The sequence below is a fragment of the Ricinus communis genome, chromosome 5 (genome assembly GCF_019578655.1).
Source record: "Ricinus communis isolate WT05 ecotype wild-type chromosome 5, ASM1957865v1, whole genome shotgun sequence".
Lineage (NCBI taxonomy): Eukaryota > Viridiplantae > Streptophyta > Magnoliopsida > Malpighiales > Euphorbiaceae > Ricinus > Ricinus communis.
The window spans coordinates 6,374,029-6,518,207 of NC_063260.1; the positions used below are offsets into that span (position 1 = coordinate 6,374,029).

General features: G+C 30.8%; 12 protein-coding genes across 13 annotated transcripts; 8 read left to right on the forward strand and 4 right to left on the reverse strand.

Annotated features, from left to right (window-relative positions):
* Nucleotides 1–6,217: 6,217 nt before the first annotated feature.
* On the forward strand, nt 6,218–11,522 carry LOC8269759 (laccase-15-like). The gene is made up of 7 exons (XM_048373632.1): nt 6,218–6,470; nt 6,629–6,780; nt 6,915–7,159; nt 7,266–7,391; nt 7,489–8,068; nt 8,163–8,521; nt 11,140–11,522. Exons 1-7 carry the CDS (start codon nt 6,369–6,371, stop codon nt 11,307–11,309), a joined length of 1,734 nt encoding a protein of 577 aa, XP_048229589.1. The 5' UTR covers nt 6,218–6,368; the 3' UTR covers nt 11,310–11,522.
* Nucleotides 11,523–14,446: 2,924 nt separating this feature from the next.
* On the forward strand, nt 14,447–15,359 carry LOC8276942 (kunitz type trypsin inhibitor 111). The gene has a single exon (XM_002525825.4). The coding sequence runs from the start codon at nt 14,609–14,611 to the stop codon at nt 15,191–15,193; it is 585 nt and encodes a 194-aa protein (XP_002525871.1). The 5' UTR covers nt 14,447–14,608; the 3' UTR covers nt 15,194–15,359.
* A 2,457-nt stretch (nt 15,360–17,816) lies between these two features.
* LOC8276905 (kunitz type trypsin inhibitor 111) lies at nt 17,817–18,667 on the reverse strand. The gene has a single exon (XM_002525826.4). It carries the CDS (start codon nt 18,605–18,607, stop codon nt 18,011–18,013), a length of 597 nt encoding a protein of 198 aa, XP_002525872.1. The 5' UTR covers nt 18,608–18,667; the 3' UTR covers nt 17,817–18,010.
* Nucleotides 18,668–22,107: 3,440 nt separating this feature from the next.
* Nucleotides 22,108–22,870, reverse strand: LOC8276906 (kunitz type trypsin inhibitor 111). The gene has a single exon (XM_002525827.4). It carries the CDS (start codon nt 22,799–22,801, stop codon nt 22,220–22,222), a length of 582 nt encoding a protein of 193 aa, XP_002525873.1. The 5' UTR covers nt 22,802–22,870; the 3' UTR covers nt 22,108–22,219.
* Nucleotides 22,871–32,539: 9,669 nt separating this feature from the next.
* LOC8276907 (nijmegen breakage syndrome 1 protein) lies at nt 32,540–43,604 on the reverse strand. Its single transcript, XM_048374254.1, has 14 exons — nt 43,330–43,604; nt 43,135–43,188; nt 42,566–42,827; nt 42,193–42,281; nt 40,916–41,046; nt 40,265–40,311; nt 40,035–40,143; nt 38,615–38,701; nt 37,220–37,391; nt 35,811–36,193; nt 34,049–34,110; nt 33,864–33,966; nt 33,694–33,743; nt 32,540–33,390 (listed from the first exon to the last, which is right to left on the reverse strand). Exons 1-14 carry the CDS (start codon nt 43,364–43,366, stop codon nt 33,369–33,371), a joined length of 1,608 nt encoding a protein of 535 aa, XP_048230211.1. The 5' UTR covers nt 43,367–43,604; the 3' UTR covers nt 32,540–33,368.
* A 14,817-nt stretch (nt 43,605–58,421) lies between these two features.
* On the forward strand, nt 58,422–63,109 carry LOC8276909 (G-type lectin S-receptor-like serine/threonine-protein kinase SD2-5). Its single transcript, XM_015723402.2, has 3 exons — nt 58,422–58,526; nt 58,610–58,665; nt 60,480–63,109. The coding sequence occupies exons 1-3, from the start codon at nt 58,422–58,424 to the stop codon at nt 62,941–62,943; spliced, it is 2,625 nt and encodes an 874-aa protein (XP_015578888.1). The 3' UTR covers nt 62,944–63,109.
* Nucleotides 63,110–87,361: 24,252 nt separating this feature from the next.
* Nucleotides 87,362–88,451, reverse strand: LOC8276910. The gene is made up of 3 exons (XM_048374640.1): nt 88,046–88,451; nt 87,740–87,891; nt 87,362–87,632 (listed from the first exon to the last, which is right to left on the reverse strand). The coding sequence occupies exons 1-3, from the start codon at nt 88,254–88,256 to the stop codon at nt 87,531–87,533; spliced, it is 465 nt and encodes a 154-aa protein (XP_048230597.1). The 5' UTR covers nt 88,257–88,451; the 3' UTR covers nt 87,362–87,530.
* Nucleotides 88,452–91,722: 3,271 nt separating this feature from the next.
* Nucleotides 91,723–92,520, forward strand: LOC8276911. Its single transcript, XM_015723403.1, has 4 exons — nt 91,723–91,749; nt 91,864–91,921; nt 91,984–92,253; nt 92,345–92,520. Exons 1-4 carry the CDS (start codon nt 91,723–91,725, stop codon nt 92,518–92,520), a joined length of 531 nt encoding a protein of 176 aa, XP_015578889.1.
* Nucleotides 92,521–99,289: 6,769 nt separating this feature from the next.
* Nucleotides 99,290–100,947, forward strand: LOC8276912 (EP1-like glycoprotein 4). Its single transcript, XM_002525833.4, has one exon. The coding sequence runs from the start codon at nt 99,432–99,434 to the stop codon at nt 100,803–100,805; it is 1,374 nt and encodes a 457-aa protein (XP_002525879.1). The 5' UTR covers nt 99,290–99,431; the 3' UTR covers nt 100,806–100,947.
* An 11,097-nt stretch (nt 100,948–112,044) lies between these two features.
* Nucleotides 112,045–115,587, forward strand: LOC8276913 (G-type lectin S-receptor-like serine/threonine-protein kinase SD2-5). Its single transcript, XM_002525834.4, has one exon. It carries the CDS (start codon nt 112,889–112,891, stop codon nt 115,400–115,402), a length of 2,514 nt encoding a protein of 837 aa, XP_002525880.1. The 5' UTR covers nt 112,045–112,888; the 3' UTR covers nt 115,403–115,587.
* Nucleotides 115,588–122,522: 6,935 nt separating this feature from the next.
* On the forward strand, nt 122,523–126,227 carry LOC8276914 (pentatricopeptide repeat-containing protein At2g26790, mitochondrial). Its single transcript, XM_015723419.3, has 3 exons — nt 122,523–125,208; nt 125,331–125,399; nt 125,625–126,227. Exon 1 carries the CDS (start codon nt 122,661–122,663, stop codon nt 125,151–125,153), a length of 2,493 nt encoding a protein of 830 aa, XP_015578905.1. The 5' UTR covers nt 122,523–122,660; the 3' UTR covers nt 125,154–125,208; nt 125,331–125,399; nt 125,625–126,227.
* Nucleotides 126,228–137,124: 10,897 nt separating this feature from the next.
* On the forward strand, nt 137,125–139,600 carry LOC8276915 (2-methylpropanoate--CoA ligase CCL4-like). Of its 2 annotated transcripts, none has more exons than XM_048373685.1 (2): nt 137,125–137,767; nt 138,336–139,600. In XM_048373685.1, exons 1-2 carry the CDS (start codon nt 137,182–137,184, stop codon nt 139,457–139,459), a joined length of 1,710 nt encoding a protein of 569 aa, XP_048229642.1. In that variant the 5' UTR covers nt 137,125–137,181; the 3' UTR covers nt 139,460–139,600. The 2 variants fall into 2 exon arrangements, with proteins under 2 accessions (XP_048229642.1, XP_002525882.4); XM_002525836.4 differs by having other exon boundaries at nt 138,345–139,600.
* The last annotated feature ends 4,579 nt before the right edge of the window (nt 139,601–144,179 follow it).

The following is a 144,179-nucleotide window of genomic DNA, read 5'->3' on the forward strand; positions in this document are numbered from 1 at the left end:
TCAAAGTTTGATATGAAATCAGAATTTTGGCAAATCCAGATTCATTCTAAAGATCGGTACAAAACTGCATTTACAGTTCCATTTGGCCAATACGAATGAAATGTGATGCCTTTTGGATTAAAAAATACTCCTTCTGAATTTCAAAAAATTATGAATGACATTTTTAATCCTTATTCAAAGTTTTGCATTGTATACATCGATGATGTATTAATCTTTTCAAATTCTCTAAACAACATTTCAAACATTTGGAGACATTTTTCTATGTTGTTAAGAAAAATGGTCTAGTTATTTCAAAGTCCAAGGTATCTTTATTCCAAACGAAAATTAGATTTCTTGGACACTACATCTCCCGGGGAACCATCACCCCAATTGAAAGATCTCTAGCTTTTACTTCAAAATTTCCAGATAAGATTTTGGAAAAACCTCAGTTGTAAAGGTTCATTGGCAGTTTGGACTGATGAGCATACAAAGATTGTCCAAAGCATTAAAAAGCAAGTTTCTAAAATTCCATGTTTACATCTAGTTGATCCATCTACATTCAAAATTGTTGAAACTGATGCATCAAATTTAGGTTATAGTGAAATTCTCAAACAAGTTCAAAACGAAAAAGAATGCATTATCCAGTTTATTTCTGCACACTGGAATGATACTTAAAAGAATTATTCAACTATCAAAAAAGAAATTCTTTCGATAGTATTATGCATTTTAAAATTTCAAAGTGACCTTTTAAATTAAAAATTTCTTTTAAGGATTGATTGTAAATCCGCGAAAGAAGTATTGCGAAAAGATGTTTAAAATATAGCTTCAAAACAGATTTTTGCCAGATGGCAAGCCATTCTTTCCGTTTTTGATTTTGAAATCGAATACATAAGAGGAGATTTGAATTCAATTCCAGACTTTCTAACCAGAGAGTTCCTTAAAAAACAGGAGTGACAATGCCGAGAAAATCGAGAGCAAAAGACAAAGAAAAGCCAACAGCAATTACAAAAGCTGTTCAAAGCCCAAAAAAGGAGATTTTACCCTCCTCTTCAAAGCCTATCAGAACCTAGACTGAGATCATCCAGGAAGAAATAGACAACAGCGAAGAAGATCCGGCCCAAAAGTAATTCCAAATTCAGGAGTGTCTTGCACAGCAAACTCCCGAGTTTTTAAAGATGGTAGAAGAATATTCAAAGAAAGTACCTATGGCTGAAGTCCAGCCAGAAATTTCTCCAAAATCACCCTCCTCTTCAAACAAAGGTAAAGGTATACTCTCTATCATTTTTTCAAAACCTGAGATAGTAATTTTTCCTCAAAACCTATATCAAAACTCTCAAAGTATTTCAAACCCTAACTCACAAGAAATAGTTTTGTCTCAAACAAAACTTTTCAAAACCAATGAATATGTAGAAAAGCAAAACTTTCAAAGCATTTTAACTATTAAGGAAGGATTCTGTATAAAAAGCCCCTCAAAACTAGTTTCAAAAGTTTTTCCTCCAAGATGGTACTTTAAACCTTGGAATAAAATAAAACTCCAATCTTATTATTAGTCTATCCTAGAGGTAACTGGTTCTGTAAAATTCAAACACTTCGAAAAGCATAAAGACCACAAAGACCCAGCATATTCCATATGCACCATCCAAAGAATCCTTCACCCTTCAGATTGGGGAATGGATTTATACTCGTCAAGATCCTTTCCAACCTCCCTCTAAAACACCTACCCTTCAAGCCTAAATACAACTTTTAACTATTGGGATTACTAACAAGCTTGGTTTAATACCTTTATTTCACAAAATGAAGGATAGAGCCATTCTTGGCCTTTTTACTTTGACACAAGCACAATCCAAACTTCCAAAATCCCATATTGGCTTAAACAGTGGTGGAATTATTATGGAAATGTTCCAGAAACCATAATCCCAGAAGTTCTCCCTTTGTTTAATCTATTCAAAGCTCACTATAAACCCAACAAAATAGAAAGACGTTTTCCTCCCTTACTTCTATTTTATTCAAACTTCTTCCTCCCATGGGTATGTGTATGGTATTTCCATTTCAACTAAGCAGCAGATGGAGAAATCATCCTTGCCCGAAGATTTAAAGTTAAATGGTGGGATAAATTCAACCACCAAGAAAAATTATCTCCAAAGATGGTACAAAATTTTCTTATAAAAAATAGCTTCTTGCCAACTCCCAAAGAACAAACTACCTTCCTGGCACATAAGTCTTTCATTATTCCAAAGCTAGCGGCGGCTCAAACAGAAGAAGATTTCTTACAATTGATCAAACAGTTTTCAGAGACCGCCTCTTCAAAAGGAAAATCTAAAGCTTCATCTTCCTCTTCCAGCACCAGCTCAGCAGTAATTGATCTAGATGGTGACTTGAATGAAGATGACTGTTTTGAGATATTTAGGCCCATCAAATGATATCTTTGTAAAGCCCTTGGATTGAAAATCAGAAATGGCAGCCCAAGATAATTCTGCATTGGGCCAAATACCAAATACAAAAAAAAATAGTCTTTTCAAAAAGAGAAAAAAAAAAAGACAAAAGACTCTGCACCGTTACTTTTTTAAAGAAAATGATAAATATTTCTCCATAATGAAGCATGACAGACAATTCCTGCTAAAAACGTGGAGCCCTTCACTCCATTATCGAAAGCATCCAAAAGACCTGGAGCCTCTCACTCCATTATTGAGAGCATCCAAAGTAAGAAATATTGAGACTCAAGGCTGAAGACCTCTATAAATAGAGGAGCTACCAAAGAAGAAGGCAGACTGGAAAAATTACAAGAAACTCTTGTATTGTTCAAGTCCTACTATATAAGAAATATAATGAGAAAAGAGAGTGTGAGCTAGAGAGCGATAGTGAGAAACCACCTTCCTCATTCGATTATCAGCAATAATAAATAACATTTAAAAACTTTTTATGTTTAAATTATGTCAATTACTTTAAAATTATTGTTAAATCTTAATGAGGAGTTAATAATTCATTATTTTAGATGATATGCACTCCTCTTAGCACTATTGAATAAATAAATCTTAACTGTGGTTTTGTTCTAAATTCAAATATTTTATTATATTATTTATCATGATGAAACTAAATAAATAAATAATTTTTTTACGCACATGCGATATACGTGAATATTAAAAATTAAATTTGTTAATGCACTCTTTTATTAGCCTAATCCTAGTACAAGTGTTATATTTTTATTTTGGTTTAAGATCCAAGAGAAGATAATAAATATATTTCATGATTTTCCTATATAACTGAAATTCTAATTTAAAGAACTTATAATCCTATTTTTTCAGAAAATATTTCATCAGTAAATTTAATAAAATTATATAAAATATTAACTGATATATTACTAATTCTATAAATACATATATGTATAATAATGATTTAGCAATTGAAGTTTATTATTTATTATTTCTGATAAAACAAAATGTAATTATTGTTAAGATTTAAAATCATAAAAAAGGTTTAGTATAGTCTATAAAATTGATAAGATAAAAACTTATCAAATTTAGAATCATAAGCACTTTTAATATTAAAAAGTGAAATTTTCATTAAATTATAACTCATCTATTTAAATTTTATATTATTTTTATAAACAAAAGAATTGTTTATTATTAATAAAAATATTTTTTAAAATTTAATAATAAATAAATTTATCATATTTTATAGATTACTACTAATTCTTTTTGGGCCTAAGGTCATGAAAATTAATTGTTTTATATCCACAACGAACAATTTTTTATTTAACATCATAATAAAGAGCTTCATTATAAAATTTGACCAGTAATACATTACAAACTTACTTAACATTTGTTATTTTTGTATTGAGTATTCAGAAAAAAAATATTCTTTTTAGAGTTTATTGCAAATTCTTAAATAAATTAAACGTCTGTGATGAGTTATATAAATCCCTAAATATGTTCATATCTAATATATAGTATTTAAATTATTTTTTTATTGATGCATATGCAATTATAATTATAGAATTATTTAATTTAATACTAATTTAGTATTCTAATAAAAATTAAATTAAAAGTACTTAAATAGTAATTGATTATAGCCGGATCTAACAATAATAATAAGTTGTTTCTCTCATCATTTTATTTTTCTTATGATTTTTGCTAAACATTATGAATGTAGTATAAACTTCTTATATACATCCAACATGCCATTTATGTTGTTTGCTCGCAATTAAAATTGAAAGAATTATGCCGCGATGTTAGATTTTGCAAGAGAACTGTTTAATTCAATGCCTCATATTGCGTGGAGTATAATGATTAGTATGCCAATGAATACTAGTGCTTTGTTTTGTTTAATATTATTTAAAAAATTATTTTTATATTAAACAACCTCACATTCCTTGAAAGATGTTTTATCGTTTTTACTATAAAAATGGTTCATGCACTTGCGAGTATTAAGTTTGACACATTTTTACTTAATATTAGTCTTGAACAAAAGAAAAATAATTAAATAGGTGGATAAATTATCAATTCTCGTGAGATCGATACTCTACTCATCATATATTATTTATGAGTTCAGTATACTTGCATATCTTGCCCAACATTATGATTTCTAAATCGCAGTTATGATCTATGCTTCATGCTCAACGAAGCACTCACAATGTGGAATGTGATACTCTCTAGAATTTTTTTTATCTTCTCTTCAAATGGGAGTCACGCCCTAAGTCGCGATTGTAACAGAGATTATGAAACTCAATGAGGTGAGATGATAAATCCTTATGATTGTAAGTCATGTATCATGATCGCGACTTTGGTGTAACAGTCAATTCTGTTGTCATTTCAAATATCATGGAGCCTTATTTTTATCGCAATTTATAGGTGAAATTGATTATTAAAAATACTTCATTCAAAACAAAGAAGTTAAATCATATGCAAAGATACTTAGATACGTCATTAATATTATTCAATTTGATTGTCAAAATTAAAACCTAGAATTACTAAATTGATAAAGTAACTTAGACTAGTAGTTCCTTCTTTTTTTATTTTAATAAATAAATTGAGTAAAAATCATAAAAATAATTAAGGTATTAGTTCTCCCCCTTAAGCCACGACGAATTAAGATTAATGTCCATTTTTATTTTCTTTTCCTTTTAATGTTAGAATTAATTTATTATTATAATAAAAATCTAATTTTTCTCTTTCTCGCTTTCTTTATCAAGATAAAAAAGAATAAAAAATGATGAAAAATACAACAATAAAATAAAACGAAAGGAAAAAGAAAAGGCAATAACATATTAATATTTTGCATTTATGATAGGTAATGTATGATCATTATGATAATGTGGTATTTAAAAATAAATATTTCAAAAATACGTCTTCTCTAATTACACATCATCAATGACATATAAGATGTAGCTGAAGGAAGATGTAAGCATATGGCTGCTGTTTGTCCGCGTAGCACAAAAAATCGAGGTGAGGTATTTAAAACAATTTAATAAAAGTTGAGGGGTGAGATTATGCATTACCGCATCGTATCTCCAATCATGAGATTGAATGGATGGTAAAACTCGGCTGACTCTTAGGTGGAAAACAGCCAACATTATTTTCTTTTTTTCTTTTTTTCAGGAAGAAATTTTCAATTGTTATTAACTTTTTAAGAATTTCTTTTATGCATATCAAAGTTTCTATTATAAAAAAAATAAAATATATTTTAAATTTTTAAATTTTATTTTATTGAGCTCTTTAATTTATATTCTGTTTTATTCATTCTTTATCTTTTTATTTTTACTTTTATTAAAAATTTAATGGTCTTTAATTCAAAAAAATAAAAATATAGGAAATTCATTAAATAACTAAAAATTTCATAAATATGTATAAAAAAATTTAAATAAAATAAAAATAAAAATATTAAAACTCGATAAAATAAATTAAAAATTCAAAAACTTAATAAAATAAATAAATAAATTTAAAGACTTAGTAATGAATTTTACCTATAAAAAACTAATCCATGAAAAATTTAAATTTTTATTTTCTAAATATAAAATAAATAATTAGTCTTTTCGCAATATATAAAAATTAAATTTCATTTTTAATTAATGTACTATAATTTTTTATACACTTTGAGAATATATTTAATTTTAGTTTTTTCTATCATAGAAAATAAAAAATAAAAAAATAAATTAAAACCATTAATCTTAAACAACAAAAATATAAAGAGTAATAAGCACCAATAAAATAGTACAGTTGGTTAACGATATCATGTACAGGATATCTCTTACCTAACTAATATAACTATAAGTCTAAAGTGCAAGAATAGTAATGGCCTTTAGGGTGATGTATAAATTAGAGAAGGCATAGATTTCCGGCCAACTTAAACCAAAGAGTTACAAATTAATGAACGTGGAGTTTTAAGGAACTGCCATGAAGAAGATGGGCGTGTTCTTGGAGTTTATAGTGGCTGTGGTTCTTATTGGGTTGCTACTTTGCGTGGTTGAAGGAAAGGTTCATTATTATGATTTTGTTGTAAGTAATCAGGCACTTCATACATCCATCACTGGGTTAAATGAATTTAAATATATATATATATATTTATAAATAGACAACTTTGAAAATTCCGTCTAGACGATGCATGTTTAAATGACTTTCAAGTGATTGGATCTTATTCATGTCTTTATTCTCAGCTCAAAGATAAAAATTTTACAAGGTTGTGTGAAACAAAATCTGCTATGGTTGTCAATGGAAGTCTTCCGGGGCCAGTGGTTTATGCCAATAAGGGCGATACAGTATATGTTAATGTGCATAATGAAGGGAGTTTCAAAGTCACTATTCACTGGTATGTACATACAATGATTGGCTAAGTACGTTCAACTTTTAATTTATCATGGATTGCAACCAAGGATATTGAGATCATGTGTCTAAGTTTAGAAAAATTGTTGTAAGCATATATATAATTTATGACTATTGTAGGCATGGAGTGAAGCAACCAAGAATTCCATGGTTTGATGGTCCGGAGTACATTACGCAGTGTCCAATTCAGCCTGGTACAAACTTCACATACGAGGTCATATTTACTACTGAAGAGGGCACCGTTTGGTGGCATGCTCATAACGAGTGGACTCGAAACACTGTCCATGGAGCCATTGTCGTCTATCCTGAAGAAGGAAGCTCTTATCCTTTTCCCAAACCTGACGCAGAAGAAGTACTTGTATTAGGTAGGTTTATCCTTTTTAGATTTCTGGTTTTGGCCCTGGTGCTTGTGGTAAAGAGAGAGATTGAAAGAGAGTATACTTGCTCTATATTTATAATTGTAACATGCAGGATCCTGGTATACCTATGATGTGAACTTAGTGGTTGAAGAGGAGCTTACAACCGGAGTAGAACTACCAGTATCAGATTCCTACACCATCAATGGTCAACCAGGAGATTTTTGTCGATGTTCTAAGGGTAGGCAAATAATTCTTTTGGGTTGGTAAATTGGATGTTTCTAAAATATTAAATAATTAAAAACAAATTCTAATTAGTCTCCTTGTCTTGCTTGCAGAATCAACATACCGTTGGCAAGTTGAATATGGAAAGACATATCTTCTTCGTATTGTGAATGCAATCATGACTTCACAAGTGTTCTTCGCAATTGCTGAACACAACGTCACCATTGTAGGAATGGATGGAGCATACCTGAAGCCCTTTATTTCAAGCTATATCACAATAGCTCCTGGGCAAACCATGGATGTAATTGTGACAGCAAACCAACCTCTTGGTCAATATTACATGGCTGCCAGGCAAAACACAGTTATCACAATATACAGTGATTATGAGTCAACAAATGTTACTGCAATTCTTGAATATAAAGGCAATTATACTCCCTCAACTTCTCCTACTTTCCCAACCGACACCCTTCCTCTTTTTGCAGATGCTCATGCTGGAATAATTTTCCGAGAAAAGTTAAAGAGCCTTCATGAGCAAAATGTCCCCAAAAACATTACTACAAAAATGTACATTACAGGAGCTATTAATGAACTGTACTTAAACACTACTGGAAATTTTACTGCCTCTCTCGCTGCAAGCTTAAACAATATGACTTGGGTGAATCGCGAAATAGATGTCCTTCAGGCCTACTACTAGTATGAGCCCTTCAATTTCTTCTTCCTGATAAAGAAGGATTACCTCAATTAGCAAAGTAAATGAGCTAAAATATTGTTTAATCTTTGGTTGCAGCAACATGAGTGGTTTCTATACACAAGATTTTCCAGACGTGCCGCTGCAGTTTTATAATTTTACTGCAGATGATATACCACAAAATTTTGTACAACCAACATTGGGGACCAAAGTGAAGGTGTTAGAGTACGGAGAAGAAGTAGAGATAGTGTTTCAATCCTCTAACATATTGAAGGCAGCTCAAGATCACCCAATGCATCTCCATGGACATAGCTTTTATGTTGTCGGCACTGGACTTGGCAACTTTGATTTCGAAGAAGATCCAAAGTCATACAATTTGGTTGATCCACCATATCTGAACACTGCCATTCTTCCAATGAACGGATGGCTTGCTGTTAGATTCCATGCAATTAATCCAGGTACAATCTTTTACTAAAACTAATAATCTAACCGATATATATATATATATATATAATGAAATTCGTACGTGATTCAGTTATATGATGCTAAAAGATATATAGGGTTAAATACTATATATTATGTGAGATTTTTCAATACACAAATATCAAACTCCTTCAAAAAAATATTTGTTTTTAAACAAAATAGAATAAAACTTTATTTTTAACACAATTTAGTTTTAATATCTAACAAAAATATTTAATTAATATTTTTTACTTTCTTGTATTTTTTACTTTTAAGAATAATTTAATTCTACAAAATTTAACAAATTAAAAGTAATTATTTTTCGAATAATATTATTATATTATTTATATTTATATTTTTAAATAAAATAAATAGTTAAAAATTATTTTTTTAAACACTAAAATTAGCTATAATAAAAGTGAAAATTCTATTCATATTATTCTCATCCGAAAAGTTAATATAAAAATCCATCCATCTTTAACTTAGAAGATTATTATGATTTTTTTCATTAATGTTGAATCTGTCAACTTCAATATCTTTTTGTGAAATTAATATACTGGATTATTTAGCACGATTAAGACACAACAGTTTGAAATAATTTTTATATTTAATTTTAGTGTATAATAAAAATAATAATAGAATGATATTTTCAACTAGAAATATTTATTTAATATTAATCGCTAAAATTTAACTATATAGCAATTTAATAATATTGTTATAAATATAAGAAGTTTTTAACTAATTAATATTTATTTGAATTAAATTATATTAAAAATAAAATATAGAGAATGTAAAATAATATTAATTGATTATTTTAGTTAGACAGTAAAACTAATTTGTGCAAAAAAAATCTTACTGTAATTTAAAAATAATATTAATTCTAGATAAGTTTTATATTTGATAATAAGTCTAAAGATCAAATTATAGTTTTAAATTGTTAGTTTGGTTCTTTAACTAATACGGGCTAGTAGTCAATTTTTTTTAAAACTCAAAAGGGTTTTAATGTAATAAAAAGAATATAAGAACTGACTTATATATTAGACCAAACTTTAGATGTAAATAATATTTAACCTAAATATATAATACTAATCTATAATATATAATATATATAAAAGCACGAAAGAATGAAGAAATTTTTTAACTCACTAAAATACTCTTAAAGTTAATCTGTAAAAAATTTAAATCCAACATAATCCTATTCAAATCCTATATATGATTAATTTAATTTAATGCATTTTGAACCCTAATATAATTAATTAGTAATTAGTATAATTCAAACCTAATTTTATCATAATTTTATATATATTTCTAATCCTATAAATAATTGATAAATTATTATATTACTTTATATATATATATTTATGATGGAGTTCAAATAACTCAATAAAAATTTTTATAAAATTGAAGATAAGAGGTTAAAAAGATAAAAAAAAAATTGATAACATTAATTCATGTTTTTATCACTATAATACTTGATTGATAAGATTATTATAAGTAAATTATTTCAAATGGGCAATATTTTTTATTTACTAATTTAATTATATCAAAGTGTCCTTATATTTATATGAAATTTAGTTTTATTATTATATCTTATATAAATTTAAATTATATATTATGTAGATAAAAGTTTGCAATATTTTGAATTGGAGGAGCTCATTCTTACTTTGCAATCTTGAAATTAAGTTTTGTTGTTACATCTTATTGTAAATTTAAGTTGCATATGATGTAAATGAAATTTTAAAATATTTTAAAATTTAAAGAATTTATTCTTAGTTTATTGTTAGTAAACTATCATTTAGATTTTTAATATTTATTTATTATTTAATATTTTATGTTGATTTTTGCTCTTTTTTATCATGAAAGTTTAACTTCATTTCTTCTTATATTCTTTTTTCTTTATTTACTATTTATGTTGGAAAAAATAAGTTCTATTTTTATTTAATTATAATTATATTATAAAACTAAAATCCCTAAGAGAAAAAAACTTGAACTTTATCCATATTTCTTTTTCTATCAACATGGAAATTTTATTTCAAATATTTATTAGATAATTATTAAAATAATATAATTAAATTATTCTAATAAAATTAATTAAATAATTATTCAACTGAAATAAATTATTTTCTGCAAATATAAGTTTTGATAAAAAATATAATTTCTTCAAAAAAACCAAAGTAAAATAAAATAAATAAAATAAACATATAAAGTTTAATATTGATAATGAGTTATTAAATCAAAGCAAAGAAAAAAATTTAAATTTCTTATAATTTGATATAGATTTATTTGAAGTCTAATAACCTATTAAATTTATAAAATATATAATAATACATGAGTTCTTACTGTACGACAAAATCATACATAAAATAGTTAAACATATTCAATAAATATTATATTATATATTAATTTATTAATTATCTTTATATTATGTCTTCTATAATATTAATTTATGCGCGTAATGAACAAAACTAGTCGACAGAGAAATAATGCCCGTAACATAGTATTAGGTAAGTAGACTTTAATTTAATTTCATTCATTAAAATTCTAATAATTATAATGCTTGTATATATATATATAAATGATGCTAAACATGGATATAAATTGTCAATATTGACAGGAGTATGGCTATGGCATTGTCACTACGACCATCATTTAAGCTATGGAATGGAGACAGTTTTGGTCGTAAAAAATGGTGCAACTCCAGAGACATCTATGCGTCAACCTCCACCTTATATGCCACCCTGTGAAGATGCACCCGTAATTAAACTATGGAAATCTGAGTATTAATAATTTTATAATTGCATTAAGTAATTAAAATTAAAATTAGAATCCAACTTAAGCAGCTTCTGAAACCTAAGAAGTTGATACATTTGTGAAGACAAATATAATGGTTGCCGTAAAGGATTTGTTCTGAAATTTATAAACTAGATCTTTTCCGACATGCAATGTACGATGAATTCAATGTTTGGATTCATTAATTAAGAAAAAAAAAATTTAGTATGCTAGATATTTATAATATCCTTAATTATTTGTTAATTATAAATTTTATTTAAATATAAATTAATAATCTCATAAAAAATATAATAAATGTAATTGCTTATTATTTTTCTTTTTATTAGTTAACTTAATAAAATCTCTAATGAGTTAAAATTTTAGTTTAAAGGTTTTCTATTCTATAAATAGTTTAATTAATATAAATTAGTCAGTAATAAATATTTATAAATATTAATTATAGATTACAATATTGGTAATAAATATTAAAAATATCATGATTATGCATGAGAGATTTTAAGTATATTTTTCACTCCATAATATTTTTTTATGTATATATTTTCTTTCAAATGTTTATAAATTATATTATTTTGAATATTAATAATGTGTTAAATTTAAATTTAACTATTATTTTATTTTATTTGTATGAATAATAACAAGAGAAAATATATTTAAAATAAAATTAAGATTTAACTATTATTTCTATTTTATTTATATGAATAATAAAAAAAATAAAAAATATATTTAAAAAATTAAGATTTTTCATAAACATACGGGAAATGGGATGCAAAAACTTTTTAATGGCCAATTTTTTTTTTCTTTTACAATCTAAAATTTTAATAGATTTTATTTATACGGTTATTTTTTGAAACCGACTATGATATTCTTTTAATATTTTATTGATATCATTTTAATATCATTTTTCTTAATAAAATTATGACATCATCATTCATCTTTGTCCACCATTCCATTATCATAGAAAATCAAATAGCTGCTATAACCACAAAATTATTATCTTTATTGGCACCTTCAAATGATTTTTTAATTTTATTTAATTATATCTTCATATATTTTTAACTGCATTTTAGTATTTTTTATATATTATGGTATAATTTTTAAAATATATATTTTTATGTCATCAAAACATACGAGTTGCTATAAATAAAACATGTAATATTATCAATTCACGAACACTAAACATAAAGATATAAAATAAAAATAAAAAAGAGTTGCTATAAATAAAACATGTAATATTATCAATTCACGAACACTAAACATAAAAATATAAAATAAAAATAAAAAATATTTTTATTTATGTTTTTTAGTGCTTCATGGGAATAGGATAGAGAGAGTGAGAAAGCCAGTATAATTCAGTAAGTTTACTAAATCGTTAATGTTTTTCACCACCCATATCAATAAAGTTCACTAAATTTATTCATCTTCCTTTTTATCCTTGTATGAGAAGTAACTAAAAAAAAGCCAATAAAAACTTTTAAATTTTTATCTACCAATTTATAGGACTTTCAATATCACATTTCCAGTTTGATCTTTTAAGGTTTTTATATATGCTAGTTCTCATCTTATTATTGTAAAATGAGTTATTCAATTATTTTGAATTTTCAATGTTCAAATATTTAATAATTTTATTTTTTTTATTATGCTTTTTTGTAGGGTTCCATGTGGATGTCAATGAAGACAATTCATATTCATGAAGGCTGAAGTACAAAGTGCAAAGCTTAAAAGATTCAAGATTTTTTTTATAAATATTATTAATAATACAAAAGTCAAATAAATTACAAGTTGTTGCAAACAATTTCATATATATTTCTTTTAAGTTATATTTAAACTTTATATGTTAGTATAATTATTTTTTGATTGAAAAAGAATAATATCATCATCAATTATGCAGTTATTTACCTTTTTCATTATAATTAAATTTTGATTTTGGTCTTTATTGGAGTTGTTTTATAAATAGAATAATATATTTATGCAAATTAAAATAGATGACTCCATACTATTATTAAATAATATTTTTAATGTTTATGGTCTTTAGGGCGATTATCACCAAATTATGTTATTATTAGTATAAATAATTAAAAAAATAAAATTTTAAGATAAATTATCTATAATAATAAAATTTAGAGGGATAATAATTGTCCTCAAAATTAGAGGATGGAAATTGTCCTTAAAGATAGAGATGAGAATCATCCCAAAAATAAGGATGAATATTGTTTGTTGTTTATAGAGACGGTAATCGTCCCTCCTTATAAGGATAATAGTCAATCCCCATATTAAGAGACGATAATCGTCTCTTAATATAGAGACAATAATCGTCCCTTCAAATAAGGATGATATTAGTATTATTGTGTTTTATTCTATAGGGGACGGAGATAATAGGGACGATATGTGGGGATGATTTTAGTTGTTTCTAATAAAATTTGAGATAATTTTTAAATTCTAAAGGACGACTTTTATCATTCCTTATTTTATATTTTTTTATAGTAAATTTATCTTATTTGACTGATTTTATAATAATATATATTAAAATTATATCTTTTCGGTATCTTTTATATTTTTAATAAAATTATAAAAAAATAAAAAAAAATAAAAAATAGATATATTTCATTTGATTGTTTTCACAATAATGCAAGTGAAGATAATATCTTTTCTACTTTCAATATATTCTTTCAATAAATTTTTTAAAAATAAATAAAAAATATATAAAATAAAAATAATAAATTTATCTCATTTATTGATTTTACACAAATTAAAATAATTTAAATTTTTTAAATATATTTATAGTATTCTTTTTAACGATATTTTAAAAAGAATCATAAAAGTAATTTTTAAAAAAGAAGTTCGTACTTATGAAATTTCTTCATAAAAATTAAGGAATAACGTAAAGCCTATAATCTCTTCTTTCTTGAATCAGATTCAAGGGCCCAGCCGACAAGTAAATCAAAACAATCGCCAGAGAGAATCGCTGATAATAATAGGGACACGTGCGGTCAACTGTAGCTGTGGTCTGAAACTCTATTTAATGGATAGAATCATTTATTAATTAATTAGCTTATCCACATTTCCTAACTGTTGTACATATACGACCATCATGCAAATGTCTATCTGTTTGCTAGAAGAATTCAATCGGTTTGAGTCTGGTAATTAAATTAGACTTTCCGACAGCCGTGCCTCAATTTCCCATCTTACAGGAGTTCATTTGTCCGTTCCATTCCCTATAAAATACTTCACTTAAAACTCCATATCTTGCATAAAAATATTCACCCAATTCTTCATTGTCAGTTCTCTATAACAACATGGTCAGATCGATTGGAGTTAGCTTGGGCCTTGCATGCCTACTCATGGCCGTATCCACCATTGCTCAAACTCCTGCTGTCCTTGACAGCAGTGGACAGCCACTTACAAGCGGTGTAGAATACTACGTACTGCCAGCTGCAACCGACACAGCTGGTGGATTAACCTTGGTTAATCGAACTGGTTCCTGCCCATTTTACGTTGGTCAAGAACCACTCCCCACCGTCGCGAAGACAGGCTTTCCTGTCATCTTCACACCACTAGCTGCTGGAGAGAGTATTATCAGAGAGGGAATGGACTTCAGGGTTGCATTTTCAGCTGTGACAAACTGTGTTCAGTCCACTACATGGAGCATTGGTGATGAAGATGCAGAGACTTCAAGGAGATTTATTGTTACTGGAGGAGAGGAGGATTACTTTAGGATTGACAAAAATGAAGGTCTGTACAATTTGGGGTGGTGTCCAAATTGTAACAGCATAAATTGTCCAAGGCCAAGATGTGGATTTGCTGGTATTTTGATTGAGAATGGGAATAGATTGTTGGCCTTGGATGGTGCTGCTTTTCCTTTCCAATTTCGGAGGGCTTGATTTACTTTTTTTTTTTTTTCCTCCATGGGAAAATGTCCAGAAAGCATATAAAGCTTTCTTGGCAAACTGTAGTTTAGTAAATAAAAAAATGGAGAAGCCTCTTGCTGAATAAAATGTACTCCTTTAATTTTATTTATAATTTGAATAGAGTAACACTTGCAAATAAGTCTTTATTAAGCTTTGTTTGTTTGGCAGAAGAAAATATGTTTCAAAAAATTCTTTTGAGAAAAATAACTAATTTCTTATTGTTTGGTTGAATATGAAAACTTTAAACAGTAACTCCATTTTTTAGAACAGGCTAGTTTTTGAAAAGTATTATTTTCTTCGTAAACATTTTCTGTTGTTCTTAGAGATGGAAGATTCACCCGCAGAGTATGAGAGTTACAATTATATCTAAAGTCATATAAAAAAATATAAGATGTTTAGTAATTTTTCTGTTCTTTACTAACTGAGGCCTTCAGGAGTTCATTTGATTACAAAATATTTAATAGGCTTAGTTGTAAGATAAAATTAGTTAATTTATTTTTATGTAGATACGTAAAATTTGTTGCATTTATTCCTTTCAATACAAAGATAAAATAAAAAAGAATAAATTAATATTGTATTGAATATATAAAAATGACAAATAATTAAATTTTTTTAAAAAGAAAACACTTAAGTTTCAAATTGCTTCAAATCAAATGAGATAATAATATAGTTTCATCTTAATATTTATTTAATGAAAGTTATGAATTTTTAATTGAAATTAGGTTAATTAATATGATATTTTAATCTCAAAATAGCCTTTGAACTTTGAAACTTGTACTCCTCTATCCACTCAAGTATGCATTAAATATATTTGTTGACTCCAATGAATGTATTTAATAATTTAATATGCATTATAACTATAAGCATTGGTTAAATAATTTTATATATTCACTTCAAACAAGTAATTTTTATGTCTGTCATTTGTTGAAATTACTTGATAACGATGAGCTATTAATTAAAATATGAAAAGCGGATCTATAAACATATTTATTGAGATTACTTGTTAGATTGCAACCTTACAATCTTAGAGCTTGACCTAATGTAATTGCTCTTGAAATTGCTAATATTTTTGAGGCGGTAATATAATTGCTCTAGAATTTAGTAACATTTTGTTATGAAAGTATGGAAATTGAACGTGATATCTATCATTATACATACTATCATTATATTTTGTAACTCAGTGTAATCTAATTAAATATGAAATAATTATATTAAATATAAAAGTATGATTACAATTTTAGAGTAATATTGTTTGACTAAATTTAATCTAGTTAAGTATAAAATAATTATTTTTTATATAAATATGTGATTATGGTTTTGGAATAGCTTTACTCGATTTAATTTAATTTAATTAAATATGAAGTAATTACTTTTCATGTTAATGTATGATAAAGGATTTTGGAGTCACCTTATTTGACTCGACTTAATTTAAATAAGTATAGAATAATTATTTTTCATATAAATGTGTGATTACGATATTAGAGTGGCCTTACTCAACTCAAATCTAATTAAGTATGAAACAATTATCTTTCATGTAAACTTATGCGTGATAAGAATTTTGAAATGCCTTGCTCGATTCAATTTAATTTAATTTAAATGTAAAAATTATTTTTCATGTAAATTATGATAAGTATTTTTGAGTAGTCTTACTCTGACTCAATTTAAGCCCATTGAGTATGGAATAATTATTTTTAATCTAAACATGTGATTAGAGTTATGGAATCGGAAACCCAGATTCCAAGCAAATAAGGTCTCACTAGGGCTGATTAGTTAAAACCATTTTTTATATGAAAATTTTATAAAATAAATTTTAGACTAGCCTTGCTCGTCTCAATTTAATATATTTAAGTACAAAAATTTATGTCATCGTATGATTAGGGTTTAAGAGTGTCCTTATCTGTCTCAATTTAATATAATTCAAGAATTTTTATTTCTTACGTGATCGTGAGATAAGGAGTTTGAAGTGCCCTCATTCAATTTAGTCCAATTAAGAAATATTTATTTTTCACATAAATGTGAGATAAGGGTTTCAAAATATCCTCACATAAATATTTATCATTTATAGGCATAATATTCATTAGCTTGTCAATAAATATTCGTCATTAATGAAAATCATACCACTAATTCATTCAAATGAATATATATAATATAGACATAATATAAATCATCCTTACAATTGATAAACAAAAAAAAAATTAGACTAAAGTTATACTATAAATATTTGTATTGCAGTATACATATCTTTTCAACAAAATCAAGTTAACAAACAATGAATATTTTATATTTAAACAATGAACATTCAATGGATGTTTAATGAACATAAGTTAATGAATATTTAACAAATCAATGAACATAAATTATTTTTCAAAATAATTGCGTCGTAAATTTTTTTATAAATAAAACAGCAATGGATGGATCTCTGGATCCATAAAGCTATATGTACCAAGTCCATTTTAATAATTTGCATATTTTATATCACATTCCATAAAATATTTCGATCAATTTTGACCGACCTAGTTAATTAGCTAAAATTATCAAAACATTTATATTGGATAAATTTACCAAAATTAGAATGACTAGACATAATAGTCAAAATGCTAGAAGCAAATAGGTTTTTTAATATAATTTATATAAATATCTTATTAAAACATAATTTTACAAATAAATAGAAGAACAGGATGGCGAGCATTCAGCGTGAAAGAGAGATCACCATGTCACTTATTTACTATTACAAGAACACAATGCAAAAACTCTATCCTTTCTTCGACATTTGACACGGTACCCAATTTCTTAAACCCTTGAAAATCTGAAGGGAAAAGCAGGGCCATCCAAGACCAACAACCTTTTATCATTCTCAACGAAAATACCAGCAGAACCACACCTTGGCCTATCACAAGTTGGGCAAGAATTGGTAGGGCACCATACAAAATTATACACATCCTCTCCACTACTTTGGATAGCAAAGTAATCAGCCTCTCCTCCAGTAACAATAAACCTCCTTCCTGTTTCTGGGTTATCTTCCCCTACTCTCCAAGCATTAGACTGAATACATGTAGTGAATGCTCGAAACGTAACAGTCAAATCCCTGGACTCCCTGATGATAGTCTCTTCTTTCGCAAATGACTTGAAAATTATAGGGAGTCCCTGTGATGTCATTGGGCGTTGGATGGGTTCTTGGCCAACATATAGTGGGCAGGACTTGTTCCGATTGACCAAGGTTAAACCGCCCGCGACATCAGTTATTCCAGGCAGTACGTAGTATTGTACACCGCTTTGGAGAGGCTGTCCATCTATGTCTAGTACTGCCGGCCATGGCTGAGCTGCAGCGCTTATTATGGCCATGGAAACTAACCATATAGAAAAGCTCAGAGTGGCAATTGATTTCATGGTTGAATATGTTGCTGAAGTAGTGTAAGAGTATGTGTTGATTCAGAAAATGTGATTGCTGTTATATGAGATTTTAGAAACATGAAATGTTCTTGGCTATTTATAGGATGTGCATGTGTAAGGACATTGATTATATCTGGAGGCACGGCAATGAAATTTTTTATCTTTTCCTTTCGTTTGGTGCTTATCCAATTTTGTTGCTTGCGGTCTAAGTAAATAGTTTCGAATTTTGTAACTCTCTAAGACTTTCATGGTTGTGAATGTACAGAACTACTTTGAATTTGCATGAATACATAAAAAGCACACCATTAATTAGCTAATTTTAAAGATATCCGAACATAATTTAATTTATATCCAGACATTAAAATATATGATCTAATTCTTTTTTTATTTAGAGTAAGGCCTAATGCTTAAATAAACCTTGTACTTCTCAGATGTTGTTCTATTTAATGTTTTTAAATTTTTGCCATAAGTCAGTATTGTTTTTTAAATTTATTCTATCCAATGATGCTTTTATCGATAATTTTCTTTTTCTTTGTTCCTCAGATGTCCATGAATGCCTATAGTTACCATCAGAATTATTATCCTCACAAATTGATTACACCAAAGATTAATTGGTTCTAGTTGCACGTATAGCAGTCAATGGTAATCTCATATCCTCATGGGGTAAGTTATCTATTCAATTTTACCCAAGATTTTAGGCTTATATGTATGAGAGTAATATCATTTTTTATTTTAAATGAAGGCACTATAATACATTCTAGTGCTGACAAAAGTAATTAGAGAGAGAATATTCTCAATGTCAGTTTTTACTAAAAAGAATAAATATTTCTTATGGTCATCAAACTTTGCAATATATATCAAATTGGTATCATAATTTTTATTCTTTTTCAATACCATAATTTTCATTTTTATTCTAGATTAAGGATGCTCCAGGCATTTCAATTAGCTGACATGGTGACCAAATATAGTCCATATCTCCTACCACATGATAATTGATAAGTTTTAACTCTCTCTCTCTCTCTCTCTCTCTCTATATATATATATATATGTATAGATATATATATCACAACACATGATGATTCTAAATTGTTATCTTTCTTTCTTCTTTAAAACTATAATACTAAATTAGACAATCAAGATATTAAATACAATATCAAAGGATTTCTTAGGTTAGGATTAGTTCATAAGTCTTAAGTCAAGAGATGCCATGAAGTGGCTTTTGCTAAAACAATCTATGGAGTAATCCTAATGTAGAGAATGGTTTGAGATAGTGTTTGATATTTTGATTGCCTAGACTAGCATTATAGTCTTAAGAAGAAAAAGAAGAAAGATAAAAATTTAATGTCTACAAAGAAGAAAAATATATAGTTTACTTGGTTCTTTGTAGTTATAAATCATTTATGATAAAAAATAAAGAAATGGTGAAATTTTTTTGAGGTAAGGTGGAAAAAGTACAAGTATTTAATGTCCTCATTTGTGTTATTTACTAGACTAAGAAATATCAATTGGGATGTGAAAGGAGATGTGGATGGTATTTAATCATTTAAAATAAAAATAAAAACAGTCTTAAAAAATTAAAATGTCAATACCAAATTAATATTTAATATAAAATTTAGTAACCAAATATAATATTTTCAGATTGCTATATAGTAATTTTAGACCGATATATACCTTTGCCTTAAATAAAAATAATATTTCGAATATAAGAAGGATACAAATTAAATATATGGTACAATTTTGATAAACAAACAAGATTTAGGCAATTTCCCCTATCCTCACCCTTTCATGTTTTTAATTTGTTTCTTCAAACTCATTTTTACCAAATCTAGAATCAGGACACAGTTTGACCTATTTATTGTTTTCTCTTAATGCAAATTGTTTAAGTAATATTTCATGAAAGGTTTCAGCGTTCTTATTAGAGGAATAATACCTTAACAATCACAGTGTTCACGATGGAAAAGGTTAAGGCCACATTTATTTTTGTTAGATTATGAAATTAGAAATAGATAAAAGGGTCTATTAATAACAGAATATGAGATAATTTGTCTTTCAGTTTTTCAAAATTATTCCTGCTGTCTTAAGAGACCTAATTTCACTAAAAAGTGAGTTTTGAGAGCTCTAAACTAATTTTAACTCGACAGTAATGTGAAATCCTGGATACGATAAAAAAATAAAATAGAGTTTCTTCAAAAAGAAAAAAAAAAAGAAAAGAGGTTTGATAGTTTTGAAAAAAATTAACACACGTCTTTTTTATAAATGACCACATTTATCTATTTTTTATTCTATAATTTGTCTTTAACAAAAATAGATATTGCCTTAACCTCAACCGTTCAAGACCTTAGCCGTGACCAATTACTAATAGTATATTTTCTTCTTTAATTGAGCATGTATACATTATAATTAATAAAAAGCTGATATAATATATATATATATATATGTGTGTTTTATATTTTAGTATTTGATGACTGACACGTATTCTATTATTTAAAACTAATAAATATGTATTAATAATCTATCAATTTAGTATATATATATATACGGAAACATATATCAAGTCGATACAAAATATTTTCAAAAATAAAAAAGTCCAAATTGTGGCATGTAATTATCATCAAAATAGAAACAACTGCACTTTATCTGTCTTTAGAATTAGATTATTTTTAATTTACATATAAAATAAGATATATAAATGTATGTAATTTTTAATTTTTAATTTTTAATTTCTCTAATCCTTATTAAATTTTCTATAAAAGTTACAATTTCAAAAAAAAATTAAAAGTTAATTGCATGTCATAATATTTATATTAATTAGTGAAGAATTATTTTTAAGTTACTAAATTAATAATTAAAAAATATTCGGGATGGACAAAAAAAATGTATATCTATTTGATACAGACAAAAGTAATATTTTGTCAAACAGGATGGGGCAATTATTTTTATTACTGTAGTTTTTTTCTAGATAGTGAGATAAACCTCAAAAGAAAATAATTAAGCTTTTATAAAAGTTTTATATATATATATATATATATATTCTTTAAATTACAGATATAGATGAGAGAGCAAAAACTGTTGAACACATGAAAAAATTAAAATAGATTCATTAATGATATAGCTTTAGAGTAAATTTTATCTTTTATAACTCTTTTACTAATCTTGATTAATCCTTAATTTAGTAGTTTTAATCTTTCTAATTTATGAGTTCTAATATTTATTATGTTATAATACTCTAAACTTGGTAAAAACACGTTTATATATAACAGATGTAAATTTATGATTTTATTATTTTTACAACACATCTTTACTACATGTGTCTTATTTTTCATTTTATTTAACATAAACAAAACACACATCGGTATTTATAATATGTTACCTGTTAAAAATATTATTTTATTATTTTTTTCAGATATTGTTAGTTTTAAAAATTCAATAATCAATTTTTAACAAATTTAGACACTGAAAATATATATATATATATATATATATATAGGGACAAAGCATACGAATTTTGAACATGAAAAACATTTTCATGTCATTTATTTACAATATACCAATTTAACTAATGCAATATTCTAAAATTCCAGCATCTTTTTTCTTGACATAAAGAAGAAATTAAACCCTTCTAAACCGGAAGGGAAATGCAGGACCATCCAAGACAAGCAGCCTCTTGTCATTCTCAATCACAATACCAGCAGACCCACACCTTGGCCTCCCACAAGTTGGACAAGATTCAGCAGGGCACCAAACAAAGTTATAAACACCTCCATTCTTTCGAATATTAAAGTAATCTGCCTCTCCTGCAGTAACAATATATCTCCTTCCTGTTTCTGGGTTAACCTTCCCTACCGTCCAAGCAGTAGACTGGACACAAACACTGCCCGCTTGAAATGTAACAGTCAGGTCTCTAGACTCTCTAATGATCGTCTCCCCATCAGCGAATGGCTTGAAGATGACTGGAAAGCCTTGTGAAACAACAGGAGCGATGGGTTCTTGACCCACATATAATGGGCAAGAGTCGTTGGGATCAACCAGGGTTAGACCACCGGCTACATCAGTTATTCCTGGCAGCACGTAGTATTCTACACCACTTTGCAGAGGCTGTCCATCTGTGTCTAGCACTGCTGGCTGTGCTGCAGTGCCTATGACCATGGAAACTAGCCATATAGACAAGCTCAGGGCTGCGACCGTCTTCATGGTTTTGGATGTTTCACAATAGTTGTAGATGTGTATATGACGATTTTAGAAGATAAAATTGCTGTTGTATGAGTCATAGGATACCACATGTGCATGCTATTTATAGACTATTATATGACGTACATGCATACCAACATTGAAAAGTATCATTTAATTTAGGTGTACGACCCTGTCTAGATATTTTAAATATTAAATATATATATAAATTGTTCAATTCTAAAACATAAAACACTATATATATCGTTATTTTATTTATTGTGGTATATTCATATGGTGTAAGTAAGAATTAGCCAACGAATATTTTAAGTTTATTAAAAATAAATTATTTCAGCAATCAAAATTTTCTTTTTATCTTTATATCGTATTTGATTGAAATTTATAAAATTTATGAAATTTATTTATAAATCTAAAATTTACGTACTTTGAATGACATGAAAATTAATTTAAAATTTTACATATTTAAAATTGTGTAAAATTAGTTATAACTGAACTAAATTCTAACAAAATAGATAGAATTCGATATTAGTTTATCAATATATTCTATAACATCAAAATATCTCCTACACCTTATTCATTTCTATTTTATTTTTTCTTTTATGTATTTTTTTCAAATAAAATAAACCTTTTAATGAATTTAAATCAAAAATAGTATTATCCATTTAGCTAAAGCTAGATTGTGGGACACGTAAATACTATCGACTTTTGTAACCATTAGAGATTGAGGTCAATGTACAGCCGTTTCAGTTCATATGAATTCATCAAAACTAAACGCAGGTGTAAAAGTCTGAAGTTATTCAAACTGTAAGGATAAAAGACCATAAAATGATTCTTTTTTTTTTTACCAGTTGAGCAAGTTTCTGACTCACATCTGGAAGAAATTTAAAATGCAGACTTGGTCAATGAAGCTTTTGGTTAAATTCAATCTCATCATTGTGGACTTCTTAGGTTTTGACGTGTAGATTGTGCTTTTCAAATATTTAGGCCACCGCACAGAAAGAGCACATTAATTGAAACACGTATATTTATATTACAAAACAAAAGATATATATACATATTACCCAGATTTAAATAATAAATTAGTAACATAATATATTTAACATAAACACAATTTAATTTATTTTCAATAATATCTTCTATATATAATTATTTAGGCTTAATGGTTCAGAAAATTCCAGATTTATATGATATTTGACTTTTTATTTTAGCAAAAATAACCTGAATTGCAAAATTATTGGTGATCTTAGCCTATCTTTAATTTTGATCAAAATTGGATAACGTGACATATGAGGTAACATAATGATATAAATAAGTCATATAATGAGTAAAATATATAAATGGTACTATAATTATAGTTATTATATTCATTTAGTATCTTAATTCAATAATCATAAAAATAGTATTTTAACTAACCAATAATAAATTATATTACACTTTCTGATTATTATGTAATAATGTGGCAATTAAATTCTCTCACTGACTACTATATCAGCTCTTATTTAGATACAACTAATCCTAGTTATATAGTGAATATTCTTTTAGCTTCTCTACCTTGAATTCATACCTTGCAATTATGTTTGATAGATTATGATTTTTAGGCATTATGCTAGGAATACTTATATATAAGTCAGTGATGACACAGAAACTAGAGAAGGAATCCGGCTCCACGTCAATACAAAATGACTAGAAAGTATAAAGATATTTTTATCTGATTTATTAATAATAATTTAAAATATTATTTTTTGTAATTATTGAATTGAGATACCAAATGGATATATATATATATATATATATATATATATATATATATATATATATATATATATATATAGTACTGTCTATTTTTTAATCCCATGTTACTGTTAGACTTACCCAATTTTGTTTAAACTTAGAAATTAGCTGAAATTGAAAATGATTTTGCAATCCCTGCTACTTTTACTGCCAAAATCCAAAACATTGGCCAGAATTACTAAAAGTCATATAAATTTAAATTTTTTTCACCATTAAGCCAATTGTTTATGTGTATTAAATTCTCTTAATATATATAAACTTGGATAAAATTAATCACTTTACAGAGTATTATGGGCTAATTAGATTTAAAAACTTATAAACTGAATGCAATTTTCTAGTATTTTTATAAGTTCAGGTGCTAATGCCATTTAAACTATTTTTAAGAATTATAAATTTGATACTAAATATATCATAGCTACATGAGTGTCACATTAAGTTCTAAAAATAAAAGAAAAATATTATAATATTTATAAATGTATATCATACACATATCGGAAGTGTGTATGAATACTCCATCCTATAAGCCAAATTAAAATCTAACCATTGAAGTGTTTCATTTCTTTTCTTTTGCGGAGAAATAATGACAAAATCGCATTTATTTAACGCTGAAAATAGTCATTTTTTTATTTTATTTCCACACTAAAATTCTGATATTTTGCTACAAACTTACTTTAATTGAATTAGTAATGAAGTCAGTGTTTAATTTTTAATTAGAGAAAATTATACTACTTATGTGTTTTTGTAAAAATATATCAAAGATACATCTTGTTTGAGTTATTATATGTTTACATTTTTTTTAATTTTATTTTTTTCTTTCTTTTTTCTTTCTCTTTTATGTTTTACTAACTACTCACTTCCTTTTTCAACTTCCATTTTTGATTTTTTTTTTGTAGGGTTAGTGATGTATCTAAATTAGTACTCGCAAGTGTACGGACCGAATGGTAGTTCGGGCAAGCTCACAAGAAATTGTAGAGCATATATTATAAAGACCAACTATCACACAAAATACTGAAAATAAATATAAATACTCTCAGCCAATATTTTTGAGAATGATCTTTAGTTTAACAAAAGAAATTAAATAACCAGAAAATAAATATGCGACTAGAATGATTAATATGAACTATATGATAAAATAGCATTTAGTCTAGCTTATATTTAGTGATCCCTTAATTTCCTTAAGTCCTAATTTAAAAAATGAAATGGTGATGTGCCTTTTTCTCTCAGTCATTCAAGCTAATGATGCAACTTAGATTTCTTATACCAACATAGATTAAATATGATGTTTCTAATACTTTTAACCTAAAGATTTTCGTAACACATATTACTACTAAATTGATATGATGGTCAACCAATAATAATATATGAAACTAATGAATATATAAAAGTAAAAAAATCATTCATTAAACTCAAAATATATAAAGTTCATACATAAATAAAAAGTCAAACTAAACACTTATAGAACTTAGTCTAACAAATTTAATCCAACGACCATTGCAATTAAATAGAAAGACTTAAGATTCATAAAAGAAAAAATTAAAGCTCTCTCAAAGTTCAAAGGCTCTTCAAGGAATGAGGAAGATTGGTCCTCTTTCTCCACGTCTTCGAAAAGCTTCTCTGATTCTTCAAAGAATGATGCAACATAAGCTAGTTATATGTAAAAGATGATGAACTATAGAAATTTCTGCAGAGAATAATAAAAACCTTCTCTTAAGAGATTCTTAGTAGCCGAAGAACTTCCTGTTTTAATTAACCACTACTCCTTATAGAGATTTTCTCCTTAGAGTTCTTTTCTCAATACATAACTACTATAGTTATCCTTTGCTATCCTAAATAAACTATACAACTCAAAAGATAATTATCTACTAATTACATAATAATTACTTAAACCCCCCTTCTTGGACCTTAATAAATTAAGCTAAGCCCAAGCTATTAATAACCCACGTGTCTGATTCTCGAGCCTTTAATAGCCGCAGTCCAATTAAAGCCCATTAGTGTATTTTTAGCTCAAATTCTCTTTTTTGGCGATTATTTCCTGAATTTAGATGAGAAAATTAAAGTGAGATAAAACACATCTTTTCACCATATTATATATAGAAATATATCATTAAAGCTCTAAAATACTTTTAAATATCTATATACAATTTAGATGCATCAGTTCGCCTCTCTATTTTCTTCTTCATTTTAGCTTTTTAACTTTTTTATTCTTTTCTAATGATTGTTACTCATAGTGCTTCAGTTTCTTTTAATCTTAGATGTACTTCTGAAAGGCTAAAATGCCAATCCGTCTCATAAACTTGAAATCAATGGCCAATTAATTCAAATTTTAATTATTTTTATCAATTTATCTAATAACTTGATAAAAATAATCAATTCAACTCAATTAAAAGATTTATTTAATATAAAAAGTTCACTTCAGTCCTTAAACTTCATACCAAATATCAAGTTATATAAAAATTGATTTGAATTGAGTCAAAGTAAGATTTTTCAATTTTAACGTAATTTATTCATATTATTTAATAAAAATAATTAAAAATGTTCTTGATTAAAATTTTTAAACTAAATATTATTATCGAATTCATATAAAATTATATTTTTATAAAAATAGAATAAAATCCTATATTTTAGCAATACTTAGTCTTAATTTCTAATAAAAATAATAATTTAATTAATACGTGACTCGATCTCGAATCTTCACCCAATGATTATATAAAAAATTTTAAAAATCAAAGAAATTATTTTAGATAAATTTTGGTGATATTAAATTAAATAATTTTATAAATATTCGATGTTTCTTCGGGTCAATATCCAAACTGAGTTCGAGACTGAAAAATTATTAAGTTATTATTTTTCTATTAGAAACTAAGACTAAATATTGTTAAAGTATAAAATTTTATTCTAAATTTATAAATGCAAAATCTTAAGTTTTTAATTAAAAATATTATTTAATTATTTTATTAGATAATTATAGTGAATTACGTAAAAATTAAATAATTTTACTTTAACTCGATTAAAATTTATTTTTATAAAATTTGACATTTAGTATAAATTCAAGGACCAAATTGAAATTTTTGTATTGACTAAGTAATTTGATTAGGATGCATTGGCCACTTTTGCCAAGTTACTAGGTAAATTGGCTAAAAAATTAAAATATGAGCTAATTACCCATTAACTCCAAGTTCAGGAGGCAAATTGGTACTTTAATCAATTCTGAAATTACTAGAAAATTTAAGATGCAACAGAAGCAATATTCTACAAGAAGAAAAAAGTTTCTAAAAAGGATTATATTATTAAGAGAAAACTTGTTGACTCAAAATCTTCGGATAAGAGAGAAAATGAGCTTAAGGAAGAAAGTTTGAAGAAACGAAAAAAGATTGTTGTAAAGGAGTAGAAGGATAATTAATCTAAGATTTATAATTTCCTCTTATTTTATGATTTTTTGGTTTCCTTTATTTTTTATTTTAGTTTTATTTACTAAGGTTTTATTTTCTTTTTTTATGTATTTAGGTTTTTTGATATTTATTTTATATTAATTTTTCATTTTTGTTGTTAATTAAATATGTCGAGTATATTTTTTTGTTTTAATATTTAAAATTGAAAAATTCTTTCATATCTTTTTATTTTTGTTGCATATTTTATGTATGGTTATTTCTTTTTCTATTTGAAAGTATTAAATGATTTTGAATTTGTTTGACTTCTTTATATTATGTTATTGTTGGATCATCTTATTTTTGAAAGAAGTGTTACTTTTTATTTTTATTTTTACTGTTAATTGTTGATTGTTAGTATTAACAGCCCTTTTCCGGGTTTAGATATTACGGGAATTATAGAAAATCCTATGATGAAAGTCACTGCCTTCTTGAGTCTCGGAGATGAAAGACAGGCAAATCCAAGATAAGAGTCGAGGTTAATCCAGCTGAAATTACCTTCTCTAAAATCAATTTGGACTCAATTGCCAAGAAAAATAAAGTTCGAGGAGCAAAATGAGAGATTTCACAAATTTAGAAACCTTTTTTAAAATTTCTTATGTAGAGCTGATAGTGCTGATGGGGGCTTTTTTACTTCGATGACATTTTATTCGACGATTTTACATCTATATATATATTCTAGAAGATTTTTTTAGCAATAATTATGATTTTTAGTGATAATTATTGAAATTTAAAGAATTAAATTTGGATATTTATCAACGTATAATAGAGATTATCGTCTCCTTTAGGATTTCCTTTGAAACCCTACCTCTATAAATAGAAAGAGGCATCTAGGATTTTGAGAAGGACATTCAAAAGATACTCAGAGAATACACAGAGAGGAAAAGCAAAAGAGAAAAAAGAAAAAATTAATGTCGTTCTTTAGTAAGCAAAAAACTTAAGTCATTCAAGAAAGAATCCTTTTCTAGAAACTCTTTCTTTTAATCGACAGAAGATTTTCAATCTCTTTCCAGTACTGGATTCTCTACCAGTCTTTGATTCAACTGCATCCTTGTCACTGAAGACTCACAAGACTATCAACTACGGTGACAACCTAAGGGTTCCTACAAACATGCATCATCATCATCCTAAACTGGTTTCTTTGTTCTTTTCTTTATTTTATTATTTATTTTTTCTAAAAACATGATTAGGATTATTATTATTATTATTATTCTTATTTATGATTAATATTATTAAACTAGGGTTTCTTGTGGATCTGCATGTTAATTGGATTTTGAAATCTGATAATAAAAACAATAAAATTTTAAATCTAATAATCTTGCCAATTAGGATTTTGAATATGACTAGACACATTCAATAGGATTAATGATTAAATTTATATCTTCATTATGATCCAGTAATTAAATATGTTTAATAGGATTGCATGATTAATTTGCTATCTCTTGTCTACTGTACTTTTAGTTACTACAATTTTTATTAGTTTTAAGATTTTTGATCAATCAATTGATTTATGTTGTTTTTATTTTTTTATTTCCTTTATATCTAATTAATTCTATTCTTTCTGCATGTGAAATTCAGCATTGCGGATGCGAGCTACACTGACGAATCGAGAAAAAAACTCGCCTAGAACCCTAGAGCCGATTGGTTGTGCAACTTTGTTGCCCAAATTTTTAATTTTGGTCGAGTTTGATGTATTTTATGTATTGTATCAGATTTTTAGGTCTTTTCAATTTTAGTTGTAGGCCGGGTTATAATAGTTAGGTTTATAATTTATTGTTTGCTCTTGTCCACTTATAGTAGTCTATATTCTTGAGATAATGTCTAATAAATTTGTCTACTTTATCAATCTCAAATATGTGATATTCAAAGCTACCCATTATGTATGTCTTTCCTAATGCGAAAAAAGATTTCTGAAAATTCTTTATACTTTTCTTGAAGTTTGTTTTTGAGGTTGTTGTATAAATGGATATGCATATCGCATGGCTGACTTTTGGATAAATCTTTTGGATTGCTGCTTAGATGCTTTCTTATATATCGGATATAATACACATTTTATTTCTCAATACATATGTCTCCCTTATTCAAATAAAAGAATAATCCCAAAATGCATCATTTCGAGATCTACTACGCAAAATGTTAAAAGAAATATTTTACCATTAGCACCTTGTGCTTACCAAGAGAAGTTCCTTTATATGCAAGTTCAAGGAAATTTTTATATTACTATTATTGGTAAACAACAATTACATCATTTTATTAAAACTTCAAGTGCCATAAACATATATAGGAATGTCAAATCTTCTTTGGATTGTAGCTCCACAATTGATTAAGGATTTGATTTCTTTATAATGTGTAAGTAGCTCAACTACCATAAGATTCTTCTAGTTTTTCCCTTATTTTTTCTAATATTTTTTCCTTTGATCTCCAAGCTCTTGAGTAGTTTATAAATATGATACAATCATCTTTCATATCCCTTACTATATCAGCAGGTGTATAGACTGTTTTGACGCTGAGATATTTTATTTCTATGCAATCTTCGATAATTATAGTAGTTGTTTGTCTTTGATCATTGTGCTTTATTTCCAACAGGCAACTATGAAAGTTGTTAAGTTTCAGATACTAAACATATCACAAAAAATGCTTGTTGTAGCTTTTCTTTAAGCTCTGAGTTTCCACTTGCAATTGTTATCCAAGCATAGTTGATAATACTATTTTTTGCAAAATTCTCCATCTTGTATTGAAAGTGGTTGTTTAGAGCATGAAGTTGATTACTGTTTCTTGAATTTGTTCGATTCTATATATCTAACCTTATTTTATTTATGAATGTCTTATGTCTGATATCACATCTTCTTGACTTCTGCTTTCTACTTTTTCTCTCTCTTCTCTAACTTTTTTGCTAATTAAATCTTCATATATAATTACATCTAAGATGCTCTCTATTTGTTCTCTGTTTCTCGATATTTTTTCTATTGTTGTCTTAGACCTTGATGTACCTACTTCATTTATGACTATATTCTTGTTCTACAATATGAATGATGATCAAAAAATTTGATCTCTTTATCTTGATTCAAAACTGTTATGCACAGTGGATATTTTAGATAATCTATTTTTGTCATTTTGAGCTCTTTGTACAACAGTAGTGTTGGATCATCTTCTATTTCGCTAAGGGATATCCATTCTTAATTTAATACTTGATTTCTAGTATGGTTGATTTTTGGTTGTTTTAATTGATTTGACAATGTTTTTGTAAGATTATTGTAATCACTTTCTTTTGACATTATTATTCCTATCACATCAAAATTGATGTAATTCATATTCTAATTCCATTTACTATTTCTAGTGTATGAATACATATATGCTCTCCATATCGATTTTTTTAAAAAAATTATCAAATTAAACAACCAATTTTTAGATCAAGATTTTTTGAAATATATTTATAACCAGAATATTTACACATAATAACAAATTAAAAAAAAATCAATTACATTCTTTTATTTAATTTTATATAAAATCTACTTTTCACACCTATCAGCTAATATTAAAGAAAATTTAAATTTTCTTAATATATATTAAAATCACATATATACATTTTCTTTTTATTTAATTGAGTTTGTGAATCCAGATTAATTACCTTAATATCATTTTCTCTTTATTTCAAGTTCTTTTAGCAGATTTTAAATAATTTTTTTCCTTTTGAATGAATCTTATTATCTATTTGTAATTTATTTCTGATATATAGAGTAATCCTTTTCTTTTTCAAAGAAATAGAATAGGAGGAGTTGTCCTAGGCAAATGCAGCTGTTGCAGGTAGTAGAAGGACGATGAATCTCTTACCGTGGATAATTTTGGAAAACTAAAAGACGAATGAGGTCTGACAATCGATTCTGCAGTCGATTATTAAAAAGTTTTTATAAGTACGAGTTATTGCGGTTTTTATTTTAGAAAGAGATTTCAACAATTTTTATTTTGGAAAGAGACGCTGAAATTGGTAAGCATTAATTTGAGCGTATATTTGAAAATCTTTTGCCTACATAAATGTAATTTTGCAAGCTGATTGTTAATTTGAGCGTATATCAAACGAATATTGGTGCAGAAAGCCCTTTTAATTACAGTATATATATATATATATATATATATATATATATATATATATATATTGGATTTAAGATATGTTTACTTAAGCCAGTATTGATTTTAATATTAATTGTGATAAATACTCGATTACCCAGACACATCAAAATAAAAATTTTGTTTTTAAGAATATATAATAATATAATATTATAATTTTAATGAGACATGTTGAATATATTAGACAAAATATATACTAAAATCTTTTTTTATGTATATATTAATAAATAAAGATATTAAATATAGCATCACTATTTTAATTCTATAAAGAAAAAGAATAAAAATATCTATTCCGATTTTTTTTTAAAATTTAAATTAGTATTTTTTTTAAAAGATATATGGATAACTTAATTTGTTATCTTTTCCTAAAAAATTGAAATTAAATTATTACAAATTAAAATAAATAAATAAAATTAATAATAATAAAATCAGTTAATTTAGCCTATTAATTTTGAAAACAATAGCTATTCCGGAGCTGATGTAATTTATAATTGTTCAATATCCTAACAGCTTACTATTCAAAAAAAATTAACCAATCATCTTAACATGCCAAACACCCTATTATTTAGCTGCCTCTTAATATATAGCAACAACGTAAGCAAAGTAGCACAGCAACATATCCCATCCACTGTATGTCACAAACTTGAATATCCTAATCCGACTGTTTCCATTACCTGGAATGGCCGTCTTGAAGCTTTGGCAGGTCATTTCAAATTGGAACATTACTTGTATGATATGATACTCCAACAGGCGAATTCTCGATAGCACGATGATCACAAATATAATTGCTAAAAGAGAAATGTTAACAGTCAAGCATCTGCCATTCTTCGGCTCTTTCAGAAAGATGCCTCATCTTTTGCAGCAAGTGCAAGTGTATTTTGCAGTGTAATGAAGACACACTTTTGGGATTTTGACAAGTTTTGGAATGTGTTCTTCCACATTAGGAAAATAATGAAAAGAAACAGAGAGATTTAGATTAGAAATGTGATAGCAATGTAGGAAATGCATCAGTGATAAAGAGCAGAGAGAATTTATTCTGGAAAGTTGATTAGTTTCCAAACAGGCTCTTCCAAAATTACGGGAAGAATGAAGAGGAAGGGAAAGGGAATTAGTATTGGAATGTGATAACAGTTTAAAAGATGCATTGCCTACCCGGGATTAACAAAAGTGAAGAGAAACATACAGACGGAGAATTGGTATTGGGATGTGATAACAATGTAGGAACTGCATCAGCTACCAAGGATTAACAATCTGAAAAGAATAATGTTATCTGCTAAGAAGGCTCAAAAATAGGAACTTCTGAAAATGCAAAAATGGATCTGAACAACTGATATTTGAACACGCCCGAACACTAGATTTTCCAACTGGTACTTATGTACACATCAGAAGAGCTATACTCCATGCAATACCCACCCGAAATTCAGAAATTCAGCCTTAGTTTAAATGCAGCTGAATCAACATTAAATCAAGAGGGAAAAGAATAGAGTATAACTCAATGGCAAAAATAGAGAATGGGGTGAGATTATCGAACATGTCTCCCTTCCCATTGTTTACCTATGAGAAAGAAGTGAACAAATAGAACCAGCTCCACCGCGCCGTCTTCCCTGCAATATTAAGTAGAAAGTTTTATCATCAAGATTGCAGTTTGGCTAAAGTCTAGTTGCACTGCACGACCTTCCACTGTTCAATCTTTGTTCCAAAGCAGACAAATAAATGTTAATCACCTTTTCACTGTTGAATAAGTCCTCTGCGATAGCTTCCATCTGTTTTCGCTTTCTCTCTTCTTTCATGGAGTGTAGCATTTCCTGATTGCCAGGGTCGGAATCTCTGTCATAAAACACAAACGAATAAACATAATGGTCCAGATATTGTATTAGATAATATTCCGTCTCGGGAACAGGGATCTCACTTGTATGAATATTTTGAGAATGGAATTAGGTTGTTGAAGCTATTCCCTGATTGAGTTTGTTTCTGCAAGAGAATAAAACAGAAAGTGAATACAACATCACAAATAAGAACAAGATCCTCACAATACTGGTAGAATTTGAAACTTAAACCAAGCTCAAGCACAAGCATCCATTTCATCATAACATAACTCCCCCAATTAAAATCAACAGCCTCCTTATCACAACCAGTCATCACTTTGACCAACATCTGACCCCCAGTACACTCCTAGCATGAATGGAAAGCTTAACAAATAAAGCACAATCTCACTAGATTCTTTTGACTTCAAATTTTGGAAAATCATTATTGGTTATATCTTATTTTGGTATTACAGAGATAAAGCATTAATGCTTGTCTATCAGTAGCTGAGTTTTGTAAAATTACAATGGTGAACCAAAAATTTGGATTATAGCTTGTAGAGATCTCATGCAGGGCGATCCTTTCACTCCATTTATATCTGAGAGTGATCTAGACTGTAGAGAAACGTCGTATTACACTGGAGAACCAAAGGTTTGGGTTGCAGCTTGAAGAGGCTTCTCTTAGAGAAGTAGCATCAAGAGAGAGAATCTTGTTAGCTATGAGATGGAAATAACTACACTGCATATTTTTTCCCTAAAACTTTTCGATTTCACAATAATCCATAAACCTAGAATTTTTAAAATCACCCCTCAAACATTGAGAAGACACATTTATTATACCTTGCCGTAAGAATACCAAAAAGCTGCACATGTTTCTATCACAATTCTGTTATCCAGCTATAATTTAATGGAAACCTAACAAAAAGTAACAATTTGACTATTTTCCCTGAATTGAAGGCTTGATTGGTCAATTTAAGTTCAAGGACTACTTTGTTAGAATCAGAAAGCTCAAATCACAAACCTATACTTGATTCTACGAATATTACCCAAATCAAGGTCTCAAAATGGATTTGGCAGAAAAATTGGTTTTTAAGAGCATGGTATTCGTCTTGCTTGTTATTAGCCATCATTCATTTCCTTTGCCAAATTGAATTCTGAAGGATAAAGTTTTATCTAAATAAGACTTTTGTTTGGTATGAACTCTTTCAAGCAATTAATAATAATGATTATTGCCGATTCGAAGGCAAAAAGTATTAACCAGTTGGTTAGCTTGGAGCATTAGGGGGTCTTTATTTTTTCAAAACAATATTCAGAGCTTTTAGTTAAACATTAGCAGCACGTATATTTTTATAACATGAAACAGTAATTATTTCAATTTAAAGTCCTTGATTGGGCAAGCTTTTCAAGAATCATGGTATACCTGGGTAGTTTACAGTGCACTCTACTTAGTGCAGGTATTCGCTTTAGGTAGATTTAGAGAGTGTATTTAGCTTATATTCCACAGACTACATTATTTCAACAAGTTTGTGACTCAGTCTGTTTTTATGTCTTGTCTGGGGATAAAAAATCTTTCTCATTTTCCTCTAATAAATTATCTTTCATCTGAGGACAAATCAAATTACTCTAGACACTAGCTGGTATAATCTGCAAATTCAGTTATAAAACTGATATATTGCCATAATTTAGCCATAGCCCTACATAAGATGGAATATCAGAAATTATCCCATCCTTAACTTCTTCTGCATTTTTTTTAAATGGTTCATCTCAATCTCAAGCCTACGGCCAAGCTGTTGCAGGTCAAGATGGACCAAGTAGTGGTCAGGCTATTACAGAAAAAAAAAAAAAAGGATGAAAAGATAATGGCATTACCTTTTTGAAGCGCTTAAAATCTATGAATCTTTCATTTGTAGAACTGATTCTGACAGGTAATTGCCAATCTCTAATAATTAAATTTTGGCTGTAAATAATATCAGAATTTGCACTTTCAGGCTCATCCACCTTCTCTCTTTTTGCGGTCATTCCAATATTATTGCCCATAGATCTCACAACATGCCGATCCTCCAATTTTGTACAAGGGTTGTCAACTGGGGATGTTTCCACTTTCGCTTGGATAGGGGATGTTTCCACTTTGTTCACAAATTTAGGGGCTTCACTGCAAATATTTGCAGTGGCATGAGTTGACATTGTTTCCACTTCTTCATCAGAATCTGCTACTACTGTCTCATCCGTGGAGCATGATGATGAGACAACCACTGCATGAGGGCATATAACAGGCTAGATTACTTTGGAAAAATGAGAAAATGCAAAGATATAATCATAACCTCTAAAGGGGCAACTATATTTTTATTTATCAAGTAACAGGAAAATAATTATAATTGATGCAAGGAAAAGACATAAATCTTTATTAGAAATTGCATGAGCAATAGATCTCTGAAATAGGTTCATAGGGTAATAATTAATGCAAGGAAAAGGCAGTTAAATCATTAGATCAGAAACTGTAAGAGCAATAGATTGTTGCAATATGTTCCCAAAAAACAAGGTAAATAAGACTCCTGCTAAGCAATAAGGCCCTTTTCTCTTTTTGCCTTGTAGTTCAAACGGATCCCAACATCATATTCTGCAAAATTCAAGATATTTAAAGGCCACCTAGTGCAATAGTTTTATGAAAATTAGTGTATTAAGAACTTTCAAAAAAGTAATACTCAATAGAAAATTTTAGCTATAAATTTGACCCTAACATTTGAAAATATGCAATTTTATACAACATTTTACATCTACTTGCAATATCCAACTAATCACAATCCAATACAAATAATATTTCCAGAGCTAATATACATAGAAATTAAAATAGTAAAACATATATAAATTGTTCCATAAAATGCATAAATATATACATAAGTATTTAACTCCATTAGATGCTTTATGGTTAAAATTTATTATTTTACTTGTATTAGTTAAATTACCGTTTTTATTCATTTTTTAGTAGCTGGATAAATTGCAACTGGATTTAAAACATTAATAAATTTGTTTATTTTAGAATGTTGAGAAAAAATTACAAGATTGCAAAAATGTTGGGATTTGCTGGTCATTAAGCCAATCTAAAAATTGTAATTTGAATTCCCCACAAAATACAAAAGATTTAATCAAGCAGCAAGGTGCTTCTATTCTGAGGAGGAGAGAAAACCTAGAAATTTGAAAGTCATAATGGTGCTATGAGCTCATCCTATTATTAAGAAACACAACATGCACATTTAAATCCTCAACAAAAAAATACCTACCAGTTGGTAAAATCAGCTTAGATAAATCTAAATGTCCAGATACAACAGCATATAACAGATCCACTTCATTCACTCTGGATAATGAACTCAGTTTGCTGAAACGACCAAACTTGTCAGCTGATCCTTGAGGGATAACACACACCATTCGAAAATTTTCTTTATAATCTAAGCCCTGCAAGAAGTTTTTCACCCAACATCTTAGAAGAAAAATCAGTGAGAATATAGATAATTGCATGTAAAACATAGAACAGCTCAATGACAAAGGCTCTTCATGAAAAGAATTACTGTGATTACGTCCCATAAAATATTATACTCCCTCAATGGAGTTGACTTTCCCAGACATTGATAGATGTCTTAGGATTTAGTAGATGAACAGTAAACTATCCTAATTCAGTATTTGTTCAAGGAGAGAAAAAAGGCATCCACGTCCCAATCTTTAAAGTACAGATTTTGAAAAAGAAAGATCTTGATTTGCACGCTTAGACCACCAAGCTACACCTGCCACACAATGTGACAAAACCGTACAGCATCTGAATGTAAACATCCAATCTGTATACAGTCCAGAACTTAGGATACAGACATGAATCTAATGAGGAGTAAAAGCTTGGCGCACATCAGTCCTCTCCATAAAAGTGGGCTTTCACTATTGGTTTTGCAAAACAGCTTAACACTATTGAACCAACAATAGACTAAGAAATTCACTCCCAAATGGTTAATACTATCGATACAATAAATTGGATTTGCTACTTTAGAATTGGCGACTCAATCAATACCTCCCTAAGGTGTGAAGCCAAAGGAAACCCCAGGTGCAATGCCTAAGGAACTTCTAAGTGTGACTTTTAGGAACTTTTATCTTTTCTTGTTTTCTCTATATTCAGATCTGAAATCAGTGATTAACCATAGATTTCAGCCAATCAACATATTTATTTTCTGCAAAATTAACATAGAACAGTTTGACCTACAGTTGTCCTACATCAATGTGTGAATTGATTTTCCTAAACTGAATGTTAAATGTAAAACATTTTTTGTTTAAGTCATGCACATAGGATTTCAAATTTCAGTTTAATCAAAATCCATTATCCATCTTATGATGAGGAGATTTGATATTTTATTGAGGACAAATCTATTGAGCAACCGTGTGATATAGTTAAGTTACAGAATCCACCACTCTTCTCAGAATAACTACAGAAACCATCCCTAGAATGTAGTTCTGAATGGTAAGATTCAGTGATTTGATCAAGTACAAGGTTTTCACTGCCTGGTTTATTATTGTAGTAGTAGCAGTAGCAGCTTGTTATTTGCAGCATCAAAGCAATAGCATACTTGTTAAACTTTCCAACTTGTGAGCAAAAAAATAGAGACACATCTTGCAAATAAAGAGCTTGAAAGGCATACTTCATTACTGGAATAAAATTCTTCAATGAAGACAATATTTGCACCTCCCACTTCCAACATTGCCTGTAACCTGTCCCCGAACTTATACTGCAAGATGAAAATATTAGAATAAAAGACCATCCAGATCAATCAATAAATTTTTAGACTCCATGACAATCAGTTCAACAATCTGCAGACCTCAACGAGCTCCCTGACAGGAATCAGAATAAAACATCATATACTTACAACTGGTTAGGAAATCAGACAATTTCTATAGTTATGCCGGAACTGTACTTATTAGTCTTCACTAATGGGAGTGACATACTTAATGAAGTCACTTCATGCACGGCACAAATCTCACTCTACCTCATTCTCATTCAGCCATATCCCACCATCATGTCCTCCATCCACTCAAAGGAAAGGTAAAACAATAGCTGCCCATTCTCTTCAATATGAGCTAACTAATACTGAAGACTATGGATCAGAGAAAACAGATAAATTTTTCTGTCGCTAAAGGGGAGAGATAAGAACAGTATAGATGGGCACAGGTTGAGTCATATGCTTATAAAGTCATGATAGAGGTGGGAATATGCACGCCATGGGTATTATCCATCAAAGGGCACACTTGACAGAAAATTAACAGATGGACCAAACTGAACTTATTAGCCTTCACTAATGGGAGTGACATACTTAATGAATTCAGCTTCATGCACGGCACAAATCTCACTCTACCTCATTCACATTCAGCCACATCCCACCATCATGTCCTCCATCCATTCAAAGGAAAGGTAAAACAAGAGTTGCCCATTCTCTTCAATATGAGCTAATTATTACTGAAGACTATGGATCAGAGAGAACCTATAAATTTTTCTGCCGCTAAAGGGGAGGGATAAGAACGGTATAGATGGCCACAGGTTGAGTCATATGCTTATGAAGCCATGATAGAGGTGGAGATATGCACGCCATGGATACTATCCATCAAAGGGCACACTTGACAGAAAATTAATAGATGGACCAACTGAAAGTCTTATGAAAGTTTATATTATAGCAGCAATTTTGAGGAGTGGTCTTGGGGTTTTCATCTGTGTGTGCATGCCAGGTTTGAATGTCTGTGCATTTTAAAAGACCTTCCTCCCCTGGTTGCTCACTAGCAAAAAAAGGAAAAAAAAAAAGAGTTCTTCAGCTAAAGTAACTCAACTCAACTAAGCCTTATTTCCAAGTTAAACGAAGTCAGCTATATGATTCTCTCTCTCTCCAAAAGGTTTTGGGCTACATCTTTCTAAAGATGCAAGCCCACTAGATCATCCTGTATCACTTTTCTCCATGTTAGTTTAGGTCTATCCATTCCTTGCTTCATCCACCAATCATAAATTGTTCAACTACTGTGAATGAAAAAAAAAAATGAACAATTCTCAAAAGCAAAATGGATTCTATATATTACCATATTTAATGACTCCAGCAGAAAAGTGTATCCTTTCAAACAGTTTGCACGAGTTACAGAGTCCACAACTTTGACTGGTACTCCTTCAACTGTTAATGTTGGAACATAGCTGACACAAGAACATAGAAATAAAATATATTTTTATCAGCTTCATTAGAAATTAAAAGAAAAAGAAAAAGAAATTGCACTTTAGTATTAACTAAACACCATAATGAATGCTAGATACTTACGAACTCCAGCTGGGAATTTCTGACCCAATGCCTTTTTCTGCAACCAACTAAAGAAATGCAGCAAGTGGTAACAGTACAGAGCAAAGATAGTGCAAGATTTAGGTTTCACTTATAACATAAATGCATCTAGTGATATCTATTCATTCGAGTAAAATAAAAGATTCTCACATTGTGTGCACGTATTTTTAATAGGAATATTAATCATTTAAATCATTTTTTTCAAAATTTCAAAATTCCTACTAAAAAAGGAGCATGCAATGTGAAAATCTATATTGCATAATTAATAATTAAGAATTAATTATTAAAATTTGAAAATAATAACTAATCATTTTAAGAAAATGATTAATTATTATCTACACTAATGTACTTCCATCTCAAATAAGTCAGTCCGTCATGGAATGAGCTGCACCAGGAATAATAACCACAATTTCATCTTAATTTCTCATAATTGTCAGTACATTAAATGTCTCTAAGCTCATGGAAACATCAAGATGAGGCCTTGCAAAAATTTCTAAACATTGTCTTCCAAACCTCCATCTTATTATTAAGCCACAAATTTGTCAAATAACATTGTGAAGTTAGTGCTCAACAAGCTTTTGACCTTCAAAATAACCACTTATGAAATAGAAATAAGGAATTTACACTACATACCTCAACCCAACTTTGGAGAACCATAGGTTTCTTAGCCACAATAGCTTCAATGACATCTTTCTTCAGTGGCATTTGATGATCCATGATTACATGAGTGCACTCTTCGCTTAGTTGGAAAGTGATACAAGCGCCTAAGATAAAAGTTTAAAAATATAAATTGTCAAGATTTTGACAAGGATGCATGCCATCCAAAGCGGCTAAGCAGAAGTAAGAATCCCTAGGCATAATTAGGCATTGTTGCATTGACTAAGATAAAGGAAAAAGAAAAGAAAACAAATATGAAGACAAGAGAAAGCAGACATCACTTCTGACATTTTGAAGGTTTCAAAAAGATGAAAAGCAGCCATGCTAACTAGCATCCTCTAGGGACATCCGTATGTTATTTCACATAGTGACAATAATGCATCAATCTCAGCTAACCAATAGCTCTAGAAAACATGAACGAAAATGAGCAATAACACACCATTTATTTTTCAGGAAATTACTGAATAATATGTAAGTAATGAGATCTAACTAGCTAGAGGAGTTTATTCCCCAAAGAATCTAGATGACAAGTTTATCAAGCACCAAACCAAATAACTATTATCAAATAATAGCTTGCAAGTCTTAAACATGCTTCTATCTTTATCTGAAAGTTAGCAGATCCTAGAGCAACAATAAAACAGAACTTCCTAATCATACAAAATTGTGACTTTTACTGGTCTAGCAGTTATAAATGGCATCCCTTGAATTTAGTAGCACACTTATTTTGTAAAGATGAGACCAAAGGGACATAATTAAAAACAGTTTTTAAGACAGTAATGAAATTAAAAGTATCAATAACGAGTCTGGCATACCGGTATTAAAAAATAAAATAAAACAAAAAAAAAAAAAAGAAATATTGCAATGCTATCAGCTAAAGACTATAGAATATAACATTCAATTCAGTCCAAATGGCTTTTCTCCTAACATATTATCTAAGTACTTGCTTTTGGTTCAGACATTTTGCCTTGCATGCCATTATCTAGCAGCAGCCCCTACTTTTATCTAAAATATCCAACCTCTTATGCTAGGTCCGGATGGTAACTATTCAGCCATCAGCTGTCTGAAATAGCATAAAGTACTATTAGACCACCCATTTTTTATTTCGCTCTCTGTTCACTGATTAGAGAAGGAAAAAGAATTTAACCCTGAAGCCTATACATAACAGTATCCAGTGAACATTTGAAAAAATGAAATTCCAAAAATGCCAAAGGAGAAGTTAATGACTATATAATGAAATACTATCTCCCACTAACCAATTGATGAAACTTTGTCTTGAAGGGGATCATTCACTTGAAAGGATCCAGAGCAGCAGACAAAAAAAATGAGCGGAACGAAAGAAAAACTGCAAATTTTAGTTCCAATAGATTAGTTACATTTACATTGAAGTGGAACATGGCAGTGCATGACTTTAACAAACATTTGAAATTGTTTAGTATCATCTAGAGTTATCTAGAGAGCATATATTTGCTTGAGATGACGAGCACACAGAAAAATTGTCATAGTTATACTACATCTACTTGGAACCAAATGTAAAAATAACAGACTGAAACCAAAAGGCTTTGAAAACATTTTTCTAAAATATAAAAAAATAAAATAAAATAAAAAAGTAATAAAGGCTTGGGTTACCTGTATGTTGCATTACCGGTTCCAAAAGAAACCATATCCCCATCTTTTAAAGTTGTTTCTTTGTTTGGGAATTCATGAACCTTTTCCTTTGAATCAAGATTCTTGTTGATGAATGTCCCATACTTGGAACAATCTCTAATCCGAACTCTTGAGGTTCGGTCAGAGTTGCTCTTCATGGGATTCAATGATATCATTTCATCAACAATTATCTCTGCATGAATTCGAGAAACTCCTTTGTCTTTATTAATAATTACATCACAACCTAGACAAAAGGGAACCACCAGCTCAATTGAATACCATGTGAACAAATGATGCAAAACCGAAAGCGCATATAGGATAAAAGCTAACTGACTGCAAATTTGTGGGTATAAAATATTTATCCATTTAAAACTAACTGCAAAAAGAAAAAGGTTGGCTTGTATGTAGATTATTCATAACAAGATCATATTTTTAAAATAAAAACATGTAAATTTTATCAATCAAAAGATGAAAATAAAAGAACACAGCAACAGTAACAAGAAGAAGAATATATATATATATATAGAAGGAATTAATCACTCTGGAAGTACCTTTACGACCAACTTTATAAGTTCCCTTCTTAAAGATGTAATATTTATCTTCACCTGTTACGATAATCACAACGTTAGCCACTGATTAACCAATTTAGATTATCCATTTAAAATTGACAAGAAATTTTGGAGATAAAATGACTAAAATCGAGAAAAAGAAAAACTGAAGAGAAAGAGGTGCAGGTTGGAATTTACCTGAGAGAGGATCGGCGGGAAACAAAGCCCACACCATTGTTTAATAAGCAAAAAAAGAGAGCGAGGGAGGGAGAAATAAGTAGAGAACTATGGCGCGCGATTTTGGAGCTTGAATACAGAATCTTTGTGGTTTTCTACATAGGTAAGGGTTTTTAGAAGGTTTTCATTTTGAGTTTTATTTAGAAAAACTATCTATAAAAATAATTAGATAGAAGAGCTTCCACCCTGTCATTCCCATTTATCTACTTCTATCCATGTGGGGGGGAAAGAAACGTCTGTATTCAGCTACAAAGTTAATTGATTGCCGTTTTTATTTTCTGGTAATTTAACAAAAGATAATTTGTCGTTCTAAATAAAAGAAAATTATATTATTATGGGGAGAAAGTTGAAATATGACTTCAATGTTTAACTATTTTATAAAGTTTCAGTCCAAAAAAAAACTATTTTACCAAGTTGGATCCTTACTTTTTTATGTAAATTATTAGAGTTGAATCGAATATGTTGGAGTGGAGTTTTGAGAATTTCGATATTGGGATTATTCTAAATAAATAAATTTGAACTTGAATCACCTATTAAAATATTAAAATTTGATCTTAAATTTATTTCTACTATATTATATATCAAGTTTAAAAGCTATAAATCTTGTCTAAAGCATTTTTATATTTAATTAATTAATTAATTGAAATTATTTAGTTAATTAATTTAATTTACGTGATTAATAGAAAGGATAAAGAAAAGAGGAGAGAATTTGATACGAGAGAGATTTAAAATGGTAATTATTCTAAAATCTCATTCGTTGGCCTCTTTCAGCATTTCATTTTCTCTGTGGGTCTTGTTACTCAAACTCAACTGAAAAATCCTCATTTAAATTTAAAAGACCTTCTTTCTTCTTTTTGACAAATATCTCACCTCTGTCAAATGTCTTATTCTCTTCGACAGACTTATTGTCTAACTTTCTATCCGCATATGATCCCTCATTGATTAAGCTCAAATCTCTTTTACTCTTAATTGTATACATTTTCTTCCTTACCTCACTAGTCCTCCTAAGGTTTCCCATTTTGCTTCCAACAACTCCACTTTATGGTCTTCTCTATATTTACTATTTTTAATAGTGAAGTTCCTAAACACATAACTTGACTTTAAATCGATACCATTATTAAGTGGAACTTGAACAATAAGGTCAAGTAGATACTATAGGGCAATGCCACTAGTGAGGTTAAGGTTGGCCATCACATTCAACAATAGCTAAGGTAGTTTTAGGTTTTGCTTTTCGGCAATTTTATACTACATTATTTTAGGTCAAACTCAATCACATAATTCAAACTACCCATCCTAGGCATAAAGCATTAAGCAAGAAACTTATAAAGCATCCTACCATGTAAACCATAATCTTTGGAGAACTTCTTTACTGGGTGTGGGTTGTTTTGCTATCAACTATTGAATAAATCACTTTTTACCATAATCTGAAACCTCTTTATCACTTGTGTACTTTCTCCCCCTTTAACTATAAGCCCAATACTTTTCCTAGTAGTGTAGGAGTGATTTCTTTTGCTTCACCATTGATGCTCACCGAAATGAGCTCATCTGTCACTTTGGCGATGAACTAGTAGAACTCCAAAGTGAGATCCTCACAAAATTTCTCTTTGATTTGAATAAATGGAACCCATCCTTGAAATTCAAACCATTCTTTCAATTTCATGGAATCATCGCCAAATATCTTCCAATCGAAAATCTTATATTAAACTATTTTGTACTTGGTATTTCTGATAGGGATTTCAGGTGGTTGCCTTGATGGAGATTTTGTATCAGCTTTGGTCATTTTAATAGAGGTGGTTGATGTACTTGATTCTTTGGTTTTTCTTTTTGACGCTATGGAAAAGGGAAGGAAGATTTTTGTGTGAGAGGGAAAAGAGAAAATTAGTTTTGGTTTTTAAGATTTTTATGTAAATGAGAGAGGAGAGGAAAATGATGGTTTTGAGTGGGCAAGATAAAGTTTTTATGAGAATAAAACCAAGAATTATGTGTATATCTTAATTTCCTTTGGATAAAACTCTTAGTTTACTTTTTTTTTTTTTCAAATTCATTTGACAACCAATTCTTCTTCCTAAATAAGTGCTCACTTTCTCCATTTTCTTTTGCATTTTCTGTGTTAGTCCTGTCAAACCTTTTTTTTATAATTTCTCTTTCTTCTTTCCTCTTTTTACACGTAAAAATCTTTTTCAATTTATGATTATGATATTCAAATTCTAAATGAAATTTTACATGGTTAAAATAATAGGAAACAGTATAAAAAAATTTCATGTGGTTTAGCACTTTTGCACTTAAAGGACTGTGATTTTTTCATGACAAATAAGTACTTTGTGGTTTAATTTTTTTACATTTTGCTACCTTACAAACTAATATCTTTAGATTTCTATGATTTAATATTAGTATAATACTCATTTTTAGTAAGAAAATCACTTATTAAGTGATTTAGCATATAACTAACTATATTGAATTCATGTTAAATAAGGTATTTCTTTATCATAAAGAAACAATGAGTGCAAAAGGGTCTAATCATAAGATATGTTTTTGTACTTTTTCTAGAATAATAATTGATTTATCCAAGCAATTAAAATTATACAATACAACACAAATTAAAATTATTTAATTTTTTAAAATCACGTGAGAGGGATCACGCAGATTTTAAAAAATAAATAATTATAAAAGGCTAAACAATATGACATGATACATAACTAATTAGATATATAAGAGCAAATAAAAAATTTAACTAAATTGAGTGCCTATACCAAATTTTGTTTCTTGTAAGTATCTTCACATTCTCACTAAAAAGAATTCTTTCTTCTCCATCTCTTATTTTGATGAGAGGTTGTCATTCTTTTACTACATAATCTCAAACCTTAATGCCATAGACATCTAAATATATCTCCATGTGGAACTGTAAAAGGCATAATTAGATCCATCAAAGAATGGCTTGAGGTGTTGAGATCCTTCATTGATTGCCATTAATCTTTATACTCACAATTAAGCTTGAATTTGAGTGACGATATTCTGATACCATTTGTTGTTCTCGTAACTAAGAAGAATGATTGAATTGGTGATCTCAAATTGCGAATAATAGATACTTGAACACAAACATAAGATTAAGCACAACCCCTCAAGATCACACTTGAGTATTCATTATTAATCAAATCTTGATTACAACTTTAGATCTTAGCAAGTTCACCCAACAACTTAGTGCTTTCAAGGCTAACATTAAACCTTAGTGTATCCCAATCTCACACTAAGTCCCTTAAACCCTTGAGTTTTAATGGAAACCCATCAACCAAATTCTTGTATTTTGTTCCTAGACTCACATAACAACCCTGTAATAATTTAGTTGAATGAAAAGATTTATCTCAATACACTTACAAAGGAAAGAAATAAATATAGAGAGTTGAGAAATAGATTTGCAAGAGTTTTGGCACTTAGAACATTATCCAACCCATGTCTAAGCCCTTACGAGAGGTATTTAATATTTATATACATACCAACCCTTTAAAGATGTTACAAATGGCTCATTACTCATTAAATGCAAAGTAAAGATGATTTGGTAAAAAATAACTTTCTAATAAAATGCACCATCGCGCTTAGAAAGTGACCTCGCTCTTTCTTAATATAGATGTTGGAACCCCAACAGCTCTTGAGACATGGTATGGCTTTATAGGATTATGCTGTAATAGTCACTGATTTAGCACTAAATGTGTATATCGCCTTGTGCTTGAGAAGCACCCTCGCGATTGCATGAAGCACCCCAAAAAATGTGGTTGTGCCTCTACTCGCGCCACTCCCTAGTAAAAATTATCTTTCTCTTCAACGAGAGGCCCTTGCGCTTCTCAAAGAGAATACTCTTTGATTCCCAGGTCTCAACACATGATTGGGAGGCTTCCAGGTGTTCTTTACACGTAGATGGTGATAACTTTAATTTGTAAGTATATTTTCATTGTTATATTGAGTGTTTATTGGTGTTATACTTATCATCTATAAATTTTTTATATGATTTAGTTATTGAATTGTATTATGTGTTTTCAAGGTATTTTGGCAATTCTAAGCAAATTTGAAGCCTTTTGGGTTAGAAACTGACTCTTAGACAGGTCTTGAAAAAAATTGGATGTTGGATTAGTGGTTCAAGCTATGGAAAAGAGGTATTAAGCTGAACCAGTCCTTGATCCAATTAAAAGGAAGTAAGTGAACCAGATGTACTTTGAAAATCTGTTGTGAATCGATTCTAGTGTAAATATTGAGTTAGGATCAGTTGGAGTACTAGTCTAGGTCGAGATTGAGCTGGTCTTCTATCATGAACCGGTCCTACGACTGATTCATAAGATTTTTTACCTAGAGCTGGTCGTGGGACCGATTAATCACGGGAAGGGCATCTTGGGACATGTTTTAATTATGTAACTTAGTATTTTTAAAGGGTCTAACTTTAACCTAGACACTATAGTATACTTCCTAATATCTTATTTTGGGGGAGTTACTCAATGTTAAAGAGAGAAATACTATTTCGAAGATAGATTTTAGATTGGATTACGAGAATTAAGAAAGTTTTCTAACTTTCTAAAATCAAAGTAGTATTTATCTTAACTTTGTTTTAAATATGTTTTCTTTAGTTTTTTTTGTGTTTATTGTCTTATACTGATGCATAACTAAACTCTCATTCTAGAGAGAAGGATGTAATCTCTTGGTTTTGATTATGGATTCAATATAGAGTTCTTTTAATTCTTTATTTGTTCTTTTTATTATGATTGTGAATGTTGTGATTGGCCATTATAGTATTTTTTTTATCTTATATGATGAACTGAAATGAGAAATGCAAATATAGATCTAGAAAAATAGACTAATAAATTATTAAAGAAATATATTTTGTTATTATGATACAAGTTATTGTTTAATGGATTTAGTTTAGTAATTATTTTTGAGAATTGGTAATTTCTTGATTAGATACATATTAATTGCTTAAAAGAGAATTGACATATTTTAAGAACAATTGTATTTAAGAATGAACTCTAGAATTTGATATCCATAGCTAATTCAATTAGATGAATATGGATCTCTAGTACTTTAAATCTGATAATTAATCTATTTATTTACTTTCTTCAGTCTTTAATAATTTTCACTATAAACTTTACAAATTACTTTCACACACTTCTTAGACATATATTAGATCTTATACTATAATTGCCTTGTGCACTTGTAGGTTCAAAAATTAACATTTAAGATTTTGGTGCTATTGCAAGGATAATGACTAATTATTTGTTAATGAAAGAGACAATTGCATCAGTTTTGATCAAGAGGATAACAGAGAATAAAAGCCCATCTATTATATGAGCAAAGTATTAAAAGGGCTAGAAACCAGATATCCAATGATAGAACAGCAAGCTCTGGCTATTATCACTACCATCATCAAGCTCAAACAATATTTGCAAGCGTATACAGTCATAGTTAGAACAAATCAGCCATTAAGGAAGGCATTACAAAGGGCAAAAATATATGGGCGGCTTGTCCATTAGTCGGTCCAGGTGGGGGCTTTTGATGTTCGGTATGACCCGAGAAAGCTAAGAAAGCACAGGTTTTGGCTAATTTTCTAGTAGAGATGAGCATGCCCGAAAGTGCTATTAAAGTCGATGAAACTTTAATCAAGTGGACTTTGCATGTTGATGGGGTGTCCAATGTTAAAGGAGTAGGAGCAGGAATACTCTTAAAAGGATCGAACAATGTCCAACTCAAACTCTCGATAAAAATAAAATTCAAAGCTTCTAACCATATTGCTGAGTATGAAGCATTGCTCGTAGGCCTAAGGATGGCGCTAACTGTTCGAGCTGAGCACCTAAGCGTCATTAATGATTCACAATTGGTAGTTAACCAAGTAATGGGCATTTTTTTAAGGTAAGTGATCTTGATTTCTCTAAGTATGTAGATCGGGCAAAGGCCATGTTGAAAGGAATTTAGGATAATAGAGGTTAATAGAGTATAATCCAAGTCCCAATAGATGAGAATAAAAAGCAGACAACCTAGCTAAGCTTGCCTTGCAAGGCGAGCCAAACAATAATGTATTGTTCTACATACTTGAAGAGCCCAGCATAGCAAAAAAAGAAGTATTAGTCATTGAAGAGTATGATCCTTAGATGCAAGAAATCATCCAATAACTTAAAGAAGGAAAGCTCCCAAAGGACAAAAATGCAGCAACCAAGATACAAAAGACCTCAACCGTGTACTCTTTCCAGGAGGATATATTAAATAGAAAATCACTATCTCATCTTTGGAACAGATGTGTCACAAAAGTAAAAGTGGAATATGTCCTTAGATTCACGAAGGAATTTGTCAAGCTCATGAAGTATCAAGCACTATTGTAAGAAAGGCAATCCTCTAAGGATATTTCTGGTCCACCATGTACAAAGATGCCAAGAAGCTCATACAAACTTGTTCAAAATGTCATGAGCATCAGAATGTTACTCATCTACCTACTAGACTTCAGTGTCCGATCATCAATCCACGATCCTTTATAGCATGGGGCATGGATATCTTTGGTCCTTTCTCCCTTACAGTAAATCAAAAGAAATTTCTTTTTGTAGCCTTTGACCACTTCATAAAGTGGGTTAAGCCGAAGCTGTGGTGAACATCACTAAAAAGAGAATAATAGACTTCTTTTAAAGAGAATAATATGCAGATATTGCATCCCTCATACTATTATGACAAATAATGGGAAGGAATTTTATATAAGGATTTTAAGGGTTTCTATACCCACATGAAAATCAACCTAAGATTCACTTTTGTTGCTCATCTCCAGACTAATGGGAGCTCCATGGTGTTCTTTGGTCGTATAGAATAACACTAAGAATGGAAACTGGTAAAACACCTTTTAGACTAGCTTATAGAGCAAAAGCAGTGATCCTAGTTAAGATGGGAATGTTGACCTTACGAAAACTATGCTTTAATAAAAAGAAAAAGTGAGGATTACATGAGGCTATGCCTGGACTTGTTAAAAGAAAGAAGGGCAGAAGCCAACATAAGGAATGAAGCTTAAAGCACAGAATGCTAAACTACCATGATCAGAAATTCAGGCCTAGATCATTCATTTAAGGCGAACTCGTGATGAGAAGAGTTGACATCGACAAAGGAGAAGCTAGTGTTAGAAAATTGCAGCCCAACTAGGAAGGCTCATACAAAGGTATTAAAGTGCTCAAAGGGGGTGCATACGGAATAGCTGACATGGCAGGGAGAGAGCTTCCCCTGTCATGGAATGTTCAAGTACTTAAAAGTACTATCAATAGATGTTCAAAAAAGCCTAATTAGAATCCATGTGTAAATATGTTTTTTGCCTATTTCATCAAATAAAGTGTTTTTCAAGGCACTTTACCAGTGCATCTCCTAAAAACGTTGATCTAGGTGCACCGAGCTCAACATAGAGCACTCAAGCACTTTATCAATGCATCTCCTGAAGATGCTGATCTAGGCGCACCAAGCTCAACATAGAGCACTTAAGCAAATTTTTAGTGCATGCCCTAAAGACACCAATCTAGGTGTACCAAGCTTGAAAATTACCGAATTACTACACTTAGGTATGAAGATATGACAAAGAAAACAATTAAAGTATGGAAGTTCGTCAAGTTTTATGTATTAATGAGTTATTATACTTAGCAAAATTTTATACAAAAGAAGGAAAGGAAAAGAGAAACAGACAAGTTTCAACACCTAGATAAATATCAAAAAATAAGAAAGTAATAAAGAAAGATAAGATCGGGAAAGGAACATTTTTTATTTATAAAAGAAAATTTTACAAGACATTTAAGCTCGGGACTCAATATTCATAACGTCCCAAGCCTCAATAAGGTTGCTCTCTACATTATGGTCATCTCCCAAAGAAGGATTTACATAAGCAACTAGAGCTACCTCACCACCCACAGCCTCTCGAGCGGCTTTCTCACGACTATAGTTTTTGATCTCCTCAATATCTAAGTCATCAAGAAAGCTCAATGGCATCACCATACTTGCTTTTCACAGCTTCATTGGCTGCCTCTTCATAATTATTAAGGAGAAAAGATAGCTCAGAATAAAAGCCCTTTTTTTAGTCTCAAGCTTCTTAGTGATCAAAATCTGATAGACTAGCTTGGAGGTAATGGCAGCACACTCCAGCTCTAACTTAGTAATGCGCAAATCAGAGTTTTTCGTCTCGGCCACAATTATGTTGCGCTGAGTAATAGCATTCTCAGCCTGCATATTCGTAGCACGAAGCTCAGACTTCTATGTCTTTTCCTTGATGAAGAAATCTTCATATTGCTTTTAGAGGATATGCTCAACGTTCTCAGCCTAGGTCCAATTGTGATAAGCTTGCTCACTCAACTGCCTCTCATAATGCTTCTGAGCATTATCGATAGTTACAGCCTACAAAGAAAATAAGTTAGTTTAGAAGAAAAAGGGAAAAGAAGCAAAGACTAAGGTAAAAAAGGAAATACCTCTAAGATGAGAGACATTTGATAAGCATGGAAATTAGCAAGATGAATGTTCTCCAAGTCTCTCAAATCATGCTTGAAATTGTTCAGTCCCCCAAGTTCATCGACTAGAGAGGTCCGAATAGCGGTCTCACCCTATATTTTTTCTCGAGAAGGCCAGGGATTAGGACATTGAGTGGACGAGTGAGGGATCCCCACCTCAATATAATCATCCACGTCTATTAGCTGATAACGCTTTTCGAAGTTTGAGCCGGGAGGGGGACAACTCAGTGCTAGAATTGATCAGTAATCTTAGTAGAGACCACCGAGCTTGGAGCAGGAATAACCGAGCTGTCTTTAGGAGCACCATGCTCGGAATGACTAAACTGTGGAGTAGGAGGTGCAGAGCGAGTCTCAACAACTTTCTTGCCCTTGTTTTGCTTGTGAGCAAAGTCTGAATTACAACTCAGAGCCTACATAGACAGTGATTGGCTGGCTATCAAGAAACAAAGGGATACATAGACTTTTGCTTATTTATTAGTAATATTTTAGTAAGTTGGAAATCAAAGAAATAAATTTATAATTTTCAGAAGCTCAGCTGGAGAAGAGTACAGTGCTATGGCGAATACAACTGCTAAAATTATGTGATTGATTTTTCTGCCGCAAGATTTGAGAATATTATTTAGGTGCCTGTGAAATTTCACTATGACAATTTATTAGCAACTCACATTTTAAAAGATCCTATTTTCATGAAAGATCAAAGTATATTAAGTTGGATTACTATTTTATTTGAGAAAAGATTATAGTCGAAACTATCAAGCCCATCCATATTTCTACCAAGATCAACTGGCGAATGTTTTTATAAATGCTTTATAAGCCACTCAATTTAAAAGCTCATGTGTAAGATGAACATCTATAATACATATGTTTATTTTGCAGGGAAGTGTTGAGATGTAGCTTTGTAACAATAGAATAGAGTTGGTTGTTCCTGTTACTCAATTAATTGTACACTTGTCATTGTTTTCGTATAGCCGTGAGTTAATGGGATGAGCTCATTAGTTAGTTTAGCACTCTCTCTCCTATAAATAAGTCTATGTCATGATCAAAATGAAAGTGTGTGAGGATTTTTTTCATCATTTCCTCTTTCTCTCTAAAACATAATATTGAATACATCGACAAACCATATAAACACTACAATACTTGCATAATATTTGGAAAAGGAAAAAAAAAAATAGTAAATGTCTTTTTTGCTACCCATTCGAAGGAGATTTGATCTTGATAGAATTTTGATGGGTGCACATATTGTGGATCTTTTTTCTTTTTTATCAGTATTTGAATAAAATGGGAATTTAATAAAAAAATTAATATATAAAATATAATAAAAAATTAAAAAAGAACTACTAACTAAATTAGTTATTTAGTAATTACATACTGTTTTATATATTAATATTTTGTGAAAATCATTTTCAAATACTACTATAAAAAAACTCTAATGCATACTGTCATTTTTCTAGGTTCAGGTCTTTTTATTTGGGTGTATGTTCAGACTTGACGGAGAAGGGAAATTGGATCAGAGTTTTGAAAATTGGCATCACTATATGAGCAGTAGCATTTGCATAGGCAGTACAAAAGTTGTGCCTTATAAAATGGTGCATATTCAAGAATGAAGGTGAAGACGTCAAATACCCAAAACGTTCTTTTCTTTTGAATAATTAATTTTAGGAATAAAGTTTAATTCGGCTACTGATTTTTTTATACGGGTTCTATTTTAGCCTTTTCTAAATTTATAGATTTTTTAATTCAAATTTTTATAAATTTAGCTAAAATTAATTTTATTTAAAAAAAATGAGAGTCATTTTCTCTTAAAAATAAAAAATAATTAAAAAATTTATAATAATATTTTAAAACTAGTTTATAATTTTAATATTAATATAATTAAACAATAAATAGCTATTAGCATCATTATTTTTGTTGAAATCGCTCACCTCTACTACTTTTGGTACTACCACTACTATATTGTTTCCTTCAACATTATTATTAAAAAATAAAATAGTAAAAACATTGAAAAATAATAATATTTATTTTTTATTATATTTTATTTAAATATTAATATATATTTTTAGTTTAAGTAATTTAATTTAATATAAAAATTAATATTTTTATTTTTATTATATTTTTTATATCTAAAAAGTATGTAACTCATTCTCTTAATTTTATATAAAAAAAAATAATTTGGACTAAATATATAAAACCTGAATTAAAATATCTAAGAATTTTTTAAAAAGACTAAATTAGATCTAAATAAGAAAAATCAGTGTCGAAATTAAATTTTGAAGAAGTTTGTATAAATTTGTATTGATAAAACAGTGATGAGTATGTTACAAATTCTAAGTTTATTTACAACTGATGAAGAGTTTATATTGATGCTTGTATATGTCCAACGGCTATTTTTCTGAGAGGGGAAAGGTAGAAGTGGCTTGTCCTGCTTTGCAGGAAAGGTTGCTCCCTTTCACCCTTGGTCAATGATGAAGCACAAGCAATCCAACAGCGGTACTCGAGGCCATGCCTTTCATGTCCCTATTTCGCTTTTAACACTTCGTCGGGTTCATATAGATTTATTGAACCCATCTTGCTGAGAATAGACTTATGACTCTACTTGTCCAGGGCTTTTGTAAATATGTTTGCCAATTGATCTTGACTCTTGACGTAAGGAGTTTCAATTTCTCCTTTTTGAACCTTTTCTCGGATGAAATGACAGTCGACTTCGATGTACTTGGTCCTTTCATGAAACACTGGGTTTGATGCTATGTGCCGAGCGGCGTGATTGTCACAAAATATTTTCATAGGCTCCATCGTTTCTACTTTCATGTCCTTGAGTACTTGCTTTACCCAAATAAGTTCGCTAGCCGTGGATGCCATCGCACGATATTCTGCTTCGACGCTTGATCTAGCAACTACGCTCTGTTTTTTGCTTTTCCATGTCACCAAGTTTCCCCCGACGAATATACAGAATCCAGTGGTTGACTTTCTATCACAACTTCCAGCCCAATCTGCATCTGAGAAACCAACTACATTAGTGGAGCTATTTTTCTTCATCCAGATTCCTTGTCTGGGTGTTCCTTTTAGATATCTGAGGATCCGATCAATGGCTTCAAGGTGGCTAGTACGAGGAGCATGCATAAACTGACTTATCACACTAGAAATGTCAGTCTAGTGAGTTAAATAAATTAATTTCCTACTAAACTGATAGTGTCCTATGTTGGTCAAAGGATCTCCGTCTTCTAAATTGAGTTTAGTTTTAGTTTCCATTGGAGAGAGAGCAGGTTTGGCTCCTATCTTGCCAGTTTCCTTTAATAGATCAAGGGTATATTTTCTTTGGGATAGAAATAAACCTTTGCTGGACTTTGCTATTTCTATGCCTAGAAAGTATAACAACTGACCTAGATCTTTAATGTCAAATTCCCTTTTTAGATATTGTTTGACATTTTCTATCTCTCGATTATCACTCCCGGTTATTATGATGTCATCAACATATACCAAAATAATAATGGTGTGTGTGTGAGTGTGTCTAACGAACATGGAAGAATCAGAATCACACTTATTGAAATTGATACTTAATAGAAAACAGTTGAGTTTAGCATACCATGCCCTTGGAGATTGTTTCATACCATAAATTGCTTTCTTGAGCTTACATACCAGAGATAAGTCTGAGTTTGTCTTATACCCAGGAGGAATGACCATGTAAACTTCTTCTGCTAAGTTTCCTTGAAGGAAGGCGTTCTTGACATCTATTTGGAATAGATTCCAACCTTGATTAATTGCTACTGAGAGTAGGATCTTAACCGTGTTCATCTTGGCCACTGGAGCGAAGGTCTCTTGATAATCAACTCCATAAGTTTGAGTGAAGCCTCGGGCTACGAGTCTGGCCTTGTATCTGTCAATAGTTCTGTCACTATTGTGTTTGATCTTGTATACCCATTTGCACCCCACTGATTTTTTATTTGGTGGAAGAGAGACAACGCTCCATGTATCATTCTTTTCCAGGGCTAGAAGTTCTTCTTCCATAGCTTTACACCATTTAGGATCGGCATTGGCTTCGTAGAAGTTTGTAGGTTCGAAATGATTGGAGAGCTGAGATAGATAATTGCGATATTGGTTAGATACAACATTATATGAAATAAAATTCTGAATGGGGTACGTCACCGTATGAGACACATAGTCTCTAAATTTCACAGGTGGTCTGGTTTGTCGACTAGAACGTCTCAAGGCAGTTGCTTCCTCTGAGACTTCGTGAAATGAAGCTTCTTGTTCTTATGAGTGGTTATCTCCCCTTGAAGGAATGTGCCTTGAGATGTCAGGTAGCTGTTCTGGGAGTGGACTGTGATCAAAGCTGCTAAGAGAAATATCAGAGTTAAGCGAAAAAAGAGAATGAAATTCGGCACCGGTAGGGTTGGTATAATAGGACTCATTCTCGAGAAAAGTGACATCCTGAGAGACATAGGTCTTGTGAGTCAACGGATTATAGCACTTGTACCCTTTTTGGGTGGAGGAATATCCGAGGAAAAAGGTCCTGACCGAGCACTTGTCTAGTTTGTGATGGCGAGTGACGTGCACATAGCACACGCACCCAAAGACTCAAAGGTGACCTAAATCGATTTTCCGACCTTTGAGAATTTTCAAGGGACTCATATTTTTTAAGGTGACTGAGGAAAGTCTATTAATAAGATAGGTAGCAGTCAGGAGGGCATCCGACCAAAAAGAGGAGGGAACATTATGTTGAAATAGGAGAGTATGGGTGACATTGAGGAGATGGCGATTCTTTCGCTCAGAGACTCCATTTTGTTCGGGTGTATTGACACAGGTAGTTTGGTGAGTAATGCCATGTTGTTTAAAAAAGGTGGAAAAATTTTGATTGATGTACTCCGTACCATTATCGGAGCGAAAAAATTTTATATGAGCATTATACTGATTTTTGATAAAATAGTAAAATTCTTGGAATCGAGAGAAGACTTCGTTTTTGCCTTTTAACAAATAGAGCCATGTAGTTCGGGAATAATCATCAATAAAAGTAACAAAATATCGAAAATGATTGTATGAGGTAACGGGGGCAGGTCCCCAAACATCGGAATGTATTAATTCAAAAGGTTTTTCAGACATGCTTGAAGATAATGAAAAAGGAAGCCGTGTGTGTTTGGAAAATTTACATACATCACAGTGGCTAGAATCCAAGTTAAAATAAAATAATTTATTGAGAACATGGTCGGAGGGATGCCCTAATCTTCGATGCATAAGCATGTCTTGGGGGGTTTTGGACACTAGACATTGCTGGGGAGGATCAGAAAGACAGTATAGGCCATTTTCTAGGTGTCCCTTACCAATCGTCTTCCCGAAAATTCGATCCTGAAAAAACACTGAGGATGGTAAGAAAATAACATTACAATTTAAATCGCGAGTGATTTTTCCAACAGATAACAGGTTAGATTTAAATTCTGGTAAGAATAAAATATTCGAAAGAGATGAATTAAATAAGTTTGAGGTGCCAAAACCCTGAATTTTAACTTGATTTCCATTGGCCACTATCACATGCTGAGAATCTCTGCTCTGGTAAATTTTCTTTAATTTTGCAGGATTCCAAGTCATATGATCAGTAGTACCTGAGTCAATAATCCAACATGTTGATTAGATGCAGTATTATTTTTAAGTGACTGAGAATTAAATTGAACCGAACCTGACCCATCGGGTTGAGAAAATCCAAACCCGTGGGGTTGCTGGGCCAAGGCTTGGGCCATAATGTCACAATTTGGGCTGGTGGGCTCTTGAGAGGAGGCGGATGGGCTGAGGGCGGGCTGGCCGGGCCCTGAGGACATATTAGCCAGGCCTGGGCCGAGCCCAGAAGAGAGGAGCGGGCCTGGATTAACATAGGGCCGGGTCAAGCTACTGGGCCAGACTTCTGAGTCGGGTCGGTGGAGCCCAGCATGTCCGGGTCGGGTCTCGAGTCGGGGCGTCATATAACTTTCATACCTCTTCGCCTAGGGTTTTCTTTCTCCCCAAATTTTTTGCCTCCTTTCTTCCACGCTGCCGAGCCTTCCCACCCCCGTCGGTCGCGGTGAGGGTCGGTGACCTTGCTGCGGTGGTTGCGGCGTTCGATGGTGCCTCCTATCGAAGTCGAGGTGCGTGGAGTAGGCTCTGTTGTCGGTGGTCTCTGGAATCTCGTTCATCGAGTTCCTTCTTGTTTCCTCACGCTAAATCGAGGCTATTATGGCTTCGATCGATGGTAGTTGAGGAGCGAGCAGGATTTGCGATCGCAAGCCCTCGAAGCTTGAATCCAGACCCCTCAGGTATGTATAGATGAGATCTTGTTCCGCTCTCCTCTGTAGTTCTTCCAAATCGTTTGATGGTGGGAGGTAGTTTTGTAACTCCTCTCACCTGGTTAGAATTTCTGTTGAATATTCGGTTGAGCTTTTGGTCCCTTGAGCAATCTGGGACAGTTCTTGCTTTAATTTGAATATATGTGCAAAGTTGTTTTGGTGGCCGTAGAGAGTCTTTATTTTTTCCCATATTGCTCTCGATGTCTCCATAAGGATACATAACCGAGCTATTTTGCTGTCCATTGCGTTGGTGAGCATGGACATGACCAAATGGTCAGATGATTGCCACTCTTCTAGTTTTTCTAATTCTTCTTTTGTTGGTGCTTCTGGAATTGCTGGTTTTGGCTTTTGTTTGTTGCCTGTGATGAATCCAATTTTTTTTCTGGCACTGAGGGCGATAAAGATGGATTTTGACCACTCGAAATAGTTGTGACTGCCCTGCAGCACAATATTGGTGATTTTGGTGGTTTCATTGTGAGCCATGTTTTGAGTGTTGATCTGTGATTTTTTTATGTGGCTGGGTAGGTGATGACTGGCTTAAACCAGCTCTGATACCATGAAGAAGTTTGTATAAATTTGTATTGATAAAACAGTGATGAGTATGTTACAAATTCTAAGTTTATTTACAACTGATGAAGAGTTTATATTGATGCTTGTATATGTCCAACGACTATTTTTCTGAGAGGGAAAATGTAGAAGTGTTGCTCCCTTTCACTCTTAGTCAGTGATGAGAAGCCTGCACAAGCAATACAGCTTGTGCAGTCTCTGAGGCCATGCCTTTCATGTCCCTCTTTCTTTTTTCTTTAACAAATTTATTCCTTAATTTTATCCCAAAACTGTTGGACCCAGAACAAAGTACAATTGTGAAGACAATGGCATGCATTTCAACAATTACATTAGAGTGGCCAAAGGTTACATGTTGTAATAACTAAATTATATAAAATTTAATACTAATTTTAGTTTCATAGGAATTAATATAGATGTTCAATATCTGCGTCTTTTCGTTTCTTTCTTTTTTATTTTGTTGAATAGTTCTTATATATAATCTCTTTGATATTTAATTGTTTCTCCCAATATTTAATTAATATAGCTCTAATTTACATTGTTAAGCTATTCAGTATATAGCTTTAACTCTGTACATTGTCTTTTATTAATTAATTTTCATTTCAGAAAAGAAGAGAAGATTTTATGGTAATTCTGTATGACTTGACATTATAAAGATATTTTACAAATTGTTTACCACATCATATGCCACATCAAATTTCGAGATATTAAAATAATTTTAAACTTAAAGCTTAATAATATTTGACCCTTTTTAAAATAATTTAATATAAAGAAATATAAAAAAAACATTAAAAGATATAATATCTTGAAATATTTGTCACGTTGTATGCCACATCAAACTTTAAAATATTATAAACTCTATCTCAATAATATTTTATTCCTTCAAAAATACTTAAATCCTTAATTTTAATATAAATAAAAAGAAAAAGAAAATAAAGTTTAGAATTGCAAGTGACACAAATTAAAGTTAAATTGTTACAAAAATGCAACGGTGAGCTCTGGTATCATCAACTCGAACAGGTATTCGATTTTATTACACCCTAATTAATTTTAACTTTATTATTCCAAAATTACAGAGTGTTGGCATATGTAGCTTTTAGAGTTGCTCTTATTTATTTATATATTGTCATCCTATTTTCTCTTATTTGTTTCTGATGAAAAGCCTTCAAACTCATGTGGGTTTTATCTAATAAGGCCAATCTTTCATTTTCATTTCTGAAAAAAGAATTCATTCTCATTCTAACATGTCAACTTGATATTAGCATGCATTAAAATATGGTTTCAGTTCTTTGAGTCTTTACTTATCTATTCTTATTAAGATTATGATTTGAATAGTTAAATTATGCTATGAATTTGCTTGTTCTAAATGGTTTACTTGGTCCTCATTGGATTATATTTACTTTCAGATGTAATTTATTGATAAAAAACTTCTAAGAACAAAATGTATCTCAATCGTAATATGTTTTTTTTTTTTCTCATATTTAAATATGAAACCATGGACTTCATTGACCCAGTTAGTTGATTGGATTGATTAGCTGATTTATATACAAAGAAATTAAAGGCTTCCACACATTCCATGCTGTTGTCTTTCTCTTGCCTGATCTTATTTTCCCTATCCGCACTGCCTGTTGTTCTATTTTTTTCCTCTACTTCTTTGTAGAGCTTGGAAATTTTGCATTATGAGCAATTATTGGACTAGATCTATACTCCTATATTTCCTTGTTTTTCCCCGTTTTATTTGCTTATTAAGTGTTCAAAGTGCTGGACTTTTCGATTTTCCAACTGCTAACCTCTCTACTTCTTGGGAAAATATCCCTTCTCTGCGCTATTCTATAAGTTTCTCAGATGGATCGACGATCAGACCCGTCCTTGTCAGGGGATTCTTGGGGCCAAGGTTCGGTTGCGGTTTCTACTGCAACGGAAACTGCGAATCTTATCTTTTCGCCATTTTTATTATTCAAAGCGAGTTAGGTCCATTATTTATCTCTCCCGATGCTCCAGTTGATACCGTTCTCGATTTTGGATTTCCTCAAGTAGTTTGGTCTGCCAACAGAAATAATCCTGTCAGAATCAATGCAACCTTGCAACTCACATCGGATGGAGATTTAGTCTTGAAGGATGCCGATGGAACTATTGCTTGGTCGACAGATACTGGTGGCCAGTCTGTTTCAGGCTTAAATATGACGGATATGGGCAACTTGGTGCTTTTTGATGATAACAATGCCATTGTTTGGCAATCTTTTGATCACCCAACTGACTGTTTAGTTCCTGGCCAAAAGTTGAAGGAAGGGCAGAAACTTATTCCTAGCGTTTCTGCAACAAATTGGACAGAATTAAGTTTGCTTTCACTAACGGTCAGTAAAACAGCATGTGTTGCTTTGATCGAGTCTAGTCCACCTCAAGCGTATTATGAAACTTATTCTAGTGGCACGAAAACAAACGAAGAACCAACATATGTTGTCCTTGAGAACGGAAGCTTTACTTTGTTTGTTGATTCTAACACAAGGACGTATGTAACTATACCTGTGGCCTTATCAGCACAGTACTTAAGATTCGGTGCGACTGGGCAATTGAGGCTTTACGAATGGAATACACAAGGGGCAGCCTGGAGAATAGTTACTGACGTGACTAGCGTAACAGGAGGTGTGTGTTTCTACCCTACAGTTTGTGGAAATTATGGGATCTGCTCAAAAGGGCAATGCAGTTGTCCCGCATCAGATAGTGGAAGAACAACCTATTTTAGGCATGTAAATGATAGAGAGCCTAATCTTGGGTGTTCTGAAACTACTTCCTTGTCTTGTGAAGTTTCAGAATATCACAATTTCTTAGAGCTCACAGACACTACCTATTTCTCCTTTCGCACGGACCTCGAAAATGTGGATTCAAAAAGATGCAAGGAGGCTTGTTTACAAAATTGTTCTTGCAAAGCTGCTATTTTTAGATATGGTTCTGATCATGCTAATGGATCTTGCCACTTGCCAAATCAGATACTTTCACTGATAAACAATGAGCCAGAAGCAACGGATTATAACTCCACTGTATTTGTAAAGGTACAAAATAACTCAATAGATAAGGTGGAAAATAACTCAACTACAGCTCGGCGAAAGGCGAAAAACAGGGTGGCAGTAATATTAGGGTCTAGCCTAGGATCTTTCTTCGGTCTTCTTCTTTTGGTTGGAATATTTGTGCTTTTAGTATGGAAGGAAAGAAATGGTGAAGCTGAAGAAGATTATCTGGATCAAGTACCAGGAATGCCTACTCGATTTTCTTTTGAAGATCTAAAAGCAATAACAGAAAACTTCCGTAAGGTTCTTGGTGAGGGAGGATTTGGCACAGCGTTTGAAGGTACAACAGCAGATGGCACCAAAATTGCTGTAAAGCGTCTCAATGGTTTAGACCAAGTAAAGAAATCATTCTTGGCTGAAGTTGAGTCAATTGGTAGCCTTCATCATATGAATCTGGTAAGACTACTTGGATTTTGCGCTGAAAAGTCCCACAGGCTTCTTGTTTATGAGTTCATGTCCAATGGGTCTTTAGACAAATGGATTTTCCATCAAAGTCGTGAGTTTGTTCTTGATTGGAAGCAGAGAAAGAAAATCATCCTTGATATAGCAAAGGGACTGACCTATCTTCACGAAGAATGTAGTCAGAAAGTAATCCACCTAGACATCAAACCCCAAAATATTCTCTTGGATAATCAATTCAACGCAAAAATCTGCGATTTCGGATTGTCCAAACTGATTCACCGAGATCAAAGCAAAGTTGTGACGACAATGAGAGGCACTCCTGGGTATTTAGCGCCAGAATGGTTGAGCTCAGTAATCACAGAAAAAGTGGACATATATAGCTTCGGAATTGTTGTCCTGGAAATGTTGTGTGGAAGAAGAAATATTGATCCCTCTCAGCCAGAAGAACTGATGCATTTACTAAGCATCTTTGAGAAGAAGGTAGAGGAGAACCGATTGGTAGATTTGGTTGATAGCTGCATTGAAGATATACACAGAGAAGAAGTAATGAATCTGATGAGGCTGGCGGCCTGGTGTTTGCAAAGGGACCATACCAGAAGGCCTTCCATGTCAATGGTAGTTAAAGTCTTGGAAGGTGTTGCTGAAGTTGAGGATGACCTAGACTACAACTTGCCCAATCCAGCATCCAATAGAACTTTTGCAGAAGCTTCTCCATTGGTGCCTTTTGTTCTCTCCGGGCCAAGATGATGGTTTTCCATTATTTTTATTTTCATATGAAAAATCAAGAATTTTTCAGTAATATGCTGCATAGTCTTTTCGGTAAGAGTTTTCATATGTTGCTTTTCAGAACCAAGTTCTGACTTCTGTGAAGAAATGCTTTCACATTTCTATGCTTTGCCTTATCATGCTGGAGACTGATTTCAATTGTGTTTCTGAAAGAGATTTCACTTTCTAATAGTGAAACAGACTTGAGAAATTGCAGTTGGCAAAAAACGGCCAACTCTCAAATGATTTTTGACATGACCATCCTGAATCCCTTCACTGAATAGTGCAAGTACAAGAAATAAAATATCATTAAGATTATGAATTGGAAGATAAATTATGAGTCAAATTAAAAAGAAGAAGAAATATTTCAAACAGAAAAAGGAAAAAGAAAGAGAAAAATCAACTTAAAAGTTGAAAAACAATAATTGGATCAAGTCATAATTAAAACCATGAACATTTAGGTCACTTTTTTTTCTTTTTAACAGAATAAAAATTTAGTCTAATATAATAATCCTCAAGTCAAATTTTGATAGATCATTTTTTTTTAAAAATTTTAGTCCGCATAAGAATACAAGTCACTTCCTCATTTAGTAATTAGTTAAATAATTAAATGTTTAAAATACCTTTCATTAACTAATATAATTATTAATATTTATTATTAATTTCTATTTATTATACAAAATTTTTTGAATTACAATATAAATTTTTTTTATTTAAATCCCAAAAATTATAAAAGATTAATAAGTTTAGCAGTATTTAAATTATTATGTATTATACAAAAAAATTTATTAAAAATATTTTAATAAGAAAATAGTGGTATTAATTAAAAAAAAATTTCTTAATCCTAGTAAAAATACATATTAATTATTCAATTGTAGTTAAACTACATATAAATTGTTTAGCTAACATTACACAATAATAAAAGAAACTTATCAAATTCTGAAGACAATAACAACAATACATATAAAAAAGAACAAATTGCTGCATACTTTCATGTCTACGTTCGTAGAATAATCACGATAGAGGCATGTTATCAATTAATTACTGATGTCCCTTCTACTCTCAAGCATGCGGAGGCTTGCGTCAACGAAGATGGGAGCGGCACGTGGCGATTAAACCTAGCATAGGCCAATCACAACCGCCAAATCCTAAAAAAAAATTAAAAATTCTTAGCTTCAAAATGAATGATATCATTCGAAAATAAATTTTCTGTGAAATCGATATATCAATGAAGCAACTATTTTGATTAATTGTAAAGAAATAATTTTTATATTTACGATGAGTGTAAGGAGATGACTGCTATCTGTTATCTAGTCTATGGTATATTAACTTTTTAATGAATTAAAAAAACCATTACTTTTAACAATTTTTATGAGTTTAATATGGTTTATTCTTTTTTTTTTATTTTTCTTATTTTGACAATATTAAATACGTTATGATAACATTAAAATATTTGAGTTATATTAAATGACTATCATTATATTTATAAATAGATTTTATTATATAAATAAAACTCTATCACTGTAATCATTTACACTCATAAATAAGTGTTGTAATTAATAGAATGTCACATATAAACATATACACATATAGAAAAATTATCCTTTTTTTTTATTTTTTTATTATTGTTCTTTATTTTACAATATTTTTTTTTTGTTCTTTGTTTCGTAATACATTATCAGCATAATTGCTTAAACAAGATTCAAGATGGAACTATTTTTTCATTTTTTTCTAAAACAATTGCATGAGGCTATACTCTATTTTTATTGAATTCATTATTGAATTTACAAGGACCCATTTTCTTAGTCCTAATGAATATATAACATTTTTTTATTTTGTGATTTTTAAAATTCTACTAAAATTTCTTTATTTTAGCTAAATACTAGTTTATATTGCAATTATAATTTTATCTGCATACTTTGTAGTATCATAACTTTATTTTATTTCTATCTTATTTTAATCTATTTATTTTAGATATATTATTTAATACTAGTTAATGTTAATTAATTTCTAGTTTCTGAAGAACTAATGTTATATATAGTTTATGAAGAACTAGTATTATATATAGTTTCTGACGAACATGTATTATAAATTTTAGTTCTTGAAGAACTCGCATTATAAATTTTAGTTCCCAAAGAACTAATATTAGTTTTAGTTCTTGAAGAACTAATTAAATAAGTTACTGAATGTATAAATTCCTGAAAAACTAAGTATCTTAAAATATAGTATCTCAATTTATTAAGAAATTAATATTTTATGTTCTTCAAGAACTAAATATATTAATTTTTAAAAAATTAATACTAATTGACGTATTACTTTTTTTTTATATAATAAAGTAAAATATTATGGATTATATTTAATCATTAGTAGGATTAAGAACAAATGATGCTGATTTACGTCTTATAGACAGTGTTATCACGCACACCATATTAAAAAATAAGAAATATTTTTCTCATTTAACAATATGAGAAATTTATGTTAATACAATATCTGGTAGTAGAAGAATAACTGAAGATCCTAGAAGAGCAAATATATTACTACTTAGAGGTATGTATTTCTTTATTAAAAATACATTATTCTCTCCAAAATTTAGTAGAAATTTATTGAGTTTTAAAGATATTTGCTGAAATAGATATCATATTAAAACTCCAAATGAAGAAAATATTGAATATCTCTATATTACAACCCTTACAATAGGAAATAAATGTGTATTAGAAAAATTACTCGCTTTCTCTTCTCGTTTATATTACACATATATATGTACTATTGAAACAAATATGGTAGTAAATCAAAAGTTTACTGACCCAAATATTTTTTTTTTATTTTGTATAATTGATTAGGTCATCCTGGATCAATAATGATATAAAAAATTATTGAAAGCTCTTGCGGTAACCCATTAAAGGACCAAAAGATTCTTCAATGTAATGAATTCTCATATTCATCTTGCTCTCAAGAAAGCTGATTATTAGACCTTCATTGAACAAAATTCAAAATGAATCATCCAAATTTTTGGAACATATACAAGGTGATATTCATGGACTAATTCATCCATTATGTGGACCATTTAAATACTTTATGGTGTTAATAGATGCATCAACAAGATGGTCACATGTATGTTTATTATCAACTCAAAATTTGGCAGTTGCTATATTACTTGCTCAAATAATTCGATTAAGAGCACAATTTCCAGAATATGCTATTAAGACAATTCGTCTTGATAATGCTGGTGAATTTATATCTAAGGCCTTTAATAATTATTGCATGTTGATTGGAGTAACTGTTGAACATTCATGGTAGCAGAATCTTTTATTAAACGTCTCCAAATAATAGCTCGACCATTGCTTATGAAAATAGATTTCATAATAATTACTTTGGGACATGCGATTTTATATATTATTATTTGTATTAGGCCAACTAGTTATCATAAATTTTCATCATTATAGTTGGTTTCTGGCTAAGAGCTAAATATTTTCTATCTGAGAACTTTTGGATGTGCTAATTATGTCCCAATTGACCCTCCACATCAAATAAAAATGGGACCTCAGAGAAGATTGGTAATATATATTGGATATGAATCTCCATCTATAATTAAATATCTTGAGCCATTAACTGGAGATGTCTTTACTGTGAGATTTAATAATTATCATTTTAATGAGGCTTTGTTTCCCAAATTGGAGGGAGAGAATACGCAATTAGAGAAATAAATTGTTTGGAATGAATCATCATTAAATTATCTTGATCTTATTCAAAACAATGTGAACTAGAAGTTTAAAAAAAATATTCATTTACAAAATATAGCAAACCAATTGCCAAATGCATTTTGTGATCCAAAAAAGTTATTAAATCTCATATACCAGTTGAAAATGCTCCAACTAAAACTAATGTCACAATATGACAACATGTTAATATTATAGCAAATGAGTCCATGACATACCAGAAGCGTGGTATGCCACCTGGTTTCAAGGATAAAAATCTAAGAAAGAAAAAGAAACAAAATAAACCAAGTAATAGTCCTAAAACTGATGTTCCTGAAAAGCCTATAACAAAAGGCATAGATGAATAAGTAACCCCAGAAGAGGTTCAAGTGCATGAAGATGATGAAAACAATAAGCTATCAATCAACTATGTCACTTTAGGTAATAGATGGAGCAGAAGTGAAACTATTGTCAACAATTTACTTATATATGCAGTGGCAATTAATATTACAAAAGAAAGTGAGGACATTAAACCTAAGTCAGTCATTGAATGATGTGTGCTAAATGGTGTTAGCTACAATCTAAGGCAGTGTACCTATCGATGCAGTCTATCATTAATGGCGAGTATCAAGGTCGTATTCCTCAAGAAAGTGAAAGCCCAGAGTTACTCCTTTGTTCTTTGTTATATTAACCTAAAATTAGCGATAAATAATTTCTAAACTAACTAATAGCTACAAGCTAAGTCCTAAGGGAGATGCAATAGTGATTGATAAATGAAATAACTAAGGCAAGAAGACAAACCCAAAGGGAATCTAAACTAGTTGGCAATCAAACAAAAAGATAAAGGATTGGTGAGTCTAATTATGCTACCCGTGGACGAATTTTTAACCGAGTTCGGTTTCTTTCTCGAGATAACCGAATTCCTAAATCTAATAACCTAAAGTTGGAATCTCTTCCTAATGATTGATTCTTAAATTAGCATTAAGCTTTAATCCGCCTCTATTAAGCTTTGTTAATTCTTAATCCGGCTAGTTAATTATCCTTATCTCTAAGCGATTATTAACCAGTTCTTGCTATTCAAAATTCCAATTGCCAAATGGACTTCTCAATCACACAAAGTAATCTAAACACACAATTCACAACGTCTCATGAATAATGCATTATCTTATTAATACTGAAAGCAAGAAGAATACAAAACTAATCCAACACAATCCAACAATATAATACTAAGCCAACATAGTAAAGAAATCCCAATAGATTTAATCAATCTAGCTAATCATGTTCATTATCAAAATACATAAGAATTCAATTACAACAATGAGCAAAGGTAGAGAAAACTCGATTACACCCTTGGATGAGAGTAAACAGCCCCAAATCCTTTTGCTCCAATTGAATCGATTCTTGTTCCTCTTGCTCGATTTGAAAATCAATCAACGAACCTCGCCCAATCTTCGATCCTTCAAGGGAATCCGATTAAAACCTTGATCCAAGTCTCTTTTTCTCTTGGTTTCAGCTCAGAAAACACTTAGAGAGAGAAATATTAGGGTTTGGGACGTTCTAACACTAGCCTCCTCTTTTTTTCCTCTCTTCGTTCTTTTAATTAATTCCCCTTGTCGCCAAACTGTGTTGGGGACACGTGTTCTGGCCGTGTTACTCTCTGTGTGCTCCCTAAAAGCTTTTTTTTTTCATGTTTGACGCATCCAACACGGCCGTGTTGGTAGTGTTAACCTTCTGCATGGGCATACTTAGCTCATTTCGGCAGCTTTGACGTCTAATTATGCTCCAATTCTTTCCTTTATCATCCTTTGACTCCTTTTGGACCTAATGCACATAAACAGACACATAAGGTGAGTGTTGGTACCAATTCATATCCAAATATCCATAAAATCGATCTTAAAACTCCCATTTAAATGTGTGTATTTTACGCACATCAAATAACCCCATACTTAGCTCATTGCTTGTCCTCAAGCAATCAAAAGTAAAATAAGGAAAATAAACCACTAAGGAACAATACTTAAACTGATAGACAAGCTAGAGAGCTCCTGCACATATCCTTAATAAGCGTAAGTCAAACAAAAAGAAACGAAGCAATCAATTCAAGTATCACAACCAATATGCCAATAATTCACAAAATACTGTCTCAACCAAAGTATTCAGAACCAACTCCTCACCAGATTCACTCTAAATCACTCAAAGTGTTTAAAGGGTAGTGTTTAATCGTTCAATGCATCAACTACTGCCTTACTTACTATATGCTTGCTCTTAAATCTTACTCCTACCACTCATGGAGAGTCAACAACCATGTCAAGAGGTCTTTATAAGGGTTGTAATTTGGTCAGAGTTGAACCTATGGTGTTCTGCAATAAAATACATGACCTGCACACAAGTCACGATGATCACAAGGGGTAAACAATGGACAATAGTCCAAGGGAAATAGGAATCAAGTCAAAATGTTTAGCTCACTTACTTTCTTTCTTTTCATCACCTTTCCCTCTTATTCTTTTCTTTTTCTTCTTTTTTTTCATAAGGGAAGAACATTCACATAATAGAGTGAATTTCTTTTTGGATTGAAGTAAGTTGCTATAAGATTCCAACGCTATTCCCAAGATAAAAATTCCTAATAAAAACAACTCATATACAAAATCATAACCCAAAGCAGAATAAAACTAAGTGGTAATGGAATATGATAAAAGAAATGGTGAAAGAAAGGGTTATCTACAGACTCAATAAACGAATGAAGGCTATTTGGCTAGAATGAAAAACCTAAGTGCCTCTATCATACCAAAGTGTTAAATTCTCCTTGTGGTCCTCATAAGCATTACCGAGCAAGTTCTAAAAGTAAAGACAGTAATCGGCACTCTCAATAAGAAATAAATACAAGCATATAAAGTGTATGCTTACAATTTAGGCTCAATTACTCATAAGTGTGCTTTTGAGTAGGTTCCAAACAAAAATCATTAAAACAGAATTAAATAAACCAAATCAACTTAGTGCAAAACTCAAACTAATTATCTTACATTCTTCCGCAAGACTCAACACTATCGGTTTTACCCGATCACATGGACATAAACAGGATTTCAAAAGCAAGTCAACAGTAAGAGCATCAAAACAAAGTGAAAAATTTTCAAAATTTTATAAAAAATTGCACAAAAAATAAACAAATAATTAAGATGCAATAAATATCACCCACCCCACACTTGAAGGACACACTGTCCTCAGTGTACAAAATATAAGAAATGCAAAAGGGAAAAGAACTAATACTGCCCTGACTATGGCTCCGGAGTGAAAAGAGGTGCATCATTAGGGATATCAGGGTGTTGACTAATCTGTGGTAGATGAGTGGCTGCAAATAATAAAATAAGAAATTAAAATCGAAATTGAAATAAAAATTAAATAAAATATGAAAACTAAAACTAATAAAATGTTTCAAAATGAAAGGGTAAAAAAAATTAAAAATGAAAAAGAAATAAAATAAAATTTGGGGTGCCTCCCAAAAGCGCTTCTTTTTGATGTGATGAGTCTTCTTAGCTGGACTCATGGTGAAAAGTAAACGGTGGGGATTAACGACCATCCATCCTTCTTCCAAGCAAATGGCTTCGAGTATCCGCTAAAAGGGATAATCGTCGACTTCCTCTTTCCGACTGTCAAGCAAGCTGCCAGTATGATGAGCAACACTCGCTCCACGTATAATTGAATGTAGTCATGATGCTATAGGGGCTCTTCCAATTTGAAAACTAGAGTTTCAACAATTGGAAGGATCGATGGTTGGGCAATTTCTTCAGGAGTGTCGATGGTTTTCTTCAGTCCCTGGCTTGGTTCACTTGCTAGAAGAAACTCGAGCTCCTCCAAGACTTCTTCATTGGATAACTCGTGCTCATCTTCCATCATCGAAGGGACTTGTGGAAAATCTACCAACAATTCCTCTAACTGCAACTCAGCATCATCAACTGTACATTCTTGTTGATAGTCTTTCAGAGGAATCATGTTTGCCTCTTCGTTTTCAGGTTCTATCTCCATGTTTAAGAAATCGTCCTGCACAGAAGCATCATCGTCAAACATAGTAGATAAACCAGAAAAATTCTCACCTGAATGCAAAGTGATGGCGCTCAAATGCTCCTCGGATTCAGTAGCATTTGATGGAGTTCCCAATTGCTCTTCAGCTACTAACTTGAAGATTAAGCCTACTTGATGCTCTATGTTGTTAATCGAGGCTTGTTGATCTTCAAGTATCCTCTCAGTTTGTTGGAATCTATCATCAAGACTTGTAATGAACCTCATCATCAGCTCCTCCGACACTAACTCTTCATCTTGAATTGATGGTGCAAGATTAGGCTGCTGAAATTCTGGTGGTTCTTGGCCATCTAAGCTCCATCCAAAGGGTGAATGAATGCTCCATTCTTGATTGTAGGTGCTTCCATACGAGTCATTTGGCCAACTTCCCGTATAATTCACTTGTTCAGAGTTATAAGAACAATGAGCAACATCACTATATAATGGACAATAATTGCTCAAATGTAAACCACAACAAAATTCACAAAAAACTTGAGATAAAAGGATAGGAGTGGAGAGTTGATCGGTAGCCCTGCAAAACGATTCCACTCGAGCTTCTAAAGATGCACGGGTATCCCAATTTTTAGCACTCTCTTAGTTCCTAATCCCATTTTCCAACGTGTCATACAAAGAGTTTAGCATTGAACCTCCTTATCATCCACTATCTGAATCATAAACTCAACTAAATAAATATATACAAACAAAACAAAAATAAATAAATAAAATGGCTAAATTAACGAATAGCAAATTTCACTCTAGTTTTCAAATATTCTCCAGCAACGGCGCCAAAAACTTGATGTGTGCTAAATGGTGTTAGCTACAATCTAAGGCAGTGTACCTATCGATGCAGTCTAGCACTAATGGCGAGTATCAAGGTCGTATTCCTCGGGAAAGTGAAAGCCCAGAGTTACTCTTTTTCTTTTTGTTATATTAACCTAAAATTAGCAATAAATAATTTCTAAACTAACTAATAGCTACAAGCTAAGTCCTAAGGGAGATGCAATAGTGATTGATAAACGAAATAACTAAGGCAAGAAGACAAACCCAAAGGGAATCTAAACTAGTTGGCAATCAAACAAAAGATAAAGGATTGGTGAGTCTAATTATGCTACCCGTGGACGAATTTTTAACCGAGTTCGGTTTCTCTCTCGAGATAACCGAATTTCTAAATCTAATAACCTAAAGTTGGAATCTCTTCCTAATGATTGATTCTTAAATTAGCATTAAGCTTTAATCCGCCTCTATTAAGCTTTGTTATTTCTTAATCCGGCTAGTTAATTATCCTTATCTCTAAGCGAATATTAACTAGTTCTTGCTATTCAAAATTCCAATTGTCAAATGGACTTCTCAATCACACAAAGTAATCTAAACACACAATTCACAACATCTCATGAATAATGCATTATCTTATTAATACTGAAAGCAAGAAGAATACAAAACTAATCCAACACAATCCAACAATATAATACTAAGCCAACATAGTAAAAAAATCCCAATAGATTTAATCAATCTAGCTAATCATGTTCATTATCAAAATACACAAGAATTCAATTACAACAATGAGCAAAGGTAGAGAAAACCCGATTACACCCTTGGATGAGAGTAAACAGCCCCAAATCCTTTTGCTCCAATTGAATCGATTCTTGTTCCTCTTGCTCGATTTGAAAATCAATCAACGAACCTCGCCCAATCTTCGATCCTTCAAGGGAATCCGATTGAAACCTTGTTCCAAGTCTCCTTTTCTCTTGGTTTCAGCTCAGAAAACTCTTAGAGAGAGAAATATTAGGGTTTGGGACGTTCTAACACTAGCCTCCTCTTTTTTTCCTCTCTTCATTCTTTTAATTAATTCCCCCTGTCGCCGCTAACACGGCCGTGTTCTGTGCCGTGTTGGGGACACGGGCTGGTGTTCCTGGCCGTGTTACTCTCTGTGGCCGTGCTCCCTAAAAGCTTTTTTTTCATGTTTGACGCATCCAACACGGCCGTGTTGGTAACACAGCCAGTGTTGAATACAACACGGCCGTGTTAACCTTCTGCATGGGCATACTTAGCTCATTTCGGTAGCTTTGACGTCCAATTATGCTCCAATTCTTTCCTTTATCATCCTTTGACTCCTTTTTGACCTAATGCACACAAACAGACGCATAAGGTGAGTGTTGGTACCAATTCATATCCAAATATCCATAAAATCGATCTTAAAAACCCCATTTAGATGTGTGTATTTTACGCACATCAAATTTCCATAAGGAAATGATTGGTCTAAATAGAAAGAAGCATTCCAGGCAGAATTAAACTCATTAAATAACGCCAAGTCTTTGGGCTCATTGTTTTAATACCTAAAGATATAAAGCCAGTAAGCTATAAATAGATTTTTTTTTTACGTAAATGCAATGCAAAAAATGAAATTGTGAGATAAAAAGCACAACATAGCACAAGGGTTCTTGCAAAGACTTGGCATTGATTATGAAGAAACTTATGCTCGAGTTATGGATGCAATTATATTTAGATTCTTAATTAGCTTGGCAAGTTTAGAAGGACTTCATGTGCATTTTATGGATGTCGTTACAGCTTATTTATATGGATCACTTGATAATGACATTTATATGAAAGTTTTTTAAGACTAAAAATGTCTAAAGCATGTAGCTCAAAATCTCGAGAAATGTATTCAATTAAGCTACAAAAATCCTTGTATGGATTAAAACAATATGAAAGAATATGATATAACCGCCTAAGTGAATATCTTTTGAAAGAAATATATACTAATAATTCAATTTGTCTGTGTTTTCATAGAGAAAATAAATTCTAGTTTTGCTATAATTGCAGTTTATGTTTATGATTTAAACATCATTGGGACTCTTGAATAGTTGACAAAAATAATAATTTATTTAAAAAATTAATTTAAAATAAAAAATTTGGGACGAACAAAATTTTGTCTCTGCCCATAGATCAAACATTTATTTGGAGGGATTTTTATTTATTAGTCAACTTATATTGAAAAGATATTAAAATGTTTTAATATGGATAATTCACATCCAATGAGTTCCCTTATATTGTTAGATACTTGAATGTGAAAAATGACCATTTTCGTCCTTGGAAAGATGGTGAAGAAATACTTAGTCCAAAACTACCATATCTTAGTGTTATTGGAGCATTAATGTATCTTACTAATTGTATAAGACCTGATATAGCATTTTTATGAATTTGCTAGCAAGATATAGATCCTCACCAACTCAAAGACATTGGAATGGTATGAAATAAGTTTCTCGTTATTTACATGGTACATCAGATATGAGCTTATTTTATCCACAAGACTCAAAGTTAGAATTAATTAGACATGCAGATGCTGGATATTTATTTGATCCATATAAAACTCTATTACAAACAGGTTACTTGTTTACATATAGTGGCACTGCTATATCTTGGCGTTCTACTAAGCAAATTCTAACTGCCACATCATCTAATCATGATAAAATATTGACAATGCACAAGGCTAGTAGAGAATACATATGGTTGAAATCTATAATCCAACATATCAAAGAAACATGTATTATCCCATTTGATAAAGGAAGCTCAATAGTGTTATATGAAGATAATGCTGCTTGTATTGCCAAACTCAAAGGAGGATATATTAAAAGAGATACAAAAAATCACATTTTGCCAAAGTTTTTTTTTCACACGTGATCTTCAAAAGTAAGGAGTTTTAGATGTCCATCAAACTCGATTCATTGATAATTTGGCAGATTTGTTTATAAAAACACTCCTTACAATATCATTTGAGAAGTTGGTGGACAAAATTAGCATGCGACGACTAAGAAAGTTTTGTTAAAAGTCATGCTTTCATGAGGGGGATATTTTGATGCACTATACTCTTTTTTTCTTAGCTTAGGTTTTGTCTCATTAGGTTTTCTTAGCAAGGTTTTTAACGAGACAGTGTTATGGTATAAACTTCTACATAATAATATACTCTTTTTCCTTCACTAAGATTCTTTTCCACATGATTTTTTTTAATAAAGTCTTAACGATGCATATTCATTGTAACAGAAATCCAAGGGGGAGTGTTATGATAATATTAAAGTATGTGGTTTATATTGGATACCTATCATTATGTCTATGGATAGATTTCCTTATATAAATCTGTAACCCTTTTACACCTATAAATAGGTGTTATAATCAATAAAATGACACATATAAACATATATACATACAGAAAAATTACTCTCTCTTTTTATTCTTTATTTTGCAGTATTTTTTATTTTTGTTCTTTATTTCACAATAAAATATAGGTTTTGCAATTTTTACAATTTTATTACACTGATTAAGAATTTGACATAATCTTACTAATATAGTGTTGAAATTAAGTGAGCATACTCCACCATAAATGTCATGCTAAGACTCTCACTTTTTTCTAAATGGAGAAAAAGTGAATAACTATAGTATTATTTACAATTCTATTACAATTTTTAATATTAAAATAATTAATATATAATTTTAAACATTTAATTATTTTAAACAAAATTTAGTTAGAATAAAGAAAAAGTTCATTAAAATAAGGAAAGAATAAAAACTAAAATAATCAGTAATTTAATTATTATTTAGTTCTAATTTGTTGCAAGCGTGTTATGTGTCTGAAATATACTAACTTTCGAAATTGAATTGCACATTTTGACTTATGTAATAGTAATTAATTATGAATTCTTAAGCTCCTTTTATTGAAATCTGCTTAGATACTAATTGACCACTAACAAAATAAATGTGTTTGAAGTAGGAATTAAAATTGAGAATAAAAGCTAAAGATTTTAATTGAAAGAAAAAATTATATTACATGAATGACAATATAAAAATTATAATAACAAATTAGAATTACAATGCTCGAATTGAAATAACAAGACTTGTATTTGAAAAGTACTAAAATGTAAATAAATAAATAAAAACTTAAAAGATAAAAAGTGCTTGAATGATTGAAGAATTTGCTATGGATTTTGTTTTGTTGTTATTGAGTTTGAGTGTTGAGTTGTTCTTCATCCTCTTATGTTTTCCATTCTTGAATGTTATATTATGAGAAAATTAAAAGATAAACTAGAATCATTTACCACTTAATGATTCCACGAGTATGTTTGATTAAATTACTAAGTCAAAGCACAAAGATCACTTGAAAATTGCAATATTGTTTTCATAGCCCAAATACCTAGTATTTTCTCACAATTTATAGAGTTTTTTTTTTTTAATTTATAGAGTAGAAGTTGGTGTGACAATTTCTTATATATTTATCCATTTCTATGTAGATATAAATATTCATGCATTGGTAACTACCAACCATAGCATAACAACTTTTTTTATTTTTTTATATAATTATAAATATAAATGGATTTGGGTTAATCGATGGACAACCCGATCCAAATTTTAATATCTCCTACTCGCACATTACGGGTAAGATCCCATGGCGATCAAGATTCTTTGTAATTGAGTAAAAATATACTTTCATACTGTTAAATTAATCATGCGATCTATCAAATAAACATGTACTTGGAAGCTTATTATTATGCATCTGTTAGGAATAACATAAAAAATTTAACCTTAAATAATTTAATTAAAAATTAGTCATTCTCACGATCCCCTAGACTTTTTTAAGAATATTATAACATCTCTAATCTTTCAAAGAGTATAGTCTGAATATGTCAACTTTGTGTATCTATAATCAAGTCATACTTCTATTAAGTAATGAGATTGGCCAGCCAATGAATACACCAGACAAAGTCTTTCTTTTTCACTCGAGATCTATAAGTTATATTTATTTACTTTTATAGACATCTTCCATAAGCCAAATCATACATAACTATCGGTAACATGTTAAAATAGCAAAACACCAACCATAAAAATATAAATAATAGTAAAAAGTATAAGGGTAATAGATGAGGATAAAAGTTATCCTCAAGGTCTCACACAATGGTGACACAACGGATTATCCTTCCATTACTTTCTTGATCAAATAATACACATGGTATGAATCATTTACTATAATATTTTCTATTTTTATGTCTAATAAGATACTATATAAATTATAAGTTTAGTCACTACTTAGTGCCTAACCTAAATTCTCTAAGTTCTCTTTCTTAGCAGGTTAAACTAAGAACTCAAATATGGGTTTTACAGGTTATTTAGATCTGGGCAATCTAAAATGATTCTATTTATAGATACAACCTCATCTCATCTCATTCTCTTCTCGTTAATCCAACATTAAAGGTGATTACGTGTGTGAGTGAGTCAATCTAAAATATGCGTTACATCTTAATGTTGAGCTTTTTCAATAGAATAATATGTGATGTGTATATGTCACTAATATGAATATAAAAATGTAATATCCTAAATTTTTAGTTTTAGTTTATTAAAAAATTCTAAAGCTATTTTAGAAAATTAAGCATTTCCAACTTGCAAGATATTTTAAAATACCTCTAAGTGTCCTATTTTAAATTATTTTCATGGATTTAATTTAATTATCTTATTTCAATATGTTTAATTTTAATTCTATATAAATTAGTTTTAAATAAGATTAGAATACATTTAAAGTAATAATAGATTTTTTTTTCTAAAATCTAATATTGTAATTTAGGAGTCAATTTTTAATTTTCATGCGTAAGTGGAAATTTCTAACATTTTCTAAAAGAATTAATTATTAATTTTAGTATATATATGCATTGTACACAAAATAAATAAATAAATAAATTAATTAATTAAAAATCAAGGGCAGTGTAGCACCTTCGCCTATATATTTTAGTGCCAAACTACAAGTTGGAAGGTTGCAAAATTCTAATTTTGGTCCCTATATACACATGCAAATTGCAAATTGGAGTGTTGCAAAACTCTAATTTAAGATTATTTTATGGAATTTTTATATTAATTAAATTATTTTATTGATTAGATATTTCAGCACTTCAGCGAGCTCCACTAAAGTCGTATGACCAGCTCGAGGAGTCGTCTAAACTATGAGTTAAAGTCATATAATTAAGCGATCTTACAACATGTCATCTATTTAATGTTATTATCATCATTGTCACTATTATTATTATTACTATAGTTATCATATATTATTATTATTTTATATTGTGTATATATATTGGGACGAGGACGAAAGTAGAACGCACCACCTGATAGGTTACATCAAGACCACGTGAATACCGGTGAAAATAAAGAAAAGTAGGTAAAATATGATATGTATGATATGCCATGGTCAAGCCTTGCTTTTTAGGCGACAGAGATATTGGAAAAGCGAGCTACTTACTAAAAATAGATTTCATGTTTAGGGTTCTATTATTATTCTTGTCCTGTTTTCTATGAAGTTGATTTTCTATAATGATAGCATGACACGTGAATATTTCATAATTATATTGTGTTTATACTCATTTTTGATATGAATGTTTGTCGATGGATTTTCTATTATATGATTTTTTAACTTACTCTTAAAACTGATAGGCTCAAATTAATTTTTTAAGTGGCAGTTAGGATCTCCGCAGCCTTACCGTTAGTTAGCTTGATATGCTTCATCTTCGGGGCTCAGTTTAATTATTTAATCTTGTATTATAATATTTGAATTCTAGACACTTCACAAGATTTATATTAGGACTTAATTTTATTTTGATTTGTGTAATGGAATATTATGATATTTAATGTTATGTCAACTTATAATGTTGGTTATAGATTTAGTATATAGATATGTCAAACAATTTTGCTTATTAATATTATTGAGTATATTGATCGTATGATGAGAATAATTAGGCATTATTAAGTTTTTGTTAAGGTTAGACTTGCTACGAATTTTAGTGGCTTACGCCTATCCATTCCCTAGTACCGATCATAGGTCCTTAGGTTGCATCGTTACAGAGTTGGTATCAGAATCTAGGTTTAGATTTTCTTCAACCTAGGTAGGTTCCTTAGTTACTGCCGAGTTATGTATTGCGTTTGTCCTTGCACGTTTTTATTACATCTATTCTTTATTTTGAATGTTAAAGAGTTTGTTGTCATTTAGATATGTTATTTATTTATTTGTAGTTCTTTTTGTTATGCCGAGGACTAGAGCAGCTGCAGTGGCGGTGGCCCCCTAAGAGAACCAGGATAAGGTCTCTACTCAGTCGGCCCCACCAACACTTGCTCGTGATACTAGGAGGTCAGGTAGGCATTGAGCTGTAACCCAGCAAACTTAAGGTGATGCTCAGGAGTTCCAATTAATATTATAATAGTTGGTATAACTAGGGTGCGACAAGCTTTAGAGTAGCTTTTGGTTCATCAGCAGCAACAGGCGGTGTAGAGTTCAAAAAGCCATAGGCCTGATACTGGAGATCCGGAATAGGTCCCTATGTTTGAGTATACCAAGCTGAGGGCGATACAATTTGATGGCATTTTAAGATATCCCTTAAATTTTCTAGACGAGGTTGTGAAAAGAGCATCAGAGCATAAGTGTTCAAATAAGAGGACTATTGAGATTATAGGTTTTTCATTGAAGGGGATAGCTTAATAGTGGTTCAAAGATTACATTTGTCTATTCTTAGATGGTATGACTTGGAGGCAGTTTAGAGACAAATTTAAGGAGTACTACATTCATTTCAGCTTGATACAAGAGTATTAAGAGAGGTTCTAGAGGTTGATTAAATGGGACATATTAGTAGTAGAGCACACTAAAAAGTTTGTTGAGCTCAATAGGTATGCACCGTATGCTGTCTTGACAAAGGAGCAGAAGAATAACAAGTATATTTCAAGCCTTGGTCTAGAGTTTTTTGCCTTGGTTCAGTCTAGAAGGAGTAATTTTCTAAAGGTAACATATGTGGCTAGCCAGATAGAGATGACTTTACGAGGGTTTGGACATGGGACATATGAAGGTAAGACAAAGAAGAAAAATATAGAGGATTAGAGTAAGTGCAACCAGTAATGCCATTTTATGGTAGTGGAGGTTACTTTTGGGGTTCTAACCAGCAGGCAGGGCAGAGAGGTTACTATACCCATAAAAAGGGCAAGCATAACTGGAAGGGTGGTAGAGGATTCAGACCAAGATAAAAATTTGGTTGTAGTGGACAAATTTTTTATTGTAGCAGTTCGATTTCTTGAGCCACTGCTTGTCAAATGTGTGGTAGGTCACATTAAGGACCATGCATAATTATTAGTAGGGCTTGTTATAGATGTGATGAGATGGGTCACATGGGTAAAGCATGCCCTTGATATTTTAATTAGTAAGCTTATCCTTAGGGATCTTCTGCTAGTGTAGCCCGACCATCCTATTAAGCAGCTCACGGTTTGTCCTAGGTTGGTTCTCAGTTTGTTGGCTAGTAGGGCCATGGTTTTGGAGGCAGGGCTACAAGAGGCAGGTTAGAAGGTACGGTTCAGAGTCAGGCTTTCAGTTCAATACAGTTAAGTTGTGGTCAGGCTATAGTGTTCACTTTCACTCTTCAAGATGCCCGAGTTTCTAATGTTGTGGTGTCAGGTACTATTTTAGTTTGCAATTCTAAGGCTAGAGTTTTATTAGACCCTAGTGCTACTCATTATTTTCTATCTTGTAGTTTTGCATTCAGATTGGGTATTTAGCCAGTTAATGTAGAGGTTCCTTTATTTGTGACCACGCCTTTGAGTGATGCCTTAGGAATATATATACTATTTCAGTCATGCATAAATTTAGTAGAAGGTAGAGATATTCCAGTAGACTTGATTTTATTAAATGTCATGGACTTTGATGTAACTTTAGGGATGGATAGGTTAGCAATTCATTATACTATGTTGGATTGCTAGGAAAAGGAGGTGATCTTATAATTATAGGAGACATAGAATTCCATTTTAAGGGTGATTAGATTGCTACACCATCAAATCTCGTGTCAACCATTATAGCTAAGCAGATGATATGTTGTGCATGTCAAGGTTTCCTAGCTCTTATGAGGAATACTTTGCCAGAGAAAAGGTAGAGTTGAGGATGTTTTCGTTGTTTGTAAGTTCTCTAATATTTTTCCAAAGAAGTTGCCAGGTTGACCACCTGATAGAGAGATAGAGTTTTGTATAAGTGTAGTGCTAAGCACAGCTCCCATTTCTATGCCACCTTATAGAATAGCACTATCAAAGTTAAAAGAGCTTAAGGAATAGTTATAGTACCTTCTAGATAAGGATTTTATCAGACCTAGTACATCTTTGTGGGTGCTCCGGTGTTGTTTGTAAAGAAGAATGATGGTTCTTTGCGCCTCTTATTGATTACAGAGAACTAAAGAAAGGCGACTATTCACAATAAGTATCCACTTTCTTTGCATTGATGACTTATTCGATCAGTCTCAGAGTGCTACATGTTTATCCAAGATTGATTTGCAATTAGGATATCACCAATTAAGGATATATGAAGAGGATGTACCTAAGACGGTGTTCAGGACTGGTACGGGCATTATGAGTTCTTAGTGATGTCATTTGGATTTGTTAATGCTCTTACAACTTTCATGGATCTGATGAATCGAGTGTATAAATTGTTTGTGGATCGTTTTGTCACTGTGTTTATTGATGATATTGTGGTGTACTCCAGAAGTGAGGAAGAGCACACATGGTATTTTAAGATGGTACTACAGACTCTGAAGGAGCATTAGTTGTATGCTAAATTGTCTAGATATGAATTCTATTTCGATAATATAGCTTTTTTCTATGATATATACTGTCTAAAGAGGGTATTCAAGTAGATCCTAAGTAAGTGAAGATAGTGATTGATTAGTAGAGGCCAACTACAATGACAATGGTTCACAGCTTTTTGGGTCTGGCAAGCTACTATCGTCGATTTATTTAGGGCTTTTCAAGAATGGCAACGCCTTTGACCCAGTTGACTAAAATTTTTAGGATCTAGTGGACTAATGCTTATGGGAGGAGCTTCCATAAGTTGAAGGATTGTTTGACCTCAGCTCTAGTGCTTACCCTACCTTTTGGGACAAGTGGTTTCACTGTATATTGTGATGCTTCCAAAGTGGGACCTATGTATGGTAAGGTGGTAACCTACGCATCCAGACAATTGAAGAAGCCTTAATATAATTATCTCACTCATGACTTGGAGATAGCAACTATAATATTTGCATTTAAGATTTGAAGGCATTATCTATATAGGGATACGTGCAAGATATACACGGATCACAAGAGTTTGCAGTATATATTCCAACAGAAGGATTCAAACTTAAGGCAAAGGAAGTGGTTGGAGCTTTTAGAGGATTATCATTGTACTATCCTTTACCATCTTGGTAAGGTAAATGTAGTAATAAATGCCTTGAGCAGAAAGTTAGCAGGTAGCCTTGCTCATATTAGCATGGAGAAAATGACCTTTGACTAAGGAATTGCATGAGTTGTATGATCAAGGATTGTAGTTGGAGGTGCTGAATTCAGGAGTACTAATGGCACATTTCAAGGTTCGGTCTATATTTGTTAATAAAATCAAGGCAAGCCAAAGCCAAGATCCATAGTTAAGGAAGATTTGGAAAAAGGTGCAGGAAGGTCAAGCTAATGAATTTATCATAAATGATGATGGAATTCTCAAGACAGGTATCGGGTCATGTGTTCTTGATATGAATAATCTTAGAAATGAGATTTTGAAAGAGGCTCATTGTATAGCTTATAGTGTTCACCCAGGTTCTACAAACATCTATCATGATTTATAATAGAATAAGATGAAGAAAGATATGGCAGATTTTATTTTCAAGTGTTTAGCATGTTAGCAAGTTAAACTTGAACACTATAAGCCATAAGGATTATTACAGCCACTTCCTATTCTGGAGTGGAAGCAATAGAGAGTTACCATGGATTTTATGACATGTTTGCCTAAGACTTTAGTAAGTTATGACTCTATTTGGGTAATTATGGACTGTTTGAGTAGGTCGACACACTTTTTACCAATGAAGGCTACCTACTTTGTGGCCAAGTATGCATGGGTGTATCTTGAGAGAATTGTAAGGCTACACTGGTTCCCATTTCTATAGTTTATGACAAAGGACTATGATTTACTTCAAGATTTTAAAAGAAGTTACAAGAAGAGTTCGGTACCATACTAGATTTCAGCATATCTCTTCACCCCTAGACTGAGCCAGTCAAAAAGGACGATTCGAGCCTTGGAAGATATATCCAAGATGTGTGTTATAAAATTTGGTGGTCAATGAGATTGGTACCTGCCTTTGATAAAGTTTGTCTACGATAACAGTTATCATGTGAGCATTGAGATGGATCCTTATGAGGCATTATATGGCAGGAAGTACAAATGACCTATATGTTGGGAAGAAGTTGATGAGCATAAGTTAACAGGTCTAGAGTTGATTCAGCTTATTTCTAAGAAGATCCCTATCATCCGAGAGAGATTGAAGATGGTTTTCAGTAGAAAGAAAAGTTATACAGACCTGAGGAGGAAGCACGTGGAGTTCATCATTAGAGAGTATGTGTTCTTAAAGGTGTTTTTCATGATAGGTGTGATAAAGTTTAGTAAGAAGAGCAAGTTGGCCCTGCGATATGTCAAACCCTTTGAGATTATTGATAGGATTGGTGAGGTGGCTTATAAGTTGGACTTACCATCAAGCTTTTCCCATGTTCATTTTGTGTTTCACATTTCCATATTGAGGAAGTATATTTCAGATCCCTTGCATATTTTGCAACCTCAATATGCGGCAGTGAGTGAAGAATTGACCTATAAAGAACAATTGATCATGATTGTAAATACTTAGATTCGCCACTTCACTCTAAGGTCATCCCTGTGGTAAAGGTGTAGACTTGACCTATGACAGAATCATATGAGTGTACCTGGAAGACGAAGCAGGAGATGAGAGAGTCTTACCCCCACTTGTCACAATCTTGAGGTAAACTTTTACTTTCCTTCTAAAAATTTGATGATGAATTTTTCTTAAGGGAAAGAATAGAATACTCTAGATTTCATTTTTAGTAATTATTAATTTCTAAGGATATTGTAGGAAATTAAGCATTACCAACTTTCTAGATATTTTAAAACACCTTTAAGTGTCATATTTTAAATTATTTTATGAATTCAATTTAAATTATCTTATTTTAATATATTTAATTTATTTAATATATTGCTTTTTTAAATAAAGTTAAAATATATTTCAAATAATAATAGATATACTTTTATTCTTTTTCTAAAGTGTGAATATTGTAATTTAGCTACTCATAAGTGGAAATTTCTAAACTTTTTCTAAGAGAATTAATTATTAATTTAAATAAATATAAGCATTTTACATAAAATTTGTCAAGACCCGATCTATGAGTCTGTGACGGGCGCTAGGGAATGAATAGGCGTAAGGCTACCGAAATCCGTAGCAAGTCTGACTAATCAATAACTCAATTATAATATAACCTTATCCAATGTACCAATATTTCATTTACTAATATTCAACCACACAATTACTACATAATTAAATTAGTCCATCAGCATAATTAGTTAATATCTCATCAAATGGCTTAATATGTCAAAATAAAATAATAAATTTTAAAATTACTACTGCGAGAATCTATATTTTTAATAAACATATATAAAAAAAATTTAATTACATTAAGCCCGAAGAAAGAGGAAGTCGACTGCCAAAGGAGAAGAACTGCAGAAGACTTAACTAACACTTGAAAAAAAAAATAAGTTTGACAGTGTTAGTCTCGAGAGTGAATTAAAATCATATAATCCAAAAACAAATACAACCATCTAAATAAAATAATTATTGAAATAGTATAAAATAATATAGAGTAATAAAACACGTGTCATGTCATATTTTATAAAAAAAGTACAATTTTAACATATACGGAATAAGTACCTCAGTAGAACCCTAAACTTCAAAGTCATTCGACTCTCTTATTCCAATAAGACTGGCGTCCAGAAAACAAAGTTAGACTAAAGATCTTAAATCCAATCTGTTCACTTAATTACCAATACAGCCGGCGCCTATAGAGTAATGCTCAACTAAAGATATTTTCTTCGACAAATAAAAATTTCTGTAAACCCAGAGAGCTATGCTTGACCATAGCACATCATATAAACATCTCCCTATTACTTGTTTCTAATTTCTATCGATGCGCACGCGGTCCTGATACAATCCATTATGTGGCATATTCTACTGTTGTCTCATCCCGAGATTAAAATCATAGCATCAATAATATATAGAAATGGCATAATTCACAAGCAATTATAATATTATTCAATAATATATTAAGTATTAAAATTGAATAACATGGAGTATAACAAACATGAAAATAATAATAATAATAATAATAAATATGATGATAATAATAATAATAATGATATTAATAATGATAAAAAATAAAGTTAATAGTAGTAATGCTAATAATAATCATAATAATTATTAATCAAATAATGTTGCCTTTAAATTTGACATGAGATATGTGCAATGATTATATAACTTTACCTCATAATTTTGATAAATTTTCTCTAGTTACTTCTACGCCTCTAGCGAAGCTGGTTGAATCGATTGATTATCTATTCACAGAAATAATTCAACTAATAAGAACATTTCATAAATAATCCTAAGCCTAGACTCCTAGAATTAAACTGTCTAAAAAATCTAACTTGAAAATTCTATCGAAAATTCGGTAAAACCTCTACTAAAATACGATCATTTACTTCTCGTATAAAGGATCCAGAACCTACTAAAAATACTTCTAATATTCATCAAATATTTAATAGGAGCCGGGTCATCCATAGTTGCATTATTTTCCCAACTTTGCAACACACCGCAGTTTACAATTAATAATAAACAGTCTGACATTAGTATTTATTCTACAATCCAACTCACAAATAGTTTTTCAAAATTCTAATTTAATTATTCACAGTCACAATTACTATAAAACCGAATAATTATTAATCACACTAATTAATTTATAATATTTAAAATTAATCTAACAATTAATAAAATCAAATTAAATTAATTTTTTATAATTAACAATTAATGGAGTTAATATTTTTTAAAATTTTTAAATAATTTATCAAATCTAAATAAATTTCATCGAGCCAAAAATCTAAATGAATTAGGAGACACCTATGTGAACCTTGAGACGTGTGGAGTTCAAGAACACCAAAATTGTAGCCTAACTCTCGTCGGAAAATACTGGATCACGGCAAGAAAGGTGCTACTCCGCTGAGACCATACTGAGGCTGCCATCGGAGGAGAGAGGACGAGGAGGGGTTGTCCTTGGGTTTTAGAGGGTGAGGAATCCAAATCCGGCATCAAATTTGCAAAGAAATGGCGGCAGGAGGCTAGTTACAACGCGACAGCGAGAACGGCAACTCCTCCTAAAGTCTTCGATTTTCCAATGAGAATAGTGGGTAGAGGGTGTCGTCAGCAAAAAAAAAAAAAGGAAAGGGAAGGGAGTCTGGTGGTTAGGTGGAGGTGCAGGCAGCGAAAATGGAGGTAGGGTGAAGGAAGTGGGTGGTGACATCGGGGAAGAAGAGGGAGAGGAGATGGGGCCTTATGAAATTTTCAAAAGAAAAAAAGAAAAAAGCTCCTATGTCCCCTAAGAAGTATAAACATTGTTATAGAACCATAATAGGAATTATTTTATTTATTTACACATATATACATACATATATGTATATATATACTCATACACGAACACTTAATTTATTATCCCAACAATTGAATACTAGCTTAGACTTATGAAAATAATGATAATTATATAAAACAAACAAATAAATAAAAATTAATATAGATTAAATCTAATTTAAATTGAAAACAAGCCTTTTTAATAAAGTTAATTTAAATAAAATTTGATTCACTTACTTAAAATTAAAAAACTATATTTAAAATTCACTAAAATCAAAATATTATAATTATTATATAATATTAAATCAAATGGTACTTATATTATTAAAAAAAAATTATTAACTGTTCAAGTTATCACCAAAAATATTAATAGTTCGTATGTATCAAAGCATGGTAAAAAATGGTTGCCATTTGTATTTTGTTACTAATTTTTAAAATTCTTGATTCTACCGTTATTTTATATTTTATATTTTTTTTAATTGATAGTCATCTCTAATTATAATAATACATTAAATTAAATATAAGACATAATAATTGACTCTTTTAAAAATCATTATTAGGGGTGTTCGTGGGTCAGATTGATCGGTTTAGAAGCTATATGCCAAGTCAGACTATATTAGTCGGATTCTACTTATTTAAAATTGAATCTAATATTTAAAATTAAAAAATCAATAAATTCAACTTTATTGATTTTTAGTTGACTTCGGTTTTAAAAATCTAATTTGAAAATATAAGACTAAATAATAAAAAAAGTAAAAAATAAAATTATACATAATTATATAGGTAGATCATATGAATAGATATAGTAAAACAAATAAAGTTCAAAATTTAATATTATTTTTCAATAAGAAAAAATAAAACTAAATAATAATTCCAAAGGCTTAAAAAAGTGGTAAAATAAAATAAAAAAATTATTGTCAAAAGCTTTAGAATATATATATGATATTAAAATAATATAATTTTATATAAATCATGTATCAGACTTAATCTTTTAGGTTTATACTAGATTGGGTCGGATTTATTATAAGTTTTAAGTTTTAAACCAAACCCAATCCATTTTTGGTTTTAGACATTTATAAATTATCTCCAATCCAAAACAGGTTAAACTGAATAAATTAATTTTAATTTCTATTGAATTTTTTGAGTTCGTACGTTATTGGTTTAGTTGAAAATCCTAATTATATAATAATTCGTAATATAGACGGATAGGAAAACTAGTTAAATGGTATGGTGAGGGTAGTTAATACAATATCATGACCACCCAAAAAAAGATCTCTAGTTCTCCGCAGTTACATTATACTAATTTACTAATGACTGTCAAGCAACTACTAACTTGCACCTTTCGTCCTCCTCCTCCTCCTTCTTTACATTCTTTCCTGAGAATTGATGACTGCACCTGCAGTCACAGTAATAATTACTTCACAATTTGAAAAGTTAATATGGTTGCATGTATTAACATAAGCTGGTTTTTAGTTCTCGGATTTTATGGAGACAAGTTTGTGCCTTCTCTAGTGCCAAGTCGACCCTATCCTTGTTCATCTTCACCTCCACTTTATGTTCTTGAAACTCATGTTTTGTACCTTCCCTTACTTCCTCCATTTCTTGGATTTCAAAAGAACCATTAGTACCCTTCTGATTCTTCTCACAAGTTGATGCTATTTTTACAACAAATTAACAACAAAAATACTACAATTATCTTTGAGAAAAGAAAAAAATAGTATGTACAATGTACAGTATGCATGTACGATCGAAAAGAAAAGAAAAAAAAATAGAAAGAAAGAAAGAAGAAAAGGGTAGATACTTACTGACCTTGTGTTGAAACCAGCTGGTGAGAAGAAGAGGAGGGCAAGAAGATGGAGTTGTCACAATAATAAGGAAGTAACAGCTGTTGAGATTCAAGAAAAGAAATGAAGGACTTGAGCTCAAGCTTTAGATACTCAAAACGATTTGGATGATGGGTTTCAAGTATTCTCAAATCTTCTTCTGCCTGTACTATAATCTCCCTTGATGAGAACACCATTGTTACTCTGTTAACTAATCTCTCTCTTTCTGCTCTTGGAAGCGGCAAAAGAAAAGGAAAAGGAAAGACAGAGCGGGAGACACGGCTGGTTTCCTCATTGATGAGCAATAAAAGGGGCAGATGAAAAGTTTTGTGCTTTTTAAGTGTCCTTTTAATGTTCTTAGTCTCAAAGAAAGCAAAAGGGGCGGATAAGGACAAAGACCAGAAAATGTCTTTTTGTCTGTCCAATATTTACTATGTGTATCACGTAATGGAATTGCATCCCTTGTGTTTTATAATTAAAATTAATTAATTTCTTAAAGCAAAATTAATTTAATTTTTTGAGTTTTAAAAAACAAGTTGGTTACCTGTAATGTTATGAAAAGATTACTATTATACCCCGAGATTTATTAAAATTTATAAATTCAATCCTATATTTTTACAAGTAAAATAGTATTCATTTCATGTTTATTTCCCTTAACTATTTCTTCTTTCTATCTTTTTTTTTTTTTGTTAGTCAACCGGTCAAAAAACTTAATTGACTAAAAAAAATTTAATTTAATCTTTAAATTTATTATTAAATATCAAATTTATCTAGAATTAAATTATTAGATTTTAGTAATATTTTTTTAAATTTATAACAATTTAATCTTATTTTCTAAAAAGTTAATTTTTAATCGATATAACTCATATATTATAAATTCTATCCATGTGTCACATTTTGAGTTTTTTTGGATTTGAATAATTTAAATTTTTATTCACATCTTAATACTTTGATGGGAGTTGTAATTTTTTAATTTGATTTAATATAATATAAGTTAAATTAATACATTAGAGTTTAATAATTATGATGAAGAGTAAAAAAGGTATTTAATTATTTTGAAAAATTAAAAGTTGCATATTCTTTATTATTATTTATGCTCATTATAAATTCAAAGTTGAATTTTACGTATAATATCTTTGTATGCTCAAATTATCAAACTTGATTATTACCAATATTTTCAAGTAATTAAATTTGAGTATAAATATATTTTAAATTATTATATGTCAATTAGAATCTCAAAATAATTTTATTATGTCCATTTGATTACTTAATATGCTTGAATTACATACCCCATTATACCAAAAAGTTAAATCATGCTAAAATTCACTATTTTTATCTTTAAAAAGATTATGTTAAGATACTAGAATTATAAATGTTATATTAAAAATAAAATTACTTTATTCTGGACTAGCTCGATAGTTACATTATTCTAAGAAAATTAATTTAATAAAAATTTAATTTTAGATAGGTTTGGTACCTAATAATAAATATAATGACTAAATTGAACTTTTTTTAATCAATTAAACCTTTTGACTAGTTGACTAACATAAAAAAAATAGACGAAAGAAAATGACAGTTAATAGAAATAAACATTGATAGGGTACTAATTTATTTTTAGAAATACAGGGTTGGACTTATAGATTTTGATATACCTTAACTCATGGAGGTAATAGTAATTTTCCTTAATGTTTTCTTTTAATATTTAATATTTACCGATCTAATTAAAGCATTCAATTAATAAAATAATTTTAATTTAGTTCTTAAATGTATTATTAATTTTTTATTACATTAGAGGAATTTTAATTTTATGCTAAAATTAAAATAAATAAAAAATATTGATCGGTTACTTTTTTTATTAAAGATAAAAATTAAATGTCATTAAAATTAAAAGCTTTACTCTTATTTATAAAAATAATTTATGTGAATTTAATATTTCATATTAAATTGAAGAATTATTTCATCCATTAAGCCCTTTTAAGTGGATTGATTACATTGAATATTTCTTTTTGTTGATTAAGCCCTTTAACTAGATTGAATAATACTAAAAACTGAAGGGAAGACCTTTAATTCATCAGACATAAAATATAGAGGCTAACTGATTTAGTTGTATGTATAGCGTCAGATGTTTATCTCCAATAAAAATATGTTAATGATGCAATTTATGTAAAAGCATAGCCAAAGCCATAAGTCATAATAATAAATATTTCACTTGATAACAATATGACCACTGCCATAATTAGCTTTTAGTGGTCTCGAGACATTCATTCCCACTTCAAGTGCCAGTTGCTTGCTGAAAACTGCTGCTACTCCCATTTACTGCAACGTGACATTGCAATATTAATGCAGGCGCATAGGCTGTTCCTCAACCAGCCTTTATAAATGTTATTTCTGGTTGTTGTCAATTTAGTCATTATCAGTTTTTTAAGTTAGATTAAAATTGACAAAAGTAAGAATAAGCACTTGCAGTTTAGCTCAATATATAATTACGAGCCCACCGTTTAATATGTTCATTTAGGCTCTCAATGTTTGGAGAAAGGATCAATTAGACTAGATTCTTTCAAAAGAGTTCAATGAAACCCTAATTGATAATATTGTTAATGTCTCTGTTAGTGGTGAAGTATATTTAAATTTAAAATCATTCTATTGGCACCAGGTGCATCTATGCATATGAGTACTTTTCACCTTCAGATCAGCCCTTTTTAATCCTTTTTTTTTTAATTAAAATGAATGGCTATCTTCTAAATAGATAGAAATATAAAATGACTTCTTAACTGGTTACTTGTTTCTTCTTCTCCTTCCATCCAGCTTTTGAGCAAATCATAGGGATTACCCCATGATACATGTTTTATATACCTGAATCTCCACTTCCAATTTTTGCTTAATGAAAACTAGATTATCAGTTTTACAACCGCCTACATACACCATAATAGATCATTAACTAGGCGACATGGAATAAATACAATTTCTAACATCCTCCCTCACGCTCAGCTTGACATGCAAACTGACCAGGTCCAAATCTATCATTACAGATAAAAGACCGGCTCTAATACTATAATAAATAAGCTTATGTAGAATTTATTTCCAAAAGCTAGCTCAAAAGAAGAGAATGTCCAATCCATATATATACACCTTAACAAGCTAGTAATTAGGCATATAGAATAAATACAACTTCTAGTAATTAGGCATGTAGAATAAATACAACTTCTAACATGTAACATGTAATACTTTTATAAAGCTGCTATCTCAAATCCTTTGTTTTGGGTATATCACAACTGCAATGTATTCATCGCGACTACGATGTCCATAACTGTTACGAAGGCCGCAAACGATTATCTCTGACATAGCAAATCACAGAGTGTCGCGTATTCTGACAATAATATGGAGAAGGTGAAGAAGGCCTGAGAAATTCATATGGCAATAATATTTCATGAATTTTGTACAGCGGCGGAGACTGGTATCCAGTCTCGCCGACCGCCATGAAAATCTTTAGCTGGAATTATCGAGAGATTGGGAAGCAAGCGAAAATTCGAGCTTTGCAAAAGTTCCTTTAGTTTGAGTGTCCTTCTATTGTATTCTTGATGGAAACAAAGTAAAAGGGTAGTAAGTTAGAGAAGTTAAATAGTAGTAGATTTCATTTTTCAAGTTGTTTTACCGTTGACTATAATGGTGTGGGAAGCTCCCGTAGTGGAGGTCTTTGTGTCCTTTGGAATAATAACATAAATCACTCTTTGCTTTCTTACTCAATGCATCACATGTCCTTTAATGTGCTTTCTCATAATTCTACATAGGAATGGGTCTTCACAGGTGTTTATGGTTGGCCGGAGCGAAATAATAAGCACAATACCTGGAAGGCTAATTCCAGGTAACTATAAAGCATGGTTATATATTGGTGATTTCAATGAAATCATGTGGTCTTTTGAAAAGGTGGGGGAACTTTGAGGCATAACAGTGCTATGAATCAGTTTCTAGAAGTGGTGGAAGAGTGTGCTTTAGTTGATTTGGGTTATTGCGGCCGCAAAATCACATGGACAAATGGCCAAAGGGGTGTGAACAATATAGGAGAACGATTGGATAGAGCATTGGCAAATGAAAAGTGGTGTTTGTCCTTTTCATTCTTTCGGGTGCAACATTTAGTCCGTATGAAATCTAACCACTCTCCAGTGCTATTGAATTTTGAAGTTGAGAGAAGCAACGGTGTGCCACTTACTAATCAAAGGGTTAAGAAAAAAAAAAAAATTCCGATTTCAGAGAATGTGGCTACATCACCAAGATTGTGAACAAATAGTCAAGGATGGGTGGACTGGCCAAACTTTTGGGGAAAAAGTGCAAACATGTGGAGATAATTTAGTGCAGTGGGATCGAGTGGCTTTTGGTAGTGTGAAGCGAAAACTAGATATTTTAAGGAGGAAATTGGAGAAGGTCCAACAAAGGGAGCATTCAGACTCGAATTTGTCAGAATAGAAAACTTTGGAGCATGAAATTAATAAGTTACTGTTACTTGAGGAGATGATATGCATGCAAAGGTCACGAGTGCAGTGGTTACAAGAGGGTGATTGAAATACTACTTCTTTCCATAGAAAAGCTACCCAGCACCAGAAAAGAAACAAGATTGAAGGCATAAGAGATGAGGGTGGGTATGGTATAGAAAGGAGCAGGACTTTGCTAGGTTGATGACTGAATATTTTCTGAATACTTTCAAATCTGTTTCTCCTAAGAATATTCATAAAGTTCTAAATGTTGTTGAGTCTAAAGTTACTACAGAGATGAATGAACAATTGACACAACCTTATACAGCGGATGAGATATACCGAGCTTTGAAATAGATGCATATCTCTAAAGCCCCAGGTCTTGATGGTATGTCTCCTATCTTTTATAAGAAATTTTGGCATATTGTATGTGATGATGTGATTCATACTGCCTTAGATATCTTGAATAATGGATGTGAACCCTCTTCTCTCAATCATACTTTTATTGTTCTTATTCCTAAAGTTAAGTCACCTGAGTTCACAAAACAATTTAGACCCATTAGCATTTGCAATATCATTGGTCGGGTAATTACCAAAGCTATGGCTAATAGATTGAAATTAATCCTACCTGATATTACTTCTCATGCACAAAGTGCTTTTATATCTGGTAGATTAATTACAGACAATGCTATGGTAGCTTTTGAAATTTTCCACTCTATGAAAAAGAAAAAATTAGGTAAGCGACGTATGATGGCCATTAAGCTCGATATGAGTAAAGCTTATGATAGGGAAGAGTGACCTTTTCTGGAAGCTATTATGTTTAAACTGGGGTTTGATACGAGGTGGATTGCTCTTGTAATGCGTAACACAACTGTTTCTTATTCTCTCCTCATAAACGGTGTGCCTATGGACTGTTTTAAACCTGAAAGAGGACTCTGACAAGGGAACCCTCTCTCTCCTTATCTTTTTTTCTCTGTGCAGAAGGCCTTTCAGCTATGATTACACATGCCGAATCCAATGGAGAGATTCATGGATTTAAAGTTGCGAGAAGTACACCGTCTGTTTCACATTTATTTTTTGCAGATGATAGCATTATCTTTGCGCGATATATAATGCAGGAGGGTGAAGAAATAGCTGAAATCCTTCACACCTATGAAGAAGCTTCTGGACAAAAAGTCAATCTGGACAAATCCGAGATGACAACTAGTGGCAATGTAACGGATCATGTTCGTATGCAAATTATGGACAAACTGGGGGTTGTGGCAGTTGATTCTCATGAGAAATATTTAGGCTTACCAACCACTATCGGTAAGTCTAAAAATAAAGATTTCAGAATGGTCCAGGATAAAGTGATGAATAAGATGAAGGGTTGGAAAGCGAGATCTTTATCAAAGGCAGGAAAAGAGGTCCTACTGAAGACAGTTATTCAGGCCATCCCAACCTATACAACGAGTTGCTTTCTATTTCTTACCTCTGTTTGTAAAGGAATAGAGAGCGCAATCTCAAGATTTTGATGGGGCCAAAAGAAGGGTGAAAAGAAAGTCCATTGGGTGGGTTGGGATCGCATGACAACTTCCAAGACAGCAGGGGGTCTTGGTTTCCGTGATCTTCATCTTTTCAATCTGGCCATGATTGCTAAACAAGCTTGGAGAATCCGAAGTGATAGACATCCTTTAACTTCCCGAACCTTAAAAGCTAAATATTTTCCACGTGGTTGTTTTGATACAGTTTCAATTGGCTATCAACCAAGTTATCTGTGGCAGAGTTTGCTAGCTTCTAGACAGTTAGTTTGGAAGAAACGGGTTGGAGGGTGGGAAATGGTTGGGATATAAAAGTTTGGCAAGATAAGTGGGTGGGTATGGACGTTACTGAACATTTGCTTTTTCGTGAGAACTCTTTACCAGCTGATGCCACAGTAGAAGTTCTTATGGACGTGGAGAATAAGACTTGGAATGAGGATCTGGTACGTAGGAGTTTTACTCATGAAGAAGCAAACAAAATTCTAAAATATGCCCCTTTAGCCAAGGATTGTCGTGTGATAAGAGATTTTGGAGATATTCTAAGTCTGGAAAGTATTCGGTATGGTCAGCATACCATCGAGCTCATTCGAGTTTGGCATCAAATGTTTCAACTCGAGTATCCTCAAGCACAACTGTGGCGTTTCTTGTACCACCAAAAATACGGCACTTCTTGTGACGAGCGATCTCGGATACACTACCAACTAAATCAAAAATGGCACAACGAGGGTGTCACGTTGAGACAATATGTCAGATTTGTGGAGAAGCTACAGAATCGTGGAAACACTTGTGCTTCCAATGCCCTGTTATGCAACAAGTGTGGTATGCGAGTCCCCTTCGTTTAGATGTATCAAATGTTGGTAATGTGGATTTTCGAGGTTATCTTTGGGAAAAGACTGAGCACTATTCCTGTGAGTATATTAACCTCTTCTGTATGCTTGCTTGGTCATTGTGGAATGCGAGAAATCGTTTCTGTTTTGAGGGGAAACAAATATGTGTGCCTGAGGTCATTGCATCGGCTCAAAGGATTCTTGGGGAGAATCAAATGCATCAGACAGCTGTAGCAGTACCATTACCACATCGACCCTTGAATGAAAATTGGCAGCCACCAAATGCAGGGAGATATAAGGTCAATACTGATGCTGGCGTCTTTAGAGATGGTTATGGGGTTTACGTCTTCGTAGTAAGGGATAGTGTTGGAAACGCTCTTCTGGCCGGTGCAAAAAGGGTGGTAATGCAGTGTAGTAGTACGGTGGCAGAGGCTTGTTCAATGAGATGGGCTTTGGAGACTATCAAGGCATGTGGCATCCGAATACTAGAAGTAGATGGTTTGAACGATAATACTTGCCCAGAAATACATGAAGAGCTGTTGGTGCAGGATATTAGAGCTGATGCTAAGGACCTAGATGTGAAATCCTTCACCTTTACTCGGCGTAATGCTAACAAAGTAGCCCATAAACTGGCTAAATTAAAATAATCGAACTTTTTATTATTTATTAATGAAAATATTACATATATTAAATTTCTTAAAATAAATTTTATGTATTTTAGTTTATGTGGTTTGGTTTTTTTTTTTTCAATTTTTTGATTGGGTTTTATTTATATTTATATAAAATTTCATTATAATTTATTCACGGTAAAAAAAAAAAAAAAAAAAAAAGAATTCGATTTATTGAATAGCATGATTCAGTTTGATTTTGAACCTGTCCTCCACTCCAAAACCCAAAATGAGACAATTAGCAATAATAAATATGAAACAGTAGGTAATCTCAAATAGTAAGATGAAAATGAAGAAAATAATAGAAGTCGGGTATGATTGATGTAATAGAACTTTAGATACAAGATTGATAAAGCGTGATATTAGATATAGATACATTAATAAGAATAAATATGGAATAATATTATAAGTATTTATGTTTTTATTTTTATTAAATTTATAGTTTTCTTTTTTTGTTTTTATTGTATTAAAATATTAAAAATACAGTTTCTTAATGTTATTTTAAAATTACAGTTTTAATTATTTTTATTTATTTTTGGATAGAATAATCGAAAAATAATTGTTAATTGCACCATAAATTTAAAAAAAATAAAAAAATAATAATCTTAAAAAAAATAATTATGCAGTAAAAATAATGATTAAAATATTTTTAAATAAATATTTATGTTATATTAGTAGTTTATTAATAATATTTATTTCTTTTTATTAACTTGTTATACCGATAACAAATAAGAAAAATTTATATAATCTCACACATATTAATTATTTTTTTAATAAGTTCGACCTATAATCTAATTTGGCCTATTTTTCTTACTAAAAATATCACGTATTTTAAAAGAAATAATTTACTATTACCTAGAAAATAAGTTAAAATTAACTTTATTTTAAAAATTAAATTTTTATATATTATAAATATATGATATTTTAATATTAAATGATTGGCGTCTATTTATTTATTTTTTAAATATATATCAATTATTTATTAATTTGGTGTATAGGTGGAGATATACATAGATTCTAAAGAATAATTTTTCAAAAATAAAAATTAAAACTAACTGTTGATTTGCAGGTGCATCTATGTCGCAAGTGCATAGTAGAAAACCCTTAAATTTATATCCAATGACATTTAACCTCTTTTTTCTTTTATTTTTTTTAAATAAAAATATTAAAAATTATATAAATAGAAGTAGTAATTTTCTCTTTCCTTCTTTAAATCATAAACCACACCACACACAGTATCATCTAAGAAAATCGAACTATACTTTCCCACTCCATTAACCTCATCCAGCAAAATCCAAACTACCAATGATACATCATTCAAGTATTTCTGCAAATCCCTGCCGTTGCCACCATCTCTACTAATATCGACGGCTGCAACCAGCTTAGCCCCTACTCCACCAGCCGACTATCATAAACATATATAAATAATTTCAATATTGTCTTTGGTTGAAATTTAAAAAGAAAACATTTGTTTCATTTAAAAAAATATATAAAAAATATTAAAAATCTCACATTATTTAAGAAATAAGAAATATTAATAATTTATAATAGTGAAAGTCTAATCAATCAAATAGCTAATTTTAGTCATTTTGATATTAGTTGGATCCAAATCCAAATCTATTTGTTGGGCTCTAATCTTCTCTCATTTATTTAAATAATTAAATTAATTTAGATTATTATAAGAGAAAATAAAATAAAAATAATAAAATTAAAAATATATTTTAATTTTATGAAATATATTAATTTATTAATATGAAATTTATTTAAAATTTAGTTTAATAATAATCAATTTTATATAATTTAATTATATAAAATACTAAATTAAATTTGCAAGGGTGTTAGATGGTCCTTATGTAATGCTTGTTCGGTTCGTTTTGGCTTGATGTTTGGACAGGGCTACAAAAACCATTATTATATTATGCAAATTTTGTTATTCCTTCCGATCATGTTATTCATGTGGTTAGAAGCTATGTAATGACGCTTGTGATTGGATGAATCTCTCACATCATTTCCTCCTGCTGCGTCGTTGGCCATTGATTATATCCTTCCTCCATTGGATGAGGCCGAAATGATTTATTATTTTGGGCTTTCTCAGGGAATGAGGGTCTTATATATATATATAAATATATATTACGGGAAATAGGCTGTAAAATATTTTTTACGGCTAAACTTTTTACTATGTTTTGAGATCTGAATTTCTTTTATTTATATGGTTTTTTTTTTAGAATTGCATTATAGTATTTCTCTTTTATATTTTTTAGTTTCATTTATTTTAATAAAATTATGCTAGCATCATTTTAATTATTCATCCAGTTATTTTTTTATTGTCATAAAAAAGTAAATAGCAGCTATAATCATAAATAATTTTAAAACCAATATTATCAAGAAAAGTTTCATTTATTGCTTTCTTAGAATCAAAATTATCAAAATTAGAAATCATTTTAGAAAGATGGTCAACAACCACATTTTTACTATCTTTTTTTATCATTGATTTCTATATCAAATTCCTTAATAAGGACCATCTATCTAATAAGATGTGGTTTAGTTAAAAGATATTTTGAAGCTGCATGATTTGAATGCATAATAATTTTAGATTTCACCAAGCAAGACCTAAATTTATTTGATGAAAACACAACAGCAAATTTTTTTTTTCTGTGGTAGAATAATTCATTTAGGCATCATCAAGATTTTTACTAGCATAATATATAATATGCAAAGTTTTATCAACTCTTTGACCAAAAATTGCTCATAGAGCATAGGCGAATGCATTATATATATGTTACTTGTAGAGTAGTAGCATTATGCTAATGCACTGCATGTATATGTATATGTATAATTAAAATTTTTAAATAAATAGTATAAAATAAAAAATAATTTTTATTATATTTTCATAAATTTATGTAATTTATAAAATCTAAAAAAAACTTCATAAATGGTTTTATAAATAATATAAATCCTAAAACTATATTAGAGACCAATTATGAACAACTATATTGCAAGCACTTCAATAAATTCCTTATATTTTTTTTTTAGTATAAAGCTAAAAATAGCAAAGTAATGACAACAAAAACAACAATAATAATAATAATAATTTCCTTAAAAACTTTGATACACATACTTTTATAACCATCCAATTATGAAATTATAATTATTTTTAAGCATATAACTAAATACTCTTAAATTTCAATACAATAAGAATATGAATAGTTTGTTTATTAAGAATGATATGTTATAAATGAACATGTATAGAATTAAATTATAAGTCATTTTCAAACGGTTTGAATTGTGAAAAAGTCAGAATGTTATAGCAAAAAATAAGTTAAAAAATTTATATTTTGAATGAAAGTTTATATTGAATGAATCTAAATTAGTTTTTCATATGCGCAGCCGGATTAACTAAGAATACTATAAATGATATTGCCAACTGGAATTCTATATGAAATATAGATTATAGATCGTAGATTTACAGGCGACCATATTACCAATTTCTGTTGGCTGGAATGAAGCTTATTGCATTTCAGATTCCTATGCTTTGTCTCATATTGAACGTTGAAAACAAATCTTACGTTGTTGCTGAGAGGAAGTGGGGAAGGGGTTGTGTATTAGGATTTTGTTGTAGTTGACTACATTAAAGTCGCCAATTATATCCATAATTTCCTGTCCAGTTTCTTTTACGTGGATTGTGTTCCTTGTTAACATCATCCGCTTCCAGTTTTAGCTACGCGGTTTCACCAAAAAGTGCTTCACTTTTTTTCAAAAAAAAACTTATATGGAAGCCGACTGTTGAAGCTAATTAGAATATATCCATTATAAATAGCAGATTGTGTAATTAGCTTCTTTGCATCTCCTGTCTTTCTTCTTTCAATTTTAGCACTTAGGATTTCCTGCAATATGACCATTAATTTCTGCAGTAATTCTTTAGTCCTCTACTTTCTTTGTTTGCTTTACTTTGTTACCTTATCAAATGCTGGAACTTTTGATTACCCATCTGCAAATCTCTCTACTTCATGGAGAAATAGCCCCTCTCTTCCACATTCTGTAGAATTCACAGATGGATCGACTGTGAGAGCCATTCTTCTCAGAGGAACCTTTGGTCCAAGGTTCGCTTGCGGTTTCTTCTGCAATGGAACATGCGACTCTTATCTCTTTGCCATCTTTATTGTTCAAACCAATAGTGCTTCATATATAACCTCTCCTGCTATTGGTTTCCCTCAAGTAGTTTGGTCAGCTAACAGAAATAATCCTGTTCGCATCAATGCGACCTTGCAGTTCACATCAGGTGGAGATTTGATCTTGAAAGATGTTGATGGAACTATAGCTTGGTCTACGAATACTGCGGACAAGTCTGTTGCAGGCTTAAACTTGACTGATATGGGAAATCTTGTGCTTTTTGATGATAAAGATAGAGTAGTTTGGCAATCTTTTGATCACCCAACTGACTCTTTGGTTCCTGGACAAAAGCTGGTATCAGGAAAGAAACTTATCCCTAGTGTTTCTGCAACAAATTGGACTCAATTGAGTTTGCTTTTGATCTCCGTTACTGATGAAGGCATGTTTGCTTCAGTAGAGTCTAATCCACCACAGGTGTATGAAGAACTTCAAGTTTATGGCAAAAAGACTAATAGAGAACCAACCTATGTCACTCTTCGAAATGGAAGCTTTGCATTGTTTGCAAATTCTTCTGAGCCAAGTGAGCCAGATATGTTCGTGAACGTTCCTCAGGCCTCATCAACACAATATGCAAGATTTTTTGCTGATGGGCATTTGAGAGTTTACGAGTGGGGAACAAATGGGTGGACAGTAGTAGCAGATCTGCTTTCATCTCCAGGGTATGAATGTTTCTACCCTACAGTTTGTGGGAATTATGGCATTTGCTCAGATAGACAGTGCAGTTGTCCTTCGACGGCCTATTTCAAGCAGATAACTGATAGACAGCCTAATCTTGGGTGTTCTGCAATTACTCCCTTGTCTTGTGGAGCTTCACAAAATCATAGTTTCTTAGAGCTCAAAGATACAACCTATTCCTCCTTTCAGGCAGACCTTCAAAATGTGGATTCAGAGAGTTGCAAGATGGCTTGTCTAAAGAATTGCTCGTGCAAAGCTGCAATTTTTCAATATGGTTCTGATTCTGCCAATGGTTTTTGCTACATGCCAAATGAGATATTTTCATTGATGAACAATGATAAGGAAAAAACTCATTACAACTCTACCGTATACTTAAAGGTGCAGGATGCCCCAAAGTTGCCAAATGTTCCAGTCGTGTGAAATGCCCCAGCCGAAGCTATACTTCGTGGGCTTTTTATTTAAATAGAATAAAATAAAAAATTGTAATTTCATATATTTTTCCAACTATGTCATTTAGTAGCAAAAGTATAATATACAATTTATGTATTTTTTTCTTATTTAAGAATATGGTGGTCACAGTAGACTAATAACTTCTTAAAAGAAAAAAAATCTATGGGCTACAAATAGCCAGTATAAGGATTAAAAAAAACTATAATTATATGATATATTTAAAATATAAATAAATGAATAAAAAGGAAAAAAAATTTATTAATTATTATAAGTTTCATAACAATAAATAAGATATCTCGTATTTAAACTCATTTAAAATACAATCATATGTGATAAATGAGTATCATAAGTCAGTCTGTCTCACTCTAGAAAGGCAAGGTTGACTAAAGATTGATGTCTACCATGACTACGATTCTAAAAAAATGTGTCTTGAGAGGACTCTAGTCATGGAGATCTAGAACTCTGAAGATGAATAAGAGTACAAATCCTAATACAATAAGAACGACCTACAAATATGGAGTTCTCTCCTAAATAGATTAGAAGACCTCCAACGTCTATATAAAGAATGGGGATGTCACACACCAGGTACAAGCAATCTTACACTCTTAAACACTTTATCTACTCTCACATAAATTATTGACTTTATCATTAGAGTGAGTGGCCAGACAACCCCATCCGATGCTTCCTGACTTTTCCTTGCAGATACTCCAGAGATTGAGGCCAGCCTTCAAAGATCCTTGTTGATAACTCGCCTCAACCGACCGAGTTATCAATTGGCATTGTCTGTAGAAAACTTTATGCAAAAGCTTTGTTTTCCTACCCAATTACGCTAAATGGCAACCAATTAAGGTCAGAATGGAGATTTTCATCCGTTAGGAACTGCGAATGGGACCAGTAATTCCTCAGGTGGACCCCAATTCCTTCCATAGACCAGTCAATCTCCTTTAGGTCCTCATGAAGCTGTCATCCCGACCTCCCAGCCTTGGAGAAGAAATCTTCTCAATGATTTCACGCTCGAGAAAATTTTCAGTGGAAATTACACCTAGAGAGGTCCATCTCTAGTTGAAAATCTTTCGGTTGTTTGGCAAAGGGAGATAGGACAAAGGCTGCTAGCACCTTTGTCCCAAGCTCCAATCTTCATTTTGCATGTCACACCTTATAGCCGACCTCTGGCCCCGGGTTTTCCTTAGAGTCATTAGTAGCCATTGCCAGAGGACGTTGCTATGTATAATCGACAGGTGGAAGAGATTAAAAAGTATTATAAAAGTGTTATAGCTCAGACACTTGCAAGGCAGCCTACACTAGTAAGTACAAGTCGTGTTCCTACAACATCTGAGCATACCTTAGGTATCGATACGCCACCGACTATATAGATCCCGAGAACGACAAATACTCGGACGGAGGATAGTAGATCTTGTAAGAGAAACAACCGAGTTAGAAATATCGAAGAGGGAGTTCTAGTTCTCAAACCCATGATTCTACATGGATTGAGGATATCATCAATAAAAGAATTAATGATACCTTGAAGAAGTATCATGCGGGGAGAATAATGAGAGAATAAATAATCTTTAAGGGCAATCCTTTATGCTCGAGCATCCTAGTGGAGCATTTTCTTGAGAAATTGAGGCTCCCGCCTTTGGATTCTTATGATGGTTTAGGAGATCCTCTAGGCCATGTTAATAATTTCAATATTAAAATGGGATTGCATAATGTATCAGAGCCTATCAAGTGCAGGATTTTTCCCACAAGCCTAAAAGAAAGTGTTCAAAAGTGGTATAAGAGCTTGCCAGATGGCTCTATATATGATTTTGCTACGTTGTTGAACTATTCAAAGATCGATTCATAGCATACCTTCGAAGAAGAGGTCAAGTGACTTGAAAAAGTGTATCCAGAGGCATGATGAAATTTTGAAGGATTTTATAGAAAGATTCAACAAGGAAGCTGTCCAGGTTAAAACACTCGACTAGGATATAACTATTGACGTGATGACCGACCATATCTATATGAAAAAGTTCAAGGACTCGCTAATTATCCATCCTCTAGAGTCATACGCTAAGCTCATGGACCGAGCTCACAGTTTTATCAGACTGGATGAAGATTACAAAGTGGGAAGGAGATCCGATTATGATAATCGATCGATATGTAAATCTGACCAGCCTAAGCAGGAGTCCAGAGATGACAAAAGGAAGGGTGACTCAAGGAGTAATGGCATGAGATGCATATAATATGAGATATTTATTTATGAAATTTTAATAACCCAATAAACAACTAAATATAAGGGATATGAAAATTTTGTAAGAAACCAATAATCACCCACTAGAAATCCATCAACGAGGATCTCCATTTCTTACTAGGAAGTGTGAGATTAGCCTAGTTAGTGGGAGGCATCATTTTGATTTAAAGACCAAAATCAAAATGTAATTACATAACAAGTCACTAACAATTTATTATTCTTTGCAGATTTAAAATGGCCCCCTTCAATCCACTTGCAAGCATACTTAATGCTGACCGGTTGATTGGACAGAATTTCATTAATTGGCTTAGGAATTTGAGAATAGTTCTTAATTTTGAGCATATTGCTTATGTCCTTCATACTAGGGTTCCTAGTCCCCTTCCTGCAGGGGCATCAGAAGAGGAACATGCTACACTTGAGAAGTGGCACTCTAATGACATGCAAGCTAGGTGTTATATCATGACTTCCATGATTAATGAGCTGTAGAGACAACATGACAAAATAATTGATGTTGTTAGCATCATTCTTCACTTTCAAGAGTTGTATGGTGAACAAAGCAGAACTGCTAGATAATATATATCAAAACAGTTGTTTGGGTCTAAGATGGCTGAGGGTGCTAATGTGTTAGCACATGTACTTCAATTTGATTGAGCATCTTGAGATTTTAAATTTTCAATAGATGCTAATCTACATATTGATTTGATACTACAGTTCTTGCATGATTCCTTTTCCATGTTCATTATGAAAATTCATATGAACAAAATTGAGTGTACACTAGCTGGGCTCCTTAATCAAATAGTGATAGCTTAAGGAACTATGCAGGGTAAAGGTAAGGAGACTACTCTTATCTTTGCTTCGACTAGTAGGACTTAGTCAAAGAAAAAGGCAAAGGGCAGATCTGTTATTAAATCCATTGGCAAGGTCTTCAAGGCTAGAGGCAAAGGAAAGGGTAAGGAAGTGTCTAATGACAAAGGGAAGTGTTTCTTTTGTCAAAAGGAAGGACACTGGAAACGCAATTATGTTGAGTATCTGAAATCCTTGAAAGTCAAGGAAAGTGAAGGTACTATTATCTTTTGTGTTTCTGAATCTTTTTTTCATTTGGTTCATCATCATCTAATTCTTGGGTGTTAGATTCTGGTGCTAGTACTCATGTTTGTAGTTCTATACAGGATCTGGCAGCAAGTAGGATCCTTAAGAAGTATGAGATAATTCTGAAGATTGGGAATGGAGCAAGTGTTACTGCAGTCGCCATAGGAACTACTTTTGTTATTTTATCTACTAGATGTAAACTAATATTAGAGGACTACTTATATGTACCTAAGGCATATAGAAACATCATGTTACTTTTTGCTTTAGTAGTTAAGAATTATGAATTCAAGTTTGCAAAGATGTTTGCCAAGTTCATTTTGGAAATGAATATATTGCATATTGTACTTTAATTAATGGTCTCTATTATTTAAATTTATATGTAGATAAAGCTGAAACACATAATGTAAATATAAATGCCAAAGCAACCAAAGATCTAAATCTGAGATATTTTTGGCATCTTAGATTAAGTCATATTATAAAAGAAAGAATCACTAAATTGGTTAAAATGGGATTAGTGAATTCCATTGTTCCTGAACCATATCCGACGTGTGAATCTTGTCTTCAAGGTAAAATGACACGATCACCCTTTACAAGACAAAGGGAATGAGACTCGAATGTTTTAGGACTGATACATAGTGATGTATGTGGACCTTTTAACATTATGGCACGTGGTGGTTATATTTATTTCATTACCTTTACTAATGATTTATCACAGTGTGGGTATTTGTATCTTATGAGATATAAGTCTGAATCCTTTGAAAAGTTTAAAGAATTTAAAGCTGAAGTGGAGAATCAGACAGGCCTAAGTATTAAAGCCCTTCGATCTGATCGAGGTGATGAATATTTGAGCAATGAGTTTGATCAGTTCCTAAAGGAACATGGCATTGTTTCATAGTTAACTCCCCCTGGAACACCACAATTGAATGGTGTATCTAAAAGGAGGAATCACACCTTATTAGACATGGTACAATCGATGATGAGCTTTATTGATTTACCAACTTCCTTATGGGGATATGCCTTCCTTACAACATTATATCTTTTGAACAGAGTTCCTTCTAAGTCTGTCCTTAAAACTCCATATGAGATATGGACTGGAAGGGAACCCAATCTTAAAGATTTAATATTTGAGGCTATCCAGCTTTTGTTAGAAAGCTAAGAACAGAAAAACTGGAACCCCAATCTACTAAAGGAAGATTTGTTGGATATGCTAAAGAAACAAAAGATATCATTTCTATTTCTGTTGATATGACCATTATTATTAGCAGCGATGCTATCTTTCTTGAAAAATAGTTTATTCAAGATAATAGGAGTAAAAAGAAGATAGAATTCGATGAAGTGTCATTTGAACAATGAATCAGTCAAGACCAATTAATAAACCATCGCCTATCAACCCTATCACTACATTACCTTGAAGGTCTAGTAGAATTTTTTATCCACCAAATAGATATTGCATGCTCCATGGGAATGTAAAGAAGTTATTTACTTATGGAGATGCAGATCATATAGATGATCCTACTAGTTATTAAGAAACAATATCAGATATTGATTCTAGCAAATGGCATAAGGCAATGAGATTAAAAATGGATTCCATGTATAAGAATGAAGTTTGAGATCTTGTAGACCCTCGTATTGTACCTATAGGGAACAAATTGGTTTATAAGAGAAAGATTGGTTCTGATGAAAAGGTTAAAGCTTTCAAAGCTAGGCTAGTGGCGAAAGGATATCGCCAAAGGTAAGGAATTGACTATGAGGATACTTTCTCTCTTATAGCCATGTTTAAATCTATTAGGATTTTATTAGCCATTGTTGCATACTATGATTGTGAGATTTAGCAGATGGATGTCAAAACAGCCTTCCTTAATGGATATATTAAGGAGGACATCTATATGGACCAACCTAAGGGCTTTGAATCCAAGGGCACTCATAATTAAGTATGCAAACTTAAGAGATCCATTTATGGTTTTAAGCAAGCTTCGAGGAGTTAGAACATTCGTTTTGATGATGCAATCAAATCATTTGGTTTCATCAACAATGTGGATGAACCCTATGTGTATAAGAAGGTTAGCGGAAGTACTATCACTTTTTTTGTACTTTATGTAGATGATATATTGTTGTTTGGAAATGATATAGGCATGTTGAATTCCATGAAAGTATGGTTGTCAAAGATTTTCTCCATGAAAGACTTAGGTGAAGCAACCTATATTCTGGAAATTCATATCTATAGAGATAGATCGAAAATGACTATAGGGCTTTCTCAAAGTCTTTACTTATATAAGGTGTTGAAGAAATTCAACATGCTTGATTCTAGGAGAGCATTGTTACCTTTTAGGCATGGTATTCATCTTTCAAAAGACATGTCTCCAAAGACATATGGTGAAAGAGAATAGGATTCCATATACTTCAGCAATTGGAAGTTTAATGTATGCTATATTATATACTGGGCCAAATATTGCCTATGCTGTGATTATTACTAACAGGTTTCAGTCTAACCCAAGCGAGGAGCACTGGACAACGGTCAAGAATATCTTTAAGTACGTGCGAAGGACTAAAGATATATTCTTGACATATGGTAGAGGAGAATTCTTTTTACTTTTTGGTCCATACATTGTGATATTATTATATAATGAATATCTTTTTATTTATGACAGTTGTCTTTTATTCATTTTTATAGTAATATAATTATTGAATGAGTTCAATAATATTTATTAAAGAATCCATTCTTAAGATTTAAGAATATGAGTGACGGATGATCTGTAGAGTAAATATTATATAATAGTACTTGGTCGTAGGATTAAATATTGGACATCTTTAATTCGGAAGACCAACATAATGTGTTTAACCTTATGATTAGTATGAGATACTAATATATATGTGATGGTGAGTCTCATGCCATTTAGTATGAGTTACTGAGTTAATCATTATGAGTCACTTGTGAGACAAATGGACTGAACATGACTTGCAAAAATAATAAATCACATGGATAATTTACTTAAATTATTGATTTATATTAAGTTATGATGGTATAACTAATCTTTAGACTTGAGATGACAAAGTGGTCTCATGAATATGTAATTGAAATTTGTTTATGCTATAGGTATCTGTTCATTATAAGAATGGGTACTTGCAGATAATGACTCGAGTTGCATATGCATGGAAGCAGGTGTTCATCAACAAGGAATCCATTGCTTTGAGTAAATAAGAAGAATGTCCTATGTGATCCGGCAACATCTTGATTAGAAAATCATTGACCGAGTAATTATGATTAATGAAAAAAGGGGTTTTCGTATTAATCATATTTAGTCAAGATGTATAGTGGATTTGTCTATTCCATGATCCTCGCTTGATCGGGATATTATTCGGTGGAAGGATTTAATTACATGGTAATGATAAATAATAGATTCATAGATAACCAATACCTTTATTATTAATTTGATAATTATAATATGTTGGTAGACATCATAATTTATGGGAACAATTGAGAGACAATTATTTACTTGTTCTCTTAATTGATTAAATTGGTTTAATTAATATTAAAGAGTTTAATATTAAATTATCATGGCCAATTAATATGGTACCTAGAAAGTCATACACGTTAAGATCGACTCAGGCAAAGGGAAGGACTTGACTTATACCTCAGGTAGGAATACTAGCATCTTTTGAAGTTAAAATCCGTATTGATAATGTTAAAATATATATTGAGGATCTTTTATACACATCATCATAAAAGATTTATGATAACACGTATAAGTGGATAAATATATTAATGATAATTTGTCATTAACATCATGAACCAAAATATAATTTTACATTATCAATATATCAATATTCAAAATGATTTTGAATTTACTAGTAACCTAACTTTTGAAAAGAAAATGATACAGAGAAGAAGAAGAAGTGTTCTTGGTTTTTTCAAAGAATTCAAGCTATACCAAAGAGTCCATTGTGTGAGATAATTTAGAGAATTTGCATTTGCAAATCTCTATTTGATTCTCTATCAAATTCAATATCAAAACAAGAGAAGAAATCAGTTCTTCAAGATTTCATGTTCTTCATTTCTTCATTAAAGGAAAAAATTCATTTTTCTAACTTAAACCTCAATTTCAACTTGTAAAACCTAATTTTCAAGTGTTGTGAATCAATTTCTTGCTTCCCTGCAATGTATATGTGATATATAATAAACATTGCTAATATGACGAATCAATTAGGTATTTTTATTTTTAATGGTCAAATCAGCAAAAATATACCGAGAAAATGTTAGATACCTTAAATTAAAACAGAAAATAGAAGTAATGGTATCAAAAAGAAAAAAATAAAAATATTAACACCAATTGGATCCCAATATAAATTTGTAGTCATAATCTTAATAGGAAATGATGATTATTATGGGTAAATAATATTGAGTCACCAAACTATGCCATTCATAATAAACCGGTAACAAATATTTGATTTATAACTAAATGGCTAATGAATTTTAATGTTAATAACACCGATGAGTTTTATGTAATAAAAATATGCTGAAATTTTAATTTTAAATGATAAATGGAGGATACATTTTTGTTATAAAGTACAAATTTTGATGACCATCTATGTTATTTACTCTCCAGATGTACTAGAAAAATTCACTTGTGTTGTTAAATTAAAGTTACCAATAAATTAGTTACAAACCAAAAATTTGACACTTTTTTATTATAAAGTGTAAAATTTGATAATTACTAAATTATTTAATTATTGTACCTATATTTATGAGAATAGATACCTCATACAATTAGAGGGTTTGAAATTACATAAATCTTCTCTAAATATGCTATGAGTGACACCAATAACTCTAGGTGCTAAAAGGCAAAATTTTAATTTAAGCTAAATTTAATATAATTTTCATTTTTTAAGGACTGAATTTCAATTAAATATAATTATAGTTAGTCCTTAATTGGTAAGATTTCTTGCCATTCAAAGTAAGAGGTCTCGAGTTTGAAATCTTATTCTATCTTTTTTAGAGTTAACTTTTTAAGTAAATTACACAAACAATTTTTCACTTTTAGCTTTTGGCTTTTATATTACGGAAGATCTTAAATTTTAATATGTAAAAATAAATTTTCTAAATTTTATTAAAATATCACTAAATTTTTGTTGTCTATTTTCGTTTGAGAAATCAACAGAAAAATTACTTGAATTCACATGAAATGTTCTTTTAAAAAAAAAATACATCAAAAGTTTTTTTTTTCCGCGTCAGCATATGTTTCCACCAACCTAAAACTAAACTAAAAACTGACAGAAAGCTAAAATTACAAACTATGGCTAAATTCAGCCCTCTAATTAAATCATCGTTAATTTGTGAGGTAGAAAATGAGACTGAATAGCAGTAAATAGGAGAGAAAATTACAAATGTGGTGTTTTTAATTTTTTCTATTTTAATATTTAAATTATTTTTTTGAATTGAGTATCTAAATCCGATAAAAATGTTAATATAGTGTCTCTAGCCGATTTTATAGGCTAAAATATTTATTTAATTTATTTTAAATAGTAAATTAACTTAAATTCTTATTCATTTTAGTACTATTTATTTAAAATTTTATTTTTTTTTAAAAAGATTAAAAGAAGAAATAATAAAATTATTTTATTTTCTCATGTATTCAAATAAAAATTAAAAAATATTGAAACTCATTTTTTTTTATTTTTATACATTCGCCTTAAAAATAAAAATAAAATATATCTTTTCATCTCAAAACAGTAGAAAAAGAAAATATATATATATAAAATTTTAAAAAATTATTTTTAGAAATAAAAATACGGTGAGTGATTTTTAAAAAAATTAAAAATTAAAAATTTCATCCAACATTTATTTTAGTGTTAAAAAAAGATATAATAGACAATAGAAAAAACAAAAAAAAATTAAGGAAAATAAAAAAGTAGAAAAAATTGTAAGCAATGATGAATAAGGATATTTAGATAATTTTATATGTAAAATGAGTTTATTTTAACCTGTAAAAAAACATGTAAGAGATACTAAAATATATAGAAATTAATAATTCAAATACTTAATTAAAAAATAATTTAAAAACTAAAATAGAAAAATTAAAATACTAAAATTTATAATTATTCCTAAATAAAATGACAAAAAAATATTGAGTTTTAATTGATAAAAGAAGAGGAAAAGAAAATTGCCTGTGTGAGAGCTCGAGAACTTGAACCCTTTTTTGGGTTAAGAATCATAAGAGCAAATCCAGAACAGCAAGTATCCCACAAATTATTCTTATCATAACATTACAAATAATAGATAATAACAAATTATATGAAATAATACATATATATATAAATGTCCGACAGCTAAGATATTCTTAATATGTTTATTTAATATTTGACACATTAAATTTTTGTTCTGACATATATACTTAAGATATAGAATTTAAGTTTATATATAGTTTTATAATTTTTCTAATAATATAGTGATTAATAAGTTACATTTCTAATCAAATAATAATATTAATTCTATTATAAAAGATAACATATTAATTATATTTAATATTTTATTAACTAATAAATTATTTTTCTAATTAGATAATACTTCTAATTCTAGAAAATAACATCGTAATTTATATTTTTAATATTGTATTCAATAATAAATTTTTAATCTAAAAGATAATAATATCAATTATAATGATAGTACTAATTTATATAATACTAAAATTAATTAATAAATATTTATAAAATAATTTTTATATTATTTCATTAATAACATTTTTAAGAAATCAAGAAAAATATTTAAAAATAGTTAGTTTGCTATTATGTTTTAAAATATTATAAATTAATATTAAATATTAAAAATTTATTAAAATAGATCTATAAGATTGATTTTATAATTAAAATAATAAAAACAGTCGTATAACACACAAATAAACAACTTTATTAATGAATATGAAAGGTTCAGAATAAAAAGAAAAAAAGAGGGAAAGAGGAAGTAAAGGAGTGTTGATAGGAGCAAAGAACATATAGAGGATATTTAAAGTAAAAATGAATTTTGGTACATAATCAACACGCAAATTCACAAAAATCAAAACCACACCGTGCAGCCATTGAGTGAGCATCAAAAGAAAAGAAAAAAAAAAACACACCCATATTTTTTCTTTCTTACTTTTTTCATTTATAAAAAACCAAAACATGTAAAAAAAAAAAAAGAAAAAGAACCAATTGAGTTTATTGACGCATGGACTGTTTTATCAGATTCTTCTAAAATATGACGACGAATTGAGTTTATTTTTTAGGATAGATTTGTCTAGTTTTGTTGAATTACCTGTCTAGAGAAGCCAATGATCTCCTACCGTGAAGAAACTTAAAAAGAAAGGATCCAAACTAATTATAATAATGTAATGAAAGATTAAAATCAAAGGATGAAATCATCTTTAGTTTACACCCCTCGATGTGTAAAAAATTTTATGATTTATTTATTTTATTATTATAATACATTAGCTGCCGTGTCAATATTTCGTTAACTATTCAAACGGGAATGTGATATCAAAGGTTTATTTATTACCTAACTTATAATTGAAAGTGTTTTATGTTACAAATTAAAAAATTTGAAAACTTTAGTGACATAAAGGGTAAAAGTTAAGGATTGTATTTTTAATTAAAAAATATTAAATATAAACCCTTAATTTTTTATAGAGTGAAAATTGAGAAAGAAATATAAGATATATAGTGGTCAATCTAAAAAAACTTCATCCTCTTACTAACATATACTAATCATATTTTTAATTAAAAAATATTAAATATAACAAAATAAGATGTGAAATCCATATGAGCCCCAAAAGAAAACCAACCCATCCCTCTAACACTAAAATGTATTTGATTAAATAAATAAATGAATATAACCAACCTTTGAGATGTTAAATTGTAGTCAAATCTCAGATGTTCGAGACTGAAGTTCAGTTAATTTTGCTTTTTTACACCTCTCTCGCTGCGGTGAAGACAAGGGAAAATTCCCTCTGATTCTCGAACAAAGACTGTTCACGAGTTGCGTTCGACAATTTCGAGTGAAATTTGCAATGATGAAGAGCAAAATGAAGATCATGGCCATGGGGTTGTATTTTTATTAGGAGTAGAAATTCAGACCCTGCTCCTATTAAGTATTGACGGAGACTGCCAGTTGCCAATTCTATTGAAGATGATAATAAAGGTAAATGGGTAGTTTCTGAGGCTGCTTTGAAGAGTAAAATCATGGGTTTCTAGTGCTGATCTCAGTGCCTCCTTCAGTTTGTTCCATTTTGTTTTTCATTATTTTATAACATTTCCTCACTCATACGTTACTTGTAGAGCATTTATATGTTGCTTATTGCATTTCAGATTCCTATACTTTGTCTTATATTAGAAGTTGAAAACAAATCTTCATTGTCGTTGTGGGGAAGTGGGGAAGGGGTTCTGTATTAGTACTTCAATTTTTTCCCTACGCAAAATGATGATAAGAATGCGAGTAGTTGACTACATCAAAGCCGCCAATTGTATCCATAATTTCCTGCCCAGTTTCTTTCAAGTGGATCGAGTTCCCGGTCAAGGTCATCATCCACTTCCAGTTTTAGTTACGCGCTTTCACCAAAAAGTGCTTCACTTTTTTTTTTTTACTGAAGTTGACTGTTGACTTGAAGCTAATTGGTGTATATCCATTATAATTAGCAAATTGTTTAATTAGTTTCTTTGCATCTCTTATCTTTCTTCTGCTGTTAGCACTTGGTTTCCTGCAATGACCACTAGTTTCTGCACTAATTCTTTAGTCCTCTACTTTCTTGGTTTGCTTTACTTTGTTAACTTATCAAATGCTGAAACTTTTGATTACCCATCTGCAAATCTCTCTACCTCATGGAGAAATAGTCCCTCTCTTCCACATTCTATAGAATTCACAGATGGATCGACTGTGAGAGCCATCCTTCTCAGAGGAACCTTTGGTCCAAGGTTCGCTTGCGGTTTCTTCTGCAATGGAACTTGCGACTCTTATCTCTTTGCCATCTTTATTGTTCAAACCAATAGTGCTTCATATATAACCTCTCCTGCTATTGGTTTCCCTCAAGTAGTTTGGTCAGCTAACAGAAATAATCCTGTTCGCATCAATGCGACCTTGCAGTTCACATCAGGTGGAGATTTGATCTTGAAAGATGTTGATGGAACTATAGCTTGGTCTACGAATACTGCGGACAAGTCTGTTGCAGGCTTAAACTTGACTGATATGGGAAATCTTGTGCTTTTTGATGATAAAGATAGAGTAGTTTGGCAATCTTTTGATCACCCAACTGACTCTTTGGTTCCTGGACAAAAGCTGGTATCAGGAAAGAAACTTATCCCTAGTGTTTCTGCAACAAATTGGACTCAATTGAGTTTGCTTTTGATCTCCGTTACTGATGAAGGCATGTTTGCTTCAGTAGAGTCTAATCCACCACAGGTGTATGAAGAACTTCAAGTTTATGGCAAAAAGACTAATAGAGAACCAACCTATGTCACTCTTCGAAATGGAAGCTTTGCATTGTTTGCAAATTCTTCTGAGCCAAGTGAGCCAGATATGTTCGTGAACGTTCCTCAGGCCTCATCAACACAATATGCAAGATTTTTTGCTGATGGGCATTTGAGAGTTTACGAGTGGGGAACAAATGGGTGGACAGTAGTAGCAGATCTGCTTTCATCTCCAGGGTATGAATGTTTCTACCCTACAGTTTGTGGGAATTATGGCATTTGCTCAGATAGACAGTGCAGTTGTCCTTCGACGGCCTATTTCAAGCAGATAACTGATAGACAGCCTAATCTTGGGTGTTCTGCGATTATCCCCTTGTCTTGCGGAGCTTCAAAAAATCATAGTTTCTTAGAGCTCAAAGATACAACCTATTCCTCCTTTCAGACAGACCTTGAAAATGTGGATTCAGAGAGTTGCAAGATGGCTTGTTCAAAGAATTGCTCGTGCAAAGCTGCAATTTTTCAATATGGTTCTGATTCTGCCAGTGGTTTTTGCTACATGCCAAATGAGATATTTTCATTGATAAACAATGATAAGGAGAAAACTCATTTCAACTCTACTGTATACTTAAAGGTGCAAGATGTTCCAGTTGTGCAAAACGCCCCAACTACAGAAGCTTTACTTCCTCAGCGAAAAAAGAAAAGCCGTACAGCAACTATATTATGGTCCAGCCTTGGATCTTTGTCAGGTTTGCTTCTTGTGATTGGAATTCTAGCGTCATTAGCATGGAAGAAAAGCGATAATGATGGATATGAGGAAGATTTTTTGGACCAAGTACCAGGAATGCCTACAAGATTTTCATATGAAGATTTAAAATCCTTGACAGAGAACTTCTCCAAGATGCTTGGTGAGGGAGGATTTGGCTCAGTTTTTGAGGGGACTCTAATTAATGGAACCAAGATAGCGGTGAAGCGTCTCAATGGTTTAGGCCAAGTTAAGAAATCATTTTTGGCTGAGGTTGAGTCTATTGGCAGCATCCACCATATGAATTTGGTAAGATTGCTCGGATTTTGTGCTGATAAATCACATAGGCTTCTTGTTTATGAATTTATGTCTCGTGGGTCTTTGGAGAAATGGATCTTCCATCAAAGCCTTGAGTTTGTTCTTGATTGGAGGCAGAGAAAGAAGATTATCCTTGATATTGCAAAAGGACTCGCATATCTCCATGAAGATTGTACACAAAAGATCATTCACTTAGATATCAAACCCCAAAACATTCTTTTAGACCAGAAGTTTAGCGCGAAGATCTCTGATTTCGGATTGTCTAAACTGATGGATCGAGATCAAAGCAAAGTTGTGACAGCCATGAGAGGAACTCCTGGATATTTGGCTCCGGAATGGTTAAGCTCAATAATCACAGAAAAAGCAGATATCTACAGCTTTGGAGTTGTTATGCTGGAAATGTTATGCGGAAGGCGAAATGTTGATCACTCTCAGCCAGAAGAACAGATGCATTTACTAACCCTTTTCGAGAAGGCGGCCCAAGAGGATAAACTGAAGGATCTAGTTGATAATTTCTGCGAAGACATGCAATTACATATGGCAGAAATAGTGAATATGATGAAGGTTGCAGCATGGTGTCTGCAGAAGGATTATGCAAAGAGGCCTTCTATGTCAGTGGTGGTTAAAGTCTTGGAAGGTGTTACAGAAGTTGAACATAACCTAGACTACAACATATCCAATCCGACATCGATAACAGCAGTGGCAACAAATAGTACTCAAATGTTTCCATCTGTTCTATCTGGACCAAGATAACAGTTCTAAGTCGGCAAGAAACCCAGAGTCATAAGTTGCAGACTATTGTATCATTTGCAATTTATGTCAGCACTAAATTCAGAAGGTAATATACTGCAGGCACGTAATCATGTTACAGCAATGAACTTGTCGAGAGCCTGTCACAAAGATTATATTATATTTATTCCACTGGGTTCTGCATCCAAGATCACATCTCCCATGCCTGTTAATTAATTTTATATTTATTGTCCTTGGTTATGCATTTTCAACATGGAAATTTGATAGTTAAGGTATAACTAGGATTAGACATGATGCTACACTATTTATATTGACCCATTCTAATCTACTATGGGTTTATAATAATTTATAAACTTATGATAATTAATATTCTTTTAGTTTTGTTGGGTGGAAATTTGATGTTGAGCGTGCCACGTGTGTAGGTATACAAATATTTGTAATTAATGCGTTTTAGTTAATTTCTTTAATTAGATTTCTTGTGAATTTTTAAATTTTTTTATTACAATTTACTTAGATCCTAAAAAAATACCATAAAGAATTAATTGCACAGCAGTAAGTGTTTGTAAATGAATAAACTGAAAGACTTGTATTGCTGAAAATTTATATAAATAATTGAGTGTTTAAAATAAACATAAATATAAGGAAATGATTGAAAAATAAAATTTGCTAAAAGCTAAAAGTATATGCAGAGAGAACTTGTGTTTGCAGTCGGTTTTTTTTATATTTATCTTTATGTTGGTCTCTTTGTATGTTATTGTCTTACTCTTTTTAAAGAGATTTTCATATTTCAGTTTATTTGGGGATTTTCTTTCACTTTGTATGCCACCACGACCTATTATCTCCTTTTTTAGGAAATGGGAGTAACTGTCTCCCCTCTTCTTCGTATGTCTTTTTTAACTAACCACCACCCAAGTTAACTAGCTTAATTAAATAAATAAATAAATAAATTTAATTAATTAACTAATTAGATTAATAACTATGGGCTTCGGGCTTAGAGTTTTACTTTATGAGCCCAAAATAAAAATAATCATAGGTCAAACAATATCGCCATCTTATATGTATTGGCCAATTACACGTATAATTTAACTCAATTCAATTTAATTATATATCCTCTATTTAACACATACAGCTATAAATAAGCCATTTTTTTCTTATTTTTCTTTTATTTTATTATTTTTGTGGATTTCTCTCTTTATCGGTGGCATCTTTTCATCACAACCACCTTGCACCGGAAAATACACCAGCTCGCTCTCCTCGCCTGTCGTAGCCGTCTTTACTAATCGCACAATGTCAAAGAGGACAAGCATCACAACGTCGACACTTGTTCGTTTGCTACTGTCTCTTCTTCGTTCAATGATGTTGGCACTGCATCAATAATCTTCCCTTCACCAATCAGACAATCTTCACCGCTGTAAGCTTCAACCAAGAGCTAGTTGGTTTGGTTCAAACCAAAACTCATCTCCTCTGTACGTGACTCTTTGAGTTAATTGGTGAGATTCTATTTACATAAATTCTTGGTAATGGAAAGTATACCCATCTGCAAAAAAAAAAAAAAAAAAAATTTCAAGTTTATCATAGAAAAAGGCTAAAAAGGCAGTTTTTTTTTTTACCCAAAATATTTCATTTTTGTGTGTTTATTTGTTGAGTAATTGTGTATAATTATATTTAAATTGTTAGAAATTTTTTTTAGGATGTAGTTTGATATGTATGAAAAAATTAAATTTTTTCATATTGGATCCCCAAGAACATTTCCAATTTAAAGTTCTGGATCCCTAAATACCAATTTACTTGGGGATCTCGACTCCTTTTTTTTTTTCAGTTGAATCTCCAAGAACATTTACAACTTGGGGTTCTAGGGGTCTTGAACTTTGTTTTTCTCTATATTGGATCCCTAAGAACATTTCCAACTTAGGATACTCGAATTAAAATATTATCAATTAACTTGGGGAACCCGATAGATAAAATTAGAGCCCCAAGAACTACTTTTATTTGGGATCTCATATTAAATTACTATCAGTTCCCTAAGAACAATTCTAACTTGGGGAACTACTTGAGGCTCCACTTTAAATATCTTATTAGTATTCCTTGAGGAACCATATATTTCTAGGACCAATAAAATATTTAAATTATAACATGCTTAGTTCTCACACCTATACAATCAGGCTTTTATCCTTAAGATTTCTAACAATTTAAATAATTAAAACGTGTGCACTTATTTGTTTATTTTACAGTTATAGATCAGGCTTGTAAGCCTTCATCTCCTGTGAGGGGGGAACATATCTCTAATTTGGAATTAGTGGAGCATCATCTTTCTCCTCGTAACTAGTGGAAGATTACCCCCCCTTGCTCTACATTTTATCTCATTACCTGTGACAAGACATCCTAGCCTAATAGCCTAGGACTTAATTGAGGTAAAGTTGAAGTAATTGTTATAGCAATGTTAGCCATAATACTACTAAGTTGGTGCATCAAATCATTGGTTGCTTTCTTTTGGCTCTCCATAAAAATATTGTGAACCATTTCTATATACTTGGGTGCAACCTCTACTTGTATCATGAAAATATTAATCATAGAGTGATTAGTATCAGAAATGTTAACTAAAGATAAAACATCATTTTACTCCCCCAACAACTACATTTTCTGTTGGAGGTATTAACGCCTCATATAGCTGAATATTTTGAGGCGTTATGCCTCTTTCACTTTGTTCCTCAAGGAACAAAACCTTATTGTCTTGCTTTATCAGCACTAACTCCGGCGTCTTGAGACCCCATAATATCTTTTTCAGTAATATTTTTAGTTTTAAGTGTTATGAGAATTGGTCTCATCGGGCGTGCCAAAATATGTTTGGTAAAAATTTAAGGCTGAGCATGCCACATGTGTAGGTACACAAATCTTTGTAATTAATGCGCCTTAATTGATTTCTTTAATCAGGTTTCTTATGAATTTCTAAGATCTTTTACTACAATTTGCTTAGATCCTCAAAAAATATAATAAAGAATTAATTACATAACAATAAGTGTTTGTAAATGAATAAGCTAAAAAATTTATATTGCTGGAAATTTGTATAAACAATTAAGTGTTTGAAACGAACATAAATACAAAGAAATAATTGAAAAATAAAGTTTTGCTGAAATTTAAAAGTATTTGCAGAGAATTTGTGTTTGAGATATTTGAGTTTTGCAGTCGTTTTTTTAATGTTCATATTTATATTGGTCCCCTTGTCTGGTATTGCCATGTTCTTTTTATAGAAATCCACATGTTTTAGTTTATTTGAGAATCTTCTTTTACTTTGTGTACCACCAGGACCCATTATCTCTTTCTTTTTTAAAAATTGAGAGTAACTGTCTCTCCTCCTCTTCCACTACTCTTTCTTCACGTGCCTTTTTTAACTAACCACTACCAAAATTAACTAGCTTAATTAATTAGACAAATAAATAAATTTAATTAATTTAATTAATTAACTAATTAGATTAATAATTATGAATTTTAGACTTTTACTTTTACTTTACGAACCAAAAAAAATAATGATAGACTAAATAAGTTTTAATAATTTATTAATATAATTAGATATTAAATGAACCAACGATATATAGTACTTATCAAAGAACAATTTTTCTTTTATAAGTATCCATCTATTTCTTAAATTTAGCCCGTGATATTTGATAATTATATAATTTGTTTATATAATTTTAGTTTATATATAAGTTTACTAACAATCTAAATTAGTAAAAAATATATAAAATTAAAAAATTAATTAAAATAATACCAACTGATTCTTTATTATTGAAAAATAAATTTTACAATAGTAGACTACTATAATGATCCCTTTGGCAAAACTCGGGTAAATTGCTCAGCTGGTACCAAATTTTTAGAAAGTATATTAAATTGATATCAAGACTTTAATTTGAATCAAAATAGTACCAAAATTACAGGAAAGTATATCAATTTAGGCCAAATGTCCAATTTCCGGCAAAGGATGCTGACGTGGCAATATGAAGAGGTATATTCCATTTGATTCACCCCTCAACGTATGCCATGTCAATTAAAACAGTTTACTTAGCCAGCGAGTCCCATTTCCTTACTTCCCCCAAATTAAATCCTAATTGAACCCTAATTGAACCAACGCTAAACTACAAAGAAACAAATAGGGGAAAGAAACAAGGTTACAATGAAAGGGAAAAAAGAACCGTAAGCAAGCGAAGCATGTGCTTAAAACTCAACATCTGATGCAACCACATTATTGATAGTAGAAATTAGTCGAGGGAAACCATAGCAGACGCCAAATACAGAGCAACCCTTGGCCATGAAAATTAATTACTTGTAGCATTCAGTATTTGTGCTCTTGCATTCAAGTGGGGACAAAGACATGAAAACTGAAAATCAGTGGCGTAGTTGAGGTAATGACAGTTTTGGAAAAGGCAGAGGAGGAGCAGCAAGAGAAGGTGCTACATAAACTATTAGCGGAGTAGGTATTGCAGAAACCATTGGAGGATAGGGAGATTCACTGGAATGGTAGATCAGATATATAGTATATACAGTTTGAACGGTGGTGAGCACAAAAAGGAAGATTGCAGCAATAAGAGAGAGAATAGCCTATGGATTTCTGAAATAGGTATGGATAAGATTGGCACGCCACTCATTCCACGCTTTTCTGTAGTAGGCATTAACCTTCTTATGCACAAAATCTAGCATGCTATTTGCGTCGAGAGTAATATCTTTAGAGAGAAAATTGAAGAGTTTAGCAATAGTTTTATCACTTCCAACAACATCCTAGATGATCCCTCTAGAGTGTAGGAGGGCAACATCCCTCTTTCTAATTGAAACGAAGCTAAACGACAAAGAAATAAATAGGTGAAATTAAGGTTCAACTAGGGAAAATTAGGATTTAATTTGGAGGAAGTAAGGGAATGGGACTCACTGGCTGAGTAAGCTGTTTTAATTGATGTGGCACACACTGAGGGACGAATTAAACGGAATATACCTCCTCAGATTGCCACGCCAGCATCATTTGCCGGAAATTGGACATTTGGCCTAAATTGATATACTTTCCTGTAGTTTTGATACCATTTTGATTCAAATTAAAGTCTTGGTATCAATTTGATATACTGTCCAAAGGTTTGATACCAGTTGGACAATTTACTCGCAAAACTCAATACTTTTTGTCTAATTTATATGATATACTAATTTTTGAAATCTAAATTTTTTTTGACATGTGTGCTTAATTTTTAATACATAAGATTTTTATTTTGACATGTGTACTATTTTTGACATATAAAATTTAAGTTTATGTGCAATTTTATAGTTCTTTCTATTAATTTATTAATTAATAAGTTACATTCTTAATTAAATACTTACTCTAATCCTAAAAATAGTATATTAATATATTTTAATATTATATTAACTAATAAATAGTCTCCTAATTAGATAATAATACTAATTTGATCATAAAAATATCATATATTAATTATATTTTAATATTATATTAGCTAATAAAGTAGTTTTTTAATTAGATGATAATTCCAATTCTAGAAAATAATATTTTATATTATAACAATAATAAATTAATTTTTTAATTATAAAATAAATATTTAATCTCAAAAATAGTAATATCAATTATAGTACTAAATTATATAATACTAAAATTAATTAATCAATAATTTTAGAGTAATATTTATATTATTATACTAATAAAATTTTAAAATTTTAAAAAATTAAAGACATTTAAAAGTAGTTAGTTTGCTATTATTTTTAAAATATTATAATTAATATTAAATTTTAAATTTTTATTAAATTATATACATATTAATTTAATTTTATAATTGAAATAATAATAATTGTCTTGTAACGCACGGGTAACCAGCTAATATTTGATTAATCATCAATTCAATTAATTAAAAAATCAATTTTAAATATAAATTTTTGATTACCCTAAAATAAAAATTTATATGAAATGAGAAGAAAAACTCAATTTGAATTATCCAATTTTTAGTTAATTGATAAAAATTTAAAAATTATCTATGAGATGTTATTTAAAAATAATCTTTGCAAAACATTAAATATTTAAGAATAATCTTAAGAGACCATATAAGAATAATATAGAATATTATATTACATAAAAAAATATAAAAAATTAATGATAAAAATATAATCCGTCATTTTAGTTAACCTTAAAATATTCTAAATTAAAATTAACCCATTTTTAGGGAACTAACCGATTTAATTTTGTTTTCAATTCAATTTCAATGGATTTTGTTTTTCGTCTCACCCTGGCAAAGAGCACCTGGCCCCAGTCTAAAAAAAATTTCTTTGAAAGAGGCCCTAGTGTGTCCAAAGCAAACAAACCTAAATAAATAATACGGGCCTAACAAATTCAACCTAAATTTATAATTTTCAACACCTTCTTAATAACTCTTAAATCTTTTGTAAATTTTTCAGTTAAATCTTTAAATTTTAAGTTAAAATAATTAAATTTTTAAACTGAATAATTAAGAATAATTAAATTCTATTACTTTTACCAATAACTATTTTGTTAAAAAGTATAAATAATTTCTTAAATTTTTGATTAAATTTTGATGAAATTTTTAAACTATAAAGTGTAACAATTAAACTTTTAAATTAAGAGATTATTATTTTAACAAAAAAAATAAAACTCTTTTATTTTTCACACCTAAATTTTATTTTAACACTTTTATTTTTCATATTTAATTTTTATTTTTTCTTTATTGAAATAATTATTTTGATTTTTATATTATTTTTTAAATATATAAAACATAAAATTTATAAATTAATATTTTTATACTATTGTTTGTCACTTTATGTCGGCCATTATCAATAAAAATGATTATCCATAATAGTAATATAATTATATAAAAAGGTTTAATTATTTTATATTATTTAATTTAAAAATTAATTATTTTGATTTAGAATTTAAAAATCTAATTAATATTTATTTATAAGTTTAAGAGGTTGTTGATATCTTTTATTAAAATAGTTAATTATATTAATAATTAGTTATATAAAAAAATTTAATTGTTTGTATTATATAGTTTAAGAATTTAATTGTTTTAATTTAAAATTTAAAAGATTAAGTGAGATTTGACCATCAATTAAAGGTGTATCAGTACCATTTGCCTTTCATAGTCAAATACAGAATTAATCTGTACCCTTGGAAAACCCTAACAGCAGCAGCAGAATGGAATCCTTCTCTAACATTTCTTCTTGTATTTGAATCCAAAGTCTCCAATGAAATTTCCCTATTTCCATGTGGGTTTCATTAAACAGGTCAGTTTTTAATTTAAACACAAAAGGCATTACAAGAAATTTTCACTCAAAACCCAAATCTTTCTCAACCTCAATTGCCAATTTTATCAACACCGCCACCACCACTACTGACAGTGACCATGATCAACCTCAACAATTTCATCATCAACAACGACAACAACAACTCCAATTAGATTCTTTCAAGGTTGTTGATATCCTATACAACCTTAAGAACCAACCTATTTCTGCTTTATCTTTCTTTAACCAACTTAAAGACTCTGGATTTAAGCATGATATCTCCACTTATGCTGCCATTATTAGAATCCTCTGTTATTGGGGTCTCCACAAGCAACTCCGTTCTATTTTCTTGGATATTATTTATGTTTCATGCAATGATAATGATACTCCTTTTGAGATTTCACATTTTCTTGATACTCTTAGTGATGGGTTTGTTGATGTTGACTCAAAGAAACAGTCTTTATTTATGTCTAAAGTATATGATGCTTTGGTTAAGGCATATGTTAGTGTTGGCATGTTTGATGATGCTATTGATGTTTTGTTTCAAATGGGTAGGCGTAGATTTGTGCCTCATATATTTATTTGTAATTTTCTTATGAATAGCTTGATTAAGAATAGTAAATTGGATATGGCTCTAGCTGTTTACAAACAGTTGAAGAGGTTGGGACTGAGTCCTAATGATTACACTTATGCTATTGTGATAAAGGCACTTTGTATAAATGGTAGTTTAGAAGAAGCTATGTATGTCATTAAGGAAATGGAGGAAAGTGGTATCACTCCTACTGGTTTTGCTTATACAGCTTATATAGAAGGGCTTTGTGTGAATGAGATGTCGGATTTGGGATATCAGGTGCTTCAAGCATGGAAAGGGGCCAACATTCCTCTAGATATGTATGCTTATACAGTTGCAGTTCGTGGATTTTGCAACGAGTTGAAGTTTGATAAAGCAGAAAGTGTCTTGCGTGATATGGAAAAAGAAGGGATGGTTCCTGATATGCATTGCTATACTGCATTAATTTGCAGATTCTGCAAGGCTGGGAATTTGCTAAAAGCATATGCTTTCCTGAACGAGATGATGTCAAAAGGTGTAAAAGTAAATTGTGTAATTGTTGGCTCAATTCTTCACTGCTTATGTGAATTGGGCATGCACTCCGAAGTGGTAGATCAGTTTAATCAATTTAAGAGCTTAGGTTTATTTCTAGATGGAGTTTCTTACAACAATGTAGTTGATGCTTTGTGCAAACTAGGTAAACTTGAAGAAGCTATAACGTTGCTAGATGAAATGAAGATGAAGCAAATTAATATGGATGTTATGCATTATACGACTCTAATTAATGGGTATTGTTGCCAAGGAAACGTGGTTGATGCCTTCAAGGTATTTGAAGAAATGAGAGAAAATGGTATTGAAATAGATGTTGTTACTTATGATGTACTTGTTAGTGGATTCTGTAGAAATGGCCTTGCAACTGAGGCACTTAACCTCTTGGATTATATGCAGACACAGAAGCTAAAACCTAATTCCATTACATACAATGTGGTAGTTGAAAGTTTATGTATGGGTGGCAAAGTTAAAGAAGCTGAAGCAGTTTTCAATAGCATAGAGGATAAGAGTTTAGATAATTATTTTGCCATGATTAATGGATACTGTAAAGCCAACCATACTGCAGGGGCTGCTAAACTTTTCTTCAGACTTTCAGTAAAGGGACATGTGAAGAGAAGTTGCTGCTATAATCTTCTGAAAAATCTGTGTGAGGAAGGTGATAATGATGGAATTCTCATGTTGCTAGAGACGATGTTGAATTTGAATGTGGAGCCTAGCAAGTTTATATATGGTAAACTCTTCACTTCTTTATGCCGTGCAGGAGGTGCAGCAGGTATGAGAAAGGCACAATCAGTTTTTGACATGTTATTAAAGAGAGGGTGGACTCCTGATCTCATTGCCTATACAATAATGATAACCAGTTACTGCAGGATGAATTGCTTGAAAGAAGCAGTTGATCTTTTCCATGATATGAAACAAAGAGGAATTAAACCTGACTTAGTTACTTTTACTGTTTTGCTTGATGGCCATCACAAGGCACATATTAAAAAGGTATATTCTGCAGCCAATGCAAAGGGAGGCAATGAAGACATATTTGATGCTTTAGCTATTTGGACAGAAATGAAGGATACGGAAATCAAACCGGATGTCATATTTTATACTGTTTTGATTGATGGATATTGCAAGGTGGATAGCCTTCATGATGCCATAGGCGTGTTTGATGAAATGATAGAGAGAGGACTAGAACCTGACATTATAACATACACGGCTCTTTTGTCTGGGTGTTGTCAGAGGGGAGATGTGGATAGAGCTGTGAACCTTCTTGATCAAATGTCACTCAAAGGGATATCACCTGATACACGCACCATGTCTGCTTTACTCCATGGTATTTTGAAAACCAGGCAGGTGAATTTTCGGAAGAAAGAACTCGAGTAAATAATGGTGGCTAGATGAACCTAAATTCACGAACCAGTTTGCTGTTACTAAAGAGGTATATTATGACAAATTAATTGAATTAATAGCTTGCATCTTTCTGTATATACAGTGTTCTGCGCCTCAGTGTTTGAAATACTTTGATGGATACTCATTGTCAATTTGTCATATTTTCTGCAGAATCGTGCAGGCTTGCTACATAACTGGATCTATTCCAAGTGAGCTGGAAAATCTATCTAACTTTAACCTGTAAGTTTTTGGCCATTATGCTAATATTTTGTGATATCTAGATCTAGTGATAAGGATTTTAATGTATTCTCTGAATTGATACTGCTCATCTTGCAGTAGGATTTTACTATACTATTTTTTGTACGAGGCATTGTTGCCTCCTAGTTAAAGTAGCTTTACATGGCATTTGGTTGCATTGCATTAATTCTAGTGTGCTAGTAATGTTACTATTGTATATCCTTGCAGCTATTTGTCAAATATAATTCTCTTTGGACCAATGCTATTGGATGACATGCTTATCAAAGTCTGCGAAGCTTGTGAGCACAGCCTGCTGTGATCTGTTAAGTGTTCAATGTGTTCTGAATGTTTTAGAGATGATGTGGTGAGTTTGATACCACGAGGAACAGACATCGCAAATATCCCAAAAGATGGTACCAATTTTGCAGATAAAAAAAAAAAGGAGGTGCCAGATGAGTCTGAGCCGCCATCTGACATCTCTTCATCGGAATCTTGAGAGGCCTGGGCTTCAACTGTGGACAGATGCAGTGAAGAATCTCCAACTCACTCTTGTAATTCCTCCATCTCCCGCTGTTGAACATCCGAGTGACTTGACTCTGTACCAACCTAATATCTAGGTCGAAACCAAGAACTTATTAGTATTATTTTTCTGGGTTTAGGCTATAATAATGGACAGGTAGATGCTCCAATTAAACCTCCTCAATATCTACGCCACCCTCTAAAATCCTGTGCCTCTCATGAAAATGGTAGAGAGGCCGCGATTGATATTGAGAGCATATAATTTAATGCAATGCAGAAATTGGGTTACACTGATAATATGATAATTGTTTACGTGGAGAGAAATTTTTTTTTATTTTCTAGGTTTTCAAAAAATAAAAAATTTATAAAATTTATAAAAATGTCTATTATATAAAAAGTCTTTTATTTTCTATTTAGATAATATTTTAAATATAAAAGGTAGACTTGGAATAAATAAAGTAAAATTTTTTATTTTTATGAAAATAAGAGATTTCTTATATAAAGAAATATATAAAAAATATATTAAATTTATTTTTAAAATTCTTTTAAGATTTAATTATAATTATTGAAAATATAATAAATTAATTTCCTTTTTTAATTTTAAGAAAATAGCATAAATAAATATAAAATTTTATTTTCTGAAAAACTAATATAAGTAATCAGGCCATAAATGCACTCTTTTTTCAGTTAAATTTTCTAATCAAACAAAATCCTTTATCTAAGCCTCATTAAATAGAGATTCAATTTGAGATAAACACTCAAATGACGTGTTAGTATTTTATTGCAAAGTGGGGTCCACAAGATTGACGGCTCAATAATAATCCCCGACTATTTGTTTTATTTGAATGAGATTTTTTACCTACAAAATAAGCAGTGTATTTACTGCCACTATTATAGACCAAAAAAAAAAAAAAAAATCTCCAAATTGCATCCCTCTCTTTCTAACCCTAACAGACGAAGAAATTAATTACCGTTATGACTAAATGGATAGTGCATAAGCTTGTGGTGTCTGGGCTTGAATCTAGTGACTGTAAAGAACAAGAATTCCCCAACTGAAACTGTTGCATCCTGATTCCTTTGGGGCTATTAAAGTAGGGCTATTTATTCACTAATACAACATGGACAATATTCTGAGATTTAATTATAGTAATAATTTGTATATGCTAATGATGAAGTTAATGTTGTTTATGCCTTTAATCCTAACTACTTGCCATAATATTGAAGAAATATAAGGATGAGTTAGGCATCACGAATGTGAAGAATATGTTAATCCTTGAACCTATATAAGAGTTAAGTGCTGAGTTATTTTTAGTTCACGACAGTTCAGAGGGTGGTGAAATACATTCATAGAAATAATTGGGTGTGAGAGATGTAGTGCCACGTCACGTGCAATTGCAGCATAGAAAATATATGAAAATTACTTTTAGCGACAAATAAAACATGTTGCTGAACTAGAAAAAATTCGTTGCTAAACACTAGATGGACACGTATTTCTTGCTAAATTGATAAAATTAAAAGTGAAAGAAAATAAAAATTAAAAGGGAAAAGAAGAAAGAAATAAAATGAAAAAAGAGAGAGACAGAGGGAGAAAAAGGAATAAATGAAATACCTTATTGTTGGATATCTCTACTACTTCTTTACCTCTTTCTTTTTCCTTTTTACCATCTTATGTCCCTTTTAATAACCTCTCTGCACTCTCCTTCTCCTAATCTCGTTGTCTCTCCTTTATCTTCTCAATCTGTTCTTTCTTTTTCTGGTGATATCCCTCACCTATCTCCTTCCATTTCCTCTTCTTTTTCACCAGTATCTCAATTTATTCCGCTTTAAAATTTTATTCCTCTTCAAAAATTAGATAGAACACATAATAAACCTGCTTGGCTTAAGGATTTTACTTCTATATTTGGTTAAGAATATTCTCTTTCATCGTTTTCTCATCCAAATGTTATTTTTTCACCATCTAATTCTTTGGTTGTTGCAAATGTGTCTATAATACATGAACCTACTTCATATAAGCAAGTTGTCTTGGATGACAGATGGGTTACAATAATGTCTCAAGAATTATCTGCTTCAGAAACTAATGGCACATGGGTGCTACCTCTTTACCACCTGATAAACAAGCTATAAGATCTAAATGGGTGCGTAAGGTTAAATATAAACCTTATGGTGAGATGAATAGATTTAAAGCCAGGCTTGTTGCCAAAGGCTATAATTAGGTAGAAGGTGAGTATTATACTAAACAATTCTCTCCTATTGCTAAATTGGTTACTGTCGTTGTGAGCGTGGCTTTTTGGAGCCTACCCCAAGTGTTAACCTTGTCAATCTGTCTAGGTACTCTTCTTCGTACTAAACTATTTTGAAATGAGCCATCTAGTTGAGGGTATTAAAGGATTACGAAAAGCTTTAAGATCAATCGTAGAATGAGTCACCACCAATAAGATCATAATAGGTTTCGAGAGTGAGGATGACAACTTTGTACCTTTCGGGAGAGCTTAAATTTCTTTCTCCTTAAAATCAGAGATTCTAAGTTCGAAAAGTTAAGTACAGATAAGAAAGGTTTATGAAATCACCATGTTGAACCTTGAGGGTTATTAATCCTATTTTAATGATAACAAATAATTAAGAATGACTAATTACATATTTGAGTGTTTATATATAAGAAAAGAAAATTGATTTTTCTAACACAAGGCAGATTCACGTCCGTGAACTTTTATTTATTGTTATGAAACATTAGTTTTCTATGTATGAAGAATTCTCACCTCAAATAGCAAAAAGGACAATAGCATTCACGGAATGCTTTCCAGCCGTGAAAATGAGTATTCACAGCCATGAAGAAATACTCACGCCCGTGAAAATGATTTTTTCCTAAAAAATAAAAGATACCACAGGAGGGTTCACGGGAAGAGTTCCCAAACCGTGAAGAATAATTCACACTTGTGAAAAATAGTCTCCTCCTTAAGACTTGAAGAATCGACAGAAGGATTCACAGGAAAGGTTCCCAAGCCATAAACACAGATTCTTAACTGTGAACAAATCTTTCCAGCCGTGAAGAAGTTGTTCATGCCCGTGAATTTTGAAGACTCTCCAGATTTTCAAGAAATTACAAAAGAGTTTATGGCCAAGTTCCTAAGCCGTGAAATCAAAGTTTCCAGCCGTGAATAAAAGTTACCAACCGTGAAAGCAACTTTCACGCCCGTGAAGAATTATTCACGGTCGTGACAGGTTCCAACATTTTAAATCTATTTTCCACGCTGGTGATTCAGTGCCACAAGGGATTATTCATGCCCATGAAGCAGCATTTATGATAGTTGCAGAAATGGCTATTTTTGCATTTAATGAGAGTGCAAGACTCTATTTTACTTAAAAGTATTTAAACATCATTTACAAGTGTTCTAGGTCAAGCAAGAGTATTTACTCCCAACAACTCAAAGTCTTCATTTTTATATATTGTATTAAAGGCTCAAGCTTATGATTGAATTTTTGGGTAGTTGAATGTTTAATTCTTGTGTTCAAAGCTCAAAAGATGAGATTGAGTATTTGAGTAAGGGATTAAAAGCTCTTGTAATTAATATTAAAAACCTTAGAGTGGGTTAGAGTGTGAGCCTAAGAAAATATTTGGGTTATAGTGTGAGCCTTTAGAAAAAATATTTAGGTTTGTTCTTAGCCTTGTAAAAGAACACAAATAGAGTTAGTTTTGTAATTCTATTTGATAGTAGAAATCTCAAGAGGATTCTTGAGGCACGGATGTAAGCAAGAGTTGGTCGAACTACTATAAATTCTTAGTGCTGTGAGTTGTGCTTGACTTTTCATTTTTGGTTTAAGATTGTTTTTAGTTTTCAACCAATTCACCCCCCTTTTTGGTTGCCTCTAAAATTACACACCCCTATGTACCTAGGCGGTGAAGCATAGCCTCTACTGGAGCAAACGAGCATTTGTCTATCCTAATAATATTATCTTAGCCTATTTTTCCTTATATTCTTTTTTACATATCAATCTTTTTTTTGTCTTCTTCAGTATGTGGAGTGAGTAATCAAAAGATTAACCTAGGTGGAGGTATTTTGGTACCTTAACTAGTCCTAGACGGAAGGTACATCGGTACCTTTACTAATCCTAATTGGGAGGTACTTTGGTACCTTAGGTTTTATCTTAGTATGCCATGGTGTTCACATCATTCACATTTTTTATTAATTCTATTCTAGGTGTTAGATTTATTTAACCCTTAGTATTTGAGTTTAAATCAAAGCAACAAAAGAAATGGTTTCATTTCACCTGAAAACTGTCATTTGGATTTATGCGGTACTTGGAACTGCATAAGCAAAGGGTAACCTCAGGCGAGCTTAGGGTCCTAAGGCCTTAAGTGCCCCAACCACAGTGTTCAAGCTAGATGACATCATGCTTAAGCCTTAGGCTCCTTGACCTCGCTCGTGTAGAGGCTGACCTCGGGCACGCTTAGTGGCCCAGGTCCTTATGACCCTAAGATGACACCATTTTAATCAAAACACAACACACAAAAGCTCAAAATGACGTAAATCTGAGAGTCAAGAGCTGACCTCGCGCAGGTACAAGGTCTACTTGTGCGAGACTAGAAAAATATTTAAAATAGAATTTTAAGAGGAAACAAAAACTACAAGTGCATCAAACAAAATACTAAATGGAATAGAAATAATAAGTGAATAAAGGACGAAAAAATAAAATAAAAAATAAAAAATAATAATCATAATAAATGCAAAGGAAACATGAGGAAAATAAAGATAAGAATGTATTTGAGACCTTAAGCAGCTACCTTGCAACTTAATCGAAGAATCAAATTGTTTTTTTTTTTTTTTATGGAGGAAAAGAAAACAAGGATTGTGGCCCTTTTTCCCTTTTTCCAAAAAAAAACTAAAAGAAAAAAACCTAAAAGCTATCTTTTACTTTTCCTCAATAAATGACTTTTTTAATAGCTTTCTCCTAATGATTGATTTTTCAATCCCTTACTTATTGGACAAGATCAATTATTTATACTGGAGGGTCGACAAGTGCCAAAACCTTATTTGAAGGAAATTTCTCGCCCAAAGATCCATCTAATGGATGATTGACACATCACCTAGATTTAAGCTCTACCTAAACTGTGCGTGCGCGAGGTTAGAGCGAGTCCTCACTCTATCCTCGTGTGAGCTTAGTTTGGACTTGCATAGGCTCCTCATGAATGAGCGTGAGGTTAGGGCTAGGGGTCCATGCTCCTAATTCTCCACGCGCGAGGGCTAGGTGGAATCTCGCGAGCTTACCCTAGACTTGAGCAAGGCTAATGATCCGCATAGGGTCTAGGTGAACTTATTCATGTTAAGGGTAAATCCGTGCGGGGTCACCTTGCACTCGTGTGAGCTCAGGCTTAGGACTAAGGGACTTTGGTATTTTCTTTCCCTTTTTCTTTCTCTACTTATGAGCGATCTCTCTAGGATTTTAGGGTCACATTCTGTATTCCTCTTTTGATTCATAATCATTTAAACTCTCATTATTGGACTTTATATAACTCTAGTTTTTGAATTTCTCTGATAACAGTTTGCCCCCTACTTTGAAGGAAGAATGCTTGGAAAAAATGATTTTGCACTAAAAAATTGAGTTTTATGGACTAAATTGTGGAAAGCATGAGTCTGATCAAAGCAAGTATTTGGGAGTGGGAGGTCCTGAAGTTCGTACCTTGATTATTTATAACATGTCAATGTGATACCGTCATTTTAGGATGCGCCGGTATGATACCGTTGTCTTCATAAGAGTGCGTTGATATGATACCAGTGTCTTCTTGAGGTTTCATCAGTGTAAAATATTCATTAAACTTTATATTTAATTTTATTTTAGTAATAAAACTTTAATTTGAATCATTTTAATCATTCAACTTTAATCGTATTTCAGTTTAGTTATTTCATAAATAAAAAATTGACACGTGGCATAAATAACCAATAAAAAAAAAGTAACTAAGAGAGAAAAATTTAACATGTCAATTTCTTATAGGCAATATGACTAAAATATAATTAAAATTAAAATGAAACAAATTTATATTATAACTCTCAAATGAACTGTTACCAATATTCTCTCTTCGCTTCTTCTTCCTTATTTCTTGTGTAAGTTGAAACTCTAATTTTTTTAATTTTCCTCTTCAAATCTGTGAATAACATAAGCGTAAATTCTAATAAGGCAAATCAATGGCAACGTCTTCAAGTATTTTATCATCAATTTGAAGTAATTTTGGACAATGTAGCCTTAAATTTGAAGATGAATGACCAACTATTCTCCTTTTGTTTTCTTAAAAAAATTCAAGAGAGAGTTGACATACCATTACCACCGTCACCACGCAATATTGCCACCACTAAAACAACCACTACTTCCCTTGTACATATATTACAAACTAAAATAAAACTACATATGGGTTAATATTGGTGATTCACTAAAGGCCTCCAAATTGACAGTGAAAAACGAAGTCAACATATTCAACATAAGAGCAAAACGAAAATAGATTTACAGAACAACAATAATTCAACAACTATTATATTTGTAAGTCTTAAGCTCAACATTGTCACTCACATTACTGCATACCCTTGATCTAAAACTCGCAAAGGTCTAATCTTTGTCGTCCAGTCTAAAATCCACATAACAAGAAAAAGAAACTTGTGCAATTACGTTTCTAGTCAAACTGTTAAATCCACTCTTTATTTTTAATCAAACTAGTGAGTGATCCTGTCATGAAATGAAAGCCTGTGAGAAAAGACGAACTAATTGAGACAAGAATCAGTTGCTGCTACTATTGGAGGATGGAGAATCGTCACCTTGAAATTTCAAGCACCGAAATCTTCTTTTGCCATTTTACTATCCGTCATTGTTGTCATTGCTTCCAACACCACTAGCAACTTGTTGATTTCCACTTGTTTAATAGGGCTGTAAAATTAGATTGATCGGTAAATTGATAGATCGAGAGGAGACAATGAGAAAAAGAAGTTGTTTGTGTGAACGGAGAGAGAGAGAGAGAGAGAGGGAGAGAAAATGATCCATATGAAATTAAAAGCCTTTTTTCAATATTTTTATTATTTCAATATTTGTCTTTCAAAAAAAAATAATATTTTTCTAGTATTTTCTAATGAGAAAAGAAGGTTTCAGGTTTTGCCACATTAGCTATTAGCTAATACTAATAGGAGTAATGTCTAAAACTCAACTGGAAATAGGAGGGCTTAAATACATGCTTCCTGGATGCCAAGGTCATATTTTTACAAGAAAAGAAAATACTTTAAGGGTCTAATATGATAAAATAGATAAAGTTGAGGGTCAAATTTGAGTGTTTTCCCTATTATCAATGGGCAGATATAATGAATAGAAAAAGTATGGATAAGTCCTTAAACTTTAAGCCAAAACGCAATTAAGCCCCTAAACTTCATATTAGCTCAATTATACCCTTAAATTTTAAAAGACATAACAATTACATCTTTGAAGATAAATTACCTCAATTAGTTTTAGGCGCTAAAAGAAACAGTTATAACTTTTTACAAGTTTTTTTGCATGTGAAAAATATTTATCTCTACTTTTTAGTAGATAAAAATCATAAGATGACATTCTCTTCTTCACTTTGAAAAAACAAAAATCAATACCGTCATCATTAATAACAAAGAAGTTAGCTCTAAGGAAACAATTCATCTATTTTTCAAATTTTAAAAGTGTAATTGAACTATTTTTAAGTATAGGGGTTTAAGTATACTTTGGCCAAGAGTGTAAGGGCTTATAGGTACCTTTTCCTGTAATAAATGCTATTGATGACACAAAAGGAAACAACAAGCTTCATTCTGTTACCATTATTACCCATTTCAGTTTCCTTCAATCAATTTGCCACCATTCTGCGGCCGGCTTTAATTTTCATCCAACTACTTTCACATGTTCTTCGTCTCCCAAACCATCAATTCTATTTCCTAAAATGAGTCCATTACTTTCCTTAAATATAAGCATCGATTTGAGAAGAGGAATTATCTTTTATGCATTAATATACATATGGATACTTTTTTTATACAAGTATCTTTAGTTTGAATTTAAGTCGGGCGGTCTCTGAATGTGTCTTATGCATGCCCTGATTAGTTCATTTTGAAGCATCTTTAGACTAGATTAATGCATGCATAATTCAATATTAGTAAGAAGTAAATTAATATAATATAACTGTGATTGTAATTCATATGGGTATTAAATTATAAAATAGTAAGTAATATTCTCTGTTATTAGATTATTAATTTGAAATATTTTATAATAATACCAATACGATATTGATCTAGTGATATGCTGGTCAAATCCTAAGATCTATTTAATAAAAGATTACGGATTAGTGCACTTATTAAAAAGTCTTTACTGTTTAAAGGACACTTAAATAATTCTGTGAATACTCCTTTATTAAATCCTATATTTTCTCTACTGTTACTAAAAGATTCCTTTTTGTGAATTATTTAAATCGTTATATAAAATTTTGAATTGTTTTATGGTCAAAATAAATAGAGTGACACTTCGTAATATAAACCCATTAATCCCTCTTATTTCACATGAAGAACGCTTTGCTCTGATTTATTACTGAATGTTGACGTTTTCTTTTCTTAGTTTTTTTTTCTTTCTTTCCCAATTTGTATGTTTGATCCTTGCACTGAATAATTATACATATATATATTATGTTTAATTTCTTTCCTTTTCTTTTCAAGTTATTTATTAAAAAGTTATATATTTTTCAAATAAGATTTAGCTTAACTAATTTAAGATATAGCCCATTTGAATTTCATTTGAGATAATTTTATTTAGGATATAACCAGTAATTATTTTAAAAGGGGCATTTTGATTTAATTCCAATAAAATGAGAAGTTCATTTCTTAAGCGGAAATGGATGATTTCTATTAATAGAGAATTTCTATTCCGATCTTAAAGTATTTTTATCAAATCAAACACCAATAATTGAAATTATTCATTCTAGTTTCAATTTGGTAGGTTCATATTATGTATATATAATTAACGCATTTTAGTGATTTATTGGTATATTTTATATATATATAATATATGGAAATATGTGTTTATTATCTTACTTTATTTTTATTTGATTTTTCTGTGACAATAGTCAAAGAGAGAGAATATAAGTTTAAAATGCATAAATGGATTTTAATTGGGCTGCAGCTGTAAAAGGCTCGGAATAAAGATACGTGGACTACCAAAATCGCAGACCTAGCTGAATTTATCAAGGCCCACGAAGGGAAAATATAATTGTTTATGATGTAATTAAAGATAATTATCTTTTAAATTGTTTATTTTGTTTAGACTAGTTAAAAGAATAACTTAGCGGTGTTATGCTTAGAGAATGACTCTAAAAAAGAAATATCTACAATAAGTAGAGATCAGTTAAACAAAGAGTCATCGTTCTATTATTCTTCTCTCTGTGAATTCCCTACAGTTTGTTTTCTATAAAATTTAGTTAGTTTTTGCATTATTCTTTTAAGGATCAAAAAAGCTTTTGAGGACGTGGAGAGTGATAATCAATCTTCTTCATCCCTTGAAGAAGAAAGTTTTAATTTTCTGTTTATTATTTTATTGTGTCTTTCTATTTAATTACAATGACCATTGGATTAAGTATGTCAGACTAAGTTCCATAAATGTTTAGTTTGACTTTTTACTTATACATGAATCTTATCCATTATAAGTTTAATGAATGATTTATTTACCCTCATACTTATACTAGTTTCATCTATTATTATTGGTTGACCCTCATATCAATTTAATAGTAATATTTGTTATGAAAATTTTTAGGTTAAAAGTATTAGAAACATCATCTTTACTTTGATCTATTTTGGTATAAAAAATCTAGGTTGTATCATCAGCTTGTGTGACTCAGAAAAAATGCACATCACCATCTCATTCATTAGATTTAGACTTAAAATAAAACAAGGAATTACTAAGTATAAGCTAAACAAAATACTATTTTATCATATAGTTTACATTAAACATTTCATTTGCATATTTATTTTTTAGTTTATTTAATTTCTTTTATAAACCTTAAAATCATTCTCAAAATAGGCTTAAAAAGTTTAATTTTTTTTTTATAAATATTTTTGTGTGATAGTTGGTTTTTATAGTATATGCTCTATAATTTTTTTACTTTTTTATGAGATTGATATCATGGTAAACTTATCTGTATTATCATTTCGTTCGTATACTTGCGAATATTAAATTTGAAACATCATAATTCGAAATTTAATTTTTATTTTATTTTTGGACCAACAAAACAACTCCTAATTAAACACGTAAACATAAAAAAAATATAAAAATAATATCTTTTCTTTTACTTCCCTTAAAACAATTAGGGCACCAAAGATAGTGTTACTGAATTTCAGTTTTTCTCTCTGAAAAAGGAAAGGAAAAAAGCTAAGCATAATCATAAAATCCTCTTAAATTTGTCATGCACAACCATCCTAGTTATAAATACTGTGCGTTAAAATATTACAATCTTGTAGGTAAAAACAATTTCTTAAATGCATTTAAAACCACTAAAAAGTTTAAGTTATCAGTTCATTTTAGAGGTTTCAATCTCTTAAATGCATTTAAAACCACTAAAAAGTTGAAGTTATTTAGAGGTTTCACTTATAATCAATTAATAAAAATAAACTAATCAACCCATTTATTTAATATGATATTTGCTAAATATTTCAAATGTAAAAAATTATAAATTTTAATATAAAAAATAAAATAAAAATATATTAAATTACATTATATCTAGTTAAAAATTATAAAATTTTAAAAAGTTATTTATAAATTTAAAATTTATGTATTTTGATTGAGAAATGAAAGTTAATTTAAAATTTCATATAATTATATTTATATTTATAAAATTAATCATAGCCAAATTGTACTCTAATAAAATATGATAATTTTTTAAATAAATTTCACATTAATAAATTAATATATTTTATAATATTAAAATATTTTTTAATTTTTAATTTAATTTTATTTTCTCCTTTATATATTTTGTGTTAAATGAAATTAATTCCTAACTAAACACAACAAATCTCATTTTTTATTCCACAAAAATTTTACAAATAATAATAATAATAATAATAATAATAATAATAATAATAATAATAATAACAATAATAATAATCTTGTACACTATGGATTAACCTTTGACCTAATTAAGTCTTTTAAGTCATTTCATTCAGTCGTCCTCCTCAATAAAAAGGCTCTGATTACTGTCATTCACTCTCCACCCACAACCACCACAAACGTATTAATTATGGAACAACTAAAACCAACCATACCCAACTCTACTCCGTTAACCCCTCTTGGCTTTTTAGACAGAGCAGCCACCGCGTACGGTGATTCCCCGTCTATCATCTACAACAACACTACTTACACTTGGTCACAAACTCACCGTCGATGTCTTCAGCTGGCTTCCTCCCTCTCTTCCATCATTGGGATCAAAAGAGGCCACGTCGTCTCAGTTTTAGCCCCTAATGTCCCTGCCATATATGAGCTTCATTTTGCTGTTCCTATGTCTGGTGCCATCCTTAACAACCTCAACACTCGTCTGGACGCACGTACTGTCTCCATACTCCTCCGCCACAGCGAATCTAAGCTCTTGTTCGTCGACGTTTTGTCTAAGGCTTTAGTTTCTGAAGCTCTCTCTCTCTTTCCACCAGATATTAGACCTCCTGCTCTGGTACTTATTGCTGATGATGTTGTTTCAGACCCGCTCAATGCATCATCGTCCGTCGAGTTTGTGGATACTTACGAAGGCTTGATGTTGAAAGGCGATCCTCACTTTAAGTGGGTCATGCCAGAGAATGAATGGGACCCATTAGTGTTAAATTATACATCAGGTATGATAAATATAACGATTAGTCTAATTAAGTCAATAGATAAATAGCTTTTTTTTAATATTTTTATTAAAAGTCGCCTTTTTTCGGACTCACTTTTCTACCTATCATGCCACTATAATGTTTCACATTAAGCATTTGTAAGATTGTTGGGAACTTTCGAGTGCAAGGTTGGTGGTTACATTTTCGGTGTATTGATGGAGTTGATAAATATTTTGATGGTTTTTATATTGGAATATTCAAGAAAATAATGATTATTTTAAATTTCATAATTATTTTGTATTACCATTATCACCAAAAGGGCATCTCACTCTCTTTTTGCAAGAAAAAGGACTTAATTGACAAAAACACTGATTTTTTAATTCAAATGGTCCAAACACATTATAGAAGCTCACCGCCAGGATTGAATCTTATTCTATACCAAAATTATAAATAAATTATATTTATTAATTTTAAATAATTAACTATGTATCCATTAATAAATAAATGTATAAAAGTGAGTGTTTTAAGGCAATATATACATCTAATGCTTGAAAGAACTCAATCAACTTCTAAAGTTTTTATTACTTAGCTACTGCAGGTACCACATCGGCTCCTAAAGGAGTGGTCCATTGTCACCGTGGTTTTTTCATTACCACCGTCGATTCTCTTATTGATTGGTCGGTGCCGAAACAACCTGTTTTCTTGTGGACACTTCCTATGTTTCACTCTAATGGATGGAGTTACCCGTGGGGTATGGCAGCAGTTGGTGGTATCAACATCTGTCTCAGAAAATTTGATGCTTCAACTATCTACCGTCTGATCATAAAGCATGAAGTGACTCACATGTGTGGTGCACCTGTAGTGCTTAACATGCTAGCAAATTTCCCTATAGACAACAAAACACAAAATATTCTCAAAACGAACCAAATTCATGTCCTTACAGCAGGAGCTCCACCACCAGCAGCGATACTCACCCGCGCGGAAGCATTGGGTTTTAAAGTGAGTCATGGCTACGGATTAACAGAATCCGGTGGAATTGTTATATCTTGCGCGTGGAAACAGATGTGGAATCGTTTCCCTGCAACAGAAAGAGCGAGGCTGAAAGCAAGACAAGGTGTAAGAACTATAGGAGTGACTAAAATGGATGTGGTTGATCCAGTGACAGGAGAAAGTGTGAAACGAGATGGGTTATCACAAGGTGAGATTGTTCTTCGTGGGGGTTGTGTTATGTTGGGTTATCTTAAAGACCCAGTAAGCACTTCGAAGTGTATGACAAGCGAGGGCTGGCTTTACACCGGAGATGTGGCTGTAATGCACCCAGATGGATATTTAGAGATAAAGGATCGTTCAAAGGACGTGATAATTAGTGGTGGGGAGAATTTGAGTAGCGTAGAGGTTGAGTCTGTGTTGTATATGAATCCAATTATTAATGAAGCTGCGGTAGTGGCTAGACCTGATGAGTATTGGGGTGAGACCCCATGTGCATTTGTGAGCCTAAGGAAAAGTGGTGGCAGCAGTGGTGGTGATCTGAGTCCTGTGGCGATGGAGAAGGAGATAATAGAGTATTGTAGGGCAAGGCTGCCGCATTATATGGTGCCAAAGACTGTGGTGGTGAAGGATGAATTGCCCAAGACTTCGACAGGGAAGATTCAGAAGTCTGTGCTAAGAGATATGGCTAAGGCAATGGGTTCTTCAAGAATCAGTCGCATGTGAAAGCTCAATTGATACAAATGCAGCATTGCTAGTTATATCACGTCATAATTACATTATTACAGAAAGTACTATTTGATAAAGCCCCTAATAGAATAACAATTAAAATATATATCCAATGAAATAATGCATCATAATTTCCTATTTTCATGTGTTAACTAGAGCCAAGCTAATGCAGAAGTTACTGAATCAAATTTTAAACTAGTAATACGAATGTGGTTGGTGTTGTATTTTGTGAGACCATTTGCAAGTAAGATTCATACAACTGTAAAATAAACTAAAATTTTTCGGATTCAAAATTGTTCAAATAGAACACAAAAAATGTGGTCAGACCTTTTAATTTTGATATAATTGGCTCAAATTCCAAACTACTTTTAATAGCAAATTAGTAAAAAAATTGAGTAATTTAGTATCTGATCAGATCTGTTCTCATAGCTATTTCCTCAAATTCTATGTCTTGTTTTAGTCGTTCCAGCATGCATTTGGTGTACTTTATATTTGTAGGTGTAACCTGCTATAGTGGGTGAACAAAAGATAATCTTCTAACCTGTTAGAATAAGCTATCAAATTCTGATGGATCCCCTGCCATCCTTTTCTTAGTTTTATTACCTATTTAGTAAGTAACAGATAATAGATTTTAATGGTTAAGATTAAAAGTTTAAAATCTAATAGCTATAATCTAATGAGTGTAAATTAGACCAACTGCATACTGGAAAAGCCCTTATATTTTCATCACAAATGCAGTCTGTCAGAAGTTAAAATGTATCATATCTAAATTTTGGAGAAATCAAGATACCAATTCCTGCCATTTTATCTAAGATAGTTCGGATTCTTTATTTAAATCTAAGCTTTTGGGTGGTATGGGTTTCAGAAACTCTCATAATCCACATCTCTGTGGTTTAAAATTATGAGGTTTATTTATTTTTTCTGGCGGCAGTTTCTGGAAGACTGGTTGTCCAAAATGGGCATCTTGGATAGAAAAGCTCTCTTGCTGCTAGACATCTGTTATCTTAATGTATAAATTAAGAAAATATTTAATGGGTTTAATTATAAAAAGAATAGTTAAATTAAATTAAATTATCCTTCTATAAATATTGTAAAATTTATTACATTTGTTCTAACCTAAAAATAAAATAAAAGTAAAATATTAATGTTGCATTTGATATATAGGAGTGATAGATAATTAGAATTTTAATTTAAAAAATATATAAAATGGAAGAAGTAATTAATATTTGCATCCTAACCTTGCGGTATTCATTTATTTATTTATTTATTTTTCTTTCAAAGCCTTGTTGCATAGTCCCTAACCGGTGATGTAACCGACGGTAATCATCCCAAGATAATAAGGATGGCAAGGCATGCTCTCCCTTACAAGCAACATTCTTGTAACCATTTTCTGTTGAATTGAGCCCAGCAGAAGCAGCTACTTTAGTAGAGTTCACTTTGAACTAATGAATTTAGCACTTCTTAAACTGAATTCTAAATTTAATATTCGAAGGTTGGTGGAAATGCTCTTTAACAAGCAAATCGATCTTATTTTCAATGAATAATGCAATAAAGAATAACTTATTCTTATCTTGTCCTAAATATTATCTTGCAAGCTGTATATCAGAGAGAGATCATTTAGAAATAAACAAAAATAGGATCATTCTGATTTAACATATTAAGTTTTTGTGCTACAAGACTGTTTTCTTATGTTGACAGCTAATCATATACAAAGAAGATAATGTTTCATAATCATAGACTATTTCTTAATAAATTGCTAGACCAAAACTGGAATGTATATATTAATATGCAAGATTTTAAACGTATATATATAGTTGGACAAGCTTATATTTACTCAAATATCACAGTATTAACTTCTCTTCTGATCATAGGAATTAGCCTGGCTCAAAATCCTAGATTGGTAAATGACATATAGACATAAAGAGACACTTCTTGAATGGATTTGTTTTCAGTAATTATGAAGGGTTGAATGATCTCAACTATCTTCGATTTTTGTTTAGTTTTTGTAGATATATTATTTACTTAAAAACGTATTAATTTAAACCATGAATTGTTAAAAGATCTTTTAACCCTATAGTTTACTTTGTAATAGTGTGTACCATCACTTGTAGTGTATTTTATTAGCCCATTCAAAGAAACTACAACCATTCTATTTTATCAAATCAAACATAATTTAGGCAAAAATAGTATTAAACTTTAACACTCAATACAAAAAGGGATAATTATAAATTAATGTTTGGACTTGCTGATTTCTTTTTTCTGTCCTATTTGATCTTTTCCGGCACAAGTTTAAGGTAGAAAATGACTCTTTATCCATTTCATTGACAAAATTAAATGTGAGGAAGCTTTACTCAGATTTTAAAGTACAAGGATTTGAAAGTGTTCTGTTATCAGATATGAGGGGTAATTATAATTTATGCTTACTTTAATTCCTTTCAATAAAGGATCCTATCTAGAATATGCAATTAGACCCACCTTATAAATAATGGTAATATCAAGGGACTAATGTTTGTCTATTTTGTCATATTGGGCTCTTAAGTATTTTTTATTATTATTAAATATGACCTTAACATTCAAAAAGTATAGCACTCTTTATATAAGGTAAGAGTTCTAAACGTTAACTTCTCTTATAAAGAATTTGGCATACCATTACTTTCACCACGCAATGTTGCTAGCATACAACCACCATTATTTTCCCTTGTACTTATATTCAAACAAAAAAGAAACAGTAGATAGGTTAAAATTGGTCACTCCTCAACTCAAGGCCTCCAATTTGATAAGGAGAAGCAGAGCTTACAACTTGCAACAAGAGAGCACTGAAAAAGAAGAAAAATTGATAGAATAACAATGATTCAATAAAAATTATTATTCTAAATAGATAGAACAGCCTTTTCAAGTCTTAAGTTCAGTACTGCCGCTAACCTTATTGGATACTTTGATCTAAAACTCTCACAAGATTTAATCTTTGTCGTCCAATCTAAAAACTGCACAACAAGAAAGAGAAACTTGTGCAGTTCTAATTCCAGCCAAACCATTAAATTCATTCTTTATCTTTATTCAAACAAGAGAGAGAGAGAGCTGACATGAGATGGAAGCTTATGAGAAGACAAATTGATTGAGACAAGAATCAATTGTTGCCATTGTTGGAGGAGGTAGAATTGTTATCTTGAATTTTCATGGCACTGAACTCTTCTTTCGTCATTTTTGCGCTTCCGACCCTTAACATATTTTAGATTTCTACTACTTTAATGGGGCTGTAAAATCAAATTGAATGAAAAATTGATAAATTGAAAGGAGAAAGAGAGAAAATGATCCATATAAAGTTAAATTTTTTTAATATTTTATTTTTCGATATAATAATAATAGGAGGGTTTAAATACACGACTTTTTTCAATATCAGGGTTATATATGAATATAAAAAATACTTGAGGGTCTCATATGACAAAATAGGTAAACATGAAGGTGAAGTTTGGAGCCTTTTACCTATTAATATAAATCTGGTAGATATAATAAATGCTATTAATGACACAAAAAGGGAACAGCAAGCTTCATTCTGTTACCATTATTACTCATTTCAGTTTCCTTCCATCAATTTTCATCAAACAACCTACTTTCACATGTTCTTCGACTCCCAACCATCAATTTCATTCCCTAAAATGAATCCATAAGCATACCAATATTTCTTTTATGCATTAATAGACATGATATTATCCATACATTTTTATACAAATGTCTAAAATCATAAGTGATGCCCACTTAAGATTCTTCTGTTGTTATATTTATTGTTAGGCCTTTATTTTCTTAATAGTTAATTATCAAAAATACTTTTTTATTAATTATTACAAATGGTATTAATAAAATATGTAACTTTTTTTTGCTATACTAAGTTACGAACTTTTCACTTTTTAATGTGTCATGTTTTAGATTAGTTACTTTGGATGATGTTTGGTTAGGGATAGCTATATATAGTCACTTAAAAGGGAAATGCAACATGTCATATTTTTAACTAAGAAGTCCATAATCCTACATCTTAAATATACTTCTATTAGTTCTTTTTATGCACCTAAGAGGATTTTTCCATTACAACCAATTCCTTCCCTGTTCCCTTTCTCTTTCACTCTCTCCTTGCCCATATTAAAGCCGCCATCACCTGTATCCACCTCACCGCTATTTCCACCACCAATCACCTCCAAACCGCGACTACATCTTCCTTTCCTTCTCTATAGCTCTCCAACACTGAATTCTGCAGCTCAAAACTTGACAGGCCTACCTATGGGTAGCTTTGGTATTATAAAAGATCTATAACCTCAAATTGGATAATGGAATAAACTCTACTGGCCTGTGGTTTCTTTTTAGAACATCAAAATTACTCCACAGAAAAATAACTGTGTCATGCCACAACAGCTTCCAAAATCCCAAATGTCAAACTCACAAATCTATCAAATATGATTTCAAACAAAAGTAATATCCAATAAACATAAATGGCAAAAAGACTACAAAAATGAAATCAGAAAGTAGACCCACTTCCACCTTTTTGCACCTCATTCATCAAATGACATAATTACATAAATAAGTTAGCCTGGAAGCTTTGTATGTTGTCTTGAGCTTTCTGGTTGGTCTTTTAACCTTCTTGAACACCAATGGAAACTTAATCTTGGAGTTATGAAACTGCTTGGTGCTCTCTCTCTTGCATAGCTTAGCTGGAATAGTGGCGGTC

Coding starts and splice junctions, on each gene's coding strand:
- LOC8276914 (XM_015723419.3), top strand. CDS start 122,661: ATGTGGGTTTCATTAAACAGGTCAGTTTTTAATTTAAACACAAAAGGC.
- LOC8276909 (XM_015723402.2), top strand. CDS start 58,422: ATGGACATGACCAAATGGTCAGATGATTGCCACTCTTCTAGTTTTTCT. Junction 58,527..58,609: donor TTGGCTTTTGTTTGTTGCCT/GTGATGAATCCA, acceptor ACTGCCCTGCAG/CACAATATTGGTGATTTTGG. Junction 58,666..60,479: donor CATGTTTTGAGTGTTGATCT/GTGATTTTTTTA, acceptor TTGCTTATTAAG/TGTTCAAAGTGCTGGACTTT.
- LOC8269759 (XM_048373632.1), top strand. CDS start 6,369: ATGAAGAAGATGGGCGTGTTCTTGGAGTTTATAGTGGCTGTGGTTCTT. Junction 7,160..7,265: donor AGAAGAAGTACTTGTATTAG/GTAGGTTTATCC, acceptor TGTAACATGCAG/GATCCTGGTATACCTATGAT. Junction 8,522..11,139: donor ATTCCATGCAATTAATCCAG/GTACAATCTTTT, acceptor CAATATTGACAG/GAGTATGGCTATGGCATTGT.
- LOC8276915 (XM_048373685.1), top strand. CDS start 137,182: ATGGAACAACTAAAACCAACCATACCCAACTCTACTCCGTTAACCCCT. Junction 137,768..138,335: donor AGTGTTAAATTATACATCAG/GTATGATAAATA, acceptor TTTATTACTTAG/CTACTGCAGGTACCACATCG.
- LOC8276911 (XM_015723403.1), top strand. CDS start 91,723: ATGGTGTGGGAAGCTCCCGTAGTGGAG. Junction 91,750..91,863: donor GGGAAGCTCCCGTAGTGGAG/GTCTTTGTGTCC, acceptor GGGTCTTCACAG/GTGTTTATGGTTGGCCGGAG. Junction 92,254..92,344: donor TGAAGTTGAGAGAAGCAACG/GTGTGCCACTTA, acceptor GTGAACAAATAG/TCAAGGATGGGTGGACTGGC.
- LOC8276905 (XM_002525826.4), bottom strand. CDS start 18,607: ATGAAATCAATTGCCACTCTGAGCTTTTCTATATGGTTAGTTTCCATG.
- LOC8276942 (XM_002525825.4), top strand. CDS start 14,609: ATGGTCAGATCGATTGGAGTTAGCTTGGGCCTTGCATGCCTACTCATG.
- LOC8276907 (XM_048374254.1), bottom strand. CDS start 43,366: ATGGTGTGGGCTTTGTTTCCCGCCGATCCTCTCTCAG. Junction 43,189..43,329: donor TCCCGCCGATCCTCTCTCAG/GTAAATTCCAAC, acceptor TTATCGTAACAG/GTGAAGATAAATATTACATC. Junction 40,312..40,915: donor TTCTCCAAAGTTGGGTTGAG/GTATGTAGTGTA, acceptor GCATTTCTTTAG/TTGGTTGCAGAAAAAGGCAT.
- LOC8276906 (XM_002525827.4), bottom strand. CDS start 22,801: ATGAAGACGGTCGCAGCCCTGAGCTTGTCTATATGGCTAGTTTCCATG.
- LOC8276913 (XM_002525834.4), top strand. CDS start 112,889: ATGACCACTAGTTTCTGCACTAATTCTTTAGTCCTCTACTTTCTTGGT.
- LOC8276910 (XM_048374640.1), bottom strand. CDS start 88,256: ATGGTGTTCTCATCAAGGGAGATTATAGTACAGGCAGAAGAAGATTTG. Junction 87,892..88,045: donor CCAGCTGGTTTCAACACAAG/GTCAGTAAGTAT, acceptor TTGTAAAAATAG/CATCAACTTGTGAGAAGAAT. Junction 87,633..87,739: donor TCGACTTGGCACTAGAGAAG/GCACAAACTTGT, acceptor CTGTGACTGCAG/GTGCAGTCATCAATTCTCAG.
- LOC8276912 (XM_002525833.4), top strand. CDS start 99,432: ATGACCATTAATTTCTGCAGTAATTCTTTAGTCCTCTACTTTCTTTGT.